General features: G+C 36.6%; 8 protein-coding genes across 12 annotated transcripts; 5 read left to right on the forward strand and 3 right to left on the reverse strand.

The window, feature by feature from the left end:
* Positions 1–5,051: 5,051 nt before the first annotated feature.
* Positions 5,052–9,961, forward strand: LOC103962496 (probable transcription factor KAN2). The gene is made up of 6 exons (XM_009375198.3): positions 5,052–5,898; positions 6,031–6,107; positions 7,407–7,452; positions 7,559–7,733; positions 8,745–8,820; positions 9,708–9,961. The coding sequence occupies exons 1-6, from the start codon at positions 5,217–5,219 to the stop codon at positions 9,855–9,857; spliced, it is 1,206 nt and encodes a 401-aa protein (XP_009373473.2). The 5' UTR covers positions 5,052–5,216; the 3' UTR covers positions 9,858–9,961.
* Positions 9,962–15,446: 5,485 nt separating this feature from the next.
* LOC103962495 lies at positions 15,447–19,976 on the reverse strand. 2 transcript variants are annotated; one of them, XM_018651213.2, is made up of 6 exons: positions 19,805–19,976; positions 19,400–19,517; positions 18,996–19,105; positions 17,061–17,674; positions 16,181–16,289; positions 15,447–15,713 (listed from the first exon to the last, which is right to left on the reverse strand). In XM_018651213.2, the coding sequence occupies exons 2-6, from the start codon at positions 19,475–19,477 to the stop codon at positions 15,671–15,673; spliced, it is 954 nt and encodes a 317-aa protein (XP_018506729.2). In that variant the 5' UTR covers positions 19,478–19,517; positions 19,805–19,976; the 3' UTR covers positions 15,447–15,670. The 2 variants fall into 2 exon arrangements, with proteins under 2 accessions (XP_018506729.2, XP_009373470.2); XM_009375195.3 differs by having other exon boundaries at positions 17,061–17,677.
* Positions 19,977–20,708: 732 nt separating this feature from the next.
* LOC103962494 (probable inactive shikimate kinase like 2, chloroplastic) lies at positions 20,709–26,414 on the reverse strand. Its single transcript, XM_009375193.3, has 8 exons — positions 26,187–26,414; positions 25,911–26,101; positions 24,971–25,165; positions 24,701–24,762; positions 23,943–24,009; positions 23,710–23,828; positions 21,884–22,060; positions 20,709–21,255 (listed from the first exon to the last, which is right to left on the reverse strand). The coding sequence occupies exons 1-8, from the start codon at positions 26,412–26,414 to the stop codon at positions 21,146–21,148; spliced, it is 1,149 nt and encodes a 382-aa protein (XP_009373468.1). The 3' UTR covers positions 20,709–21,145.
* A 1,783-nt stretch (positions 26,415–28,197) lies between these two features.
* On the forward strand, positions 28,198–33,198 carry LOC103962492 (eukaryotic translation initiation factor 3 subunit J). Its single transcript, XM_009375192.3, has 7 exons — positions 28,198–28,359; positions 28,556–28,626; positions 28,865–28,986; positions 30,112–30,260; positions 31,133–31,280; positions 31,356–31,515; positions 32,750–33,198. The coding sequence occupies exons 2-7, from the start codon at positions 28,614–28,616 to the stop codon at positions 32,839–32,841; spliced, it is 684 nt and encodes a 227-aa protein (XP_009373467.2). The 5' UTR covers positions 28,198–28,359; positions 28,556–28,613; the 3' UTR covers positions 32,842–33,198.
* Positions 33,199–34,587: 1,389 nt separating this feature from the next.
* Positions 34,588–46,743, reverse strand: LOC103962491 (glycerol-3-phosphate acyltransferase, chloroplastic). Of its 2 annotated transcripts, none has more exons than XM_018651212.2 (13): positions 46,341–46,743; positions 43,559–43,656; positions 41,987–42,073; positions 41,735–41,832; positions 40,996–41,053; positions 40,457–40,558; positions 40,281–40,342; positions 40,064–40,174; positions 37,546–37,624; positions 36,749–36,868; positions 36,565–36,678; positions 35,716–35,895; positions 34,588–34,972 (listed from the first exon to the last, which is right to left on the reverse strand). In XM_018651212.2, exons 1-12 carry the CDS (start codon positions 46,639–46,641, stop codon positions 35,761–35,763), a joined length of 1,365 nt encoding a protein of 454 aa, XP_018506728.2. In that variant the 5' UTR covers positions 46,642–46,743; the 3' UTR covers positions 34,588–34,972; positions 35,716–35,760. The 2 variants fall into 2 exon arrangements, with proteins under 2 accessions (XP_018506728.2, XP_009373466.2); XM_009375191.3 differs by having other exon boundaries at positions 34,588–34,953; positions 46,341–46,742.
* A 9,334-nt stretch (positions 46,744–56,077) lies between these two features.
* Positions 56,078–63,568, forward strand: LOC103962489 (bZIP transcription factor 16). 3 transcript variants are annotated; one of them, XM_048578595.1, is made up of 14 exons: positions 56,078–56,387; positions 57,005–57,062; positions 57,340–57,511; positions 57,607–57,663; positions 57,752–57,826; positions 58,505–58,594; positions 58,698–58,757; positions 58,847–59,016; positions 59,445–59,499; positions 59,792–59,834; positions 59,911–60,191; positions 62,154–62,231; positions 62,324–62,449; positions 63,051–63,568. In XM_048578595.1, exons 3-14 carry the CDS (start codon positions 57,452–57,454, stop codon positions 63,162–63,164), a joined length of 1,209 nt encoding a protein of 402 aa, XP_048434552.1. In that variant the 5' UTR covers positions 56,078–56,387; positions 57,005–57,062; positions 57,340–57,451; the 3' UTR covers positions 63,165–63,568. The 3 variants fall into 3 exon arrangements, with proteins under 3 accessions (XP_048434552.1, XP_048434553.1, XP_048434551.1); XM_048578596.1 differs by lacking the exon at positions 57,005–57,062 and having other exon boundaries at positions 57,366–57,511; XM_048578594.1 differs by lacking the exon at positions 57,005–57,062 and having other exon boundaries at positions 56,080–56,387.
* Positions 63,569–77,300: 13,732 nt separating this feature from the next.
* LOC103962488 (UV-B-induced protein At3g17800, chloroplastic) lies at positions 77,301–80,589 on the forward strand. The gene is made up of 3 exons (XM_009375186.3): positions 77,301–77,542; positions 78,433–78,707; positions 79,672–80,589. The coding sequence occupies exons 1-3, from the start codon at positions 77,387–77,389 to the stop codon at positions 80,456–80,458; spliced, it is 1,218 nt and encodes a 405-aa protein (XP_009373461.2). The 5' UTR covers positions 77,301–77,386; the 3' UTR covers positions 80,459–80,589.
* A 5,298-nt stretch (positions 80,590–85,887) lies between these two features.
* LOC103962487 (probable xyloglucan endotransglucosylase/hydrolase protein 30) lies at positions 85,888–89,169 on the forward strand. The gene is made up of 4 exons (XM_048578597.1): positions 85,888–86,335; positions 86,506–86,606; positions 86,804–87,012; positions 88,423–89,169. The coding sequence occupies exons 1-4, from the start codon at positions 86,107–86,109 to the stop codon at positions 88,949–88,951; spliced, it is 1,068 nt and encodes a 355-aa protein (XP_048434554.1). The 5' UTR covers positions 85,888–86,106; the 3' UTR covers positions 88,952–89,169.
* Positions 89,170–102,801: the final 13,632 nt, after the last annotated feature.

The raw sequence follows: 102,801 nt of genomic DNA on the forward strand, positions 1-102,801 counted from the left end.
CTAACTAAATTTCTTACAATATGTTTGTGTAATTTTGGCCTTAAAAGAAAACTTTTAACCACATTTTATCAACAAAAAAAAAAAAAAAAGTTAAAAATCTTTTACCACATAAAATACAAATCGTTTATTTGTATAGATTTTATAACAAAAGATATTTCTACTCTAAATACTAAACTAAGGGGAGGGAAGAGCGTTTAGACTTAAAATGCGGTGGGTTAAAGAGGAAGACCTATCCACCAAGGTAATCTACCACTTGCGACCAAATACGGTTCATTTGATAGAACATTTCCTACTTTCTCATCTAGAAAAGTAAGAATTAGAGTAAAAGAGGAGAACAAGAAAAAGAATGGAAAACAGAAAATATTAAACTAAGAAGAGGCGGGAGAACCAAGTTTCTAAGATCTATTAATTACAAGTGCAGAAGAATATAGTTAGATCGTAGTACTATATGAAAAAATACTATATTTTTAGTTGAGTTACTAGCTGAAAAGTCATACTATTTTAATAGTTGAAAGGATAAAAATGTCCGACCCAACAAATATTTACAATCCTAAAAGAAATAAATTAGGTTTCCGGACATGTAATTGAGATTAACTAATTCCAATAATTAATTACGTAGTGTAAATAAATAAATAAGAATGATATAATCTCATTTACATAAATGGTTCGTTGTAAATCGATAACCAAACAAAAACAATAGGCGAATGAATTATACTTACAAGAAATTTTAGCCTTGCAATACCGCTTTGTAGGATTATCCTTGAGTTTGTATTCACCTTCTTCAAGAATAGGACAATGTTCTTGAACTCCACTAATGTTGAGCCTCTAGGAGTATTCAAACTAATACACCAACGACGAATGGTGTAGTGAGTAATTTGATATCGAAGTATACGTGATATAGTCATAATAAATTCTCGAACCTTAATTGCAACGTTTCTTACAAGATTTATATGTTTTGAATGATGTCAAATCACATGTGAATATCTTAGATCACCATGATGCATCTCATATTTAAGCGGTTCCCACAAAATATAACTTGATAAAGAATTACTCTGCTCAAAGATTCTAGAGATGGTTTTGACAAAAATAAAAAAAATTCTAGAGATGATCTTCAAGTGGCAATGCTGGAAATTGCTTTTCACCATTTGAATTTTTGGCCCCATAGGCCAATGTCGCTAGGAATTGTCACGGACCATCGTCATTGGTGCTAGAAAAATTGTCACCGAAATCTTTTTTTTTTTTGGCAGCCGTCGGAATTTTCTTTTCAAATCGCCAGGCATTTGTACTTTCGAAGCACATTGTCCTATTTAATATACATTGGTAGCCCATCCGTTCAGCAATTTACCACAAGATCCCTAATTTGTGTAACATTCTTTTAATCAAGATTTCATTCAATTTGTAGTGAAATATATCTTTGGAAGTCAAGTTTCAATTCATATCCCCTAGATTTTGTCTCTAATTGTAATTGGAAGAAAAGATAACCGTTGGCACATTGTGGTAATTAAACTTTGTACGCCAGACATGCCCTGTTGTATGGTGTCACAGAATGTCACAGGACAAATCGCAAGGTGTGGTATATGTTCTTGTAAAAAAATTGACCATTGTTCTTCAACCCAGCCTAACATTTTCTGTTTGCTACACGTGGTTGGTGACCATAGTGCAAGGCAGTTTTTAGTTCCTGAAAAGACATGATTACCCCTATTACGTGCCATTGTTCTTACATTATGTAGATGTAGGTCTCGTTTGGTTTTGCTTTTTTCATAAAAAAAATTACTTCACTTAAAGTTAAGCAATAAAAAGTGTTTGGTAAAAATAAAATATTATACTTATTTTTAAAGCAATGGTCTTCCGACATCAACTTTTAAATACAACATGCATGTTACTTTTAAAAGCTCTTTATTATAAAATTATAAAAAGCAGAGTTGAGTCTTTAAATGAATATTTTTAATTTATGAAATACCTTCATTAATTTTGAAAATGGCTTTATTTATCCTTCTACGTACATTTTACCCTTGGAAAATAAAGTGACCATCACAACTTATCATTACTAATCTTACATTACCACTACCATTACCATCACCATCGTTGCCACTACCGCCACTGTCATGTTCGTCACCACCACCATTACCACCACTACCACCATCACTACCACCACTAAAACCAAATTGCCACCACTAGCACCACAACTGCCATTACCACCACCATGTTGTCATTACTGTCGCCATAACTATCACCGACATTGCCACCATCACACTCACCACCACTGCCATCCCAACCACCACACCCCACTATTGGCACCACCACCATACCCTTACTATTGTTGCTGCCATCACCATCACCATCACTAGCCCCACCGCCGCCGCTACTGTTATTGCCATTGTCATGGCCACCATTGTCGTCGCTACTACCTACAACTACAACCACCAGCATTACACCATTATCGCCTACCACATCCAACAACGCTGCAACCACCACCCTACCGCTACCACCATGCTACATGTACACTCCAACGACCACACCATACTTTTGGAACCATTACCACACCCCCACTATTGTCGCTGCCATCATCGCCATTTCCACCGCTCGTTGCCACCACCCCCACTACTATGTCTATTTTTGTCATTATATACAATTATATCATTTTACATTGAAAATTTATCAAACGTTTTTACATTGCTTTTCATACTCACAACATTTTTAAAAATACATTTTATCAAACACTCAATTGCTTTATTTTACTGTTGATTATTTCTAAAGCACAATAGAAGCAATTTTTTTAAGAAAAAACACATCAACCCCTAACTAGCCTGTAGATTGGTAAATTTGACTTTCCCACTACCCTCACACATTTGGAAGGACCATCCTTACAACTAACCGCCACAAGCATGGTACCTTCATTTAATTTCTCTCCACATTTTGGGGTCTTTGTGAAAATTATTCTCTAGAAAGAACTTATTTAAAAGCATTTTTATATGACACGTCTAAATTTTTAATAAGAATGTTAGTTGTTCATAAGTGCTAAAAACGTTTCTTAATTAAAAGAAGTACATAGCTGATTTTTTTTTTTTTTTGAAAAACCCTTCGAGTTTTTTTTTAATCGAACAGAACTTTGAACATTTCTGTCAAACATTATCAGAAGTGCTTTTGGTGATTTAAAAGAAATTTTAGTTATTTTAAAAGCACTTTCAATTATACACATCATTTAAAAGAAAAACTGAAAGACATTTAAAAGAAGACTAAAAGACATATTCCTACATTTGTGTCAATCAAAGTCAACATGTGTATACAAAAATAATTCATAAAAAACAAAACAAAACAAATTATTGCACACATGTCAATCTATTATAAGCGAAGTTAGAATCCATTAGATCCTTACATCTAATTGTTAATTTTTTAGACTACTTCGTATCAAATTTTTCGGGCTACTCAGTGGTACTAATACTATGACATCCCACATCGCCCAGGGGAGTGATCCTTATATGTATATTCTCATCCCTACCTAGCATGAGGCCTTTTGGGAGCTCACTGGCTTTGGATTCCGTAGGAACTCCGAAATTAAGCGAGAAGGGGGCTAGAGCAATCCCATGATGGGTGACCCACTGGGAAGTTGCTTGTGAGTTCCCAAAAACAAAACCGTGAGGGAATGGTAAGCCCAAAGCGGACAATATCGTGCTACGGTGGTGGAGCGGGCCCGGGAAGTGATCCGCCCCGGGCCAGGATGTGACAATTGGTATCAGAGCCTAACCCTGGCCGTGGTGTGCCGAGGAGGATGTCGGGCCCCTGAGGGGGGTGGATTGTGACATCCCACATCGCCCAGGGGAGTGATCCTTATATGTATATTCCCATCCCTACCTAGCACGAGGCCTTTTGGGAGCTCACTGGCTTCGGATTCCATAGGAACTCCGAAGTTAAGCGAGAAGGGGGCTAGAGCAATCCCATGATGGGTGACCCACTGGGAAGTTGCTCATGAGTTCCCAAAAACAAAACCGTGAGGGAATGGTAAGCCCAAAGCGGACAATATCGTGTTACGGTGGTGGAGCGGGCCCGGGAAGTGATTCGCCCCGGGCCAGGATATGACAAATACGTACCATAGAAATTAATTGAAAAGTCCAGCTACAATGGTATTTACACTCAGTTTGTATGTGTTTTATGCAAGATCTAACTCTGCAAAGATCCATTACATCCTTGTATGAAGATCGAACTCTAGAGTTTTATGACTGTTACCGACCATGAAAGAAAAATTATTAGAAGGTATAAAAGACATTAATTGAGAAAATTAGAGACAATTATTCTAAACCCTAGACCGTGGAAATTAGTGTTCAATCATAAACAAACCAAGGGGTTTGTTGGTCTTAGGGTTTATAAAAAGGAGCACAAACAAACCAAAGGTTTCTGTTCAAAGACTCTGTTTACGTGTGGGGGGTAGAAAAAGTTTTACAAACATGAGTTGTTGAAGTCTTGAAGAGGGGCATATGCACACGTTAAAGTTCATTTACACTCAAATTCTCTTTTTGGGCTTTCTTTTTCCTTTCTCCTCTAAAGAAAAGGCATCACAGTACTTTCATATATAGTTATACAAAATACCACAAATCCGTGTAAAATTTAATTGAACAAATATTAAATAAATATTACTACTTAATTACCCCTTTTTTTTCAAAAATAAAGAAGGAATCAAGTGATTAGAAAGAAAAAATGTGTCATACTTTATTTACTGTTCATCTTTATATTGCTTTCTTACCCTAGCTAGTAGTGGTACCCTACCCCCACGTCCACAAAAGAAACAAACACCTTCCCTTGTTTCTCTCTCTTAATTTCTCTTTCTATAGAGCCCCCCTCAAGTGTCATTTTCTCACATATACTTCACACAAACCATTCACTTCATACCTTGTCATTTCTCTCTCTCTCTCTCTCTCTCTCTCCCTCTCTCATCTCAATCTGAAAGCTCTCTGCAACTACCCCCACACACAAATTGATCAAACCCCATCTACACAAAATACCCAGAAATCTCTCCAACACCTGAAAATCTCTAACCCTAATCAGATCACCAAGGAAGCTATCTACCTAGCTCACACAATACATATATACAAACACACAGAGTTATTTCTCAGCACAAGGAAGAAGAAAGTGCTCATAAATATACAGGAGGGAATTGTAAAGTAGCTAGATATATCTGTATAGGGTTTAGGAGAAGGAGATTAAGAGAGGGAGGTGGGTTGATGGAGCTGTTCCCTGCACAACCGGACTTATCTCTACAAATTAGCCCTCCAAACAGCAAACCCTCATCCTCCTCCTCATCAACTAGTTGGAGGAGAAGCAGTCATAAACGTCATCAGGAGGGGGTGGATTTGGGGTTTTGGAGGAGAGCCTTGGACTCCCGAAACTCCACCTCTGACGAGCTTTCGAATACCAATCATCGTCCTCAACACTACAATAATATTACAGCCGGTACTAGCTGTAATGGTGTTAATGGCAATCTTTTCCATCCCTTTCAGTTTCAGCAAAGCCACTACTTTCCCCAAGCTCCCCAAGCAGATGTGCAACAAGAATTACAGCAATCGGATGAGCTGCTTGGGTTTTTGAGACCCATTAGAGGAATTCCACTGTACCAAAACCCTCCTCCTCCTCCCCCTAATAATTTCTTCCCATTTTCTTCTTCACAAAAGCCAGTTAATTTCGACAATAATACCGCAACCTCCACCTCTACAATTACTAGTTCAACCCCACTATTTCAGGCAGCTGCTCATCATCATCATCAAGGTCATCATGGCGGTCTTCTAAGATCCCGGATTTTCTCTCGCTTTCCGGCCAAACGGAGCATAAGAGCCCCTCGGATGCGTTGGACTACTACTCTTCACGCCCGCTTTGTTCACGCCGTTGAGCTTTTGGGTGGCCATGAAAGTCAGTACTGAGCACTCACTCTCTCACTCACTTCTAATTCTTTTCATTTTCTTGCTTCTTTTGTTTTTGTGTTAGATTAATAATGTTCTGCTAATTTATTGATGAAGTTGGTTTTTATTTAATTATGATTAGGGGCTACACCAAAGTCAGTTCTTGAGCTTATGGATGTCAAAGATCTCACATTGGCACATGTTAAATCTCATTTACAGGTAACAACCTATCTTTAATTCTTTTTTTTATGCGTCTTCTTCTTCTTCTTCTTCTTCTTCTACTTCTACTTGTATTGGTAATTTTGTGCAATAGCGAGCTTAGGAACACCTTTGACTGCATTTGTGTATATAGCTAGCCAGCCATGCATGTTTGGCTTTTGTTCTAGCTTCCATCTTTAATTAATTTAGTTCTTGAAATTTTGTACTACGTTTAATTAACTTGAAGATTGCAGTTCTCTCTCTCTCTCTCTCTCTCTCTCTCTCTCCCTCTCCGAGTTTAAGATTTTTACAAACTTCATTAGTTAGTTAATATTATACATTAGGAAGGTGCTAGCTATGTGTTAATTATTATATATGTGTGTGTGACAAACTCCAATGGCGTTGTTTCTGTGCAGTGCAGAAGAGACTGTTTTTCTTTCTATTTGCGATAGATTTTATATAGATAGATTAGATCTGATGGCTCTGCTTCTTCTTCTTCTGTAAGCTCATAATGAACAGCTTTTTGCTTGGAAGAATGAACCATCCATCCCAAGTTAGTGAGATAAATAATCAATGCTCTCTCTCTCTCTCTTCTCTCTGGCCTCTCTCTCCTCCGTAGAGGGAGAAAGAGAGATGAAAAAAAAAAGGAAAGAGAGAGAGTATGCTACTGACAACTGAGATGTGAGATGCATGCATCGATTTCAGAAATTGAGTAAGACAAAGCCCAAGGAATTCAAAAATAAGTCGTCGTAGCTTGTATAGTATAGCCAAGCCGATCCTGACAAGCTCAAAACACTCCATCCATCAATCTATCTTTTGTATTTATTTAGAAAATTATTATTAGTATTTTAAAATTTTTATTTTGTACTTCAAATTTTTTATAATTAAAAAAAAAATACACTTATAAATAATATAGAATGTAATTTTTAAAATTGTTAATAATAGTTTCTTTTATTTATATATATAATATATTTATTAAACAAATATATATAAAGAAAAAGAAACAAATAAACAAGTACACAAACATCATCATTTCTCAATGATATCTTCATCAGATCAGATCCATGGGTTCCATTCTAACCACACCTTGTCCTGCATCTCTAACCATAGTTATTTAACCGACATATTCATATGCATTATGCATACATTCATACATGAACAATGGAATCTTGCAACATCATCCATATAATTATTTCTGTATGTATTTGTACTGTTTTTTCATTTGGTCAAATTACGTCCCAAATTATAAGTGTAAGATGTATTACCTATGCTAAACATAAATGATTATTTTTTTATTAATATTTATTCCAAATATTGCAGATGTACAGGACGGTGAAAACCACCGATAAAGCAGCGGCCTCTTCAGGTTAATAGTTAACGTCTCTACTTTTTCTAGAAAATAATATTGTGGTATATTTGTTTTATTTTAAGGGGTTCTTAATATTAATTAATTTTATCATTCTGTGGCACAGGACAAAGTGATGTATATGAAAATGCTTCATCTGGGGACACCACTGAAGACATAATGTATGAACTTCAGAACCCAAGAAGGTCTTGTGAGCAGCTACCATCAGCTCAGCACGGATCAAGATCGATTACTGTTCAAGATAATAAGGAGTACTACGGCCTCTGGAGCAATTCTTCAAGGTAACACACTAATTAAACGCTAATTAAATTGCATATTAGTATTGATTTTTTGCACAGAGACCAACAAAAGGGACTTGCATGTCGCTCTTCTCTATTTTTATTTACTTTACTATTTGGTTGTTGATGATGAATTCATTTCTAGCCTTTGGTTTGAGTCAGTGAAAGAAGAATTAAGGGATAAAACAAAAACATTGCAGCAAATATTTCAATGTATATTTATGTTTGTTGTTGTCTAGGTTGCCTTGTGTAACTGTTTAAACATCAATTAAATATGCGTGCATGGCGCTCATACTTGCATGCAAGAAATCACAAAAAGAATAAGTAATGATGATGATTTCATTTTTGTCAGTCTCAGTGCACCACAGAGACATCCTAGAAAATTGACAGAAACTCCATATCTAAGATCATGATAGGGTAATTATAACCTCTTTCATCAAGTGGGCTGTGGGTACATGGTGAAAAGAAAGTAAAAAGAAACGCACCCACACTCGAGTGATCTTGACCCAAAGAAACCTCTAGCTAATGTTCCAAATTTCTCCAAGATTTGGGACTCTCATTTGACTATCAAAAATCGATGGAGATATCTCTTTCCTTTGGATTTTGTGGGGCTTGAATATAGAGCTATGTATACGTATGTATATATATAGAGAGAGAGACGTACATATACATGCATATATGATCAAAAGGGGCCTAAACTTTAGAAAACTTAGGGCCAAAGTTAAACCCTAGCAGAAATCTTTGTGCCAAAGCTGTAAGCCCTTTGAAAGTTTCTTGTAGTCCGTGAATTGTTAGCTACATTCATTCATTTGAATAGTGAATGGATGTCACGTGGGAGTTCAACTTTATTTCAATCAGCACAATGTAAAGATTAAAGTGCGAGCGGAGAGAGAGAAAGATGTATATAAATAAGACACAAGTAAAAGATTGCTTTCTTTTTTCTCAGTTTGCTTTTTCATCTGCATGCATGGCTTCCACTGAAAGATAATATTCTCTCAATCTGTTGGTTTGCAGCAGAGAAGCTTGGTTGCATGCAAACCCAAAGGATTCTGCACCTGCAAATATTATACCATCTCTCGATGATCAGGAGGTACCAATTCAATACTTTTTGAATTTATGTACATTATTTCCAAACTATGCACATTAAGATTTACCTTGCAATATTTTACGCTTTTCATGTATATATCATTTATATATATGTATATAAATGTCATGTCATGGAATCAATGAACAAAATTAAAGGTAATTGTGTTTCCATCTTGTTTCCACCAAGTCGTGCACATTACACATTTAGAGGATAAAAGGGATAATATATACGCTTTTCAAAAGCTGGTTCCCTTAAAAATTGAAGGGTTAATTCTGTCATATTTCACATGTCGTTTGTGATATGCAAAACCTTGTTCATTATTCTCAGTATATATATTTTCCATGTAAATCTTCCACTAGTGAAAAAAGGGAAATATATAAATAAGTAAAAGGTGAAGCCTTTTTCTCCCATTTATTTAATATAAATTTACAGAAAACCCTCTCATTCATCGCAATATTTATAAACTCCTAGCCCTAGACCGAAAACCTAACCCATTTGACGCACAAGCCCCATAGGTTGACCATGCATGAAATTGGAGACTAGCTATTGTCACGAGATGAATTATATATATAGCAAAATACATGGTCAAAAGCTATCACATGAAGTTTCCAACAAATATATATATGATAATTGATGAAAATGTAAAGAGCTATATAGCTATAGAGAGAATAATGTTTTGGGAGTTGCTCAGTTTGTGCAGGCTTTCTACTTTGTACTGTACTCTTTCAAAGTTTCTCTTTCCTTTGATAAATTAGTGTTCAATTATTCCAAGTGGGAGCAGTCAAATGTCCTTTGATTCCCGCCTTCCCAGTTCACACATATCTTTTGTTTGGCTTTTTATTCTTTTTTTGTATATTTATTTATAATTTTGCATAAATATTTTGTTGCAGAGGGAGGACACGAACATGATAGATCCAAAAGGATTAAGTTATGAGAAAATATCAGATATAAGCAGCTCCTCAACAACCATTTCAGCTGGAGGGACAAGCCTAACCCCCAGGAAACCCAATTTGGAGTTCACTTTGGGCAGGTCACATTGAAATTGAATAGGGATATAATTAAATTAAATTAAACCTAATTCAATTTCTATGTTTTTAAATTCAATTTCTATGTTGTTAAATTCAATATATATAAATATTAAGCCTCTGGTGTGTGGATGAATGGGGGCTGCCGTGGGAGAGATAAGAATCGGGTACCGCTCTCAGAAATCAGAGGAAAAGAAACAAAAGAAAAGGAAAAGTAAAAGGAGAGTTAAAGAAAGACAAGGAGACAAGAAAGACAGAAAAGAAAGCAACAAAAGGAGAAAGGGTGGAAAAAAAGCATGTCCTTCCTATCAATCTCTGAGATCCTAATCAATTATATTATTCGTACGTAAATATAATCAATGGAAAACTAATTGGTTTTTGTATGATTATGCACTGATCAGAGAGAAAGAGAGCGCTTTAACCAAAAGTATCAGGTGATCCTTGGTAATTGCAATGGAGCATTTTACATTTAAAAGAGCAACCCCAAGCCAATAAGTCTTTCCGTGTTGCAAGGGTCAGGAAAATAATGTTTAGCGTACGCAACCATACTCTTGCTTTGCTAAGAGGTTATTTTCACGACTCGAACTCGTGACCTTTTGGGCACAAATGAGCATTTTATAATAATGTATGAAATATATTTTTGTTTTTTAAATTTTACCAAAGCGTTGGGTTCGAATTGAGCAGCACTATCATTTACCAAAAAAGAACGAAAGAAATAAAGCAGTACTATCACATGCTTTACACTTTACGGACAAAGGGAAACAAATAATGAGAATACAAAGTTATACAAAAAATTTCTTTTCGGTCAAAAACTTCATACTAAAATTTGTGAAGCAAAGATAAACATCTACTACATGTTGTAGAATTGTGTTCTTTATTAGCTTCAACTGGACCTAAAGGCAAGTCTCAATCAATGGACTTGCAACTTTCTTTACTCATTAACCTCATCATGTGTTCCTGTGAGTATGAGATGATGCCAAATTCTTCAACCTTCTTTGGTTGCTCTAGGCCAAGATTTATTCTCATGAGGGTTCCTGTTATTTCAGATTATCTGCTCCTTGTTTCGTATTTCAACTGAGGAAGATCTGCAACGGGTGCTAAAAGTGTAGTCTTGTTATTGTGGTAGCATTGGTTGATAAGGTCTCACCAATTCGGGATGTCCCCTATAATATTAATTAGAACTATAATTGTCCACGACGAGTTTTCATATTCTGGAAATGTAGCATTATAGTCAATACAAGCAAAAACATCTTTTTCAATCTAAGCAATTAAGCTATCACTCAATCACTGATCTCACATTTTGTTGCAGAGTTAGACTGACATGGCAGTTAGGGCATTCCTCTTCAACCCACTTTGTCTCAGATTCAAATCCCTTTCCAAGTGTAAATTAAGTAGTAGTATCGCTTGTGTGTGTGTGTGTGTGTGTGTGTATATAATCATGCGGAAAAATGAATTTTTCACTTTGCAGTTGAAATCGGGCAACCGGTAAAAGCAAAGTCAATGTAATAAGTAAATACACATGATTAAATGATAAATGCACCCTTTTCTCCACCATCGTCTTCGCAACACTAATAATTTCATGCAATTGAAAAAAAATCACTGATCGAATATATGTCCCAAGTTGATCTACAAGTGCTTGATTTATGCGAGAAATTTGAGGAAAAATTTGAGAAAGACAAAGTTTTTGTTTGTCAAAAGCTACTAACAAAAACATGCCAAACAAATAAGCAATTCAGTATTTAACTCATTAAGCGATCATCTAATTTCCCAACTTGCTCATTGATGACATAAACAAAGCCCTCCACACTATAATGATGATGGTACGTCTTTGTTGTAGCATTACGTCGTGACCTCCCTCCATTTATGTATGTCTCATCCATTTAAGAACCTCAATATATATGATGTTTGAAATAAAAAGAAGATGCTTGATCAACCAAAATATCAAACCTTCTATTCCTCATATAGCATAGTTGTTGCTTATGCTTTGACTAAATTCATTGCCTCACACTCTCTTGATATTTCTTTTGTAATCTTTGTGCCAATTGCGACTCCTAAGACCGATCTCTCAAAAAATATGTAAAACACAAAATCAAAAAGTTTGTATTTGTAACAATAACGTGCTTCACTTACAGTATCGTTGTGGTGATCATCTGTAACCATTTCAATACATTCACAATAGATAAGAACGTGGAAATCAAACTAAGCATTCTGCCATAATGTGAGTTTTAACGTGTATCACTAGCACATTTGAGACTAGTTTCATGATTTAAGCCTCATTCAATTGGTAGTAAATCATTTTCCAAATGTATCATGACTTACGCTTACGTGATACTCCAACAATATTAACTACATTATTAGTCAAAGAGGAAAAAGTGAAATTTCTGCATATTATCTTTGATATGACAACAAGATCTAGTCAAAGTTGATGTGCAAAACAATGAACAAAAAAAGACACAAGGTTGATCTCAAGCTAAATAATTAACCTGTCAGTGATCCATTGATCTCTTATATTGTGTTAAGGCACGAGCTCTTAATAATATTCATGGCGAAAAATGTTTTCTTCATTAAATCAGTTGCAACTAGTAAATATTAAAGTCAATACAATAAGCAAATACACACGATAAATTGATAGATGAACCTTTTCTTTCTCCACCATTATCTTTGCAAGACTAATAATCCCATGCAATATTTGAGAATTTTTTTTTTTTTTTGAAAAATAACTTGAGCAAGACAAAGTAGCTTCTATTTGTCAAACACTACAAACGAATCATCTAGACTCAAACATGACAAACAAATAATCAACTTAGTATTTAACTCATCGCAGCGATTATCTAATTCCGTAAGTTGCTCATCAATGACATAAACAAAGTGCTCCACTCGAAAATGATGATCGTTGGTCTTTGTTGGAGCATTACGCTGTGATCTCCCTTCAATTTGATATATCTCATCCATTTTAGGAACATCGATATGTCCTTTTAGGATTTGGGTTAGTATATGTCAAGTCTATGCAACTTATATAATCTGCAGTACACGTTTCATTTTCTTATTGGGTGAAAAATAATGTACCCCACAATATATGTACAAGTAATGAATAAAAGGTGATGCCTGATGAAGTATATGGGGAAGTCACTCCCAATGCCTTCACTTAAGGCGTACCTTTTGAGAGCAAGGCACAAGAAAATAGATAAGGAAGTTGTGGTTGAATTATTGTCTATTGAGCAATGATTTTTTTTTTTTTAATTTCTTTTAAAGAATTAATGTTTTTGTGTCAATGACTCTTGTTCTAGAATACGAGGGTCCTACACCAAAAGTACATAGTCTCTAGGGCGGCCATATATCATATCGTTTTTTTCTACAATAAAACGGAAGTTCTTCTAAAAATTCTAAGAAGATGCTCTCATATATGATCATTTTAGTGGATTTTCATAAATTCATACACAAAGTCAATATTTTAGTAAGAAATTTCTATATATATAGTTCTCTACTATTGAAGGATCCTTCAGGGACAACTTGTGAGACTCACTCAACTATTTTCTACGATCTAAACTATCAAAATTTTAATTCATTATTCATAGATCATCTTATGATAAATTAGACAAATTCAAAATCATTAAAACATCAAATTTTGGTAAAGAATATAGACTGATACAGTGCTTTAAAGAAACACTTGAATAACCATCTTTTAACTAACTGTCATAAGGTTTCTGATTTGGGTATTTTTTTTGTAGAAAAAACTCTTTAAAGAAATACCTAATAAGATAAACCATTTGATCGTTAAATTTCAATATGGTGATGGCCCTACAAGTACGTTCTAGATCCCTCAACTGAAATTCATTTTTTGTGGGCGAGCGTATAGGGTTTAGGATAAGAATTAATGGTAGAAGTAGATTGTCACATGAATGGACATTACAAATCAAATTGAGACAAAAACAAAATAATCAAGAAAAAGGAAAATGAGAAGAAACTATCAAAAGAGAGAGAGGACCCCAAAACCCTTACAAGTTTGCAACCCAATTGTAGGCCGAAATTCCCGCGGGAGCCAATAAGAAGGTATCATTCTTTTTTCCGGTCAGCAGAATATTATTTTATTTTTCTTCCACCTTTTTCTATTTATTTAGACGGACAACAAAAAGCACAAAATTATAAACGACCACAAATGCTTTTGGAAATCCTTCACACGTGCCCCCGCGGACGTGACGTGTCACGGGTTATCCGTGCATGATTACAAGCCAATCAGAGTGCAGAGGGGCGCGGATGTCGAGGCAAAAAAATCATTTAGCAATCCATTGTTTTATGATTGACCCTCTCACTCTCCTGTTGCTCCTGCTGAACGGCCTGTCGTTTTGGCAGAATGCTGCAGCTTCGTCCTCTCACATGTTACGGGCAAATCGGGCAGAGCGGGCAGGGAGGAGGAGAAAGAGAGAGAGAGAGAGAATGAGAGAGAGGTGATGGCGACCTTACCTTCTTATAGTCCTGCGCATTCATGGCAGTCCCGTCGTTGTCTGCCCGGCTTTCAAGGCGGGGACTCCTCTCTCTCTCTCTCTCTCTCTAAATTCTAATCACTGATCAGAAGGAACAAATCTCTCTTCCCTCAAACCTCAACCAAAACTATTTAATACCAAAATGTGAAAGATTTTGGATAAGTTGGTTGAATTGCTAGGTAAACCAACTCATTGCATAAAAAGAATCACCAAAAACTTTAATCTGATTTACAAGTTTTAGAAACTGTTGATACTCTAGCTCAGTTTGTTAAGAATACTATTCGTTTCTTGCATTTGAATATCAAATCCACTTTTCATTTGTCTTCTGTAATCACTTGCATCAAACAAGAAAAGAACATTTTTACCAAAAAAAAACACAAGAAAAGAACATTGTCTAGGTCGATCGGATAATCTAGAATTGGCTACTACTTAGAAGAAAAAAACTATTATTTTACTAAACCTTTTCTTTTATAAATTTCACTGGCTCGTTATTGGACGAGAAAACTAAATTTGAAATTTGGACGAAAGTTCGAATTTATAAGTTGACATGCATAAATTTGTTTGAATTCATACACATACTTTGGGTACACATTTTTAAACCTTTCTAGTCACCACCATCACTGTTACCATCACGGCTACTGCTACAGCTACCACTCCCACTACCAACCGCAACACCATCACCAAAGTCTTAGGAAAATTAACGAAAAGGACTTGAAAACTTTCCCATGAACTTGATCACCATTGCCGCAACAATTCCACCACCATCTTTACCACCACAACATTTTCATGCCCTCATTGCCACTCACACCCGTGTTGTCGTCACCACCGGCCCACCACCCCGAAGCCGCCACTACCAGCACCACTTGCGTATTTTTCAACAACCCCTTCGTTACGAATTAATGACTCTAGGTACACAATAAATTTCATTGTACTTTTAAGTTAGTCAAACAATAATATTCACAAACGTATAAAAAATAAAATTTCATGATTTTGGAATTGCTTGACACTTTTTAATTTCCTCATCCGAGGGTAAACATTAGTGCTTTCACTACGACACTACCATGTACATTTTGGAATTGCTTGACACTCTTTATGCTTGAAGCAGAGCATCGCAGCGGTTAGGGAACGGAATGGAAGACAAGCCTCAATTTCCAAATGTCCCGTTAATACGGTTTTTCGTCAAAATGATGATACAATTAACGATTAAAGATCCATGTTGTACGTAGAATACACTTCTACGCAAACTATTTTTGTTTATGATTATAGTAGAACATACGTCGAATTTAACTCCAGGTCCTGTAGAAAACAAGAACTAGTTTACTTGTTCTCGATGTTGTGCGAGGATGCTTAACCATGGCGCTTCTTTGCAACTGATTGCCCCATGAGATACCTACATTCATCAGAAAACTCAGTTACTTAGCAGGGCTTTCGTAAGACACTCGACAATCAAATGCATACATAGGTGATTTATAAGCAGGAAAATTTGACAGCGGTCTTGCAGTTCAAGAGTGACATAACATTCCTGGCGTTACGCATATGTCCAGTGAACATAACTCTCTGTTAGATGCAAAAAAGGTAATAAACACTAGTCCAGATAAAATTCAATATTTCCAAGTTCCGTTCTCAGTTCCCACTGAAATTCATGCATGATAGAAATAGAAACGTGATAAAGTCCAAAATATCACGTCAAAGATGCTATAGAAATCACGTAAAGCAATATGTTTGGTAACCAAATCATACATAATAAGAGGTTGGCAACAAAGTATTACAATGCGGAAAGTGAAGAACCATCCATCATATGAAGATGCAAAACTAATTTGAACTTAAATCATTTTAAGCAGGGAAGTGATAACATACTTGCCAGTATAGAAACCTGCAGAATACCATGCATTTAATACAGCGGTAAGATCTGTCTCTGAGCTAGTACTTTCAGCCACTTCCCCTTCCCTATTCTCATCCTTTTTATCTGTACCATATGTAAAGAAGTAAAATCAGATATGATAACCTTCCACTTGTCAAAAAAGGACATGAATATACAGCCATCGGGACATGAAATAACATACTTCAGTTTAACAAGCAAAGGTTCATTGTGTAGTGATTGTGAACTCATAGATCTTTTGTACGAGTCGACAATGGTAAGATTAAAATCAAATTCTAAAGCCACGGCCAATTAGTAAAACTGAACCCGTTTAATGCATAATCAACTGTCCTAGCAAAATCATTCAACAATAAAACTTCGATAACATGCAGAACTCAAATATGGTATATCCATATTGTAGAAGCATATTCACGTTTTGTGTGTCTCTGCGTGTGTTTAAAATGTAACATCAATATCAACAACATAAAATTGGTTCACAGAAGCACACAGAGAGAACAGACAAAACAGACGAAAGAAGAAGAACAAACAGAAAAAACACATGTTGGTTTCTCACATTCTTCAAATGGTTCAAAAATAAAAAATTTCCATTCTTTAATTTAAGAAAGACAAGAAAAACAGCATTGTAACCCAAAAAGAACAGATAAATATCTACACTAAGACTAGAAACTAATATTAGGTTTTAATGTTGGGCCTCTGGCCTTCAAAATAGTTGATTATAATCAAGGCAACCAAGTAAATAAAAAATTATTACCTCACTTGTATTAATGAATGAAAATTCTATTAGACTATTTCTTTCATGGCGACTTCTTTAGATGACCCATGTTCCAGAAGATATATCTATTATGAAGCCATGCTTACCTTCACTTATGTCAGAATCACCAGAAATTCTCGTTTTCATTGATGATAATGCTCTTTCTGCAGTCCCCATTGCTGTCTTGACCATTCTATCATCTTCAAGAGAAAATGATCTCCCAAAGCTTGTTTGTAAACAAGCATCAGTACAAGTTTTACCGGCACATGATCCCCCCTGTAAACTAGAAGGAACTGAAGTGCATGGAGTCATCAAGCACTGAGACAGGTATGGACAACATGAACAGACAACAGCTGGATTAGAAAGATGGCATGTAGGGACAGCATTCTGCTGAGAGCCAAAATCAGTATAGCCTTGTACGATGGAACCAGAACCTTCACCAGAATATTGGTAGTTCCAACCACCGAATTGTTGAAGCTGAACTAGAAGCTTCTGTCTTTTCTCCTCAACCTCATAATACTGATTGAGTAACTGGTTATAATCTTCTGTAACTTGTGAACATGAATAGTCATTTTGCACATCCTGTGCAGCTTGTAAGTAGGGCTCTGGTACATGCAAATCTACACGATCATTTTCTTTCACTTCTGAATGATTAGTGGTCTCTCCAAGTTCTGCAGTGGTCTTTGATGTATCACTGCTATGGCCATCTGCATCCCCTTGTCTTCTTAAAGCACAAGAGATGATAGAAAACTTATTTGTATATATTCAAAGAAAATAAATTGAACAGTTACTGCATCACCTGCTTAGTTAACTACTATCAGATACAAATTTATGGTTTTCGTACCATGCTAGAAATTATTATCAGGTAAGTTGAGCCATACATTGCTAATGACCTTCGTCTTATGAATTAACTATAGTTTTTCATGCTTAGTTAGTTCTTTGCATGATATTCTAGGAGTGATAATTAGTTGACTTCTAACATCTTCTGTTAATTTTGACCTCTTTTTTTTATGCACCATATTGATTAAATTACATGAGACATAACCCCCAAAATAAATGCAAGAATATAAACGGCTCTTTTGAGTTAAGTTTACATGTATACAAAAACCAAAACATCAAAATGAAACACATTATAAAGATTGCCAATAACTTTCCTTGACCGGAAATCAGAAAATATAACATAAATTTGTATGCATAAAAAGAGGAGTGACTACTATGGCATTCTTGAAAATTTAAACACTGCAAATATTTTTGAAGAAATGGTGAAATTAGGCCTTGGGATGGACTTGAACAAGGAAGATAGAGGTGAACAGAGGTGCTGCAAACTTTAGTCTAGGAGTACTGCAATGTTGGTTATGTAGATTTTACTTTTTTATTCATTATTCCATAAGTTGTAAGCATGTTTAATTCTAGTTTCTTAAGGTAGGTGTAGTTTGTTGAATAAATGTTGTTTTCTCTTCTACTCATGGTGGGTTAATTGTCCACTTTACTGTAAAGTTGCTGTTATTTCATAGTAGTCGTTTAATAAAATGTATATTCAGGCACAAAGTTGATCAAATTTGGATTCGTAGGGCAAATAGAAAAGTAGCACAAACCGAATCAGACTACAACCCATAAACCCCAATATCTCTGAATTCAACAGAGCTGCCAGATTCGAAGTTCCAACAGCACTATCTTTTGATTATGATACCAACTTCCATGCACAATCTTTCATAGTTATTATCTGAATTCAACAACTCAATCCTCTCGACCGGGAAGAAAAAAAAAAGTCAAAATCTAAAAGAAAAGGTTCAAAACTATAATCAGTAAAACTACAATACTTATTCTTATTGTTTTTGATAAACAAACTATAAGGGAAGATAAAGTGAGCAGATGAAAGATACAGGAGAAATACTCAGCTTATCAAATACGAAAAAATAGGTAAGAGTTCATTGGTCTAAGAATAAGTACACCACTTTATAAAGCCATTATTCTTCTTCTTTCAATAACAATCAAAATTATAAAATTCATCAAAGAGAGGCTTTGCCAGGTCATAAACTCACCTCTTAGCCTCGTCATGTTCGTCAACCTTAGTAATGACTGGTTCTCCTGTGCTGATCTCAACCTTTTCTTCCTTGGTTGAACCCTCATTGGTTTTCTTGCTATGAATTTTCTGGAAATTACATAAAAGGTGATATATAATGTCAGGACACAAAAAAAGAAGAAGAGAAGAAAACCAAAAGCTAGACCATGATTCTCCATTTTGAGGTCTTTAACAACATATCAGTATCAAATTGAGCCGTGTCAAATAATAATGAAGAAAGCAAAAGTCAAAAAAATGAAAACAATCTGCAGTTGAAGCTAAAGTGCTCTGCTCAAAATACCGAAGCCTTACACATTTAGCCAAATTTAAGTAAATACAGAAATGACATTGCGAGCGCGTGTAAAAGAGAGAGAGAGGTGAAACCTTGTAGCTGGACATGGCATCGTCAAAAGCATGGATAAGAGCGGAATCGTCCCACAAGTTACCATCCTGCTTCCCCATTCCTGGCGGAAGCGTGTGCTCAAAATTCGAAAGCTAGCAACTAAAACATGAGGTCATGTCAGATTGCAAAGTACAACTCAATCCTAATCCGCAATTGTTATTGATATCGTTTAGGGTTTAGGGTTTAGGGTTTAGGTTTTTAGGGTTTATCGCTTAATTTCAGAACATTATTACAATACCAGCTAGTAGCAGATACCCATTAGACAATCAAATGATTGGGGGAAAACAAAATATTAAGAAAATTAAGAGGTAAAAATCAAAGATACAAAAAAGTATTGTGGCTCTTAGAAATCAAAGAAGTGAGAAGTGCAAAGGAGGGACATATACCTGGTTCTGAAGCTCCTAGAGAGTGGGCGTCAGTGAAATAGAAGCGCAGAGGAGGGACGTATGCTGTAAATTACAAGTTCGTCTTCCGTTTTCCAAACCGGAAATAAAAGCGCAGGCTTATAGCTGCTTCCCGACTTCCTGTTGCTGTGATGTGAGCAGCCAAAGTTTTGGAACCGAGGATGAAAAAACGCCTTAGTTTTAAATAAAAACTAGGGTTTGAAAATTTTGAATTTTAACGATAATGGTAAAATAAATGATAAAGTGAATAGTATTAAGATTGATTTTTTCGTGTTAAAATATGATTTTTTGTTAAAGTGAACAGTACTGTAAGTTTTTCGTTAAAACTTCATATTTTTAACTACACCTCTAAAATTTAATTTTAATTTCAGTTTATTTTTTAAAATTAAAAAGTCGTCACTTTACGTTTTTAAAACTCAAAATTTAATCTATGTTTTTGGTTTTTTAGTAAAAATAAACTGTTAACCATGTTGACGTGGGACTAGTAATGAAGCTAAAGTGGGGGCATTGGCTGCTGCTGACCTCAATTGGTTTAAAATCTCCCCCTTAAAATTTTTTTTGACCCTTATACTATCCTAGGTAAGGCACATGAAATAAGGAGACTTTTAATCTAAAGATCTCATACACTTCTTGAAGATGAACTTAAAAATTATATTTTTAACATGCGTTTACATAGTGAATTTTCTAGATTGAAAGGAATTAGTAATCTTGCACAGAAGTTGGTGAAGGCAAAAGGATAGACAGTGTCCCTTAATGTACTTACTCGTCACATTTGCATTGATTATACTTGTTACAACTCCTTCCATTTAGGCACCTTTCAGTAGTGAATATTATGAAGAGTCTTATCATAATAGGATACGAGATTAATAGTTGAATGATAACTTGGTTATATAAATTGAAATACATGTATTTTATTCTATTGATAACGACGTTGTGATACAACAAGGACACGTCATACCAGTAGGGTTCTAGTAGAGGCCTTCGGCTAATTCACCGCTGCTTCCACTTATGTTCACCAAATTGTTATCTTGAACAAACTGATGGACTAATATTAAGAACATGTAACAGTTTTGAAAGAGGGAATTTAGCATGTTGCGTGCTTAAAATAGCAGAACCGACATTGGATATCTGCGAACCTTTGCCATCTCCAATGACGATTTTGTCAAAACCATTATTTACTTTGATTACAAAGGTTCGAGTTTGACATCTCAGAAGTGATTTGGATGGAGGTTCCTCTGCTTGCAAGCCGACTATTTGGCATGGTGTTGGACTAGGTTGGAGCCGAATTGCCTTCCAATCTTACAGGCAGTGCAGCAATTATTGTTACAATCCATTGAGAGAAACATCATCTCCAGCTGACGGATCCCATCCAGGAGGCTTGATGTTTGGCCAGTCACCACGGCATCCCAACCTTATGTAGAGGCTCTTCTTACCTTCAAAAGCAACCACGAACAAAGGGCTTGTAAGTAACAGGCATTATACCTCTACATTCTTTAGCATTGTTTCAAACGTAAAAGTAAGCAATACCAACTCTCAAAGTAGCCAACTTTTCGAGTTTTCACAATCTTTTATATGGTCGTCAACATAAATGATGCAGCACTACTACAGACTACAATGTTACACGCTCTTCAAAACAATAGGTTTTGTTAGAACAGAAATTGGTGGTTCAAGTTGAAGTATGTACTTTCCATGTCTCGGAATTTATTTACCATAAGGGGTGGAGGTGCCAAGCTACTGTTATTCTGTTACATTAGCATCTCCGTTCAAGATGTTGTACAAGAGGGATAGATTTAGCTGTGGCTTGTTTTCTCGTTGAGGAAATGAAGCATGACAATGGTTTTTGGGTTTCGTTCAATTAATACTAGTCTTAGCATTTGTTAGCAGCAATTGCGTAAACTGCTTCAAGTTGGAGTATTTACTTTCCAAGTCTTACGATTTAATCGACTTTTACCATATGCCAACCGTCTGAAAAGAAGCAGAACAATAGAAGAGAAAGGATCACTCGCTATGCCATCTACAACAAGATTAAAGTCACAAGTATAAACATTATTACACACTTACTTGGAAGTTTCTTGTCCGATAGAATTAATTGTTTAAGGGCACTCAAGCATCCCTGAGCCACACTTTTAGCATGAACTGCATCCCAACCTTGTAGTTTGACAACAACATCGGCGTTTGAGTAAGCTAGTCTGCCATCTTTAATATGACTCCTAGCCTCTTCCTTTGCTGAATCTTCATCTGCATAGAGAAGAAACATGCAAATTAAGTATAATCACAAAATAATGATTTCAGAAGATATGGACTAACGATGCAGATATGACCAATGATAACACATCACTAGTTTACAATCTAGAACACGCAGACCTACATGGTGGGGGCAGGGCTCATCCTCCAAATGTCATATGTAGAACTCTAAAACAGAATCAATTACTTCTCATATATTACGTTGCTACAGGATGTTAAAAAGAACTTAAACACAATAATGACTATCTTGAATACCCAGCTCTATGAACAGTTGGAAATGTATCAAATAGTCCTAGAGAAATGCAAAGTAAATCAGAAACACTAGCTTGCAGAAATTATATAACTGGATGGATTGGTTATGGACATGGTAGCATAAGAGGATTTGACATAAGAAGAGCTAACATACACTGTGGTCTTGTTATACACAAAAAGAACAAAAAAAATAAAAAAAAAGATGCATATTATACACTCACAACATTCAGAATGCCCGTGTGATCCATAGGCACCTAAATTCATTGCAGCATCTTATCATTCCTTGTTAAAGATTGTTTCATGGTACCAACGGCTAGAGCTATCCATGGGAGAGAATGAATGCTTATTTATAGTGAAGTGGCTACATGTATGAATATGTAACCTCATCCTGATACACCCAGGCCAAGGTTTCTCATCCATCAGTATCCGATCAATAGTGGCTGTTTCTACAACTATCTGAATGGACCCAGCCTCTCCCAATCCCCTCCAGTCACTTCCGACCCCCACCTCACCCCATATCTTTGTTCCCCAGCCATGACCCCCACACCCCCAACCCTACAAAAACAAACAAACCCCACCCCCACCCCCACCCCGATCACTTCATTGGTTTATACTTTATGAATACATGAGGGACGAAGTAATGAGTTGCCCCAGGACCATTTTTTATAAAAACCCGACCAAAAAATTTAAATTTTAAACATTAGAGTGTAATGCTTATTCAATTCTATAGTTGAGGCTCACACCTCCTGACTAACAATCAATCTGCAATCTTGATTAAAAACCCTATGACATAGATCCAAGCTACTACAATTATCAAGTAAACATAAATGACTTGCAACGAGATAGAAAGATTTCTAAATCTAAATCAAAATGATCAAAATTTAAAGATCCATAGACTTGCAGTGAAGTCTGCAACAAAAAGGTGCTTCAATTGTGCTCAACGATGACTTGAACTTTTTTCAAAAATGGCAAACTGCAAAATTTATTACCATACTATAGCAGATCCTGACTTCAAATTCATGCAACGATAACCTCCCAATTTTGTGTAGTCTCGCATGTCAATGGGAAGGCTTACATATGAAATAGTTGTTGATCCACATTCTGTTGAACTGTGAATTTTGTTTTATCAGTTACAATCACTTGTGCTTTGGTTTTCAGTTCCAGCAGCACATGCTTTTTATTTTATTTTCCGGTTGTAAGAATCTATTGGGAACAATGGTAAATAAACAATATCTATCAACTTTATTAACAATTCTAATCAGCCTACAGAGGTTCCTAATGATACTAGAGAACAACCTATAACCAATTGTATTAAGCATGATAGACACTGATCGTAGATGAGTATCTAGTCCAAAGAAAAGTAATGAAAGAAAGGATCAAAGACAAGTTACCTGTAGCTTCAGTTTGGGACACCCAGACAGTGAAACCCGCATAAAGATGACGCCATTTATCAGCCCTTCCTGCTGCTCCGTGCTGCCCTCCTAATGTTGCAACTACCGCCCGAACATGACTGTAAGACCACCAACAACGCCCATTAAAGGATACTCAATTTTTTCAACACCCTCCAGCCCCCACCATATCCCCAAAAGAAAACACAAAATAAAAAATCATTGACATATAGTACCTACTTAAACTTTGTAATACAGCACTTTCTGCTTCTGCTACAGAGTCAGATCCTTCAGCAAGCAACCCTGGAATTGATAAAATTATGAATATAGGGTAACTAATAGCAACTAGATCAGCTTTGAAGAAGATTTTTTGGGTAAGGGAATCAGCGATTCACAAATAAATGAAAGAAGTACGATCAAATGTGAAAAACACGTATGAAAAACTTAGAGAATATCGCAAACAAACACTAAAACTGATTCAGTCATAATCCATTATTTTGTTTTAACTTACACACAGTCGATTTTTAAGAATGGAAAGGAAAACAATCATAAAGCAGAAAAAGGATTAATCATTTATTTTTGGGAATAAGGAAACAAATTTGGTTGGCACTTTTTTTTTTAGGGGGGGGGGGGAGTAAGGTGGTTGAAGGCACTCAACCATTAGAGCTGCATGGCCCCACCACAAAAATTTAAAATCATATAAGCATAAGTTTTCAAATATTTTGTGCTATGTTAATGCTTGGTCAGCCCACTCCGTCATCATTCAATATAGCGTTGTTTCACATTTCCATCTAAGTTAATTCTATAATCTAAAACTTCATCGATTCACTTAGTGCACACCCCAAAAAAGAAAGATGAGTATGTTGATACTGACATTGATCATAATGAGTTCAAGTTTCAATAACGTGCACATCCTGACATTACAGATCAAGGGAAGAAGGCATAGCGAGTTGAGGCTCAATGAACAATTACAAGGTTCGAGCGAAGTACTCACATGATTCAATGGTCTGCTTCGCAAATGATTCCATAAACTCCTTCGTACTGAGCGGTGTATATCTACAACCATATCAACCAAAGATAACGACTGAATGTAGGAAGACTTGGAAAATCAAAACACTGAAAATTTAAAAGCATTTGAGACATAGGCAGAGCTGTCAAACCATGCAACTGAATCTCAGTGCCCTTTATAAATGGCTATCTTTCATTACTAGCAGCTAGTTAATCGTAATGAACATGCAACTACAAAATGGTAGTAAGGAAATACCCGAGACCAACTGCAAGTTCTTGAGCCACCTTTTGGTTGATTTCAGTTGAATCCCCAACAATGTAAATTGAAGCTCCTTTCAAAAGTTGCATGGATCCCGCTGTCAGAGACTCCCAGGACTCCATAATATCAGGCCATTTCAATTCAGGATCGTGCTTTTTCAAGTTTACGACTAGCTGATCATCATCGATATACCTGCCCGTAACAAGAACAACCCATCTAAACATGACCCGAAAGACTACAGTGTATATAAATTTGGCTTATTTTTAGCTATGACAATTGTACTCTTCACCAAACCTCACTTTATCTCCTACACTCTATACCATCTCACTTTACTACTTGCACTCTTTCTCTGTGTCTCACTTTACCCCTTACACTCTATACTGTCTCACTTAAACCCCAGCACTCATCCTAAATATATCACTTTACCCTCTTCTGTCAATAAGATAAAATAACTGTTAGTTTTGTTGATGTGGCATGGACAATTTAGGCTTTTCAACTATGTTGGTGGGTTAAATCTTTGCAAAGGGATGGGAAAACTTTTAAATTAACTTGCGAACCTTAAAATTCAACCTTCTCTTCTTGTTTTTCTCTTAATATAGAGAAATCACAACCTAATTGGAGTTTAACCCACATCTGTTTATCCATGGGTTCCATTTATAGGACATGTTATATGCCACACAACCAACTTAGTGGAAAAGACTAGATTGCCTATACCACGTCAACAAAATTAACGAGTCTTTTAACTTGTTTGATGGAAAAGGTTAAAGTGAGACATACAGAAGAGTGCAGGTGACTAAGTGTGACAGTATAAGCGTCTACAGGGGTAAAGTGAAACAAAATATACAGTTTAAGGGGTAAAGCGAGATTTGGTGAAGAGTACATGTGTCATAGCTAAAAACAAGCCTAAAAATTTAACATTGCTTTTATTTTCACAAACCATATTGTTTCAGAAGGCTTTATTTTATCAAAGAGACGATTAGTTTCCACAAGTGTGATAAGAGACCCAGAATGCTGTACTTTTATTGTCAATGAGGTGCCATCTGCATCCACAAATATATCTCTCGAGCTTTCGAAATTTCGGCCCCCGAGTTGTAATCTCAACTCCACCTCAGAAGAAGCATCAACAAACTGCATTAAATTCGAATTAGGCAAAACAAAATCCAACCCACACAGACAGTGACAGAGAAGAGAAGCACAGGAAGGGAGAGAGCACCTCGTAGTCCTCGACGGCGGCGGGGACGGAGGAGGAGGAGGAGACGAGAGTGGAAGTCTGTAAAGGGCGCCGAGTTTTGGTCGGAGTTAGGAAGGAAAGGTGGGTGGGTTTGAGTGAGATAGGCATCCTCCATTGTGGTTTGCAGAGGTTCCGGAAGTTGTTGAATGGGTTTTGGGAGAAACTGAAAGCCATGGTGGAATTCATGGCGGAAATTGCAGTGGCCACCATTTGGGTTTTTTGGTTAAAGGAAAACGGAGGGCCTTGCAGCCTTGGATAAGAAGGCCTCGGATGCCGTTGTTTTGTGATTCACCGTGCTACTGCTACCGCTGAACGGCCTGTCGTTTCGGCAGAAGTGCTGCAGCTTTGTAGTCTCGCATCTTACGGCCAGGATTATTTTGAGTTTGGATGAATGGCTAATTTAGTTCCTTAATTATTACATGAGTGAAAATTAGATCTTTAAATTTTTTTTTTTTTTTTTTAGAAAAATTTATTTTTGAATTATAAAAATTTGTCAATTACATCCCTAATATTAGATTTGAAGCTACTATATTTAATTTTTCGTCAATTTAAGTTATATTATTTGCACGTGATATACATTGGAGGGTAGATTAGTAATTTTAATAAAGAAATAGTGTATAAAGCTAACTTTAGAGGGCAAAATTAGACGTTAAATCGTAACCTATATGAAATGTTAAGGGTTTATAGGCGAGAAAATAACGGTGTTATACTATAAAGTGTGTCAAGTGACTTAAGTTGACGAAAAATTGGATAAAATAGCTTTGAATATAATATTAGAGATGAAATTATATTTTTAATGAATTTAGGAACTTATTTTACCTAAAAAATAATGTAGGACCTAATTTTTACTGAGGTTTGTTCAGAGACTAAATTGACACTTTACCCTTTTGGGGTTTTGGTTAATGAAGCTAATTATCCTGAATATTTATAATTAACCAATTTTCACCTTAGAGTTTAATTTTAGCTAAATACTTCTCTAAACTTTATAAGTAGCCAATTTCCACACTAGATTTTACAAAAATTTATCCAAATTTTCTTTCATTTTGATAACTAGACATGACAAATGTATGAGGCAAAAAAAATGAAAAATTTAAAATTTAACTCTAGAAAAAAAATTGGCTATTCATAAAATTATTATGGGGTAATCGGTTAAAATTAAAATTTAGAGAAAGATTAACTACTTATAAAAGTTAAAAAATAATCGATTAAAATTAAGATTCATAAAAAAAAAAAAAAAAAAATTATTAACTCCATACAAGTTCATATGGCAAACCAGCAAATTACCTTTTGGGGTTTTCAACGCCTCAATTCTCCTCAGAGCCCACCCTAAAACCCAAACGGAAAATGACCAAAATTACCTTTTGAATGTTGTACTTTTATTTTCAACGCCTCAATTCTCCTCAGAGCCCACCCTAAAACCCAAACGGAAAATGACCAAAATTACCTTTTGAATGTTGTACTTTTATTTTCAACGCCTCAATTCTCCTCAGAGCCCACCCTAAAACCCAAACGGAAAATGACCAAAATTACCTTTTGAATGTTGTACTTTTATTTTCAACGCCTCAATTCTCCTCAACGCAAAAATCACCAAAAAAAAAAAAAAGAAAAAAAAGAGAGGGTGTTTTTAGCCAAGATGATCTTTGGGGAAAATAACCCAAGAGATGTGTTTTTAACACTAAGATGATTTTTGAGATTTTCATAATAAATAATTTTGGTCATTGAAATTTAAAATCAATAGAAATGATTATGAGATTGTTCATCATCTATTATTTTGATTATTCAAATTCCGTTAAATCTTAGAGACCAATGTTATGTGTTATGCAAATCTCATGGACCAAAATGATATATTTTGCAAATCTCATGGAATGACCAACATAATAGAAGATTGACAATTTCAAACCATTTATATTGATTTTAATTCTCAGGAATTAAAGTTATGTGTTATAGAAACCCGAAGTACCATTTTGAGTAAAAAGCCAAAAAGATAACAATATAAAGGAAGGTGGAAAGACGGCCTCTGCTAAGTTGTGGTCGAGTTGGGCACAGTGACAGCCAGCCGAGAAGGAAGAATACTGGGAGAATTAGGGTTTCAGAGAAAGAGCCGCAGACTTTTCTCACCACCTGATCGATCAATCGCGTGTCTTCCATTGCTAAGGTAAGTCCCCCAATTTTGTAGATCGATTTTATCGAAACCCTAATTTTGTTTCTGGATTTTCTCTTCCTAACCTAAAAAAAAAAAAATATTGACGGTTTCTGCAAAATCCCAACAACGGTTTCAGCTCAATTTTTGTTTTTAATTTACCAATTTTTTTTTTGTCTGATGATGGTTGTTGGCGTGTCTTGATATGCAGGATTAATTCTTTGTTTCGTCGAAAAATCGGTAATTTGATACAAGAATCGCCAAATTAGATGGAGGACTGGGGTAATACTGCTTGCTTTAATTCCATCTTAAGTATTCCTGTAAAATTTTGTGAGATGTGTTTGTGGGTTTTTTTTTTGTGGGTAATTTTTGTTTGTCTTGTTATACTCTTAATAATTGTTATGTTTAGTATTTACCACCTAAGCTCTCTTGCCTAAACCTTTGAATAACAATTCATTTGCTATAATTAGTATAAGTGGAGTTATTTTGGTTACAAAGCTGGCTTTTTTCTCTGCTTCAGAAGAAGAGAAAGTTCCAGCTCTCCTTGCTAAGGACAAACCGATACATAAATGGGATGACGAAGATGTTGATGAAAATGATATTACGGAGTCATGGGAGGATTTAGATGAACCTGCTCCTCTGGTAAGATCAATAACGCAGTTGTCATCTTATTATTTTGTTGAGTTTCTGAAAGCAATTTTTTTCCTGGCTCATCATTCAGAATCCCTGTCATAGGTTGATGGATGATTGTTCTTGCTTGAGTACTAGCTAATTGGCCGGGGAATGTTTCATGTATATTTATCTTTAAAATGACCACGAACAACATTGTTTTTTCATTTGATGTGAAAATCCAATTTTGTATCTTGCGGCAATATATGCATATAAATGGTGAAAGACACCAAGGAGACGACTTTTTAATATTATATGGGATGTCTTTGATTGGTCACACCATATATTGTCACTTTGTACTGCATTTGTCTATGTAGAATAGTAGTCATATTACAAATAGTTCATTGAGCGCTAGTTCTCTTCCTTGCCCTTAATTGAAAAAGTAAAATAGAGACTAGGTTTGAGAAAAAGGGTTCCACATTGTTGTCAAGTTTGACCTCCTTTTTGCACAAGTTTGATTGATTTCATTGATTGGATTGATTTCGGCTTTACTGTTGAAAGTGAGATTTACTAGTTTAGGCCATATCAAATGGTTTGTTATGACAATATTTTGCTAACTGGTAGTCATTTAGATGAATAGGTTCTGGATCATCATGTTATATGGTCGGGTTTAAATCTCAGTATTCCAACGAGTTATATACAAATGGTAAAAAAATGTTGTGACTGGTTAAGACAATACCAAGGGTTTTTGTTTATGTGTGTTGCCTTTGGGGTGGGAGCCCTAAAGCCGAACTGGTAAGTTCAGCCTGCAGTGCTACCCCTATGGTCGCCAAGGAAACCTCTGCAGGATAGTTTGTTCAAGTTGGATGAAGCAAAATACAACCGTTGTAACAGAACCAAACGAATCGGGATCCGTTAGAATTGGTTTCGTTTGGTTTCCATCTGGTTGCCACGGTTGTTGCTGTGTGTGTATTTTCAATTTGTCCACAAACCACAGCAAGTAGTTTCGCAGTCATTAACCTTGGAGGCTTTGTCCACAAACCGCATGCACCATATTGATGGCTTTTTTGTTTTCACACTTGTTCTACTGAAAAAATCTATTATTTATTTTATGATAATGATTAATCTTGATAATCTGCTTTTTTTTATGGTGGCCAGGAACCTGCAGCAAAGCCTGTTGCTGAGAAGGCACCTAAGAAACCTGCAACAAAACCTGCTGCAAAAGCTACAGAAAAGAAGGGAAAAACCGTTGAAGTAGAAAAGGAAGAGCCACTGGATCCTGTGGCTGAGAAACTTCTCCAACAAAGGTGAGAGTTAACATTTAGGCCTCGTTTGGTATTTTGCACTGACTAATTTCCGTCGGAAAGTAGTGATCTACGTCTTATAGTACTGACTGTTATAAAGAATTTAGTCAGGCATTTGGTGCTGCCCTCGATTAAGAAGCCGGACTAAATTTTATGTTAATTTAAATAAGGATCACAACATTTTACAAGTCAAAATGAATCATCAATAGAAACATCCAGTTTGAAAGCCAACCTCAACTTCATAGTTTTTAAAATGCTTTGGTGACTTACTCGAAGAGCCCAATTCAATTTAACCAACCAAACAATAAGATAAGTACCTTAGTCAATTAGTTTGTGGGAACTTTCATCTTCGCTATGTAGTTCATTGTGTCAGTTAACTGAAACCCTTGTTCTATTTTTTTTTAGGTACTATTATTCCCAAAATTGTACTTATTGGGATCCTTTGGTGGAAGTAGCGGCTATGTAATCTCTTCAGTACTTCGAGTTTTGCATACTGAAATTTGGAAGTAAAATTAAATAACCATGGCTTGATAAAAATTTCTCAAACAGATAGTTTATTCAACTTTGGTTTATAATGTGAATAGTTAGTGTTCTGTTGTAACCGTATTCTGAATGATGCTTCTCAGCCCAATCAGCACAACTCTAGGTTTTTTTTAATTATATTGTTTATTGGTGCAACTGTGGGGACTGGCCTTTATTCGGTTTTTATTTTTTATTTTTGTCTATGCCTATCCTTTGGATGATAGACCCAGTTGATTTAGAGTTAATCATTCTCCTTGAGAACATGGTTCGGTACATTTGACTAACAATTACATGTTGACTGCGTTAGCTTTTGGTCACTAGTGTTCTTACTAAAGCTTTTCTCTACTCCACAGGCTGGTGGAAGAAGCAGATTATAAGTCCACTAAAGAGTTGTTTTCCAGTGGAGGCAATGAAAAAAACATTGACAATTTCATTCCGAAATCCGAAAATGACTTCCTGGAATATGCAGAACTTATTTCGCATAAACTTCGTCCATTTGAGGTGTGTTAATTTTTCCTACCCGTTTAACAAACGTCGAGAATTTCAGGTACATAATTTTTTAAAATTTATTTGCAGAAAAGTTTCCATTATATTGGTCTACTCAAGGCAGTAATGAGACTGTCAATGACTTCGTTGAAAGGAGCAGATGCGAAAGAAGTTGCATCTTCCATTACGGCAATTGCAAATGAGAAGATAAAAGCAGAGAAGGAAGCAAATGCTGGCAAAAAGAAAACAGGTGTGTGTCTTTGCTTATTTCATTCTTTGCTAAGAGTTGAATGTCTCATGCTTCATTTTAGTTTTATTTATGATTTTTCATCCACTTGAAAACCAAATTAATGTCCTATATGTGAAGAAAGGAAAAGGAATAAGGAATTATATTGGGTTTGTGTTGAGAAGCATCAGCCGGAAGCTCTTAGTATTGTGGAACTGAGAAACTAACGTGTTTAAAAAATGCCTTTGCGTGTTTGATTCAGAAAACTTGTTTAGGGTATTGGTCAAAGCAATCCCTGTGCTTTCCGTAAGTGAAAGCAATGTGTTAAAAATGCCTTGCAAGTTTGATTCAGAAAACTTGTTTAGGGTATTGGTCAATGCAGCCCCTGTGCTTTCCGTTTCAGGTGTAGGTGTCACCACCAAGTAAAACTAACATGTTAAAAAATGCCTTGCACATTTGGTTCAGAAGACTTGTTGAGGTTACTGGTCAAAGCAGGCCCTGAGCTTTCCAGTTTAGGTGTAGGTGCCCAAATAGCTATGGTTTATATTATCAGAGTTGAAGGTATGACAATGCAATCCACTTTGGATCTTTGAGTCTCATACCAATCAATTCCTTTCTTTTCCCATTCTATCCTCAAAAAATATATTCAACTGAAAAAAGAAAATAAGAAATAGAGGAATTTTGTTAGTGCTATTTTCGATGCTTATGTAGAGCAACATAGTTATGGCCTTTATCTTTACCAAGTGGTATTCGTTTTAAGTCTGAAAAGTATCCTGCATCAGAGAGTTAAGGAACCTTGCGAGGGCTTATAAGTTGGATTACTCCCCCTATTGCCAATTGGCTTTAGGGTGGAACCCCAACTTCCTTTATGTTATTCAGAGCAGGTTTGTCCGCTTGTGAAGCCCAACAGACACATGTCACACATCACCCAATCAAAATTGTCCACGGGTTTGGAACAAAAACTTTCCACAGCTGTTAAAAGCAATCTGAAAACCTCATATTAAAAATTGTCTGCGTTAAAAATTGACCACTTCACCCATTTTGAAAACTTGTAGTCGAGTGTTGCATCTGTGTTAGGCTTAAGTTCCTTAGTAGAGCCTCAATACTTGTTCACTACTCCCTGTTAGAATTATTTTAGTGCGGAACCATGATCTCTTCATCGATAAACATTAAAAAACTTAATGTTAGAGAGGTGAACGAACATTTGTTGATGATATGGTTTCTCTCGGTGTTTGTTAATTGCTTTCCTTGTTTTCAGGTGCCAAGAAAAAGCAGCTAATAGTTGATAAGGCGGATGATGATATAGCTGTTGAGGGCTATGATCCACTCGATGATTATGATTTTATGTGAGTGTTTTGATGTAGCGAGTTTTTATCAAAAGGCAGTAAAGGAACACGTATTTTCAACATTGAAGTAGGGAGAAAGATTCCGCGGGCGCCCCCTCAACAGAGATTGATTGGTACGAGTGTTATGTATTTTGTCGAATAAGAGTTTCAGATATCGTGTTTTTGTTTTCTTCATCTGATGGTCAATTTTGTCGGTTACGGATGCTACATGCTCTGCATTTTGCTGCGCATACTTGAGCTCGTGGGAGTCATTGGCTTGTCAAATTTATGGCTACAGTTGCAAAATATTTGCCCTTTATTCATGCTGTTCTCCCATTTGTTTCATTCACTTCTCTATATAAAATGCTGGATTTTTGTTTCTCGTGTAAAATTCCAAATTCAATGACCCCTCCTCTAACCTTGTGGTTCAAATGAAACCCTAAACTATGTCCGAGTTCCAAATAGGGCTATCGGTGAAGAAATTTTAGGCCAGCTGGAAGAATGAATCGCTCCCAAAAAGGAATTTATTGATTCTCCCAATTGGTTGGAGTGTAGGTGCTATGATTTACTTCACGGGCGAGGCCTCTGGTTCAAGTCCATGATGGCTCAGCTGCACCAAGGAAAATAATATAAGCATTTGACTCCTTTATGCACGTTCCGCTCGGTTGAGCTCTGCTCTTGCAAATGGGTCGTTATAGTTACTGGTTGGATGCCATTTTGAAACCCTACATCCCCAGCACCCAAAGAATGCCCATTTACACTATGAGCTGCTGCTTATTCGACAAGGGAAACATTGCCCTTTCAAGTTCGGATGGTGATCCATCATAATATCTTGCCCACTTGAGACAGTTGTTTGTCGCCGTGATCTACTAAGCTATCATGCATTTATGGTGAGTCTGTTATAGAGAAAGACTTGTACGCCACGAGTACCTGTCAATAGATCAGGTTTTGAACCGGATCCCATCCGAATCAAATGAAATTAAAAGGACATGGATCGATACTTATTTTTATTATTTGAATTAGATTTGAATCCGATTTTAAATGGATGTGGAGATGGGTTAAGGTTGATTCGATTCGAATCCAACCCATTAACATGTCTAACGAGTACACTTCCAAGGTGGTGTCAGGTGCCAATAAAATAAAGACGGGTAAGTTTTTTTTTAAATTTCATTGTTTCATTAGCGCAGAACGTCATGTGGCAATGTGTATTTGTTCCCTAAGAGTTGTTCTCTGTCAGGTCGCCCTTGCGTGATTATGCTAAAGCTACACCTGTCTTGCTTGCCATCCCATTGGGTATTTGAGTTGTAGCATGTCATTCCAGCGCATAGGAATATGTATTCCTGCTATCAATTGATCTCCCAAAAGAGGGGTTTCTTTCTTATGTTACCATCGTCGTTGTGGAAAGAGAGGACTAATCCCTCTTATGACAAAGAGGGGAATAATCTCTCGTGGCTTGGGGATTATGGTGAAAAATAATGTGCGGGAGATTAATACTACAAGACGGGTGGCTGAAGGTCAATTTTGATGGAGGTTTCCACGATGTTAAAGGAGCATTTGGTGTGCTCATAAGACAATACAATGGGGGTTCTCTTGCTGCTGCAACAGGCCCTGTCACACGAGTTGCTTCCCGAACTCGCAGCTTTGGCTGCTAGGAGAGGGGCAACCACAGCCTCTTCATGAGGGTACTTCTTGGTGCAGATTAAGAGTTCCCAGATATCGATCCATGAAAATTTTAAACACTAGACGCAAAATTGCTTCCATGGCAGTCATCTTGGCTAGAAAGGTTTCTCCTTTAAAATGTAAGACTTCTCAGGTGTCGAAGAAGTACTACAAAGAAATTGATTCAACATCTACTACTAGAAAGAAATTGAGGTTTGATTTACATGGCTAGTCAACAACTGGCTTCATCTGCACAGTATACACCTAAAACTGACCCTTGCGAGACAGCTCCATTTGAAGAAGAATTCAGCTCTTGCCGAAAAACCATATGCACAAAAAGAATCCATCGATTTCAGATGGTGGTGAACTTACACTCTGGTCGGTCATCAGCTTCAATTTGATCTTGTTGGCATAGTGGATTGTTGGTATACCAGTCAACTTTTGGTCAGGAGTTGCAAAATTAAGGTAAAGTCCTAACCTGCGAGATTCAATCAAATCTAGTTCACAAAAGAAAATGACCATTAAATTCAATTGCCGCCCCAAGAGCGCAAATTTCATAACAAAAGCACTCTAGTCAACATAGGAATTCATATTAGTGAGCTAATGACAGCAGAAACAAAACCCCGAAAGTGATAACTATTTCTGCATACAATTCTATGATTTTCAAGATTCTTTATTTGGGTTTTCACGCACAAGATACTCTTGAACCCTGTAAAACATGGCTGCTAGTCAACATATTTTTTTTTTCATTTAAGAACGAGCCACAATGTTTTACACAAACAGAATGAAAAGCTTTTTACATGCGTTTCAGCAGTCACACAACTGATAACTACCAATAATCAAAATAGATACGATGGTAGATACTACCCTTTCTGGAAAGAAAAACAAAATTCCGATCAATTTTACCAAACTGAACAGAAAAAATTAATAAATGCTACCCCCTTGGCAGTTTTGGAGCGTAACAGAACTTTGAGAACTAAAATGGGGTTGGGATGGATTTACATTGGGACAGTCAGATTTTTGGGATGGATGTACTTTGGGACAGTCAGATTCTCGTTGGTTCATTGAGGCTCCAGTTACTAATATCATGTCATCGATTATGTTGGACTGGGTTGCTGTGCTGAAGTGAGTTGTGTTAGTTCATTTTAATTCTGATTGATATGTTCTTTCTTGTAAGTTGAATGTGGAGTTATTCCCATGCTTCTGATTTGAACCGAAAATTTAGGATCCAAGAAAGTACCTGATTATGAAAGCAAAGTAGGAAGGCAATCTGCTTAAAGATGGACTAACTCCATGGTTGTGACAAAGAAACATTTGGAGTGGATGCGTTTAGTCCTTGTTCGTAATGTATAGCAGCTTTCAGCACATTGTAATGTTCCGTAACAATACCATACAGAGCTTGTGAGTATACCTCCCTAGCCTGCAACATAGAACAGCCAGAATACTTAGAAACAAGATAAAAGAAAAACGATGAAGTTACCAAAAAAAAAAAAAAAAAAACATTTAGAGTAGATGTCAATTTTGCACGCTGAACTTTGGTCCCTCAACTTCAAAACGTTTGGTCCCCATAGTATGTGTCTCAGTTAAGCCCATTTCGAAAGTTTTAAGTCCAGCAACCAGAGTCAACAAAACTCAAAATTCAGGGAATAAAGGTGAAATTTACTCTTAACAATTAGAAATCAATGGAAATGACTTTCCCAGTCCTTGAACATTAGCTTTCAAGACTTTTTCTCGTATGAATGAAATATATATATATATATATATACATATGTATAGATTTCTATATAGTATACCCCTACACTAAACTACCTTTGCATACAGTTTCACATAATTGTTGACTAAGGAAACGACTGTATTAGTTAAATGCCAATGTTCATCACCACTGAATAGGCGGAACTAGTTCTTCCACATGATTCAGCAGTTTATCAAACGGTATCATGACATGATTTAAAATGCAATGCTAAGTCTCAGATCCAGAACATAATTACACATGAGCTTTCATTGCAGAATAATGTAAAGATCCGAAAGAATACAACAGGAACCGTCCAAATCAATCAGGAAGTTGAAAGACATTGTTTAGAGAACCAACCTCTTCAGAATTTTGACAGGAAGCAGTAATATCAGAGAAGGTGATTTCTGGTGCAACCGATAATCCAGTACCATGGAAGGAGATCATTCTCCTTTCTCCAATTTCTTTTTCTACCTGGAAAAGAATTGTGTCACTAATGCGGAAAAGTAGCAATACAGGAACCACCAAAACAGAGCTGACAAACCTGCGGTGGAGGGGGCATGATGTTGTGACACAACAATGCTAAGGGATATATATGCCCTGGTGCAGCAGAATGTTCACCAAGCCTTCTTAGATTGTCCAGTGAAGCAGCATCAAAAGGTGCCTGACCAACTTATATCAGTATGAAGTTTGAATCATGAAGACAACACTTACACTTATGTCTATGTGTTCGCATGTATGTTAGATTGTTAGTATCAAGTCATTGCACCATCAACTCAAAATCCTTGTCAAGATAGGTGGATGCTTATCTATATTGGTAAATTCTTGGTTATAGTGGAACATTATGTCAACGTGATCTCAAATTGTAGCCAATCTTCGTTTTATGGAAGCCCAACTCCTCAATTAGAATACAACCAAGTTGAGGTCAAATTTAGTAAATGCTTAAAACAGTAATTTATTTCAACAGACACAGAAAACAGAAAATATTTCGAAATCATCCTCAATCTATTTATGATTTCCTCTAGAGCTGTTGAGTCCCTATTCTATCCATGATGAACCAAAGAACTCCTTTGATTTTACACCTACGCAGTCGGGTTTGCTGGACCTAAATTCACAATTACAACTAGAACATATAGATGCAACTTTAAGACCCCTCATGTGGCAACACTGGAGAGACAATTGCAAGATAAAAATCATCATCAGAACATTGAATCTCCTCATACAGATCAAAACATTTAACAAAAAGAAAGCTCGAAAAATAAAAAATATTAAACATCAACAATGAAAATACATGATTTCCTTCTCAATCTTCTCGTACATGATGAAGTTGAAAGAGCTTACCGGGTACCATTCTCCTGTTGCAGGATCTGGCCGGTCCCTTCCACCACTAGGTGCAATCCATACAATCTGTGACCCGCCCCTATAAAAACATGTTAAATTAGAAGGCTATATTAAGAAAACATAGGTAAACAAATTCATCACATTAAAAGAGTAAGTTTTTTAAGAAAAGAAAATTGTCAAATTTTAATGCCCTTCTTGATCTTGCTTTTTGATGGATTATGATGTTATGCAAACAGCTTGGATGATGATATGTGAGTAAACGGAAACAATAAACTAAACACCGCCTCACATAATCACAAGAAAAATTGTTATCGAGATGGCTAACTTTTACTACGTCCCCGTGTGATCTCTCGAGAGAGAATCACTTGCACTATCAAGAAGAATAATTTATTACAAAAAATTTCTGAAATTCCTATGCTAATCCCCAAACCCTAGCTTTCGATCTCTCTATCACTCTCTTTAGTTCACTACCCCTTGTGTGCTCACTATATTTTAAGAACTCTTATCAAGACTTTACAGAAAAAAGGTTGTGGGTTAGAAACTGTTGAAAAACACGCCCACTAGACCTTGTTCTTTAATGTAACCAATGGCAAAAGACTAAACTAGCAAATATAGAAAAACTTAGAAACACACAAGAATTATACTGGTTCAGCAGAACTTTTGCCTACGTCCAGTTGTGATTTCTCTAGGTAGAGAAATAATTGCTCCTTTGATTAATAATAGAGATTACAGAACTTTTGCAAACCCTAGAACTAATCTCAAAACTCTCGGCTGTCTCTGGCTGTTTTCTCTCTAAAAATTAAGCATTGCCGCACCCTATTTGTAGGCATAGGGTCGGCTTACATGTCCCAAGGCTGATTGAATTCCTATTTCTAAGTGGACTAGGAAATTACACTTATCCAAATCCAAATAGACTTCTAGAAATGCAAACCTAAATTGAATGAGGAAAACTGAAATTCTTTCCTAATCCCTCTAAGACAAGAATCTTTATACCTCTAATTTTCCTAAAACAATCCTAAACCAATTAGGACATATTTGACGAGCCAAAATCCTAACGGAAACCTAATCTGAAATCACTTAGGATAGAGAGGAAAAACTGATTTTCTCATTCAGGTAGGAATCTAGCATGCACTGATTTTCTCATTCTAGTAGGAATCTAGCATGTGTCCTAGAAAAAAAAATAATACAAGAACAAACAGAGATAAAGAAGTTCAACTTGACCCTTTTTTTCTTAAAGAGACACAAATTTTATTTCAGAAAACAATAAAATTACATAAAGAGTGGACAGTCCACTAATATTGTGATTAAATGCATATTATTCCTTTACCAGTAATTGAAATTAGAGAGATCATCCCCCACCCTGATTAGCAAACCCACCACCAGTGAAGACCTAAAGGTAAGCATTTGTTACAATGTTGAACCTTCAGGCCTAATTTGGTCTCGAGGACTAGTTTGGATTGGAAAACTCGCTAGGTTCATGAATGTTGAATGAAGAAATAGGTGACGACTTGCATATTGTACAAGTTAAAAGTACAAGATGGATTAGTAAAGAAGTATACTTATCCCTTCAAATCCCCACATAAAGGTTAGAATTGGGAATGAGAAGTTTCCTTCATGACTAATGCGACTTCTACCTTCAATTTCGACAAGCTTTACAAGTTGGCATCCATTTCTTCCTTCAACATACATGGAATCTAGTGAGATTTCCAATCCTAGGCACAAACGAGCCCTTGCTCTCTCAGTCTAGCACCTAAAACGAATTTTTTTTCAGTTTTAATAGTATCCTCGACTCAAAGTATGACAAGTACTCCATTTTGAGTTGACATACTAGTATAAAAAACCAAGTAGGTGTTGATTAAGTACTAGAAGGATGAATGAAATGAGAAAAAGAGGAGCACTTCCTTGAGTTGCTATGCATTTTTAATGCAACAAGTAAAATCAAATTTCCATGTCCATTAGCACAAGAATGATGAATGGAGAAAAAAGGGTGAGTGCTTCCTTGACTTGTTAACTTGATATGCATTTTTGTACGCTAACAAGGAAAATCAGCTTAGCTCCCTTATCACCAGTTTGTTACTAGCTATAACAACAAGAAGATTCACTTCAAACAAATTGGTTAGTTCTGAGATGTGTAGTGCTTAATAGGGTTCAATGAGACAAGAACTGAGCAAGATGTAAGAGCAAATACAACAACACCAACAAAGCCTTATCCCAATAAGAGGGGTCGGCTGTAAGAATCATAGAACGCCACTATGCTCAGTTTTGCGCCAAGTCTTCCAAAAGGTAAGAGCAAATAAAACAGAAAAAAGATATGAAAGAGGGAGAGATAGGTCCAAGAACACAAAAACAATGCAAAAAAGAAAAAGGAAAAAAAATCTTTCTGCACAGGACCTGACATGGTAGTAACACCGTCAGACCTTGATAAGCAGAAATAAGAAGAGCCGCCAATAAAATGAAACCAACTTTGACAATGAAACCAACTTTGACACTGCATAGACAAACAAAATAATTGAGGTACCTCAATAGCACTGCCATTTCCTTCAAGCTCCGTGTGTTTGCTTTCCTTTTCATATCAGCAAGCTCAGGAACATCATTCATGTGCTTTTTGGAGTATACACATATCAGATTCCTGTAAGAATATTAAAAGAAAAAATGATGAGAATTTCATCATTTAACTAATCAAAGCACATAGGTGCATACTAATTGCATAACATTATCCAAGAATTCACAAGTACCTCCCCATGCTGAAGGGCTTACAAAGAGGATCTGTCACAACCCTATCTCCTGCTATGTAGGTCTGCAGTACAAAACTACAAAGTCTAAAATTTGGTTATGCAAACAGTTGTAAGTGCACAAAATAGTGTATGCATCCAATGTATGCTTAGAATGAAGACAGAACATTGCAATTCACCATTTTCTCAGCGAGATGTGGGTTTGTTGATTCAAGCAACAAGGCAATGACAGCTGGATCTGCTTCAGTTTGGTGGTTTGATATCAAAAAGATGTTGTGACCCTGCATGCATAATCCAATTGCATTACATCACGAGTCACCTCCATGTGTAAACTAATCAAGATGATATGGCGTCTGCATAGTGCATACCACAGTACCACCAAAATCATACCACAAAAAAAATTGAGACAACTACTGGTCAACTATAAATGTGATATACGGCACCAATACAAAGTTATTGCATTGTATTGCATTCTACTGAAAAACAGTTACTATTTTGATAGCCCATGCAAGAAACTGACTGGTAGGAACCCTTCAGACCATCACTCCTTATCAGTTCTCTGACATTGTTTTCTGAAGTACTTAAACATATATATGTCCAACAAAACAAGGAGGAAGTTTAGTCTAACTTTGCTTCTAGAAAGTAAGTGTTTCACAATTCAGCAATGTATAGTTGTTAACCCCACAAAGAAAATAAGCTGAATACTGAGAATATGCACCTGCTGAAGCTTCTCTTCAATTTCATAGAAAATGGAATGGTTGCCAACATATGAGTTTCTGCACAAATAATCATCAGAATTTAGGATTAGAACTCATATTCACGTGAATATAAGAAAGTAAGAACTAGCACACAAAGAAAGAAAATGTGAGTTGCCAGCATTTTTTTTGTTTCTTCGTGTGAATATTCTCTGTTAACAAGTTTTTGAAATTTTTTTTTTCTAATAAATGGACACACTTATGGTAACACTGCATTACTCTAGTCCATAATAATGCTGTAGTGTAGATTTATTTCAAAATTCAGTAAAGAATTCAGCAAAAGAACTACAAAACGAATGGTTATAAATTCCATTTTATATTTACTTCATTAAACAAGTCAGAAAAGGGCAAAGAAATGAAGACACATCAAAATTAAATTGATCTTTACATTTTTGTATCGACGATTAAAAATCAGAATATTTAAAATTCCCAATACAACTATTCTATAAAAGAAATTCTCGTATAAATCAAAATAAATGATTTTAATCTCATGCTGAATGATCCAATGAAAGCACGTTGGATGGACAAATCACCCATGACCCAGTCAATTTTAAGGCTCCAATGAACTTCATGAAATAATGCATAGTGCGTACATTCATTTTTAGCAAAAATAGACAACAAGAATAAATGCATCATCTTTCAGTTTATATACATCAAAGTAGCTGATGAAGATGGTAAAAAGGATAGAGGTCGTCAAGATACCTGAAATCAACTAAAGGACGAATATAGTTTTGACCAAACATGTAGTAATCAAAAGGCTCTCGCATTGCTTTGTGATATGGTGAGAAGATAAATGGGTCCTGAAAAATTATTGATCTATCATATAGACAAAAAAATAAATAAAATAAAACAAGTATACAAGAAAATAAACGATAATTTGGTTTCCTATCTGTGTTATACACACATCAGCAACTAAGGCAACTGTATGATAACGCATATAAAACCCAGTATTACCTCTATATCCAAGAATACACGATCCAACACAGCAGTCATATTTGACAACACAATCTCATCTGCCTTGGGATTTCCGCTTTGAAGAATCTGAATAATGATAGCATAGGATTATGAAAAAAAAGAAAAGGAGTTTCTTATCACTTTAGATTTAATGACTTCTGGGACATCTAACGCATACAAGCCATCCATATACGATCTAATAATTGAACAACAAGTCCTCAAACCTCTATACAGAATATCAAATCCAGATATACAAAAACACTAGAAAATCAAAGCCGATTGGCATGTGCTTGAATAATTAAAGCAGACTGATCTCACTCTCCTGAAGCTACCCATATAATTACAGCCACACATTACTGACAGATTATTGACATTTAACGAACACATTATTCCATGTCCGCTAATTAAGGAAAAAAAGGGCACCTCCCTAAAATTGGCATCTACGTGTGTGTGTGTGTGTGTGTAGATCCACATGCACACTAGTATGTATGTATGTATATATATATATATATATATATATATATATATATATAAAGTTCACTTTGAAGCTACCCATATAATTACAGCCACACATTACTGCCAGATTATTGACATTTAACGAACACATTATTCCATGTCCGCTAATTAAGGAAAAAAAGGGCACCTCCCTAAAATTGGCATCTACATGTGTGTATATGTGTGTGTGTGTGTGTGTGTGTGTGTGTGTGTAGATCCACACACACACTAGTATGTGTGTATATATATATATAAAGTTCACTTTAGTTAAAAAGGATCCATACACAATGAGTTAACCAATGAAGCATAACAAAGATAAGCTTCAAACTTAAGAAAGTTTACAGTGATTATTATGGAAGCTTGTAATAAAATAACCATGAAACAAGTTCTAGATCCATACACAATGGCCACATTGTGGCTATTTGATCGTGTAAGTACAACATGTAAATGGTTCAGATTTCTGATAAAACTAAGGCACATTAATCGTGTGCTAAGGCACATTAATCGCGTGCTAGCTTGTGATTGACTTTTTGTTATTGTTTTAGTTACTCACAATTTGTAAGTACCATGGTCACGTTAAGTAGTTGTAACTAAAGATTCGGTCCTACTCAATTAGTATCAATATTTCTAGTAAAAATGTAGGCCTTGAGCCACAAAATATCTATCTCAAAGAATTCTAATTCCTACTCATCAGCAAAGCCAAGCATAGGATATATGTAATTAACAATATATTTAGCAAGTTGAAAGATATTCCTAGTTCATAAGGAACAGGAAGTTTAAAATTGTATGAATTTATGAAATTTTATCGCCAGTTTTGTCGTCTCTAAATAATATGGCTACAGCAGTATATACTAAAATCTCTTCTATTTTGAGAAGAAAATCCTAAAGCTTCTTCGTTTGGCAATTTTGAATGCCAAAACTGTTAAAATAAATTAAATTTACAGATGCACGCATGTACACAAATTGCTTTCACATGAGACTCGAACCAAAATGTTTACGGATATCAAGTAAATTCAAAATTAAATATCAGAAGCAGATCTAACTATGTACAGTAAAATACAAGATTAAGAATTTTACAGCATTTTTGTAATTCTGATATAAGTCTTCCATTCCTGAAGCAACAGTTGAGGGAAGCCTGCCAGCTTCTGTTTCCTTCCTTATTGCAGACAGCAGCTCTACAGATGAACATTTCAAACAAGTCGAGAAAACTAGCATCAATAAACAGGAGAACATTAATAAAGTAAAGAAAAGCTGCTTAAGAAAGGAGATTTTTTTTTTTTCATTAAGAAAGCTGCAGTTAATGACAAACTAGCTCTAGATCTAGTGGCAATTTCTTTCCAGTGTTGACAAAGATTTTTAAGTTTATGTTCAATGGAAATGTAAAACAATATAGATGAATTATTTAACTACAAAACAAGGATACAAGTAAGAAAAACAAAAATATAACCTTCAAGGAACCTGAATAAGAAGACACAGAACATTTGAATTACATATCAGAGCATGCAATCAATGACATCGGAGGTTATGCTTACAAAACGGTTAGTAAAAATAATGAGGGGAGTGGAAGAAAGAAAAAGAGAGAAAATGAGTCAGTTGGGACCCTCGTCCCAGTGATACTGCACTGTAAATTTGAGGACATTCTTGGCTATTAGGAGTTAGACTGTATCTTGATGGTCGCACGCCAATCAAATACTATCCAACCACAGGGTTCAGATGTCGAACAAGCCAATCAAATAGCTATGAATTTGAACAACATTTGAAGCTTGCATATACTACAAACCTCTGCTCCAAATATTTGAAGCAAGAAGCCCAACTTTTGGCGATCATAATAATAAGGGTTATGAGCAATGGTCCCTGAACTTGTCCACAGTTACAATTTAGTCCTCCAACCCTTTTTTAGTTCATGTGGTCCTATCCGTCACCATGTGCCATATTCTGTCTATTTAATCTATGTTTTGATTAATGGTAATCTGTCTTTCCTTTTATTTGTTGTTTCTCTTTTGATTTGCATGGTGGGGAATAAATATAGGAATTTTACGATGGGTGTGAACAACAATAAGGTACGGCCACTAGACAGGTCTTTCAGCGAAAATCCTTTCTAAACCAAGCCAAAAGTGCTCTTAATGTAGCTTATCAAAAGTGAATAATGCATACCCTGCAAAAATTGTACCTACATGAAACGCAATCCCATGATGAGAAAGCCAACCATTTGATGCATCCATGTTCAGTTTCAAGTCCTTTTTGCACGATTCTTGAATCATTCGAAATTTATATTGTTACTGAACCCATTTCGTTATGGTAGCATGGATTGATGGGTATCTACCTACCATGGACTTGGAACGGATGAAGCTGTTGAGTAAGTAGATCTTATCATGATATCTAGTCTAAAAAAAATCTGGCTTCCACAGGCACATACTCGGAACAATGGATATGACGTGTACAATCTATAAAAAAAAAATACAGAAAAGGTGAATAACACAAAAACAAGGAGCAATAACCATTGAACAACTTCGACGTGTTGACAACTCACACTTAATGAAACCACTACTTTTTAATAAATTTGTATAAGGAAATAAGGTATGCAAAGTATGACGTACTTTTAGGTTCATAATCAGATTCTATTGACTTGTCATAACTTTCACTGTTCTTCATTTGTTCTCTGTTTTTGTTTGTTCTTTGAATACACTAGGTGGGTTGCTTTTCGAAAATGGACAATTTTGTTAATAATTTTTTACTCATTTCAAGACACAGCGGTTTTCCTTAGAACATAATATCTTTAGAGAAGGCTTAAAAACATAATTCAAAATATACTTTATATGCGTATACATTTGGGGAAAGCATTACTCAGAAGTTATAACCTTACATAACTACAACTATATCCCATAAAATACCTTCCATCCATGTGATCATTTTGTCCGTGTGATCATTCTGGTCTACAGCACCATACATAACTACAACCACTAATATATACAGATACAAGTCTCATAACCAACCCCTGGCTACAGTATCATGCCCTAGTACATAGTGCTACGATTACAGACTGAGGCCCAATAGTATTGTACAAAAAGATGGGTATCTAATTTGTATACTTCATAAACCCAAATAACGTATCTAAACCTTTTTATATCGCATTCTATATCGGGTGCTAATGCTAGCCAGTAAAAACCATATAATTTTAAGGATTGAAAAACAAACACTGTATATCCTTATGAAAGAATACATGCCCAACAAGAATCGGTTTCCTTAACATAAATAGGAACTTTTTTGTCAACATTTCCTTCAAATTGAAAACAAGTTATCATGACATTCCACTCATTTAACGATAGGGTTGGTTACAAAGAAATCGACGGATATTTGAAAATACTAGGGGGTTGGACGTGGAGTAGGTGTGAGAAAAGGCCAAGTATTGGGCAGTGCTAGGGCTTCTGTATTTGAAACTTTCATCACTTCCAAGTTTAGAGAAGAAAATTCTTTTGACAAATAACTGAAAGACTCCGCTCTTTGGAGCAAATTTAAAAGGAAAATGCAACGTGAACATCAAGATTCAAGCAAGTATCAAATAGAAATTTAAATCGGCCACAAAATTAAAATTGAGAAACAATTTCATTTAAAATCAAGAAAGGCAACATTTCAACTCCAAGAAAAAAATGTATGAGCATTCACTTTCTTGCATTTTCTGAGGAGCCAAACAGACAAAACGCGACGAGCTCTCACCATAGAAATTTAAGTCGGCCACGAAAATAAGATTGAGGACCAATTTCAATTCAAGAAAGGCAAAATTTCAATCCAAGAAAAAAAACTACTAGCTTTCTTGCATTTTCTGAGGAACCAAACAAAGAAAATGGCGAAGAGCTCAGACCTTGTTCAGTGGTCGCATTGAGAAAGGTGCGAGAATGGTTAGTCTCCCTCCTCTCTGCACACTGAATGGGCGACAAAGAAGCCGACTCAGTGTCCTTCACCAGCTCCGCCATGGCAGTCACCTTCAAGGTGGAAAACAAGCAAGGACAGGCGGAGCTCCGCCACCTCAGAGAGACCAAGCACAGCCGAGAAGAAGACAACAGTGACGGAGAGTAAGCAGCGGAGGCCGAGGAGGAAAGAGACGACGGCGAAATCCTAGGCGTGAGGAATGCCGTGGATGGCGTCGCAGAGAGAGTAAACATAGTGAGAGAGAGAGAGAGAGTCGGAGGATATGATCGATCGATCTGTGAGTTTTGGTTTTCTGCAGAGTGAGGGAGTGGACGGTGCACGCAAAGGCTACGATCACGTGCTTTCCAACGCCAATAGTGGGAGAATGGTGACGGCGGTTTTGGATTGGGGGAAGAGAGTGACACCAGCGGAAGCTATCTCGACACGTGGCTTTTCTCGCAGGGTGGATTGGGGGCAACCCGAAAGTGGCTGTGGTGTCGTTTCACTCGTTTGCTTCTTGTTACCGTTTTGTAAATTGGTTTATTTTAACTACTAACTAATCATATGCCCGCACGTCACTAATTTTCTAGCGTCTTGGTTAAGAAACAATATTCCATTAATATGTAATTTAGATTAATGTGTTTAATTTTTATTGGTTAGGCATTGGACAATTTATAAATGAGAATTTTAACAAAAAGCTCCGGAACTGTTTACTTTAACAAACAAATCATATTTTTACACTAAAAAGTCAATCCTGGTACTATTAACTTTACCTTCTATTTTGTATTTACCTTTAAAACTCAAAGTTTTCAAACCATTTTTCATTAGTTTTCCTTTTATGAATTTGGACTACGCATTACTCATATTAGAAATGGCTCTTTTTCTCTAGTCGATCGTATTGAAAAAATAATAATAAACATTTAGTTTCAAGAATGAATTTCAGGCAAAAGTAGAATTACGTCGGCGTTCCTGCAATAAAGAGATGAATAGACACGTTGTTAGCTAAGGATTATTCGATGTCTGAGTTGAAATTACTGAATCAGTGAGAATCTTAAAGCTTCCTAGTAAATAAACATTTTTATCTCATGATACTCTTTCAAACAATTATTGTAGTTATAATGCAATTCGGTTCTTTTATAATTCATATCTCGATCAAGATTTTGACATATGGACAAATGTCAAATCAAGATTTATGACATATGGACAAATGTCAAATCACATGCATTAATAGTCACCATAATGCAACTTCAAGTAGCTTAAAGGGATATCTTCTTATATCACGTTATATCCACTATATGTCCGACACGCGTAACACGAGATCATACTAACATTAATGAGATATACAACGGTCTTACCAAATAGGTACACAATACCCAATATTACCAAATTGACTTGGCACAGCCCCAACAATTAGGCTACTTTCAACATGAAGATTTAAGAAAAGATAATTCTCACTCTAATCGGCCTTTATTTGATTTTTTGTCTTTGGGAAGTCAATATTAATAAATTTTTTTCTTGTAAAAATTTATTGCTAAACCGATAAATTCATGCGTAAAAATGACTTTGCCCATGCAAACGATGAATTTCTTTCCTCTATGTTTTTTCAGAGCTTATAATATTTAGCAATTCAACCACTTGCAAATATTATTGGTAGGAAAGAGCAATTTTGAAGAACTGCAGTGTATAGTAATCTAATCATTTCGAAATACCAATCGTGAAAAAAAAAAAAAAAAAAGTATTTTTTATGTTCTATGGCTTGATCTAGCTCTTATGGTTAGCCTACCCGAGTGCACTACCAAGTAATTAGCCAAACGTAATTCGTCCCTTTGAATTTCGGGAAAATAAAATTTGATTTGTGCTAATGGTGCATTGATGGTTTTGAAGCCATACTTTTAGTAAATTTTCCCTCTAAGGATGGCAAAAAAAACTCCATGGGTTTGGGTATCTGCGAATACCCGACCCTAGTAAGGCGCTTAAAGCAGCTCCAGCGGGAGCTCCAGCCTGAGGGACAGGTTGAGGAACAGGGCTTGAATGCCCGAGTGATGAAGCCCAACGTGTGCTGGCGAGCGAGCCCGAGTAGGCCAGAGGGAGAGGCCCATGGATTTGTGCCGGCCCGAGCGCCAGAAGGCTGTCTGATGTGGGCTGACGTCAGGGTGACGTGAGCCACATTATTAAGGCACCCACCGGCCTTGACGCCACCACTTCCGATCTTCTCACCGACGTTGGCATCCTTCCATCTCCTCTTTCTTTGTCTCTGTTTGTTTCTTCATCCTCCTCTATTTTGTCTCAAACAATCGCCGTTGACGACGACGACGAAGTGGCGATGGCGGCGGTTGATGCAACGTTAAAGCCTTCTGGCACATGTTGTTGTTGGAGGGATTGCCGGTGACGCCGCATTTGTTGACGCAGTGCGTTAGCGTTTTAGGGACCTTGAACTCCGTCTCTTCCTTCTCCGCTCTCTGCGCCATTTTTTTCATTCAAATTTTGAACAATCGAGATATGGATCTCTGTCATCTTCTCTTTTATTTTCTGTTTTTTCAGAGATATAGATGGATGGAAATGAAGAAATTTGGAGGTTGTGGTTTCTAGAGAGAGAGGAAGAAAAAAGTTGTGGTTTTTAGAGAGAGAGATGAGAGGTTTGGGTGGGTGATTGAGGAGACAGAAATGGGGGAGGGGGATAATATGAGGGAGTGGTGGATCTGGTGGGAGATGGAGAAACAAACAGGAGAGACCGAAAAGGAGGACGAGGAAAGAGAATGGAGGACAGAGAGGTAAACGGAGATTGGAATTAAAAATGGCGCCGGCAACAGAATATTGGCCATAATCAGTGGAGACTCCGAGTAGGTGGTTATGGATAGGTGCGGAATTAGTGTGTACTCTTACCAACGACATAAAATTATTTTGTATTATTTTATAAATAAAAAATAGTAATATTTTATTACCAATTGCTAGGGCTATTTAGTTTAGAGATGGAGATGCAAAAGGCGATTACTGTTTATTAAGGGCAGTTACTGTTCACTAAATGGATAGCACAATAGATAGCCCTAGGGGGTCTCCACCACGGTGGAACTACTCTTATAGAGGACAATAAACAATTATAGGGCTGATTTGGGGATTATTTTAAAAACCCGAGTCAGATATAGAGCAATGATGGTAATTGCCATCCCCTGACTTGATGCCTGCTCGATTATAAACGTATATTAAATTATTAATACAATTCTTATCAATTATGTTTGTAAGTTCTCTTTATTGGTCGTGCAATGTCTCATATATTTCTTGTTATTGCAATTGTATGGAATTTTTTTTAAAGTTACTTTGTTATTAGCTTTTTGGGTTTACAAATTTACGCTAGTTGATTATTGATTAATTTGTGTTGCATAATTAAAATTTAGAGATAAATTTTTCATGATAGGCGGGTTGGTGGATGCAAGTTTGGAGGCAGAAATGGGAAATCGTTGTTTACAAAGAATGGTTATAAGTGTGGTTATGGGGGAAAAATCATCAACAGAGGTAGGGATGGTGGCTGACACACCCCGACCCAGAATGTCCACCTGGACTTTAAATCGAGCTTTGTTGGCTGACACCTGAAAGGTGACGAAGCCATAAAATGTAGTGAGGGTGAAAATGTGAATAAATTTAAACCTAAAAGTGCCTAAATGTAAGAGTGCTCTTCCGACCCGGAATGTCCACCTGGACTTCGAATCGAGCTGTGTTGGCTGACACCTGAAAGGTGACGAAGCCATAAAATGTAGTGAGGGTGAAAATGTGAATAAATTTAAACCTAAAAGTGCCTAAATGTAAGAGTGCTCTTGTGAGCAGGAACGAACCCATTTCACACGTGATGTCAGAGCATAAGTAAAGTAAAATTAGAATAAGAATTATACCATCGGAAGTAGTCTCCGATATCAGCGTTTGCCAGAAATCATTGTCAACACGAACGTTGCCACTAGAACCTAGAGGGGCGAAAAATAAGGGTGTGTGGGCCTAAAAAGAAAGCTTTGTAAAACCTTTTTTGAAAATATAATAATCGCTCGCCGTAAAATAAGTATAGTTTCCAAAAATAATATATTGTGTGTAGTATGAAAATACTACCATAGCTAGCAATACCTCAAAAATGCAATACGTCACAATATCTCATAAATAAAACATAATGTCTGATAATCCCATAATCTTGCATGACACATATATCATATCGAGTGCTCATTAACATATGCTGACACACGAGTTTATGCAGAGGTATTCTAACATGAACATGACTGGGTGTAATAATGATTTACGCTCTAGTACTATAATTACGTGAAGAATAGAGCTATGTTTGTCACATACAATGGCCTGCAAAGTGTTGGATGGTTTATCAGAATTTGGGGAAATACTTTCCTGTGGTTTTTTTGTGTCCAAACATCACCAAACTGTCTCAAAAACAACCTAATTGTAGTCCTAACCATAATCTATGAAGGTTTGGAGTGTTTTTTGAACTTACCTCATCAAAGACGATGAGAACTCGCTGGAGCAAAATTTGAAACAATGAGGGTACCAATGTGCAAAGAGCAAGAGGTATGGTCGGATTCGTGGATCTAACTTCGATCGATGGAGTGAAGATGGTGGTGCGGTCGGGTTCGCCATAGTGGCAAGAGGTGTGGGGGTCCCAATTTTGCCGAGAAGGAGAGAAAGTCCAGAGTTCTAGAGAGAGATAACTAAGAGGGTTTTAAAGAGAGAAAGAGAGCTTAGAGAGTTTAGAGGGACGAGAAAGAGTGGCCCGGGAGAGTGAGGGAAGAGGGACACGCGACATGGAGAGAGTAGAGAGTTTGAGATGTGTGGGCCCCACGGGCCAAAAATAAATTATTAAAATATTTAAAAGATCAAATTGAAAAATATTAAAATAATAATATAAAAATATAAAATATAAATTAGTAATTTTTACAAAAGTATTTTTTGCATTCGTAGTTCCGTAAAATCTTCGTCATAATTCTGAATTCGATTCCACTTGCATCTACGCGTTCGTATCGTCGAATACTTCGAGAATATGGTAAAATAATAGCTCGTTCGCGTCACGAACTAACAGTCAACGAAAGTTAACAACTTTACCTCATTTTTGTCAATTCACTCATTTAAAATGAATAAAATTGTAAAATTAGGGATGGGTTGTTACAGTGGCACCGCTTGACCTCGCCTCACCCTATTACCATCCATATTTTCCTCAATTCCTTCTATTAAAAGATCTTGTTTAAATTAATTTGTTACGAATGTATGAAGTAACTGTAATGGTTTATTTGGCCGTATACAAGTTGTGTTTGTGTTAGCCTGACCCATTGTACACATTATTATAAGGTATTTGGTGTATATTGTGGTTTTTGAAACAAGGTATGGCATTTCATTGTCTTTGTTTGTCATGCCCCGATCTTGAGATACATCCACGATTGACAGGCGACATCACCATGTCCTTGTTCAACTGTCATGCCTTGCTTACGAGTCATGACAAAAAACAACTTAACAGTTCAATAACGTAGTAACTTTTTTCTATATTTCTTGGGTGCATCTAACTTCTGTGTTAGACTGCCTACGTACCCTCTTTCTTTGTATCTTTTAAATTCCCAAAACCATAAAAGCCTCTTCTTTCTCTCTTATGCACTATCTCTGCTCAACCCAAATTCATTGTTCCTCATTACAACCTTCTGCCACTCTCCCTTACAGCTATCCACACAGACGCGCCCTATCAGAGCAAAAGCCATCATTCCAGGTTCGCTGAAATTCTTCAACTAGCGTTTGATTTATTGTCGTGGTCGAAAGTAATTCTCTGAAGTACTTCTCTGAAGGTTATTGCAGTTCTTAATAGGACCTATATAGACTCATCGGCTATAAGTATGATCGCGGAGGATGTTTTGCAGCTGGCTTCCACCTTTTCTATGGCGAGATTTATTCACGTCTCTCATTTATGTAATGGGGTTGCCCACCATCTTACTAAGTTTGTTTTGTCTAGTAGCAATAATCTCGTTTGGATTAAGGAGCCTCCTATTCTCATTGAGGAGCTCCTCCTACAACTACAAGACATATGTTAACTCTGCATGAGTTTATTTAATTAATACAATGCTTCTTTTCAAAAAATAAAACAACAACAAAATAATAATAATAATAATGATAATAATGATGATAATAATGATAATAATAACAATAAATAGTAATAATAACAGTAACAACAGTAGTAGTAGTAGTAGTAATAATAACAACAACAACAACAAATCAACAACTCTTCTTTCTCTCCTATGCACTGTCTATGCTCAACCCAAATTTGTTGTTCCTCATTACAACCTTCCGCCACTCTCCCTTACACCTATCCACACGGACGCGCCCCATTAGAGCAAAAGCCATAATTCCAAGTTTGCTGAAATTCATCAACTAACGTTTGATTAATTGTTGGATTTTTTTTGTTAATGGGTTGTAATATTTTCTAAATAATAATAATAATAATAATAATAATAATAATTTATTATTAATAATAATGGGTTGTAATCATTCTTCAATTAATTTGGATTTTGTTATGGGTGCATCTAAAGTCGTCACATTTAACATTAATGGGTTGTAATATTTTCCAAAAAAAATCTAATGGTTCATTAACATAATAATTTTTTTTCTATATTTCTTGGGTGCATCTAAAGTCGTCAATTTTAACATTGTAACCCCTTATTAAAAAAATCAATCTGCTACACCGCAACAAGGGAAAAAAAAATTCAAGTGTGCCGAGCGTTAAATTGCACCGAACTCAGGGTGTTATTTTTACGGCCTGCTACTATTCACACACTCCTAAACTCTAAACCATCAATATTATTTATTTTATGTGTTTTTTGTTTGTTAATATTTTCTTTTTTCCCTTACTATAACACCAAACTATAATCTTCATGTTCTACAAAATGTATTTCAGTGAAAATTTTCTTATAATCCATGTGAAAATACTTGAAAACAAGGATAGAAATCTAATTCTACTGATATTTGAATCTAAATAAAGTAACGTAAGAAGGAAAAAAAATGCAATGGGAAAAGAAAAAAGCAGAAAATAAATAGCTAAAATGAAAATGATGCAATTAGAAATTTGATACCGATTGTCTATGAAAGGTGTCACTAGCAAGGTAGCGATAACTCTATAAAAGTTAGTAGTGGGGTAGCGAGGGGACCTAAATCAATCGCTGGCTTCATACCAATCACCCTTTTCAATTTTTTTATCTCTCTTACCATAACAACAAACTATCATATTTATGTTCTTCAAAATTTATTTTTCCGTGAAAAATCTATTATAATTCATATTTAAACACTTGAAAATAACGATTTAAAACCTAAATTTAAAGATAATTGAATTTACTAGTTGTTACTAAAATAAAGTAACGTATGAAGACAAAACTCAAAGGAAAAAAAAACAAAAAAGAAGAAAATAAATAAATAAGTTGGAATAGGAAAATATCGGTACCACGCTATTGATCCTAGCCCAGTTGTCCAGGGCAACACTCAGGTGATGGCAGGCATCAACTACATACTTGTCATTTCCATCTTACGTGAATTCTCAAAATCTTACAGTGAGGCGGAAGTGAAAGCAAATAGATATTATAATGACATTTGTACTGATTATTAACACATGGCCCTTTTTTAGTGGCCTATTATAAAACGTAACAAAAGCCTATATCCAACATATTGACCCAAAACAAATGAAAACCTAAGTGCACATCCATGATAGGATTGTAGGAAAAACTTACGCTCGACATCACATTCAACACATGCTGCTGAGTAGCAGCAACAAACCGAGACCGAGATCAGCCACCATTTAAGGTTTTGTTTGACATCTTGGATTGTACTGACTATTTCAGTCGAATAGAATAATCTATCATTGAATAGTATTGACTAAATTAATCGGATGTTTAGTTTAATATCGAATTAATGACCGTATTATTTATAATATCTTTGTCACGAAATCGGATAAGAAATATTATGACATCAAATGGTTAACAAAAACCACCCTCTTTGTATTTCACGGTAAGAGTTGCAGAGAATGCCTTTGCTCCGCACCAAAAAGATACTTTTATTTGGGATTTTAAGCAGTCAAATTACTAGGCTAATGTAAATTCCCAAATTACAAATCGCACAACAAAACATTCTGCACGAATTTGCTCCTGCGCGTCGACCTCCTTTAACAAATTGAACTCCAACCCTTTCTTCTTCTTCTTCTTCAGCTCCTCGATTCACTTTCCCAGAAGATTCTTATCCTCGTTCTTTCTCCAACAACTTCTCTAGGAGCCCCTCCGTGTTGGTTTTATACTTAATCGCCCAAATAATACCCAACGAGAAGCAGAGCGACAGGATCCAACATCGGCGGCACGCGAACCCGTGCAGGTCCTGCGACGAGGAACTGAAGAGAAGGGCGACGGCCGTGGAGTGCAAGAGGAAGAAGAAGATGAAGAGCATCGCGAATTCCTTTCGAATCGAGTCGATTTGGATTCTTTGACAGAGACCCAGTTGAGAATTAGCTGTTCTTCTTTCAGCCATTGCTTCAGAAGAAGCTTGTGGCTTGGCGACTGAGCGATTTGGTGAGTGGGTGTGAGGAGAGAGGGAGAAGGAGAAGGAGGAGGAAGAACATGGGGATTGACGATGGCAACTGGAGTGAATTTGCAGAACGATGCGAGAGAGCGAGACCGAGAGAACGACATGGACACAGACCCGACTAATAATACATAAATTTCTGGAAGAATAAATAAGCGGGCATACACCGTATAAAAGATGTGGGCCAGTGTTAATACGGGTATTATTTAGTACATATCTACACCAAATATCCGAGTTTGTATTACTTATCATATCTGATTCTTTATACGAACTGTCAAACGAGACCTTAAATCACTACCAACGACTACCCCCTGACATGTGATAGAAGAAACTAGTCCAGTATGTCCAAATGTTGAGAAGAGAGAATGGCAACAAACAAATGAAGGGCTCCAGATCTAAAGTAGAGGCAGATGATGACGTCGTGACCTAATGGAAGGGCATTCGTACTTGCTAACCTATATATAAGGGGAAAAGGGAAACTTGAAGGGGAGAGTTCATCATATAATCCGGAAATACAAGAGAGCTACTGTCAATCCCGAAACACTCCTACAAAGACACCGAACAATTTTCAATGTTATTACAGTGGACGTAACTCAATTATGAGTGAACCGCTACACATCTTTCGGTCAATTTCATTACTAATTCCTTACTGGATATCAAGCCATCAGGCCCAAATGTCTACAAAAGTTACTGGCATGGTTTTGTAAATAAATTAAAATGTATGGACATCTTTTATCCTAAGTAGCATTAAATTCAAATTTTAAATTTTATTTTAAGTTTTAATAAACATGTTTGTTGCCATCTAATACTATAATTTAACGATATTTTTTTTTGTAAGTGAAAGATCTTAGATTTGATTCTTGTTATAAGCGAATTCAAATCATATTATTGTTAGTCCATTGTAAGGCTAAGCCCGAATTATAGGTGTGCCTAACTCTGAATAACTCAAAACTAGTTCACATACAAAATGAATAACTGCCTACGTATCTATTTTCATTTTAATCTTTTAAACGCATGTAATTTCAGTGTTTTTTTTTTTAAATAACATACAAAAGAGCTACAATAACTCTCGGCAAGTGTTATGAAACAGAAATTCCCTTAAAAAATTATTGTACAGGAAAAAAAATAAATAAATGCAAAATAAAAATAAGGAACGAGGAAGAACCCCAAAAAAAAAAAAACAATATTTCAGTCTCAAATCGAGGAAGACGCCTTAACAAGTGAACAACACAGAAGAGAAGAGAAGCTCCCTCCCTCCATCATCGCCCCGCCACCGTCAGCCACCGTCAGCCACTCTCTTGTTTTTTCCATTCCAATTTCTCCACCTCCATTTCTTCTTATTATTTCTTCAGCTCCGCTCCATTGCCGCCACCTGATTGCTTCAACTATCTCTCCCTCTGCTTCCACCTCACGGTGATGAGTAAGTATCGAAACTGATTTTTCTGAATTTTTTGCTCTGTCTGTTTAGTTGATTAGGATTCAGGTTATGGAATTTCAAATTTAGGGTTGGGATTAATGAGGTTCTAATTAATCAATTTCCCTGCTCCTCAATTGATCTTAGGGTTTGTGTTTTTGTTAAAATTTTTGGATTCTTGTTTTGGGTCCATTGGTGTAGGATTTGCTGCAATTTTTTACATTTTGGCCCCAACGTGGAAAGGATTGGTTTTGACAATGAAAAAATGGTAATTGATATGTCAATGATATGAAAGTAGGTGCAGTCCTCTTAGTAAATGTCTATTATATCTATAATCGTGTTACGCGGCACACAATTTTTTTCTTTTTCGTGTTATTTTCGTATGACAAGCATATCCGGCTTTCATGCTTGGGTTCAGAACTGACTTGGTAAGACAAATTGATAGTAGATCTACCTGTTATATTTATTTGAATTTGGTATGCCCACTACTGACAAAAGGCATTTTGGTACTCCTGCTATCTGTTTTTGGTTTCTCTGTTATACACTCATGATTCGATGTTAGAAACTGGCTTAGCTTGAAAAGAAAAGTCCATACTTTAACTGCCTTGTGTATTTCTTTGTAGTTGCCTGAATGAATAGAGGTACATGGTAATCCGGATATAATTATCGGCTGATTAATGGGTAATGAGCAAGTCTTTGTTGTATGTTGATGCTTTGGTTTTCAACCAAATATCAGGAAAGGGGTGAAACCCCATCGAATATGATATAGATTGTGTATACTTTGGAGCTTCCCTCTTTCAGCTTCAATGATTAGAGATCTTATTTTGGATGTTTTTAACTGAATGTAAAGAAAAGTCTGAATGTTCATCATGAGATTGATAAATAGATTGAAATTTCTTGCTTTATTTCATGTGATGACCTTATCTGACATTTGGGCACTGTACATCTGTGGCCTAAGGCATTAATGGCCGCTGTTGCCAACAGTGTCCTCTAGGTGATTTTCTTGTAGTGATTGTACAATGGTTTGAAGAACTTAAGACTGTTGATATAGAGTAATAGGTAGCAGAGAGATGGACAAACCTGCTAAAGAGAAAGAGAAGGAGACGAAGACAACACCTGCTACTTCGCAGGTACATTTGTGTGTCCTTTTTTTGTCTCTGTTATGATGAGGGCCTCTCATATTGGTAGTTAGAAAAGAGCATTAATGTTTTTTGGAACTTTTCAGGAGCAGCCTGCGACTACTAGTACTGGCACTGTTAATCCTGACTGGTCGGGATTTCAGGTTACAAAGTGAAAAGCCTCGGTTTTGGCATTTTTGTTTAGTTTAAGATATGTTTGGAATTTATTGTGGGTAGTTGTTTGTTCAACAGGCATATTCTCCAATACCTCCACATGGATTCATGGCCTCAAGTCCTCAAGCTCACCCGTATATGTGGGGGGTTCAGGTATATTGGTGCCTGTGAGACTTCTTTATTATTTTTGTTTAATCTTGATTCTTGATTCATGACCAACGAAATAAATCCTGATTATTCAACATTTGGAAGGTACTTTGTAAAACATTTGACTTTTATGCTATTTTTGACTCGGTGCTTTTGGACATCTAAGAGTTGTGAGCTGTAGGCTGTATAGTGGGAACTTAACTAAACATGTATTCTTTCTTTACAAATCATTTGGAAAGTGTTAATAAACTGAGAGACAGCATTGGTTCATCTAAAAGATCTTGCCTTTAAGCTTTTTTGCAAGTTTCTGGGATACTGAGCATGTTAGCAAGAATGGGATACAGACGTAGGAGTCTTTTTCTCTGTAATGATTGTCTTTTTAACCATGGATTCCTGTAGAATTAAACTTAGAAAGGATTTTTCTTTAGTTTGATGAAGTAAATTACTTTTCTCTTTCTAAAGCAAAAACAACAAACACAAAAAAATGAAGTGACTTGCTTTTTTTTTCTCCTATTTCCAAACAGTCTACTATTTTGATTTTTGTTTTCTCTGAGGTTACAAAAGGCAGTGGGTATGTTATTGAAAATACTGATGAAAATGCGACTAGATTTATTCTTTTGATGCTTCAAACTTGCAAACGGGCTGGTACCTGGTATACTTCTATTAACAATGTCTAATTTTCAGCATATTATGCCACCATATGGTACCCCTCCACACCCATATGTTGCAATGTATCCCCATGGCGGGTTATATGCTCACCCGTCTATGCCTCCTGTAAGTTTTTGTCTGTTTTGCTTCAGCTGAAGTACCACATTTCTCTCTAGCCTCATTTTCTGGATGGCACTAACTTTTTATGCCTTGCTTTAATTTTAAACAGGGATCCTATCCTTTTAGCCCGTTTGCTATGCCTACTCCAAATGGCATTGTAGAGGCTTCTGTAAGTTTCTATCGCTATACCATTTGTTGTTTAAGATAAGGTATTTTCCATTTGAGCAGATCAGATATAATTTATAAAATTTGATTTAGGGTAACACACCTGGAAGCATGGAAGCAGATGGTAAGCCATCTGAGGTAAAGGAAAAATTACCAATAAAACGATCAAAGGGAAGCTTGGGCAGTTTGAATATGATTACAGGGAAGAATAACGAGCTTGGCAAAACATCAGGAGCCTCTGCTAATGGAGTTTATTCCAAAAGGTAACTGATCATGTTTAGTGCCTTTTAGCCTTTTGTATCAGGGATTCCAGCTGCCCCCTTACTGAAATATTTGGATTTAAAACACTGGATCGAAAGGGAAAAAGATAGGGAGATCAAAGCCATCTATATGATAAGCTTTGTGTATCTTTTCTGTTCCAATCATTGATCTTTCAGCCAATAAAAGTCATATGAAAGTGATCATGAAGCTCATTAACTTGTTGATCATAATTTTGTGCTAGGAAATCATGTTTGCATAGATGCTCACGTAGCTTATAATGTGTAGTACTGATTGGATCCTTATTATGAAATCAAATCTAGGTTAGAGATGTGTAGGACTCATATGCTGTTTTCTCTTGGATCTCTTATTGTTGGATCATGTTTTCACATGTTAATTTTGGTAGTGCTTGAAATATACTTTGGAAATGCAGTGCTGAGAGTGCTAGTGATGGTACAAGTGAAGGAAGTGATGCAAATTCTCAGAGTGTAAGTTCCATGCTGTTGAAGTTGATTATTTGGTTTATTTTATTTGGGCCAGATAAACTGACCCCCAGGTTGTTTATATCGAGCCTATTGTAAGTAGGAGGCTTGGTGTCAATGTTGCATTGCTTGTAACGGAAGTTTGGTCTGTTCGAGGAATCTTTATATTTCTTCTTGAATGGTTTATACCCCTATTGAATGGCTCTTGGATTTTTTTTCTTCCTTGTCATTTTTTTTTGTAAAATTTAATTTTTGCGAGCTGCTTCCGTTTTCCATCCTATTTTCATTGCTTGTGTAGGACTCCCAATTGAAGTCAGGGGGCAGGCAAGATTCTTTGGAAGGTTTGATTATATTATTTTCTGAGGCTGTTAATCTTTACTAAGAGATTTTACTAAGGATTGTATGGCCTTATTGCAGGTGATGTATCTCAGAATGGCAGTTCAGCACATGGTTCTCAGAATGGAGCACCGCATACCATGTTGAATCAAGCAATGGCCATCATGCCAATAACAGCTGCTGGTGCTCCTGGTGCTGTTCCTGGTCCTGCAACAAACTTAAATATTGGGATGGACTATTGGGGTGCTCCACCTTCTGCTGCCATGCCTGCAATGCATGGGAAGATTCCAACTACCCCAGTATCAGCAGGAATAGTTACTGCTGGGTCTCGGGATAGTGTTCAGTCACAGATTCGGTTACAAGTAATCTTTGTTCCCATGTTTCAAATTCAATTTTCTTTTCTTCTTATCATGTTTTTTCTCCTGCTCTTAGTTAGTCTATTTTGCATTAAGATATAGTTTATAGATCTTATTAAAATGAGGAAGAAGATTAACTTTGAGAATGCAAGGTGATGGTTACATTTTTAAGTTGCACAACTTGCATTCCATGTGAAAATTGGTATTTGTGCATGCTTTCTTAGCATTTAGCTTAATAGAATTTTGAAACAGTTATATTCTGTGGTTGTAATACAGTAGATGGAGGAACAACATGAAAACATGGTGTAGGTAAGTCAATTGAGTTTATAATTCATGGGTAAAACGATTTTTTTGTCGCTTTTGAAGAAAGCAATAACCATCTAGGATATGTGCCGAAGAAAGCAATAACCATCTAGGATATGTGCATGAATTGTTTCTCCTCACTTATTCTGATTTCCATGCTTATTTGAAATTGCATACCGGCTTTCTTGTCATCTGCATTGCTGTGACCTCTATTATTACAAGTTAACATGAACCATGTTAAGGTTAGCAGTCCACTAGTTGTGATTGCGAGTCCACATGTTTATTTTGTCAACTACTTGCTTTAATCTGATTGCTTTTACCTGGATTATGATTCAGTATTATACTATACTTGTTTTGTGGCTATACCTACAGATAAAACACACGTACTCCATATGTAGGTGATATTCTTAGGGAAATCCTTACTTCATACATCTTTGAGATAAATAGAGATGGATGCTCTGAACAAGGGCATGCCCATATGTGGTTTTGTCAAGAGGCACTGTACTTGTTAATTGCATGTTGCAAGGTTGCTGTCCTTCATAAGTTTCTCCACAGATACATGATGTAGAATCACCCTTGTTTTGGGTTGTTGCCAAAAGTTGGAGGGGTGAATGCTAGGGTCTAATTTTAAGGTTTATGGTTGGTAAGTACTAAATTAAAGGATTGAAAGCTCATTAATGGGCTGCAAATACTTGTTCCTATTCTGGGCTGGGAAGTAGTAATTGAAGAACACTGTTTTAGTTATTTTCTATATTAGATTATGATGTTCAGTTGTGTCAGAGTTTGTTGAATATGACTTTTAAGTTGGATTGGGAATTGGTGAGTACAGCGGAGGGATGGGTGTGGGAAATTTTTTGTTCAAGAATAAGGTGCTGCTTGATTAAATGGCTTTTTCTGATTTCCTCTGGAAAGGGAGTCATTGTGGCACAAGGTAACAAATAGGAAATATAGGTCCAGAGAACAGTTGGGACGCTGCAAACACCAAAGGGATCTGATTGAATCCTTGGAAAAAAAACATGTCTGAAACGAGAATTTGCGAAATAGAGTAACTATTTAAAACCCAAAGAAGAAATAATATTGGTTCCTAACTGGACTACTTTTAAAATCCAACCACATGCTAGTATGAAGTATTACAAAAAAAAAAAAGAAGCGAAAAACTTCTGATACATAAACTACAAAAATGCCTAAGCATAAAAGTCTAACAAAACTGGTCTGTCCTAATATTATCAATCCCATTATAGTACATTACCGAGAAACCCTTAGGTAGCCATACATTGCCCTTGAAAGTTGGATGTGTGGAACCAACATCATTCGCACCATATCAACCTTTTTGTTCTTCTTCTTCCTCATTTATTTTGCAGCTTGGTCATTTTTGTTGACCTACAGAATTCCTATCCCATAGAGCATCTAGACTCCAATTCGTTGCGCAGGAGGATTACATACTTGAGTTGAAAGTGTCATGTACGATGTATCATTGATATTATGATTGATTACTAGCATGGTAAACGTTTCCAATGGTTTCCTGTGAACTTGTACGTGTTTTTGAGTGAATGATTTCCTTTTGGTGGCTAAATTTTGTGGTATATGTGTTTAATATCAATGTCCTTAGTGGAGTGTCACAAAGTATTGCTTTAAGCACCCTCACCTCTAGTTTTTCCGACTCAGGATGAGAGAGAGATGAAAAGACAGCGAAGAAAGCAGTCAAATAGGGAATCCGCTCGTCGATCTAGGTTGCGCAAGCAGGTGATTATTTGCATCTGTTAATTTTCTCCTGCAACTTGGCACTGTATGTACCATATGAACTCATCTGATGTATATGCATGATTTTAAATTAGGCGGAATGTGATGAGCTGGCCCAGCGTGCTGACGTCTTAAAAGAAGAAAATAACACTCTAAGATCAGAAGTTAACCGGATCAGGAGCGAGTATGAGCAGCTTCTCTCAGAGAATGCTTCTCTAAAGGTAATGTTTGCACTTGGTTTGTTTAGTACCTATTTTTATAAAGAAAAAAGAGATTCAATAACCGGCTAATTGATCCCATCCTGCCTTGAAGGATCTGTTAAAATTTCATTATAAATTTTCTTGGAATTACTTGTTTTGCATCAAAAAAATCCCAAATTACTTACTAGAAACTGTTCTAGCAAACCTTGATATAGGATTGCTTTGATCCAAAACATAGTAAGCTAACATTGGTGATCTTGATAGATCCTTCACGTTTTGCATTTACCCTATTTGAGTGGCTGTATAGCAAGTAACAATTCAATCCGATACAGATTTTCCAGTTTTCACATAAACTCTTGGGTAATATTTAAAATGTCTTGCCACATTCTAACTCCTTATAATGCAACGTACATAGTATATTAGATAAGCCTAACTGCATGGTTCATTGGTTTGGGATAAGTGGTGTACTATCACTTTGATCCAGACCCTAGTTTTTCGTTTCCCATAACAATTTGTGGATCCAGACTGCAGACATCTTTGTCTTCGTGGGAACTTTAATGGAAATGTAATTTTGATTAGGGATGTACCATGTTAAACTGGATATGCTACTTTCTTTCTACAGGAGAGGCTTGGAGAAATTCCTGGTTGCGAAGATATACGGTCTGCCAGAAGTGAACCACATTTGAGCAATGACACCAAACAGAATGCACAAACAGAACAGCACGGCGGCCACTAGGATGAGTAACTCAGCTTTATGATGCCTTCCTGCAGGAGCACAATCTAACCAATTAGCAACAGTGAGTTTATTTTGCATAGCGTGTAGTTTGACCTTTGTCGAAGTTTTAACCTTTCATATTCTAGGATACGTTCATATTTGCATATCATATTTATCTCTGCTTGGGCTTACCTTTAAGAGTTGACGCCCGAAGATGGTATGTCGAGTGGGAAATTAACGTCATACCCTTGTTTGTTTCGTAAGGGTAGTCGCATTCACACTTATAGTTAATATGTATTAAATATGGACAATGGATCCGTAACTTGGCAGAGTGATTGAGTATAGGATGGTACTCTTAAACAGAAATCTTGATTTGTAAACTGGTTTACTTATGTCTACTATTTATATGTTGGTTGCATTAGGCACGTTGAAGTCCATAGTTACCCAAGTTATGTGACGTTACTATTTTGCTCAAATTATAGCCCCAATGTTTCGTGCAAATGATACAACGCCATGTGAAGATAAATTTACACGTCATTGACGGGGGCGTTGTACCTGTGCCAGTGGCGGTGATCCAAGTTTAAGTCGATCCAACATGAGTTTCAAGGTTGGTTCTAGGTTTAGGCAGGGTTATTTATTGAGGAGACATTTTGATTACCACTTTGTTTTCAGTTTTTAGCTTCTGGTTTTGGTTTTTAGTTTTCACTTTTCAGTTTGAATTTATTGAGCAGACAAGATTTCAGTTTTCAGTTTTCAAAAGCGATAGCAAAAATTGAAAACGAAATGGTTATTAAATAGCTTTTTAATTATGCGTTTATACATTTTTAATTAATTGAGCGCTGATAGGGCATTGAACTTGGGTATCGGCCCTCGTCTTTTCTAGTCTTCTCCTCCAAGTGTTCTCTCTATGATTGCACTAATGAAATCAAGCACTCTAGGCGAATAAAGCAGATCGAGTTACGCAGTGGAGGAAGATGGAAGTACAACGCGATTAAAAGAAGAGATAAAAGGCTTAGGTTGGGTAAATTCCGACGAATCAAACCAAGATAATAAAAATCAAAGAAAATGTGCTTAGAAAAAGAAACGCAAATGTGGCAAAGTTTGATTCTAGATTTGAACATCGATGAAAGCTAAGAGTTCTAAGTGAAAAAAAAATCATGTATGCCATCACCAACTTACTATTATCATCACAATCAGCACGTTAAACTCTTACTACCCTCACCACCATTGCCACCACTACTGCCACCTCTATTATTTCCACTAGTGCTATGACCGCCCCTCTTTGCCACCATCACTCCAGCTACCTTCCAACTACCATTGCCGTTACCACTCTTAACAACCATTGTCCCTGTTGCTGCCACCACCACACCTCGCTACCATCACCATCCTACCACCATTGCCCCGTCCCTACCCTGTTATTGCCACCACCCATATCCTACCATCATCACCACTACCATTGTCACTACTACCATTGCCACAATCACACACCACCACTGCTTCCACCATTAGCAGATACATTTTCAATATTTTCTTTCTCAAAAAATCACTCTTGAATTAAATTACCAAACACATTCTCAAACTATGAAAATACAAAATTACATTTGTTTTCATTTAAAAAAAAAAAATATAACTCTAGTTAGGTTAAAATTTCTTTCTTCTAAGCTAGTGAATTTCAAAATATAACCATTTCGTTTTTTATTTTTGGTTTTTGGTTTTGGGTTTTGGTTTTCACTTTTTAGTTTGAATTTGAGCAAACAAGATTTCAGTTTTTAGTTTTCAAAAGTGATAGCAAAAATTGAAAAAAGAAATGGTTATTAAACAGCCCCTTAATTATGCGTTTATACATTTTTAATTGATCACTTATAGGGCATCTAACTCAAGTCTCAGCCCTCGCCTTCTGTAATCTTCTTCTCCATGTCTTTTTTGTGATAGCACTAATGAAGTCAAGCACTCTAGCTAAATAAACGAGAGAGAATTACGCAGTGGAGGAAGATAGAAGTACAATGCGGTTATAAGAAGAGATAAAAGGCTTAGTTTTGGTAAATTGGGACGAATCAAACCAGGAGATAATAAAAATCAAAGAAAAAGTGTTTAGAAAAAGAAATGCAAATATGGCCTAAAAGACTAATACTCTGAACATCAATGAAGGTTAAGAGCTTTAAGGGAAAAAATGTTATGCCACCACCAAATTACCATGGTCATCACAACTGGCACGTTAAATTATCGTCACTATTGTCACCACAATTGCAACCACTACTGCCACCTCTATGATTTCCACTGGTGCTATGGCCACCCCTTTTTGCCACCATCACTCTTGTCGCCTTCCAACTACCATTGCCATTACCACTCTTTACCACCATTGTCCCCGCTGCTGTCACCACCACTCCCCGCTACCATCACCATCTACACTGTCACCATCCCCCACCATTGCCCCATCCCTACCCTGTTATTGCCATCACCCATATCCCACAATCATCACAACTGCCATTGTCACTACTACCACTGCCACCCCCCAACCACTATTATTACTAGCACCACCCTTGCCACAATCACACACCGCCAATGCTTCCACCATTAGCAGATGCATTTTCAATATCTTCTTTCTCAAAAAATCACTCTTGAATTAAATTACCAAACACATTCTCAAACTATGAAAATACAAAATTACATTTGTTTTCATTTTACAACAAATATAACTCTAGTTAGGTTAAAATTTCTTTCTCCTAAACTAGTGAATTTCAAAATATAACCATTTCGTTTTCAGTTTTTGGTTTTTAGTTTTCACTTTTTAGTATGAATTTGAGCAAACAAAATTTCAGTTTTTAGTTTTCAAAAGTGATAGCAAAAATTGAAAAAAGAAATGGTTATTAAAAGTCTCTTAATTATGCGTTTATACATTTTTAATTGAGCGTTTATAGGGCATCTAACTTGGGAGAAATTTTTCTAAGTGACCGGAACATACACCAAAGCAAGACAGGTGATGTTCTCCACTAATCATTTATTGACAGCTGTAAAATAGCAGTTAAACAACTTAAAAAATAATTCTTTTGTAAAAATAAGAAACAAATAACCAACTGTTCCAATTCCCCAAATCACCCACCGCACCGACTGCCATTGCCACCATTCATCTCACGAAAACGTCAATCTTGCAATACCATCGATTTCTTCTTTAAAACCATTTTCTTACATCAATCAAATAAAGCAAAAAAATGAAATTAATTAAAGAAATATGAATATGAATAACCGATGGGATTCTGGCGATCTAATAAGCCCTTAAATCGGAGGTCGGCAACAACAGATCTGAAGTGACACCGACATCCCTTCAGGTTCCATTTTGGAATAAGAGTGAGCGAGAAAGAGAGGGAAGCAGAGACTGAAAAAGAGGAAGAGAGAGAAGAGATTGGGTGTTGCCGGCTGGGCCACATGGCGGCGATTAAGGTGGACGGTTGCTGGTCTGGCGGGTGTTTGGCGTGGAAGGGTAGTGGAGAACATTAATGTAGGGGTAAATTTGGAATTCAATTGACAAAAAGTCTGCTTGTTAATAAAAATATAAAATAAATAGAAACTTGTCAATCTTTTCAAGTTTTTAAAGTAAAATATGCAGGTGTCAAGGCCCTATTGGTTTGGAACTCCAAATCAGCTTAGGTCATCTCCAATTGAAAGGTCCAGAGGGTTAGAGGGTCGAAAATAGTCTGAAAACCATCTACAACCGAGGGCTAGGCCAGATGGCTGTGGAATCTGAGAGGGCCCCACGGAATCGGAGAGGGCTAGAGAGCTGGCTACCCAGCCCGAGGCTGGCCAGAATTCAAATCAATCCTGTCGGTTAGGCCATCTCCAACCGAAGGGTCCAGAGGGCCAGAGGGCCGAAAATAGCCCGAAAACCATCTTCAACCGAGGGCTAGGCCAGAGGGCTGTGGAATCTGAGAGGGCCCTACGGAATCAGAGAGGGCTAGAGGGCTGGCCAGAAAATATAGTATTTCTGTCGGTTATAACCGACATGATTGCTTAAAAAAAAAAAATTGAATACAACGGCTAGTCAGCTAGCCGTTGTATTCAAATTTATTCTTTTTTTTTTGGTTTTTTGGGCCAATTTTTTTTTAAATTATTAAAAATTCTAATTTTTTTTTTCCTATAAATATCTAAACCATTCATTAAATTTAAGTTCTAATTTTTTTGGTTTTTTGGATCAGTTATCGTTGTAGTTTTTAAGTTTAAGTTGTTGGATTTGAATTTAAGTTCTTGTATTTTTTAAATTTAAATAATAAATTATGTTTAGCCCTATGACCCTATGACCCTCGGTTGGAGACGGTTTTTCGTGACAGGGCTAAAATGAGCCCTATGACCATTTCCTCGGTTGGAGACGGAAGCGAATATGGCCCTGTACTGTTCATTAAAATATTAATATCTTGGAGAATCTTGGAGGGCCAGAGGGCTAAAATGAGCTCTCTGGCCAGCCATCGATTGGAGATGGCCTAAAACCGATAGCATTGATTTGAATTTTTTTTTTTTACAGTTTTATTATTATTTTTTATTTATGAAAATTTTCCTATAACTTCTATTTTTCATTTTTTTTTAAATCCTATTTTTTTCGTATAACTTTTATTTTACAAAATTTGTAGTTTTTAACAACATTTAACAAATTATTAAAAACATTTCAAATTTTTCATATTTGTTAAAAAAAAAATTTAACAACATGAAACTTAAACAACATTTAAGTTGTAGTTTTTAGATAATAAATTATGTTTGGCCCTATGGCCCTTGGTTGGAGACGGTTTTTTGTGATAGGGCTAAAACGAGCCCTCTGGCCCTTTGGTCCTCAGTTAGAGACGGAAGCAAATATGGCCCTATACTGTTCATTAAAATATTAATTTCTTGGAGAATCTTGGAGGGCCAGAGGGCTAAAATGAGCCCTCTGGCCAGCCATCGGTTGGAGATGGCCTTATATTCCCGGTATCTCGAAAAATTTCTCCTAACTTGGGTCTCGACCCTTGTCTTTTGTAATCTTCTTCTCCAAATGTCTTTTCTATGAGAGCACTAATGAAGTCGAGCACTCTGGCTGAATAAACGAGATAGAATTACGCAGTGGAGGAAGATGGAAGTACAATGCGATTATAAGAAGAGATAAAAGGCTTAGGTTTGGTAAATTGGGATGAATCAAACCAGGAGATAATAAAAATCGAAGAAAAAGTGTTTAGAAAAAGAAATGCAAATTTGGCGTAAAATACTGATACTAGATCTGAACATCAATGAAGGTTAAGAACTTTAAGGGAAAAAAAAATGTTATGCCACCACGAACTTACCATGGCCATCACAACCGGCACGTTAAATTATCGCCATTATTGTCACCACAATTGCCACCATTACTGCCATCTCTATTATTTCCATTGGTGCTATGGCCACCCCTCTTTGCCACCATCACTCCTGTCGCCTTCCAACGACCATTGCCATTACCACTCTTCATTATCATTGTCGTCATCACCACCGCCGCTTCCAGCTACCATCACCATCTACACTACCACCACCATTGGCCCTTCCCTACCCTGTTATTGCCACCACCATAACCACTGCCACTCCCAACCACTATTATTACTAGTATCACCCTTGCCACGGTCACACACCACCACTACTTCAACCATTAACAGATACATTTTCAATATGAGAATTGTTAGTGATACTCTAAGAATCTCATTTTGCACTCCAAACTTTCTATAATTAGAAAGAAAAATACACTTATAAGGAGTGTAGAATGTCTTTTTCAAAAAATCATTCTCGAATTAAATTACCAAACTCATTCTCAAACTATGAAAATACAAAACAAGATTGTTTTCATTTACAAAATATGTAACTTTAGTTGGGTTAGAATTTCTTCCTCCTATGCTAGTGTATTTCAAAATATAACATTAGTTAAAGCAAAAAAAAGTCAATTAAAATGAATAAGAAAAACAATTAAGGGCGTGTCTCATAACATTTTAAAAAACAAATTTTGTAGAACCGTTTTGTAAAACATTACTAGACGATTACTTAATTTCATTTTGGTTGCCTTGTTATGTATTTTTAACTAAAGTCATATTGCTACTTAGTACTATGATTTAGTGGTATTTCTCTTTATTTGTAAGTAAAATGTCTTAGTCCGATTATCGCCCAAGACGAATTTGAACGATATTATTGCTAGCAGAAAATTAGAATCCCCTATAGTTTTTATATATCATTTAGATTAAACATATGTGTCTTTTTAAAATTTGATTAAGGTGCTTTGACCAAAAATTACCTCTATTTTTTAAAATTAAAATAATTTTTAAATTTATCATTTTATCTGCAGGATGCATTTTTCCTTATTTAGTGGAGATATTAGTAATTAAACTATATTTTCTCTTCTTCCAAATATGTTTTTTTCGATCATAGTTCTTTTTTGTTATGCAAACATTTAATATTATTTCTTTTTCCAAATGGTTTTTTCTTTTTCAAATAGTTGGTGATCAATATAAAAGCTCTGCGTAATTTTTTCAATTTTTTTTTGTGAAATTATATTTTTGTTGTTTTTTTTTTAAAAAAATATAGTTGTTGACAAATTATTATTAGGTACAATACATTACGTATATATCATCTGCAGGTATGTTTGAATTTAAAAAAAAAAAATCATTAATTGGTACGTTTATTTGCAATTTTGGTACATTTGATTTGATACATATTGTTAATATTAGTACATTATTTTGATTTTGGTACGTTTTATTTTGTACACATTGTGTATTGGTACATTTATATTATTCTCAATCATATTTTCTTTTAATGTACTAAAACAAAAATTTATTTCGGTAAGTTTGATTTTGGGGGATTTAAAAATATTTTAAACTATTTTGGAAAGAAAATATCTTAAATCGTAAATAATTATTGCTAAATTGTAGCATTATTGAATAAATTGAATCTAACCATTTTTTATTTTTTTTTAAAATTATCTCTAACAGAGGAGAGTGTAATCAAAATGCTAGATTATAGGAAATTTTTAAAATATAATGTGCATATAACACCAAAATTATGACAAAAAAAAGTTTAATCAAATCACTAAAAGGTATGGATGTTTGATCTAGAAAATTCAAAACTGAGGCGCCTATATCAAAAGATCCCTATTGCTAACCCATTGTGAAGCTAAGCTCATCCCTCTCCCCCTTGGCAATAGGTAATTCAATCCCCTCAAGTGAATAATAACTACCTTTAATGAACAGTAATTGCCTATTGCATCTCTAGCCCTATACTGAATAGCCTGTGACATCCCATATCGCCCAGGGGAGTGATCCTTAAATGTATATTCCCATCCCTACCTAACACGAGGCCTTTTGGGAGCTCACTGGCTTCGGGTTCCGTAGGAACTCCGAAGTTAAGCGAGTAGCGCGCGAGAGCATTCCCAGGATGGGTGACCCATCGGGAAGTTCTCGTGTGAGTTCCCAGAAACAAAACCGTGAGGGCGTGGTCGGGGCCCAAAGCGGACAATATCGTGCTACGGTGGTGGAGCGGGTCCGGGAAGTGGTCCGCCCCGGGCCGGGATGTGACAATTTGGTATCAGAGCCTAACCCTGGCCGTGGTGTGCCGACGAGGACGTCGGGTGATAGGAGCATATTTAGGCGACTTACTTAGCTTGTTTTCATGCATCTATGTTGTTAATTCATAGTTGTTTTAGTAGTTTAAGCCATTTTCGTGTGTTTTTAGGTTCATATGGCTAAGGAAGCAAAAAGATGCATTTTGGAGCATTTTGGAGCAAAATTGGGCTTGGAATGGATAGCATATTTTTGGAGCCAAAGTGTTGGACGAATTTGAAAGCCTTGTATGCACTTTGGACATAAAACAAAGGGCCTAGCCCAATCAAACAATCCTTTGAGCCATGCAAAACCTCTAGCCCAATCAACAAGCCTTAGCCACATGCATTCACATGCATCACAACCCCAAAACCATCAAGAAACACCCATTCACACACACATGCACTCACATGCATTCACATGCATTTCCATCTTCCTACTTCATCATTTCACCACATTCTCCCTCTTTAACTCACATGCACCCAAACAAAGCCAACCTAGCTAACCCTACATGCATTATTTATTCACTCTTCATCATTGCATTCATCACCAAAGAACTCCCCATCATTGCCATGCATTCCCCCTAATTCCATCCATCTTCCACACCTTTCCAACCTAGCCACATCCTTTAATCATCCCCCCTTTAAGTTATGATTTTATTTCCTAACCCTACATGCATTATTTATTAACTTTTCATCATGCATCCACATTCATTCCAACACAAAACACACACATGCACCTATTCTTTCATCATTGCACCACCAATTCACCCACATGCATTTCCAACCATTCACACCCCTTTAATCATTCTCCTAGCTATCATTCACATGCTCTCCCATCCATTCTCTCCCTATATGTTCCCTCCACTACTCCTATAAATACCCTTGCATTCATTCATTCATTCATCATCTCATTCACAACACAACACACCACAAACACTTCCATTTTCTCTCCATTTTCTCCACCATTTTCTCCACCACTCCTCATCCATTTCCATAATCCCCCAATCCATTCAACACACCAACAACATCCCTTAGTCCTTGTGCCACAATAAAGAGGAAGATAAGAGGGCCTAAACGTTCATACAATTCACGTTTGAGTTGTTGGAATGTTTACGCGTTTCTTTGATTTCAATGTTTAAATTCAATTCTCTTTGTTTTGTAATATGAGGAATGGAAGAGAAGAGTGCCTAAACGTTCATACAATTCAAGTTTGAGTTGTTGGAATGTTTAGGTGTTTCTTTGATTTCAAAGTTATGAGGAACTAAACCCTTTTTGGCTAGGGGTGATTTCAATACCATGATTATTTATGTAATATGAATTGATGAATTCCGGTTATGAACTCTTGATTCGTGAATGCAATTGGCTTAACTATTTGATGATTAACTTATTTGTGTTTGTTGATTGAGGGTCGACACTTAATTAGCATGCATGAATATGTGGCTAAAGTTTAAGAAGGTTTCACATAATCGTTACTAACTTATACTTGAAAGTAGTGAAGGTCGCTTGTCACGATCACGTTAAGTTTAATTCTTAGCATGAGTAACATGATGTCATAGTTGCAAATGCTTTGTCAATGCTTATGGTTTTCATTATTCTTAATGATCTTCGATTGTATCTCTATTATGATGACATGTAGGGAACTTTTGAGAATGTTTTGGGTTGTCGAATGATGCCATCCAATCCAATAATATAAGGAAAATCTGAGGGTTAACTAGTGATGTCACGGTTAATTTGGGGCATTGTCGTTCATAATTCAATGAAGGAATAACTGGAAATTGATTCATATGCATAAATATCATGTGTGGAGAAATAACCTCTAGCTAATTCACCAACCATCTTGTTTCACAACACTTGTTTACAATCTGTCCATTTTTGCATTTTGCTTGTTTATTTCAACTTCGTCAAAACTAAAACCCCTTTTTTTTTATTTCCTTGTTCCCAAGTGTCTTAAATCTGTTTTAATTTAGTTTTTATGTTTTTAAGTCAATTTAGAAGGTTTTAGCAAGCCCTCCTAATCCCCGGTCTAGAACGATCCCTCACTTATCCATTCTACTACAATTGTCAAACGAGGGTTTAATTTGAGTGTCAAGTAATTCTCGCATCAAATTTTGGCGCCGTTGCCGGGGATTAGCAACTTTGCTAGTCCCTTGTCTTTATTTTTATTTATTTATTTTTTTTTTTTGTTGTTTTTTTTCGTGCATTCTTATTTCAGATTCTTAGTTTGTTTGTTTTCTTGTTTTTCAGGTACTGTGTATGACTCGTAGCTCTCGGCCTATTATAAAGAACATCTCCGACTTTGACGGTGATTTTGAACGCACTTTGAGGAGAACGAGGAGTCAACAAGAGCCACCACAACCTCCACCACAACCTGGGCTTGAAGAAGACGAAGTAGGTGTAGAAGAAAAGCCCACGGATCAGATTTTTGAAGAAGAACAAACCATGGCAGCAGATAATAGAACCATCAAGGAGCTTTCGGCCTCGGGTTTGGATAATGCATTGCCTCTTTGTATCCAATACCCCACGGCTGCAGAAGGGAAGACTGAGGTGTTTGAACTCAAATCCAGTTTGTTACACCATATTCCGAAGTTCCATGGCTTGTCTATGGAAGACCCCAACAAACACTTGAAGGAGTTCGAGGTGGTTTGTTCGAGCATGACCCCCGTCACTGTGGATGGGAGTATAATGATGATGAAGGCCTTTCCATTTTCACTTATGGACAAGGCCAAAGATTGGCTCTACGAACTAGCCCCGGGAACTGTGACTTCGTGGGAGAGTATGAAGCGTGCTTTCTTGGAGAAATTCTTCCCTACTTCGAGAGTGATTCTCCTACGGAAGAAAATTAGTGGTATTCTACAGAATCATGGTGAGACATTCCCGGCTTATTATGAGCGTTTCAAGGGCCTTGTAGCTTCATGTCCTCAACATCAAATGAAGGAGGAACTTCTCCTTCAATATTTCTATGAGGGCCTCCTTCCTATCGAACGTCAAATGCTTGATGCATCAGCGGGAGGAGCATTGGTGGACAAAACACCAAGGGATGCCAAGATTCTCATAGCCAACCGAGCGCTCAACGCTCAACAATATGAAGGAGTGGGCCAAAGGGAAGCCCCACGACAACAAAGTGTAAATGAGGTTAGTGCTATTTCTGAAATTCAATCACAACTTGCTAATCTTACTTCTCTTGTTTCTCAGGTTGTGATTGGTCCAAAAGCACAAGAACACGAAGTTTGTGGCGTGTGCTCAATTCAAGGGCATCCATCCGACAAGTGCCCTCAACTAATCGAGAATGGTGGGTGGGAATCTGCCAATGCAATTGGTTTCCAAGGACAAAATCAAAACAACCCATACTCGAACACTTACAATGCCGGATGGAGGGACCATCCAAACTTCAAATGGAGGGAACCACAACAAGCTGCCCAACAAGGAGGATTTAGGCCAAACCCCCCTGGTTTTTATTCCAAGCCGTATGCACCCCAACAATCCCAACAACCTTCGGCATCATCTCATTCAGGTACGTCCTTGGAAAGTAATCAAGCTATGCAATTACTAACCTCTATTTCGCAGGGGTTGCAAAATCAAAACAACCGGATAGAAAATAACAAGAAGGAGATGATGGATATGAAGAAACAAATAGGGCAGATTTCTGAGTTCCTTGGACAGATTAGAGAGCAAGGAAAGCTTCCTAGCTCAACCACAGTCAATCCAAAGGGAGGATTCGAATCCGCCAAGGCCATCACCCTAAGGGGTGGAAAAGAAGTTGGGACCGAGCCAAACAATCCCAAATCTGCCCAGAAAGTAGATGAAGAGACGACACAACCTGAGGAAGTGTCTAGCTCACCCACGGAAAGAGTGAAAAACCCAATGCCGCAGGCCCCCAATCACCCTAACTCGGCCAAATCAGGTAATTTAAATTCAAATTCATGTACTTCACGTCCTAATCTGCCCAATGTACCTTTTCCTCGCAGGTTCATGCAAGAAAAAAAGGAAGAAAGCGAGAAGGACATTCTTGAAACGTTCCGGAAGGTGCAAGTGAACATACCGCTTCTCGATGCAATCAAACAGGTTCCAAAGTATGCTAAATTCCTCAAGGACCTATGCAATACAAAGAGAAGAAGGGCAAACAAAGAGGTAGTGAAGGTAAGCGAGAATGTGTCCGCTGTTTTGCAACGTAAACTGCCTACCAAGTGCAAAGACCCCGGTAGTTTCACGATTCCTTGTGTGATTGGACATAATCGTTTTGAACATGCCATGCTTGATTTAGGTGCATCCATAAATGTCATGCCTTATTCTATTTATGCATTATTGAATAAATTGAATCTAACCATTTTTTATTTTTTTTTAAAATTATCTCTAACAGAGGAGAGTGTAATCAAAATGCTAGATTATAGGAAATTTTTAAAATATAATGTGCATATAACACCAAAATTATGACAAAAAAAAGTTTAATCAAATCACTAAAAGGTATGGATGTTTGATCTAGAAAATTCAAAACTGGGGCGCCTATATCAAAAGATCCCTATTGCTAACCCATTGTGAAGCTAAGCTCATCCCTCTCCCCCTTGGCAATAGGTAATTCAATCCCCTCAAGTGAATAATAACTACCTTTAATGAACAGTAATTGCCTATTGCATCTCTAGCCCTATACTGAATAGCCTGTGACATCCCATATCGCCCAGGGGAGTGATCCTTAAATGTATATTCCCATCCCTACCTAACACGAGGCCTTTTGGGAGCTCACTGGCTTCGGGTTCCGTAGGAACTCCGAAGTTAAGCGAGTAGCGCGCGAGAGCATTCCCAGGATGGGTGACCCATCGGGAAGTTCTCGTGTGAGTTCCCAGAAACAAAACCGTGAGGGCGTGGTCGGGGCCTAAAGCGGACAATATCGTGCTACGGTGGTGGAGCGGGTCCGGGAAATGGTCCGCCCCGGGCCGGGATGTGACAATTTGGTATCAGAGCCTAACCCTGGCCGTGGTGTGCCGACGAGGACGTCGGGCCCCTAAGGGGGGTGGATTGTGACATCCCACATCGCCCAAGGGAGTGATCCTTAAATGTATATTCCCATCCCTACCTAACACGAGGCCTTTTGGGAGCTCATTGGCTTCGGGTTCCGTAGGAACTCCGAAGTTAAGCGAGAAGGGGGCTAGAGCAATCCCATGATGGGTGACCCCTGGAAAGTTGCTCGTGGGTTCCCAAAAACAAAACCGTGAGGGAATGGTAAGCCCAAAGCGAACAATATCGTGCTACGGTAGTGGAGCGGGCCCGGGAAGTCGTCCCACCTGGGCCGGGATGTGACATTGGTATCAGAGCCTATCCCTGGCCGGAAATGTGCTGACGAGGACGTCGGGCCCCTAAGGGGGGGTGGATTGTGACATCCCACATCGCCCAGGGGACTGATCCTTATATGTATATTCCATCTCTACCTAGCACGAGGCCTTTTGGGAGCTCACTGGCTTTGGGTTCCGTAGGAACTCCGAAGTTAAGCGAGAAGGGGGCTAGAGCAATCCCATGATGGGTGACCCACTGGGAAGTTGCTTGTGGGTTCCCAAAAACAAAACTGTGAGGGAATGGTAAGCCCAAAGCGGACAATATCGTGCTACGGTAGTGGAGCGGGCCCGGGAAGTCGTCCCACCTGGGCCGGGATGTGACATAGCCAGACAATCCGTATTAAAATATTAGTATTTTTTATTTTAAAAATAATAAAAAATAATTTATTTTTTGATTTCGGATAGGATTTTTAACCAATCTCGTCACACCACGTATCATTATCCAAAAACACAATTTTTGTGAATAGATTTCGATAAGATTTTTAACCAATTCTGTCGCGCGACATGTCCTTACCTATTTAGAATCGTTGAAAATATTGAAATATGGTGTAAGGTGAGACAAAATGGTAAGATATTTATAGAAAAAATATATATATATATATATAATTTTTTTTGAATTTTTTTCTTCAGATTTTTAATTTTGTTTAACTTAATTAATTGGAAGCGTTGGTTACAAAAAGTTTGAAATCCAACAGTTCAAATTGTGATGCGTAGCCCATCATAACATTTTTTTTAAGCCGACAAAACCTAGACCGTTGATTTAAAAATCAAACGGTCCAGATTCAACTGTAACTGAGTGGGGCTGACACGCGAGCCTGACCGTCTGAAAATATGTCAGAGATGCGCCCCCATGAGCAGCTGACGCCAATTCTTTTAGAACGTGGCTAACGTCAGTTCCCCCTCAAGCACTCGGGTCTTGAACTTCAGCCTAACCTTTCCCACGGGCTCCCCCTCAACCCCATTGCTCTACTGGGTTGGGGCGACTTTTGGGGCAATTGAATTGGATTTGTTGCCAATCCCCATGGCAAAATACCATGGTGGAGCTGCTCTTAGTGTAGATAGTATCCCCTCTCCCTCTTAACGTAGTTGATACCATTTGTTAAAAAAAAAAAAATTAAAAAAAAAACTAAAGTCATATTTTGAAATTCACTAGCCGTACCTTGTCACTTAAAAATATCTTTGACAACCCAAACACAAGAAGAAACAAAGAAAAGCAGAAAATTACCGACCATATATTATATAATTAAAAACAAAAAATAAAGAAGAATACCAACGGCTTTTAACCACCAGGACTCGCACTATCAAATTATCACGGCTCTCTCTCACGGACATAAATAAGCTTGAAAAAAATGCAGGTTTCCGGGGTAATTGGCGACGTTTCGTTGGTAATTCCCTCCGGTGGTGGTCTCAGGTGGCCAGAATTCGGACACTTCCATGCCCACGGCCACAACCATTCACATCCACTCACCGATTCCAAGTCATTTCTTTCGGCTTCTGTTTTCAGAGTAAGCTCTCTCCTCCAGTTACTCATTCATCTTCTGCTATTGCCTTTGGCTGCTAAGAAAGTGTGAGAAATTTAATGGGTATTTTTAGATTTTAATTTATCGTCTTGGGGTTTTTTTTTTTTTTTTTTTCCCCAAAGCTCTTTTCGTTTCTTGGGGAAAGATTGGATAGAACCCAGTTCAGAACTGTAATTTTGTCCTGTTTGGTTGCCTAGAAAGTAGAAAAAGAAAATTTTTAGTTTTCATTTTCTTTAATTTAGGACCTGAGAACTCCATTGTTCAGTTGCGGATCCAAAATTTATACCGTGAGGGGTCATGGAGGCAAGTTTAGGGGCCTCCAATGAGTCAATATACAGCTTCAGTGGGGAAGTTTCCAACTTGACCCCTTTGGTCCCTTGCTGCATCCGCCAGTGGATGCATACTTATAACTTTTTAATGTTCTTTTGCTGTCATTTTGTATCAGTGATTCTAAATATCGAAAGTGATATACTTGATTTGATACTTGCTCCTTAATTAGCATTGCTCTAATAATTTTTCCATGTCTTCAATGAATTTGTACTCCCATATATTCTGTTTTTGTTTTAACCAATGCTGAACCTTTTGATTCTACCGATCTGTTTCATAAGGTAGTTGCTTCCAAGGGGTCCAAGGGGATTATTCACCATTGTATATGTAGGTATACATAGAGGCTTTCGACGTTAAGGATGTCCTTATTTAAGAAAACATCACCGTTAATCAAGTATCAGATTGCTGAAATTCAATTAATAAAGTTGTATGGTTATTTCCGCACTACATTCCTATATGCCATCCTGTGCTGGCACGTCCATCATGGGGCACTAAGGCAAGGTTATGGATGCTTGGTGTGCTAACATAATTTTCGTTTTCTTTTCTAGAGTTGTCCTTCATTTTGCATCCCAAAGCTGGGAAACGGACCATATAACTGCCGAGCAAGGGGGTTGGTTGTGAGGGCATCAAAGGATTCAAGTGATAATTTGGTGCCAGTTTCTCCTCTTCAATTTGAATCTCCCCCTGGCCAGCTTTTGGCCCAAATATTGCAAACGCATCCACATCTTCTACCTGCAGCCATTGATCAGCAGCTTGAGAACCTTCAAATAGATAAAGATGCCCAAAGAAAAGAAGCTGCTTCATCTGCAAATCTCCTCTACAAGTACGTACTGTGATTTGTCAAATTAGTTGTTTTGGTTTTGTTGTTGAATAGATGAGTAAATGTTAAGTTTTTTTTTGACACGCGTCTTCATTTGATACACACTATCGGAGTCGTTAACAGTTCCTCTCTAGACACTCCCCTCAGTGGGCCCAGTTAAATAAATTGATCCAAATCGTAAGGCCTTATTGGTAGTGTATATCACCAATGGTTTAGGGAAATTCTGATTTGGTTTCTGTTCTTAATTTTTGTTTAGTTTGTAGTAGGGTTAGGATTACTTTCCCCTTTGTAGCAGGATTAAGGTTATTATAAATAAATATGTGCTTTGTGATTCAATAGAGCAGACTTGAATGATTGCTTTGGGCTGATTGGCTCAATTTTTTGTTTCGTTTGGATAATGAAACATGATTGCATTTGACAGATCAATAACTTATGGGTGAGAATACATGTAATTATCGAAAATTAAAAACGGATATTGCAAAATACCGCGTTAGATCTGCACTGTTGTTATAATGATATCATCCCATCTTATGCTCACTTCGCCTTTTTCTTAAAACGATAAGTTTGAAATCCATATAGTTCCCTTTTCTTTGAATTGTACTAGGTTTAAAACCCTTAGAGATTAGCATTGTAATACAGGTTGAATAATGTTATGTGCTGCTCCGGTTATTTCCCGTTTTCAATCTGGTTTTTTAATAAAATGTTTGGCCACAGGAGCTTTGGTTGCTTAAGTAACCACTGTTGAATAATAGCTACAAAGTTTTATTTATTTTCATGAAATTCAATTTGAAGTAGACACGATCAGGTGTCTAAAAGGTACTGTTATCAATTTTTTCTTCACACTGTAACTAGCTTTATACATATCCAACAAGGTCTTTGCTCTTTATTTGTTCTCCTCAACTTTTGTTTTCTTAGTTGTTTTGGTGTCTGGGAATGAGAACTAATTAAGTTAAATCATGAATTTTAGACGAATAGCTGAAGTCAAGGATAAAGAAAGGCGCATGGCATTGGAAGAGATAATATACTGCTTGATAGTGCATAAATTCGTAGACCGTGAAATTTCAATGATCCCGAAGATATCAGAGACATCAGATCCCACCGGTAGAGTGGACTTCTGGCCAAACCAAGAAAAGAAACTAGAGTCTGTTCATTCTCCTGAAGCATATGAGATGATACAGAGCCACTTATCCCTTGTACTTGGTGAGCGACTTGTGGGCCCCCTTTCTTCCATGGTTGAGATTAGCAAAATAAAACTTGGAAAGCTGTATGCTGCTTCGATAATGTACGGATATTTTCTCAAAAGAGTTGATGAACGGTTCCAGCTTGAGAGATCCATGAACACCCTTCCTGAGGGTTTCACTGCAGATCCAGCACCAGCAAACCAGCTGTGGGACCCTGATTCATTGATTCGGATAGCTCCTGAAGGTGCTAGTGATAGTGATAGTGATAGTGATAGCAAGTCATACCGACTGAGATCCTATGTGACGTACTTGGATGCAGAGACACTTCAGAGATATGCTACTATAAGATCAAAGGAAGCTATTTCTTTGATTGAAAACCAGACACAAGCCCTGTTCGGGAAACCTGACATCAGGATTGCTGCGGATGGTTCAATTGACACATCTAATGATGAGGTGATTGCGCTTACCTTCTCTGGATTGACAATGCTCATCTTGGAAGCTGTTGCTTTCGGATCATTCCTATGGGATGCTGAAACCTACGTTGAATCTAGATATCACTTTGTCAAAAGCTAAAGATGATGTTATGTTTCTTTATTTACGCCCAGAAGCTGCATAAAATCATCATGTATTGAGCATGGTGTAATGAGTTTCTTCTTCTTCCTGTAAATATAAAATGTTAGTGAACTTCTTTTACCAAATTTACAGATCGGATCGTGTTGCAAATTTGAACTAATTTATCCCAATACTAACACTGGGACCAATGTATACATAACAGAAATGCAGAAATATAAAATTGAAAACCTTTTACCAGTGAGGCCAAAAAAGCAACACTCTCGGAAACAAAGTTAGTCGCTTTCTTGCACCACATGGCTACCATCTAACGGATGGATGGTGGAAACAACAAGGACAACCTCAGGGGGAGTCTTTCCTTCCTGTTTTTCTGTGTTTAACGATCATATTTTCTTTGAATGTGCATGTTTGCTGAGTGCTTGTCCTGATTGTTGTGTGGAGGTTTCAATATTTATGTATGCATTCGATTTTGCCTTTGTTTGTCTGAATTAATACCGTTCAATTCTCACTATGTTGTGTTATGTGTTCATGGTTTTTAGATTGCATGGTTTGGTTTCCTTCTGCATCTTACTATCTGCGTAATGAACATGATTTCTGCAACATGTCTTTATATCTATTTTTTCTATCTTGTCATTGTCGCAGATGGTTGTATATCTATTAGATTTGACAGATTGTGTATGAGGTTGTGTGATATGTAGTTTTGCAAGGTAAGCGAAAGGAGAAGATTGTAGAAACCACCTTCTATGTAGTTGTCCAATTAAGCTCTAAAACACCATTAGAGTAGTCTTAGAACTAAGTTTGTAAGTGGCACTTGCTTGAAGGAAGCTGCTGTGAAGTTTCAAGCAACTTATCGTGGTCGAGCTTATCACAAATGGAGGTACGTTGAACTTCATATTCATGCATCACATAGGAGCATTTGCTAGATATTTCTTTCTACTTATCAATCTACAGGAATTGCATTGAGCTGCTCACGATATAGTTGTCGATTCATCCTATCTCATAGAGTTTATTTGATTAGAGATGCATTGTTTATACAAATGACACAAATGTACTTCATACATATCATATAGAGTTAGGTTCTCAAAATCGATTCAACCAAAATTTCATGGTTAACTTGATTTGATTGACGTGTCCATTGGAGAATAGTTGAATCCATTTCCTACCTCTCTGTGCATTTGGAAGAACAAGCTTGGTTGAGGGATCGAGCTAAGGAGATACTTGCCTTCATCTGCAACTGCAAGCAGGAGCTAGAAATTGAGCTGCAAATAGAGCAAAACTGCACAGGTACCAGTTGCTATTTATGATAGGATATTGGGTGATTGAGTTGCGATTTGTACCTTGTATGAACTTTTGTTTTGAGTGGACTTGTTCTTCAACTTAGTCAAGAGTGACTGATTTTTTTAGACTCTATTTAGAAGGTTTTTTTAGCCACCAATTACCTTGTGCTATTTCTATAAACTCTTATCTTTTTAGTAAAAGATAATTGAAAATCCTAAACAACTAGAATTAAGGACACTTACCTTTCTTATTCGAAAACTCTTAAACAAACTTTCTTTATCATTAAGGGCACATTTTTTTATTATTAAGGACACTTTCTTTATTATTAAGGACATTTTCTTTTAAGAATGAGGATCCTTCTTGGATCCTCTTTGTGAGGATTATGGGTATTCTCAAATCGTGTCCGTTCATCGTACATTGTGCGGCCAGAAATCATTCTAAATACTTTTATGTAAAATTAAATATGAATAGTACTAGAACTGGTTGCATGATGTACGATGAACGGATACGATTTGAGAATTCCCAGGATCCTCACAAAGAGGATCTGGAGAGGCTCCTTATTCTTCTTTTAATCCAAAACCCTCATGCAGTGTCACTTAGTACTACGGTTTAATGATATTCCTTTTAACTTGTAAGTGAGATGTCTTATGTTCGATTTTTGCCAAATATGAATTTGAACTACATTATTGTTAGCCTATTGTGAGGCTTAGTCTATCCCCTCTCTCTTAGTGTAGATAATATCGTTTGTTCAAAAAATAAAAACCCTCATGAAGTGAGACTCTCTTTTTGTTTTTTTTGTCCTTATAATATAAAAAATGTACTTGAGAGACTTTTTGTTAGTTCTTCCTAATTCAAAACCCATATGATGTTTAACACTCAAGGTTATGCATGAGTATTTGAAATAAAGTGAAATAAAATCACGAATATGACGTAAGGCCTCATGAATATAGTCTCGCATCATAGATTCAGCCATTTGTACAAGTGCATTTGGTATTTTACATGTGAGACGTATGATATGTTCAATTTATCTTATGGAGACTGCATATACATGAAAATCTTCAAAACTTCGAATAGATATTATAAAGGATATAAATGTCATGAAAATTTTGAGCAAAGATTTCAATCGAAGCGCGTAGCACTTTTTGGGATTTTATATTCATTATGAAAGTAATATATGAAGAATATCTCTCGACTGTCAGTTATATTATAATATCTGAAATCTGAAAGTATGTCAGTTTATATGGTAATAAGCTTTGATCAAGAATTTCATGCTATAACTTGTTTTTCATGACTATCAAAAGATATTTATGTCAACGTTCAGATAAATCGTAACATAGAGAATAAGTTATAATACGAAGGATAAATTTAGCGTGAAAATATTGACAATTAGGTAAAATTTTACTGTTATTAAATTTTTTCTAACAAAAATTTAATAAGCGCGTCCAATACTTTATTAATATTTGATACAACGTTATTCTCTTTTCATGCCACTTTGATTTTCTCCCATTGAATTTTCCAAGAAAAATTTGACCAAGTCTCCAAATAATCATTCCCTACCTAAAGAACATTCAAACTTCTTTTGCAAGATAAGTATTATTTAATACATATGCATATACCGCTTTATTACAGTGTCTAGAAATAACCATATCTAAGCATCCTAATACGGATTCGATCTCTACTAATTCTCGTTTCTTAATAATTAATTATTTAACTTACTAACATTACCGCACAACTCAAAAAGTATTATTTGATACACAAAGTTGATACAAAGAAAAAAAAGTAACAAGGAGAAAGTAATTGCCTTGCAGAACTAACGACAACGTGACATGAAGACGCCGTCCAAAAGCCAAAAGATTGCACAGCTGGTAATTCTCCAAAATGCCCTTAAGCGGCTTACTTGCGAAGCTTTCTCTCTTACGCCATCCTCACCGCCTTTTCAATTTAGGCAGCTGAAAAGTAAACCTCAATTCCGAAAATTATTCTAGAACCCCAAAGTTCCAACCCTCTTGTTTCTTGTGAGCGAATTTTCACTTGCTCTGCTTATATTTTATTTTATTTTTATACATTTTTTTTTTCTGGACCAACCGGATTAGGTCGATTATTGAGAGGGCAGGTTACTTTCTATCATATGTTTTCTTCTCGTGTATAAACTATTAAGCTCATAATTAAGAAAAAATAAATAAAGAAAAAGAATGAAAAATAAATAAAAGTCGTGGCTTAACATTCAATGGCCATATGACAGAGAAATATAATCAATAAATAGGTTAATGCCGTTTTTAGTCTTGTGACTAAATGTCATGAGGGAATGAGTCATCTTATGAAGATGTTGATTTCCATAATCTTCTAGTATACGTACTTGTCATAACTTGACACATACCCCTTTCCATGGTCATATTTAAAGGACGGGTGGACATACTTGGCCTAAATTATCGACATCATGAAATGGATGGAAACATTTGGTATATGTTAGAAAGGACCTTATTCTTATCTTTTATTTTATGAAAAATACTTGTGCCCACCATATGTTAGAACTTACTTGTCTATCCACTTGTAATTAACTTATATTTATTATGCAACCGTCATTATATAAATCATACATACTCTTTATTATCATATAAATATTAAAGATGATAAAAAAAAAAAAAAGGTCATTCATTTCAGAGTTCATTTGGTCATTCATATACATCAAACAAATAGATAGTTCATTGTGAGATCGCTTATAATTAATCTAAGAAAAACCTAGCTCAAAACGTCGACATTTTGGTGACGTTATTTTGGTTGGGCACTAAGTTTTGCGTCAAACATTCAGGCATTTCGTCGAATAAGTTATGAGTACCAAGAGTCATGAACTAGGAAAGCAAGGGGTCATCGAAGTTGCTTCCCAATCAATTTTCTCAGTCTCAAAGGAGTCACCTGACACTCTTGTGAATCCGCCACAGTGACAATATATACACACAACAAAAATTGAAAAGTAACATAGTTCTACTTTGGGGTATTTTAACACTAGGAGATACCAAAGAAATCACATCTGTGGATCACATGTGACCTATCTCTCTAATAAAAGTAAGACTGACCAATACAATCATGAACAAATATATATCACTTTTATTAAAAAAGTGTTTCACATGTAATTTACAAAACATAGAGTCTCTAACATTTTCTTTTAGCACCATACAAAAATGATAAACGACGATACGTACGTTGCCAGATTTATAGTTCGAATAAAAACATATAGGTGTAAGTTTATTCTCTTGTATGGACCTCCCGATTAGAATAATAACAAATATGAATAAATTAGTTAATTATAAATGGAATATCAGCTTTAGTAATTTTTCTTTTGGCATAAATCAATCAAAACCCATTACAACCCCACAAGGATCCATATCATATTGTTATTTAGTTGTTTGGATCTTTATTCCCGTTCATGAATATGTAGTTGTTAGCTTTTGTTATCCATCACCTACTGTATACATTAATATCATTTTGTAATATATATACACACACTACTTTATTTTAAATAAGATAAAGGTTGCACATTCTAATGTAATCAAATCTCTTTTAAAATTTAAATTCTAGTTTGCATTGTATGTAGAAATTTACGGCTCATTTAGAAGTGTTTTTAAAATGACTGAAAACATTTTTGATGAGGGTACTTTGAGAATCAATATTCATGAGTAAAAATGCAAGTGAATCTTGAAAAAGTACTTGAAGTGCTTTTTGCAAGACCAAAAATACTTCCATTAAAAGTGCATTCGGTAATTTAATAGTACTTTTAGACAAGTCTTTATAATTTACAAAATTTGATATGTTTGGAGAAATATTCAACAACAAAAAAATGTGTCCAGAAATAATATTTCTCTCAAGAAAAAATGACACACCAATATTTTATTTTATTTTATGTATATATCAAACTATAATTACAAAAATGTAGAAATTCCTTACTACAGGAAGTTTGCCAAATATTTTTCTTTTTGTAAGTTGGTTGTAACCACCATGGACTGACTTCTTCTTGTATGTAATTATTTCTCACAACCCTAGTAATCAATCACCACAGTCCAGTGGCAATCGGGTAATACCCCAGCGAAATATGGGCATTCTCGAACATCCGCAATAATTAATTAAAACATTCAATGGCTAATCAGCAGCCACAGGCTGACCATATACTTTCTCCCCTTTTCTTTCTCTCGTAACCTTTGCATTGAATTCCTCTTGGCCTCTTAGCTGCTGGATATATATATAAACAGACTTTGGAAGAGAAATCGAAAGAGGTGGGATAGGATGAGAGAGAGAGAGAGAGAAATTTAAACAAAAATAGGCAAATATCGATCAAAATTTGAATCACAAAGAAGAAAAAAAAAAAATATCAAAAGCAAATGGAGGGATTACAACGTTGTAGATATTGGTTTAATGGAGTTTCTCTCTTTTTCCATCCTTTGAGGTTAGTACTATTGATCCTTGTGTGTTTTGGAAACGTAGGCGCAGCTTTCTATAACCTGACCACCATCCCCTTCGACCAAGGCTATATCCCTCTCTTCGGTGACGGCAACCTTGTCCGCTCCCCCGACGGAAAAGGTGTTCGTCTCCTCCTTGATCGCTTCACAGGTTCGTTCTTTCTTTCTTTCGTTCATTTGTGTTTTGCGTGCGTGCGCACAGAGAGGCAGCTGTATTAATAGTTTTATCATTTACGATTCATAATTTGGAATTCTCTAATTGTCTCTTGAAATACTCTCTTTTATTCGTACTAATTAACTCTTTATTTTAAATTAATGAAGGTTCTGGCTTCATCTCCTCCAATCTTTACAACCATGGTTTCTTCAGCGCTAACATTAAGTTGCCATCCGATTACACTGCCGGTATCTGTGTTGCTTTTTACGTAAGTTTTCTTATTATTTCCACGTAACACAAGCATATGTATGGTAAATTAATTTGAAACGACCCTTTTTTCTTACATAAAAATGATCCGTTTTTAGTTGGAGGAAATGAAGGGAGATTCGTTGATATTTTCTAAATAAGTGGATGTAATTATAATTTGTTTCTAAATTTGTGTGGCTGCGATGACCAAACAAACAGACATCAAACGCGGACGTATTCGAAAAGAGCCACGATGAGTTGGACATAGAATTCTTAGGGAACACAGAAGGGAAGCCATGGAGATTCCAAACCAACCTCTACGGAAATGGCAGCACCAACCGCGGCCGCGAAGAGCGTTACCGCCTCTGGTTCGACCCTACCAAAGACTTCCACCGCTACAGCATCCTTTGGACCCCCGAAAAAATCATGTATGCCCGATCGATCCTTTTCTTTTTCAATTCTCATCTAATCTAGTATTAATTTCATTTTCCTCTTAGTTTTGTTTTGTTGTTTTTCCTCTCTAGAGAAATGTTTTTAACATTTGCTTTTAATTTCCTTCTGTTCATGTTCGTTTCTGTTTGTTGATTTTTATTTTTATTTTTTATTTCATTCAATTCAATACTTAAAAATAAACAAGAAAGCGTAGAAAGATGAAAATAAAGTTTTGAGAAAGTTTTAGTATACCTATGGATCATGATGATTGTTGTTGTTAACGCTGGTAGGCAATACGCATGCTTTGTAGACTTTGTTGTATGCTTTATTTGACCTCACGGGAGGCCATACACACTTTGGGATTGCGTATGGGTTGCTTCTACTTACTAGTCGATAAAAATACGTCTCTCTTTTAGGCCTAAAAACATTACATAAATTATAAATGATATATCTCCTGCTCGTGACAAAGTCCAACATGTTGTGTTTGTACCAGATCAACCTATGAATTTAATCAATTAAATGATTGGTAATGTAGAATTATATATTGAATTAAAGGTATGGACTAAAATTTAATAGCAAGATAATGTCACATATTTATTGATTAAAAAAACGTCACATACTGAAAGTGACATTTCTTATGTGTGATGCACACAATACTATATGTCATGTGAGGAGTATATATATGAACTGAAATATGTTATTCTACAAAGTCACTGTGTAAAGTTAATGTACGACATTGATGTATTAGTATTTGAAAACAATTACAACAAAATTGGATATGATAAACACACACTAAATTTGTTTAATTATGGTCATTCTCTTAGCTTGATTTATTTGATATAATAGTCATAAATAAATAAAATATGTGATAGGTTAAACAGATTGCTTGAAAATCAGGTTCTTATACACAATAAGTTATTTAAAAAAAAAAAAAAAAACCAGCTGGTTGCTTCACTACGAAGATCCATTTTTTTGGAGTCTGGAAAGACTCAAAGAGACATTTCAGTCTTCCTTGGACCACTATTGTGTGATTCGCAAGCCCCAAAAATCGAACTCTAGATGTGGAATGTGGAATATGAGTTTGAAATTCATTTCCCACCATTGTGCCACTGCGTAGTGGTTAATAAGTTATAAAATTCTTGAGTTAAAGAAAGAAACCGTGTGAGAAAAAACATCCCATGTTTGAAAAATGGGAGACCATATTTTGTTAGGCTACCAAACTAACGAATGCACCCACCATTGAGAATCATTGCCTACTTATATATTTCAATATCTATGCATTTTTTAAATTGTTTTCTTATAGTAGTTATTGACGTAGAAATGGAAAGGGTAATATATAATTTATTTTTAATTTTTCTTCCCATTATAATTGTGATTAAATATACGACTGAAAATTCAACGTTCAGATTCTACGTGGATGAAGTTCCCATTAGAGAGGTGGTGCGAAATGAAGAAATGGGTGCTGACTATCCTTCGAAGCCAATGTCGTTGTATACGACTATATGGGATGCAAGCAGTTGGGCTACGTCCGGTGGGAAATACAAGGTGAATTACAAATATGCCCCTTTCGTGGCAGAATTCATAGACCTAGCCCTAGAGGGCTGCCCTGCCGATCCAATCCAGCAAATCCCTCCTGCTGAAGCGTGTGCGGAACATTACACCCACCTCGCCACCCAAGACTACTCCGTCATTACGCCTCAGCGGCGAGCTGCTATGAGCAGGTTTCGGCAGCGTTACATGTACTACTCATATTGCTATGATTCGCTGCGTTACCCAGTGCCACTACCCGAGTGCGTTACCGTTCCTGCTGAGAAGGCACGCTTCAAGGACACTGGCAGGTTGAAGTTTGGCGGCAGCCACAAACGACAGTCCAAGCGGAAGTCCCGCAAACGCAACCGAGCCGTCCCTAACTCCGACAACGCTGCAGACATGTGATGATGGTACATGGATCACACAGTTCAATTTTTTCAGACATTATTTACGATTCAATTCATACATCTCATGAGTCATGCATGTAAATTCAACCCTAGCTTGTACTAGTGTACCATCATACTCCACACGTTTGTACATCACACACTGTCTCTCTCCAATGTAAGTTCAACCCTTGTTGTGTTATTATTGATCATTAGTTTTCCAATCTATGGGATGGAATATATGCAGGTTTTTTTTTTTTTTTTTTGCCTCGTTTAAATTTTGTCCGGAATTCAAATCTCGTTTAAGGAAAAGTATCTTGCACCAAAGAGTGTTATCCTCGAACCAGGTAAGAATTTCTATACAACCTATGTTCCATTGTAGTGCAACTCCATTAACACGTTCTCATGCATGTATAAGAAAATATGAACGAGTAAAATGAGCTATCGAAGAAATTAAACTGGATAATGGAATGACACCTTCAGTTTGAACCTCAATTTCAAATATTAAACATTCCTAGAGGAGGTTCAGCCTTGAAGTTGAATTTAGATGGACAAAATAAATCAAGGGAACTGGATTACTGCCTGAAAGAGGACTGATAGCACCGAAAGGAGAGAGATTGTGATTTTCGTTAAAAATATGTAAGATTTTTTATGCAGTGCTTTGTGATGTCGTATTTAAAAGTGAGTTTTCCGTCTTCTCCATCCTATCACTATATTGATGAGCGAAGACCCAGAAGCTGAAGAACAGACCTACAAGCAAGCGGCTTTACAGTGATTTCACACTTTATCTTGTTCTACAGACGGAAACATCAATTCCAATCAAGTTTGTCATCATGATTGTTATGGGTGCTGTCATCAGAGACGTCCATTTGAAGTTATAGAGATCAACAAACTCATCATCTGGATCATCCTCACCTCCATATTTTGACGTCAAAGTGAAAGAAATCTCAGTCACTACAATCCGCGTTTAGAAGCTTAAAACAACGACCATCTCAATCCGGCTTCAGAAATTTAATACAATTACCATCTGACCATCAAGATGGTGATTAATTTAAATACGTATAAGTCTTGTAAGTTTGTTCATCAAAATGAGACTTTAATTTGAGTTTTAATATAATACTTTAGTACAAGTGACTTAAAATTTTAATGTTATTCAACCATTAAAAATAGCATTTGGGTTTTGACTCCAATCATCTCTAATATACGAGAAAAATTTGTATGTATCTTGACTTGCTAAGGACAATTTTGGGCGACACTACTAGCCACTTGTTCAAATTTAAGCACGACCTTCTAAGGACATCTCCTACCATACTCTATGACTATAACACAACTTTGAGGAAAAAGAACTCCTCCACCCATGCTCTATAGCACGGTTTCCTAAATTTTTCTGAAGTTTCAACTGCTGAACTCCAAAAATTTTTATCAGCCATTTTCATTTTGACTAATAATTCGAAGTTTGCACCTAGTTTTTTTTTTTTTTTTTTTGATCAGTCAGTTTCAAATTTGTAATCTCCTCAGATGAGCACAAGGATTTACCAACAGTTCATGTCTAATTGACTTTAATTTGCAATCTCTGCTTTGGTTTTCTCTTTCTTTTTTCTTCCGAAGTATTTTATTCTATTACTTTTTGTTTTACCAAATCAGGGACTCTGTTTATGAGTAAATGTTGAAATATCAAGGAGATATTCTTGTATGCGGACTCTCCTACGAGACAAAGAACTAAGAAGGAAGGGGGAAGACGGGGTACAAAGAGTCCACCTACTGGATGTAAGCTGGGGTTTTTTGGTTCACTTTTCTCAATACAAATAAATTAGTTTTTTCGTGTTTCTAAATTATTGAGTTTGAAGCGTTTTTCAAAGTGTAATTTTATCAAACTCTTATATGTCAAAACAAATAATGGTTCTTATATGGAGTTAGGGCATACTTTTTGGCGTTGTCCTGGACCTAAATTTTTTTTGGACGGACCCTGCTATTTTCAGTGCCATATATTGAATATAGATTTCACAAAAATCCCTTCATTTTGATTTTTTGAAGAGCCATATCCTCGTTTTTCGGTATCATACAAACTCCATGGTGCGGCTATTGCGGGCCTGGGTGACTAGCGCACGTAAGAGCAAATTTAGTGAAAAGGGCAAGGGTTAAGGGTTAGAAGCTTACTTGACCTCTCAAATTATCGTTATTTATGCAATGCAGCCATCTCACAATTTTGTTGTTTTAACGGTGCGAGAGATTAAAAATTAAAAAATGCCAGGTGACTAGTTTTTATTGGCTACCAGTTTATTCCTAAATTGACCTTTCAAGGACCATCGGCAAGATTTGGGGTTAACCTAAACTAGTTTGCATGCATTAGATATGCTCGACACACCAAGCTAGCTAGCGCACAAGAGATTTTGTGTTACAGGTAATACATCTTTAATTTGGCTTATAAATTTCATAAAATGTTTCATAAAAATGGCTTTGTAATGAAACAATTATATTAACCAACATGAACGACACCTCGGGGACGTCTCATAAAATTGGAACGACAATAACAAATAGGATCATGTATCATCTCTAATTGAAGGGGTTATATTTGTTAGATATTATATGCTTATGTTTTCTCTCGGCTAAGCCATTTTGCTCAGGGGTATAGGGACAAGACAATTGATGTTGCACTCCTTTAGACAACAGAAATTGTTGAAAAGATTTACTAAGATATTCACCCCCACCATCACTCTGTAAAGTTTTAATGGAAGTAGCAAAATGATTCGAAACATAGTTATAAAAACCAACAAAGCTGGAGAAAACGTCACTTTTATTGAGAATGGGAAACAACCAACAATGTCTTGTGCATTCATCAATGAATGTCACATAATACCTAAAGCCATCGACAGACTTACAAGGAGATGGACCCCATACATCACTATGAACAACTTGAAAAGGGTGAATTGACTTAGACACAGAATTGGGAAAGGGCAGTTTGCAAAACTTGCCTTCCAGACATGTATGACAGAGCACAGACAAGGAATCAGGTAATACAGACAGATTACATTTCTTTAACATGACCGAGACAACTGAATTGGAGGGATGACCTAGTCTATGATGCCAAAGATTAGAAGAGACTTGACGTCCAAGATATGCAACATGAGACTTTGTAGGGACAGCATTACTCCTAGCTGGAAGAGGAATGGGATACAATCCATTACTGCAACGTCCTTGGAATAGAATCCTCCCTGTGGCCTTGTCCTGGATCCAAAAACAAAACGCATCATATATCAGCCAACAATTATTGTCCAAACATAATCAATGTACAGATAATAGATTCTGAGACAAGTTAGGAACATATAGAACCGAATTAAGCTGCAAGGGTTTTAATGGAGTGTGTAGGGTGGAAGAGCCAATATGAGATATTGATAAACCTGCACCACTTGCAGTCTGAATTGTTTCATCAGCGGGATATGGAGAAGCCAGGGACAGATTACTAATATCAGTAGTCATATGTGAGGATGCTCCTGAATCAGTTAGCCAGAACTGTTGAGGAGAAGTATTCTGAGCACTTGACTGAGTATTGGTAACATGCATAGCTGTAGGAGGTGAAGAGGACACATTGGAGTTCCTAAAATGACAATATTTAGCACTGTGATTCTTCTTCCCACAGATTTGACACCCCTCAGCATTTGCAGTTTCAGAATTCCTGAATCGACAATTGGGAGCCAGGTGACCAAACTTCCCACATATCTGACAAGAAATACCAGAAAAACTCTGTTGTCTTGGTGGAGACGTACCAAGAATACCCGGAGCATGATTCACAGGATAATTCCCATAGTTAGGCTTAGAGTTCCCAAACCGATTCTGAGAACCAAATTGGAATTTCCCTTTGTTTTTGGTCTTGTTGTAGTTAGAGCGAAACCCAGAGGAGCCTCCATATGAATGACCATGGAAGGAGGTCTCAGCCTTGGAAGATTCACCACAAGACCGTGAGTCAGTGCTATTATTCCTAGCAACCATCGCAGACAGGAAAGGAGTAACAGGCACATTTTCAACCATTGCTTCCTCAGCAAGTAGCTGAGATCTCAGGTCTTTCATGGAAATAACATTCTCTCGACCCCTAATAATGGATCGCAGGGTATTATACTCAGAGGAGAGACCATTCAATGTCAAGATGACAATATCATCATCATCGAAGTGAACCCCAGCAGTAGCAAGATGATCACGAGCTTCTTTAATCCTTTGTAAATACATTGAAACCGAATCAGTGCCCTTCTTAATGTTTTGCAACTCTGACTTCATCTGAAAAATAGTAGCCCGAGTAACAATCGAAAACTGTTCCTTGAGACGTATCCACAAGTCAGAAGCACTAGCACTACCGATTGCACACGAAACAGCAGACGGAGATAAGGTCGCTGTAATCAATTGCATCAGCGCCCGATCATGCATTTTCCAAATCTTGAACGCATCAGTAGCAGCAGAAATAGAGGAATCAGCAGAACTTGTCACAACGGATCGAGCAGGACAGGGATGCGACCCATCCACAAAACCCATGAGACCATGACCTTCAAGTAGCAATTCGATCTGAAAATTCCAAGTGAGATAATTGGAATCATCAAGTTTAACCGTGACAGAAGAAGAAATTGTGGATATAAGAGACGTTATAGGAGACTGAAGAATCGTCAGCTGGTCAGAAGTCACCATTGTATCACAAATCAGAAGAAAACCCAGATGAAAGTTCTTCTAAGAACTTATGACGAACAGGTGGTGTGCAGACAAGAAAGTGCACCCAGTCGAGGAAGTAGAGAACGATCAAGATCCCAAGAAGAAGAGAAATGACCAGCAATGGAGATAGATGAGCGGAAGCAGAAGAACCAAGATCAAAACCTTCAAGCACAAAGCTTTTCAGGCGAAAGATACCATGTAAACAGAAGAAGTGCAGAGAGAAAGAACTTACAGAGAGAAAGAAAAGAGCTTTTGTTTATTTCATCAAATGTTAATCTTCTGTACAATTATCTCTCTGTATATATCTAGTTACATTGCTTAAGTACTAAGCTATCACAATACTCACAAGATCTTGACACTTGTTACAATCTCTACTCACATATTCTAAACAACCTTAACTACCTCAAGCATATAATATAATTGAAACAGCTATTACCTTGTTACAAGCAGCTGCCTTACCTCCACTTTTTTGGTCCTTTGCATGTCAAACTGCTGTCTACCTTATTAATAGAATGCCATCAACTACTCTTCACAATCAGTCCCCTTTTGAGCTATTGTTTAATGCTGTCCCCGATATTCATCATCTCAGAATTTTTGGATGTTCAGTTTTTCCATTGTTAAAACCATATAACAGTACCAAGTTGCAACCCAAAACTACAAAATGTATTTTCTTAGGCTATGCTTCCAAATACAAGGGGTTCATTTGTTATGACTTTCTACATGCTAAATTCTACATATCCAGACATGTAATATTTGATGAGTCTGAGTTTCCATACTCCAGCTTCTCTTTCCCCAGTCCTGTTCCTATCACTACTCCTTCTACACCCGTATGTGTCTCCTCCTCTCCCTCTATATCCATTAATCAGCAAAATCATGTAGTTCCCCTTCCACTCTGTAATCCCACTTTTATATCTAGCTCAGATCATCATAGTAGCTGTCCTGATGCTTCCTTACAATCTGTTACTGCATCCAGAACTTCACAATCCCCTGTGGCTCCTGCGATTCCATCTGGATCCTCTGGTGGTGACTCTGCTCCTGATCCTAATTGTGAGTATGGTGTTGTGGTTCCGCATGAATTTCAACCTGATCAATTGCAGGTTATTCTTCCAATTCTTCCTATGAATACTCACTCAATGCAAACACGTGCAAAAAATGGTATTTCAAAGAACAAAGCCTATCTTTCAGTTGTACAAGATGATTGCTCCTTGGCTCTGTCTCAGATTGAACCTGCCATTTATAGGTCAGCTCTCAAGTCTCCTTTGTGGTTGTCTGCTATGGAAGAAGAGTTGCAAGCTCTTAAAACTCAAAATACTTGGTCTTTAGTTCCCTTACCTCAAAATAAGAATTTGGTAGGCTGCAAATGGGTGTTTAAAATCAAGAAACATTCTGATGGTTCTATTTCACGGTATAAGGCACGCCTTGTTGCCAAAGGGTTCAATCAAGAAGAAGGGATTGATTATGGGGAAACCTTTAGCCCTGTTGTCCAACCTACCACAGTGCGGCTGGTTCTAGCTTTGGCAACTCATTTTGGTTGGTCTCTGCAGCAACTTGATGTGAAGAATGCATTTCTTCATGGGGTTCTTCAAGAGGAAGTTTATATGTCGCAACCACCAGGCTTTAGTGATTCTAATCACCCCACACATGTTTGTCGATTACATAAGTCCTTATATGGATTAAAACAAGCTCCAAGGGCTTGGAATGAGAGATTTACTTCGTTTCTTCCTTCTCTGGGGTTCCTGTCTACATATTCAGATCCTTCCTTGTTTGTTAAGCATGATGCACAGTCTGTGATTATTCTTCTCTTGTATGTTGATGACATTATCATTACTGGCAGTGATTCAAAGGCTATTATTGCAGTCATTACAGCTTTGACTAAGGAGTTTGACATCAAAAATTTGGGTCCGCTTCATTATTTTCTTGGAATTCAGATTACTCAGAACTCTAGTGGCTTGTTCCTTTCTCAATCCAAATATGTTTCAGATTTGTTGGTCAAGGCAGATATGGTCCATTCCAAACCTTGTTCCACACCTTGTTTACCTTATAATAGGTTACTCAAGGATGATGGTCATCCTTTCAATAATCCTTCTTTATATCGGAGTATTGTAGGTGCTCTTCAATACCTTACTTTCACTAGACCTGATATCGCTTTCTCCGTTCATCAGGTATGTCAGTTTATGCACTGCCCTATGGATTCCCATTATGCTGCTGTGAAACGCATTCTCCGATATTTGAAATGTACTGCGGACCTTGGCATTCAGTTCACACAAGGGGAGTTGGATCTCCATGCATTTAGTGATGCTGACTGGGCTGGTGATCCCAACGACCGGCGATCCACGACTGGTTCAGTGGTGTATTTAGGGCCTAATCCTATTTCTTGGTCTTCGAAGAAACAAAATACAGTCTCTAGGTCCTCAACCGAAGCTGAATATCGGGCTCTCTCCAGCACTACTTCTGAAATTGATTGGATCCGACAGCTTCTTCATTTTATGAAGGTTGATGTCCCTTGTCCGACTACATTGTTTTGTGATAATATGTCTGCCATAGCGCTTGCTTATAATCCGGTTATGCACCGGCGGACAAAACATATTGAGATCGATGTCCACTTTGTGCGTGAAAGGGTTGCGAACAGCCTTCTGCAGGTGCATTTTGTTTCTTCAAATGAACAGCTTGCTGATGTACTAACCAAGGGATTGTCTACTCCCTTGTTTCAAACGCACTGTTACAATCTCAGACTTGGCAAGCCTCATCCTGAGATTGAGGGAGGATGTTAGATATTATATGCTTGAGGTAGTTAAGGTTGTTTAGAATATGTGAGTAGAGATTGTGACAAGTGTCAAGATCTTGTGAGTATTGTGATAGCTTAGTACTTAAGCAATGTAACTAGATATATACAGAGAGATAACTGTACAGAAGATTAACATTTGATGAAATAAACAAAAGCTCTTTTCTTTCTCTCTGTAAGTTCTTTCTCTCTGCACTTCTTCTGTTTACAATGTTTAGCCCTCGTTTAGATTATAGCCCTGCAAGAAATTATTTTTTAATGAACAGTGCCAAGCCATATTTATATATCATCTCCAACCGAAGAGGGCTATTTTAGCCCTCTCAATAATTTATTATTTTAAGTTTGTTCTTTAATTTTATTGGTTAATTGATTTAAACTACCATACAAAAATAAGGTTTCCGGACATATTTTGAGTGCCACTTGTCACTAAATGAATAAGCCTCTGGATTTCTTATTCTTTGGTTGAAGATATGGTCATTTAAAAAGGGGACACTTTGGATGCAGTCCCTAGCTATCAATATTCTTTGATCGAAACCTTGTTTGTTTTTTAGTTTTTTTATCGAAGTCCTTGACATGAATGTAATAGTGTAAGTTACTATATATTTTAAATTAAAAATTGAAATTTGTATTTGTTTATATTAATGAGATTTTAAATATAACCCATAAATTGTGGGATTAAAAATACTAAAATATAAATTATACTCTCTATTCTATTTTGTGTGTGTGTGTGTGTGTGGTTACATTCATCAAAATTAAGAAAAAAAAAATTATTGTACCAAAACATGGATACATTCTTCAAAACACAAAAAAAAAAAAAAAAAAAAAAAAGATATTAGGCTTAATAACATTAGTAAATTTCTTCAATTAAACTTGATATAGATACATTCTCAAATCAACGAAAAACAAATGTACCCATATAAGTTTGAAAACTATATGAATGGGTACATTTAAGACTAAAAAATTGAATCTTTTTATAAACAAAACTAATGGGTACAAACTTATTCCATTTTTTTTTAATTTTGAAAATGTTTGAATTGAAAATTAATTAGGAGTTTAATAAAGGTGTGAGTGACACACCCCGACCGAAATCAAGGCGTGCTGGCCATCACGAGAGGGTGACGTAGCTATGTGCACAGTGCAGAAGCAAAAATAATAATAAAGTTATGAATAAATAAAAACCAAACTACTAAACATTGTAGTTAACATACAAGTGCAAGATTAAGTGTGATAAACAATATTCAAAGCACAGAAAGCTTAGTGTAGTCCAGAGGAACAAACACGAACTAAACACACCCAAAGGTGGTCCTACACTGGTGATAATCTATCAGAGATGCTGTGGATTCCTCGTAAGCCATCAAAAGAGTAATCCAAACTAGAACCTGGAGGGGCGCAAAACAGAAAGTGTGAGTGGGCAAAAACAAAGCTTTTCAAAATCATTTCATTATTAAAAGTTCTAATCCCTCGCCATAAAACCTGTATAGTTTCCCAGAAAATAGAATAGACACATATATCGAAAACATGTTCAGAAATATGCCATGATGAATGCCTCAACATAAAGTGTAAGTAACCTAGGTAATGTCAATCAATGTAAATAACATGTCAGTCGGAGTCACGTGACCTGTATGACTAAATCTAGAGCTCAAATCTACATCTCACTAACTATACCTGCACATGAGTCGGAACCACCTAAAGTGGTATGTACGACAAGATTGGGTGTAAATAAATATGCTCAAGTGCTACGATCACGTGAAGACTGGGCGAATAATCGCGGGTCACCTACGAGTCGGAACCACTTATAATGGTCTGTACGACAGGACTGTGCACCTAACTTGGATCCAAGGTGAGCATATGGTGCGGGAGGTGAACATCACGCGAAGGACTGTACCCTAACTCTGGGCGGGAGCACTAACACCGGGGGTGCATGTTATGAGCTCTTTATGCATCTCACATAACTACTACGTCACAACTGTAAACTATAACTTACCTGGCACTTACTTGTGCGTCCGCAGTACCAAACATACATATATGTTACTACTCATGCATAAATAAATATGCAACCACTATGCATGGCATTTTAAAACTTATAAACATTCAATTTCATTTTCTAGAAAAAACCACAAGTATATAGGTATATACGGAAAACCAAAAGCCCACTCACTGATATGTGGAAGGGTCGTAACCCCCAAGCCTTGAGTGACTGCGCTCGTCCTCATGATAGGTCTCACCTATATGTGAAACAATTATAAAAACGTCAATTAAAGCACATAACCAAAACTAGGCAATAACTTCTCATACAATGCTCAAATGGGGTGTTTGAATACACCAACGTGATTTACTCAACCTCACAAACATCCCCATATTTTTAAAATAATTATCCGAGGCCCCACGTGCCGGCGAGTGCACGAAGCTACGCACCCCCTACAGGCAGCCATGTGACAGTCACACTAACAGTGTCAGTTAACGCCGTTAGGAATATTCCGTTAAACCCTAACGGATTCCATTAAAATTGACTGACGGCATCAGCATTTTTCGTCTAAACTGACGGAATATTCCTTCTTCTTCTTCTCCGGCGAGTCGCCGGTCGCTGGAAATTGGAAAATCTTTTAAACCTTTGTTTCTCACTCGTTTCTTCACCATTTTCTATGAAATTTGCACCAATGGAAAGCTAGAGATGAGTAGAACAACGTTATACCTGTTTGAAACCTCAATGATCATGGGATCTCGTCGGAGAAATTCGAGAAAAACCCGGCCAACTTCAAAACTAGCTTTCCTGACGTCCAATTTCACCCAACGAATCACTCTGAGCTTCCTGAGGACCACACTAAGCTTCCTATAAGCTTCAAATTCCCTGAAAATCAATATTTCACGTGTGCATGAACACTGACAAAATCGGAGGTTCATGGTTCGACGTGAAATTGAAGGATTCCTTACCTGAATTTGGTATGGTTGAACTCGTATGGTCCTCACGAACACAAAGGTACCATTTTCCACTTCGATCCGTCACGTTTGCAAGGGTTTTGAGTCTCGTCCGTACAAGTGAGAAGGAGAGAGAGAGAAAGTCTGCGATAGAGAGAGAGAGAGAGAGAGTATGGGAGAAGATGATGTGGGTGTAGGTGTGTGGTCCAAATGTAACAAACCAAAACCACAAAACAACCACCCAAAATGACAAATAACCACCAAGGGCAAAATCATCATTTCACACCTACGGTACGAATAATTCGGAACGGGCTGTCACAGTGAGTATTAAAATCCTAAATCAATTACTAATTTTTATTTAAAAAAATATGTAATAAACATGTAAATTCATTATCATATTAATTCTAGAGACTTCAATCAAAATTTGAAAACTAATAAGGTCTTAATCAATGAACATTAGTAACTAGGGACCAGATACTAATTTTTCCCTTGAAATAATATTGAAATTTTTAAATTTAGATTATTGGAAGAGGTAAGGGTGGGGTGTTTATGAAAATGATATGAGAAATGATGTCATTTAGGTATCTATAGGAAAAAAAAAATTAGAATTTTTTAATTTCGGCCTTAAAAAAAAAGGGGCCCATCAAACGGGCTACCTGGCTAGCTAAGAATGCCCACCCTGATGGCCAACGGGCTAAATCTTGGCCTCATGTGTCCCTTTTTTTTTTTTTGGCCCAGCCCTTCATTGGAGTTGAATTTTGGAGCATTTTGGCCTATAGCATTATAGCCATCTCCAATGGAGATAGCCATACCAAACTCGAAATTGGTCATTGATGCCATAAAAGGAGTTTGTTCTACTCTTTGGCATCTGAGGAACATTTTAGAAGATATCAAATGGTTGGCTTCGGCTTTCGATGAGATCACTTGGAACCATGTCTACAATGAAGAGAATTTTCTAGCGGATACTGTTACTAGTACGAGATTTATGTATCATAATTTTCATGTCTAAGACAGAACCTTATTGCCTCTAGCAAAAAACCTTTTAAAGCACCTCCAAAGGACTAGTCAAATTCAAAACATCAAATTTCAATTTGATGGCTGACTTGTCAATTTGACATATTGTCAAGATTTTCCTTCCACCCGACATGCCAAAATTTATAGCTTCATTTATTTTATTTTTTTAAACAAAATTAATAAAAGATGGATTGTTGTTGGTTTATGTGACATCCCACATCGCCCAGGGGAGTGATCCTTAAATGTATATTCCTATCTCTACCTAGCACGAGGCCTTTTGGGAGCTCACTGGCTTCGGATTCCATAGGAACTTCGAAGTTAAGCGAGAAGGGGGTTAGAGCAATCCCATGATGGGTGACCCATTAGGAAGTTGCTCGTGAATTCCCAAAAACAAAACCGTGAGGGAATGGTAAGCCCAAAGCGGACAATATCGTGCTAAGGTGGTGGAGCGGGCCCGGGAAGTGATCCGCCCCAGGCCGGGATGTGACAGTTTAAAAATAATAAAATAATACTTAAATATGCTAGCATTTAAGGTAAGACAAGTAGAATGTCTTTGAAAATAGAAAAAATCAAATTTGAAGGCAACTTCAAATTTAACATCTATTTGTCTATGTCAGCTTAGCTTTTTTTTCATGTCATCTTTGATTTTTTTGTTGGAGTAAATGATACTTTATTTGTTATTGTTATATATCTATATGACATTTTTGATATCTCATCCCCTTTGAAGATGATCTTAGGAGTAACTTTATCTGATGTTATTTCTTTTCTATAAAAGCAAACTGGAACTTTCAAAAATTTAAAAGAAAAGATAAAGCTTTCATCATAAATGCAATTCTCTCTCTCTCCTTTTTTTTTTTTTTTTTTCTTCCTATTTGAACGATCACCGTTAAACTATATTAACATTTTATATTAATTTTTTATAGAAAGAAAAAGATAAAATTAAGAATGTGAAAGAAAATGATGAAAAATGATAGAAAAAAGAGAGGAGAAAATCATAGTTCAAAAACAGATGTTGACTTTTCTCCGGAAATAGTGTGGCAGCTCACCATTTGATGCCCTATGTATAAATAAATATGGTTCATATTTTCAATAAAATTCAATGCTCTGTGCACTGTTCACACAATGTGTCGGTGTAGCGAAATTATAGTGTCCGGCGTCCAAACCACTAGAAACCTACGGCCTAGTGAGCATTTTTGTTCATCAACATCAATTATGATGTATATTCATTATATATCTATTCATCTGTCACGTATTTTTAACTTAATTTTAGTTTTTTTGTTTTTTTAAATTGAAATAGTGATATTTAACGTGAAAATTAACTAAGAAGGGTGTAATTAAACTCGGATTTGAGAGAATTTTAAAAGATTTTAAAATTCTAGAGTAGTCAACTAAAGGATTTTTAGAATCCATACAAATCTAAGTGTAGTCAATCAAGATTTTAATAGTTAGTTTAAAAATCTATCCAAATTTAAATGTATTAAAAAATTAAAGATTTTATAAAATTTTATTAAGTTGTAAATTTTGTAGTATTTGAGAGCAAAAAAAAAATATATAACCAATATCAAATAGAATAACTTTGGATTTCAAATCCAGGACCTGGATTTCTGACTCTCACTCTTCTCTGACTACCTACTAGCCACTTTCTTTGTTGGATGTCTGACTCTCTCTCTCTCTTCGTCTCACTACCAAATAGTCACTTTCTTTGTTTTATCTTCTTCTTTGACCTCCACAATTTTTTCATCATCTCTGCAATTTTTTTATTCAAGTTTGTGCAATTTTTTCTTCATGGAAGAGAGGGAGATTTTAAACGACCTTAATCTCCAACCAACCTCCATCTATCGTGTTGGGTTGATTTTGTAACTGTGTCTCCAGTTCTTCACCTTTTGGAGTGGTGTTGGTACGGCATATGGGCATATGCACTCTGGAATTACAACCATTCAAATCCAATCTGTATGATGCCAACAAATGCTTTGATGGATTTTTCAACCTCTTGCTTCTGTATTTTCATCACGTTTTTTTTTTATTTTTTTATTTTTATTTTTTATGGATTGTTTATGAACAATCCTACTTATATTGCTGGACTTTAACCGGTCAACTAGTCATATATGTTAGACTGGACTAATATGAGTTCTTGCAATTCAATCGAGTAATGAAATTGATTAATGTATACAAAGTAATTGATACTTCTAGTAGACAGATTAGAAAACGTGAAATGCAGCTCCAGAGCATAAACAGAATGCAGCTTCATTTTTTGGATTTATGACCTAGGTACATTTATCATCATTTGATTTATTTGACAGTCAACATTTAACGCTCCAAAGTCTATTAAAATATATAGAAATCTATTATATGAATCTTCTCAAATTTTCTAAAATTCATATAGATTTGTAGAAGTCTATATAATCCTATGAAATCCATCACTTATCAAAATCTATTAAAATTCTCTCAAATCCTAAGTTGACTATACC

The sequence above is a fragment of a genome, unplaced genomic scaffold (assembly GCF_019419815.1).
Source record: "Pyrus x bretschneideri cultivar Hongxiangsu unplaced genomic scaffold, Pyrus_bretschneideri_v1 Contig125, whole genome shotgun sequence".
Taxonomy (NCBI): domain Eukaryota; kingdom Viridiplantae; phylum Streptophyta; class Magnoliopsida; order Rosales; family Rosaceae; genus Pyrus; species Pyrus x bretschneideri.

Excerpts from the sequence above, each read along its gene's own strand:
- LOC103962494 (XM_009375193.3), bottom strand. The coding sequence starts at position 26,414 with ATGGTGGCCACTGCAATTTCCGCCATGAATTCCACCATGGCTTTCAGT. Across the intron at positions 24,763-24,970 it reads GAACTTGCAGTTGGTCTCGG|ATATACACCGCTCAGTACGA; the intron begins GTATTTCCTTAC and ends ATATGGTTGTAG. Across the intron at positions 24,010-24,700 it reads GAAGCAGACCATTGAATCAT|GGTTGCTTGCTGAAGGATCT; the intron begins GTGAGTACTTCG and ends TATCAATTCCAG.
- LOC103962491 (XM_018651212.2), bottom strand. The coding sequence starts at position 46,641 with ATGTTTACTCTCTCTGCGACGCCATCCACGGCATTCCTCACGCCTAGG. Across the intron at positions 43,657-46,340 it reads CAATGCGACCACTGAACAAG|AGCTGCTGTCTGCAATAAGG; the intron begins GTCTGAGCTCTT and ends GTTCATCTGTAG. Across the intron at positions 35,896-36,564 it reads CCTGTCAAAATTCTGAAGAG|GCTAGGGAGGTATACTCACA; the intron begins GTTGGTTCTCTA and ends TCTATGTTGCAG.
- LOC103962489 (XM_048578595.1), top strand. The coding sequence starts at position 57,452 with ATGGACAAACCTGCTAAAGAGAAAGAGAAGGAGACGAAGACAACACCT. Across the intron at positions 60,192-62,153 it reads AGTCACAGATTCGGTTACAA|GATGAGAGAGAGATGAAAAG; the intron begins GTAATCTTTGTT and ends TTTCCGACTCAG. Across the intron at positions 62,450-63,050 it reads CAGAGAATGCTTCTCTAAAG|GAGAGGCTTGGAGAAATTCC; the intron begins GTAATGTTTGCA and ends TTCTTTCTACAG.
- LOC103962487 (XM_048578597.1), top strand. The coding sequence starts at position 86,107 with ATGGAGGGATTACAACGTTGTAGATATTGGTTTAATGGAGTTTCTCTC. Across the intron at positions 86,336-86,505 it reads CCTCCTTGATCGCTTCACAG|GTTCTGGCTTCATCTCCTCC; the intron begins GTTCGTTCTTTC and ends AAATTAATGAAG. Across the intron at positions 86,607-86,803 it reads GTATCTGTGTTGCTTTTTAC|ACATCAAACGCGGACGTATT; the intron begins GTAAGTTTTCTT and ends CCAAACAAACAG.
- LOC103962492 (XM_009375192.3), top strand. Across the intron at positions 30,261-31,132 it reads GAGAAACTTCTCCAACAAAG|GCTGGTGGAAGAAGCAGATT; the intron begins GTGAGAGTTAAC and ends TCTACTCCACAG. Across the intron at positions 31,281-31,355 it reads ATAAACTTCGTCCATTTGAG|AAAAGTTTCCATTATATTGG; the intron begins GTGTGTTAATTT and ends ATTTATTTGCAG.
- LOC103962496 (XM_009375198.3), top strand. The coding sequence starts at position 5,217 with ATGGAGCTGTTCCCTGCACAACCGGACTTATCTCTACAAATTAGCCCT. Across the intron at positions 5,899-6,030 it reads GCTTTTGGGTGGCCATGAAA|GGGCTACACCAAAGTCAGTT; the intron begins GTCAGTACTGAG and ends AATTATGATTAG. Across the intron at positions 8,821-9,707 it reads CATCTCTCGATGATCAGGAG|AGGGAGGACACGAACATGAT; the intron begins GTACCAATTCAA and ends ATTTTGTTGCAG.
- LOC103962495 (XM_009375195.3), bottom strand. The coding sequence starts at position 19,477 with ATGGGGAAGCAGGATGGTAACTTGTGGGACGATTCCGCTCTTATCCAT. Across the intron at positions 17,678-18,995 it reads GAACATGACGAGGCTAAGAG|AAGACAAGGGGATGCAGATG; the intron begins GTGAGTTTATGA and ends TTGTGCTTTAAG. Across the intron at positions 15,714-16,180 it reads GCAGGTTTCTATACTGGCAA|GTATCTCATGGGGCAATCAG; the intron begins GTATGTTATCAC and ends TGATGAATGTAG.
- LOC103962488 (XM_009375186.3), top strand. The coding sequence starts at position 77,387 with ATGCAGGTTTCCGGGGTAATTGGCGACGTTTCGTTGGTAATTCCCTCC. Across the intron at positions 77,543-78,432 it reads TTTCGGCTTCTGTTTTCAGA|AGTTGTCCTTCATTTTGCAT; the intron begins GTAAGCTCTCTC and ends TTTCTTTTCTAG. Across the intron at positions 78,708-79,671 it reads TCTGCAAATCTCCTCTACAA|ACGAATAGCTGAAGTCAAGG; the intron begins GTACGTACTGTG and ends CATGAATTTTAG.